Below are 144,179 nucleotides of genomic sequence, written 5' to 3'. Positions count from 1 at the left end.
AATATAAAAAAAAAACTAAACGCGTTTCAGGAGCGGTAATAGCGCACTTAGTCATAGGATACAGAATAGGCAAGGCATATACTATTATATAGAGATTAGATAGATTATATCATTTTCATTGTGATGTTTTGTGATTGGTCCATTTTTTCTATATACAGTTAGGGCCAGAAATATTTGGACAGTGACACAATTTTCGCGATTTGGGCTCTGCATGCCACCACATTGGATTTGAAATGAAACCTCTACAACAGAATTCAAGTGCAGATTGTAACGTTTAATTTGAAGGGTTGAACAAAAATATCTGATAGAAACTGTAGGAATTGTACACATTTCTTTACAAACACTCCACATTTTAGGAGGTCAAAAGTAATTGGACAAATAAACATAACCCAAACAAAATATTTTTATTTTCAATATTTTGTTGCAAATCCTTTGGAGGCAATCACTGCCTTAAGTCTGGAACCCATGGACATCACCAAACGCTGGGTTTCCTCCTTCTTAATGCTTTGCCAGGCCTTTACAGCCGCAGCCTTCAGGTCTTGCTTGTTTGTGGGTCTTTCCGTCTTAAGTCTGGATTTGAGCAAGTGAAATGCATGCTCAATTGGGTTTAGATCTGGAGATTGACTTGGCCATTGCAGAATGTTCCACTTTTTGGCTCATGAACTCCTGGGTAGCTTTGGCTGTATGCTTGGGGTCATTGTCCATCTGTACTATGAAGCGCCGTCCAATCAACTTTGCAGCATTTGGCTGAATCTGGGCTGAAAGTATATCCCGGTACACTTCAGAATTCATCCGGCTACTCTTGTCTGCTCTTATGTCATCAATAAACACAAGTGACCCAGTGCCATTGAAAGCCATGCATGCCCATGCCATCACGTTGCCTCCACCATGTTTTACAGAGGATGTGGTGTGCCTTGGATCATGTGCCGTTCCCTTTCTTCTCCAAACTTTTTTCTTCCCATCATTCTGGTACAGGTTGATCTTTGTCTCATCTGTCCATAGAATACTTTTCCAGAACTGAGCTGGCTTCTTGAGGTGTTTTTCTGCAAATGTAACTCTGGCCTGTCTATTTTTGGTATTGATGAATGGTTTGCATCTAGATGTGAACCCTTTGTATTTACTGTCATGGAGTCTTCTCTTTACTGTTGACTTAGAGACAGATACACCTACTTCACTGAGAGTGTTCTGGACTTCAGTTGATGTTGTGAACGGGTTCTTCACCAAATTAAGTATGCGGCGATCATCCACCACTGTTGTCATCCGTGGACGCCCAGGCCTTTTTGAGTTCCCAAGCTCACCAGTCAATTCCTTTTTTCTCAGAATGTACCCAACTGTTGATTTTGCTACTCCAAGCATGTCTGCTATCTCTCTGATGGATTTGTTCTTTTTTTTTCAGCCTCAGGATGTTCTGCTTCACCTCAATTGAGAGTTCCTTTGACCGCATGTTGTCTGCTCACAGCAACAGCTTCCAAATGCAAAACCACACACCTGGAATCCACCCCTGACCTTTTAATTACTTCATTGATTACAGGTTAACGAGGGAGACGCCTTCAGAGTTAATTGCAGCCCTTAGAGTCCATTGTCCAATTACTTTTGGTCCCTTGAAAAAGAGGACGCTATGCATTACAGAGCTATGATTCCTAAACCCTTTCTCCGATTTGGATGTGGAAACTATCATATTGCAGCTGGGAGTGTGCACTTTCAGCCCATATTATATATATAATTGTATTTCTGAACATGTTTTTGTAAACAGCTAAAATAACAAAACTTGTGTCACTGTCCAAATATTTCTGGCCCTAACTGTAATAGTGTAACGGAGAAACGGGGTCAGTGGGTGCTCTCGTCCGCTGGCCCGGCTGTCTTTAGCAAGACTGCATGGACCACGGCTCATACCACTGAACGCCCGCTCTATATCCCAGTGGGCAATACACTGCACAGACAACACAGGGTTAAGGTAAAACAGTGTGGTAATACTTTATTGAACCACAGCACACAATAGCAAACAGAACAATCCCAACATGGCTGCAATTGCTTGATTACATGGGCGCATATAAAATATCACTGCGTCTCCACGTATTTCCAGTATGACATGATGTCAGAGATCCCAGGGTCGCTACTTCATCTGTGGATGAACGCACAGAGAAGGGGTAATGACAAGCATAGGGAGATGACCAAGAACTGTCCATAGGGTCCATACAAGGTTCAGAGCCAGTTGACATGATGTCAGAGCTCCCAGGGTCGCTACTCCATCTGTGGATGAACGCACAGAGAAGAGGTAACAACAAGCATAGGGAGATGACCAAGAACTGTCCATAGAGTCCATACAAGGTCCAAAGCCAGTTGACACAAGAGTCAGAGCTCCCAGGGTCGCTACTCCATCTGTGGATGCATGCACAAAGGGGTAACGACAAGCATAGCGAGATGACCAAGAACTGTCCATAGAGTCCATACAAGGTCCAAAGCCAGTTGACACGAGAGTCACCACCTGGCTTATCTAACCATCTCCATGGAACCAGGCGACCAGCGGGTCCCAACCCTGGCTTTCTCCAAACATATCCATGGTTCAGAGATGGTCACTGGATCAGATCTGTGTCCTTCCAACTGAAGCCGAAAACCCCTGGGTTGTTTCCTATGGAATCATAGATCAGTGTCCCTCGTGATGGTGCCTGTTATGAATAGGTAATTCAGAACCACAATGGACCTTGAAGTTCAGAGCACACAAGTGACCTGACAAAAACCACAAAACATAGGACGAGCTCTGAGACGTGGGAACTCTGCTGACCGCAATCCCTAAACCTATCAAACCACACTAGAGGTAGCCGTGGATTGCGCCTAACGCTCCCTATGCAACTCGGCACAGCCTGAGAAACTAGCTAGTCCTGAAGATAGAAAAATAAGCCTACCTTGCCTCAGAGAAATTCCCCAAAGGAAAAGGCAGCCCCCCACATATAATGACTGTGAGTTAAGATGAAAATACAAACACAGAGATGAAATAGATTTAGCAAAGTGAGGCCCGACTTACTGAATAGACCGAGGATAGGAAAGATAGCTTTGCGGTCAACACAAAAACCTACAAACAACCACGCAGAGGGGCAAAAAGACCCTCCGCACCGACTAACGGTACGGAGGTGCTCCCTCTGCGTCTCAGAGCTTCCAGCAAGCAAGCAAAACCAAAAAAGCAAGCTGGACAGAAAATATAGCAACAAAAGTAACACAAGCAGAACTTAGCTTATGCTGAGCAGACAGGCCACAGGAACGATCCAGGAGGAAGCAAGACCAATACTAGAACATTGACTGGAGGCCAGGATCAAAGCACTAGGTGGAGTTAAATAGAGCAGCACCTAACGACTTAACCTTATCACCTGAGGAAGGAAACTCAGAAGCCGCAGTACCACTCGTGACCACAGGAGGGAGCTTGATCACAGAATTCACAACAGGTGCCATGATGAATTGGCTGCTGTCCTTTCTCTTGTCTGTTGGGTGGTTTGCAGAATGTCTGGCTGATAGCTCTGTGTCCTTCAGACTCTCCCCAGGATGTGATCTCTGAGTCTTTTTATAACCAAGGCATGTAAGCTATTTTTAGAATTACCCAGTGTCCTTTAGTTCAACATCAAGATATGGCAAACAATGGTGATGAGATTACGTAGTACTACTTGACCATTCAATCTATTTGCACAGTCTTTCCTTCTCTGGTTTAGAAGTCACCAAGCTAGTTCAGGAATTCAATGCACAATTAGCATATCAGCACACATCAATAAACAAAGATAAACACACACTATGTACAAGTCACTATTACAGACTTACACTGTATGTTAAATGGTATCAGTTTGCAAGTCTGTCTTCTTGAACCACCAGACATAAACACTTAAATGCACAAGCCAATATACAAATGAAAAGTCAGTTCTTATTGGTTTGCAAAAAGGTAGCTGTTTGGGTAATTAAGATACAATCTGGTTTCTTCACAAATAGTATATGCCTTGCCTATTCTGTATCCTATGACTAAGGGGGTATTACCGCGCCTGAAACGCGTCAGATGTTGTGATGGTGTGATATGTTATGTGGGTATCACTTTGGGTATATTTATATTTTACTGATTTTCATAGTATTCTCTTGTTGCCCTGTATCATTCCGTGTATTCCGCATATTGTCTAGAGTCTCAATTACCTTCCAAAAGGCTGGTAATTGAATTAGCTCACTTAAGGTACCGTCACACTAGACGATATCGCTAGCGATCCGTGACGTTGCAGCGTCCTGGCTAGCGATATCGTCCAGTGTGACAGGCAGCAGCGATCAGGCCCCTGCTGTGCTGTCGCTGGTCGGGGAAGAAAGTCCAGAACTTTATTTGGTCGCTGGACTCCCCGCAGACATCGCTGAATCGGCGTGTGTGACACCGATTCAGCGATGTCTTCACTGGTAACCAGGGTAAACATCGGGTAACTAAGCGCAGGGCCGCGCTTAGTAACCCGATGTTTACCCTGGTTACCATCCTAAAAGTAAAAAAAACAAACAGTACATACTTACCTACAGCCATCTGTCCCCGGCGCTGTGCTCTGCTCTCCTCCTGAACTGACTGTGAGCGTCGGTCAGCCGGAAAGCAGAGCGGTGACGTCACCGCTCTGCTTTCCGGCCGCTGTGCTCACACAGACAGTACAGGAGGAGTGCAGAGCACAGCGCTGGAGGACAGACGGCTGTAGGTAAGTATGTACTGTTTGTTTTTTTTACTTTTAGGATGGTAACCAGGGTAAACATCGGGTTACTAAGCGCGGCCCTGCGCTTAGTTACCCGATGTTTACCCTGGTTACCGGCATCGTTGGTCGCTGGAGAGCGGTCTGTGTGACAGCTCTCCAGCGACCAAACAGCAACGCTGCAGCGATCCGGATCGTTGTCGGTATCGCTGCAGCGTCGCTAAGTGTGACGGTAGCTTTACTGTCTGCAGCCTGACTATTTATGCCTCTTGATGACCCCCTGTAGTGCCTTAATCCCCAAGGCACCTTTGTCAGGTCTGCTAGGCCTGAAAACCACCCCAACCTGTCTGACTACCTGTGGACATAAGGAGGGGGCTGGGGAGGACAGGAGCTGAAAGTCAGTTTCTGTGTGGTGAGCATGGTGTGAACACAGCACATCAGAGAGGAAGGGAAGCATATGGATTTTTTTATCCTCTGTCTGCTGGATTATTGGACTCTCATCTCCTTGGACATTTTATTCTGTTACTGAACTGCATTCATGTTCTGGACTATTGTATCCTCAGTGTGGTAGATTGTTTATGGACCTTTTAGTTTTGCCTATAATAAAGGTCTTGGGATTGTTCACACTTCCCTCGCTCTGTTGATTGTGTGGTATCAGAGAAGGACCCCGTGACAACTGGTGGCAGCGGTGGGATCAACATAGTGCAACCCAATGGAGAACCCACCACAGAGTGAGTACAGAAATTGGATGTATCCAGTTTACTGGAGAGAGACAGAGACCTGGGCCTGAACTACCAGGGACTGACTAAAGAAGCCTTAATTGACCTACTGGTGGGTGCTAACCAGCCACCTCCTCCCAGATGTCTGAACGACGAGCACTGGAGACAGGGATCCCCACCTCAAAAAGCCAGTAGTTAGTGTGGTACGAAGATGAGATGGCGGTTCTGGGACCAGGCGTCTCTCAGGAGTATAAGGAGGAGGCTGCCCGCCGAGCACAGTGGAGACAAAAAGCAATGGAGCTTGAAAGAGGGAGTAATGCAATGTGGAGTGTAAACCCTACGATCCGGGAGCCTGTACGGATCACCCGGACAGAGTTTAAGCCATTTGATGAGGCTTCCGGAGATGTGGAGGGGTTCTTCAAGGACTTTGAGCAGCAGTGTGCTGTAATGGAGGTGCCCCACTCTGGCTGGATTTGTTTGTTAGTGGGACTCCTGAAAGGAAGCATGGCGGAGGCTTACTGAACCACTGACTCACAGTGGAATCGGGATTATAATATTGTAAAGCAGACTATCCTGGATTAACATGCTATCACCCCAGACTCATATAGGGCCAAGTTCCGAGACCTCCCATGCACCATGGGGGGATCGTTTAGGATGTATGCACATAAGATGTCCCAGGCATGTCGGAGATGGCTGGAAGCAGAAAACGCCTTTACTCTGGAAGATGTTATACAGGCGTTCCTTATAGAACAAATTCTTGCCAAGTGCCCCGCAGAGGTACGGGAATGGGTCCGGTACACGCCATGTACCGTGGATAGAGCTGCAGCCCTGGCCGATGAAGCCCTTACTATCCAACCGCAATGGAAGAGGCTTCTGGACAATGAACCATGGCCTGCTCCCACGCCCCGTCCCCCTCCGATTATATCTACCCTTCCACCTAGTCGCAAGCCGATAACAATCAATCCTCACGATCCTGGGCCCCAACAGTTCCATCCACGACCTGAGGGTATCACAAGGAGATGTTATGGGTGTGGGCAACCTGGACATTTACAGTTTGGCTGTCCCTCAAGGATTCGGAGGGAGCCCCACATCGTCAAGTACATCTTGTGCACTCCATCCCGCCTGAGGAAGAGCTACCACCCCCCCACCAGAGTGGACCACTGACCATGGCACCATAGATACCCCTCCTGGAGTGTACCGACTCCGGCCTTTGTCTTTTAGCTACCCAGAGCAATAGCAACGCCACCTGCAGGATGTCTTAATTGATGGATACAAAGTGTCAGGATTTAGAGACACAGGGGCATTCCTGACTATCGCTGACCCCCGTGTGGTTCGACCTGAGGCAAATCGCCAGGATCCGGGAATTCCCATTGTCCTGAGGGGGGTGCCCGCAAATATATACAGCGAGCTTCTGTGCGTTTGGATTATGGTTGTGGAGAAAAACTGTTTTGGATTGGAGTTATGGGAGGACTTCCTGCAGATATCCTCCTTGGGAACGACATTGAGGAGTTACAGTGCCAATTTGTGAGAGCAGTCACCCGACTACAGGCCCTTCAAGCACTACATCATCCGGACCTCACCAGGGGGCAACCACCACGAACTGCATCAGAGTTGGTAAGCAATACGTTCGCTGCTACTACATTGGGAAAGTCTTGGGATAGAGAGGAGTTTAGGAGAGAAATAGAGGGTGACACTACCTTAGCAGCCCTTAGGCTAAGGGCAGAAACTGAGCGCATGGGAGATAATGGGGATGGCTTCCCTTGAGAAAACGGACTGTATTATCATGTAACAAAGGTCAGTGACAAGGGCAACCCTGACACAACTCATTGTCCCTCAGAAGTGCAGGGCACAGCTACTCCAACTGGCCCATGACATTCCCTTGGCTGGGCATCAAGGGAGGAAAAGGACTGAAAGAGACTCACCGAAAGTTTTTGCTGGCCTGGCATCTCGCAGTCGGTAGCCCATTATTGCCGCACCTGCGATGTGTACCAGCAAATGCGGCATCCAGGAGCTTGACATAAGGTACCCCAGCAATACCTGCCCATAATTGAAGAACCATTTCAATGTGTAGCTGTCGACAGTATAGGTCCTCTGGCCCACGCCAGCCGGTCGGGTAAAAAATATATCCTGACAGTGATGGACTATGCGACTCGGTATCCTGAAGCTGTGGCCCTGTCCAGTATTACAGCAGTAAAGGTAGCCAAGACCCTTGTTACCATCTTTACCGGGGTAGGGTGTCCTAGTGAAATACTATGTGATCAAGGCACTCAGTTCATGACAGATCTGGTCCAGTCCCTATGGCATACCTGTGGTGTTCGAGCCATTCGCACCACCCCATACCACCCGCAGACCAACGGACTATGGAAACGCTTTAATGGAACCCTAAAATATATGCTGAGGGCTTTTGTTGATGTTGAAAAAGACTGGGAAAAATACCTGCTACATCTCCTCTTCGCCTATCGGGAGGTTCCCCAAGAGTCCACAGGGTTCTCTCCCTTCTCAGACACCGGAATGCCCATCATTCCCCATGTTCTAGAGCTCAGAGACTGTCTCGCCCAGATAGCTATCTTGGCTAAAGAACATCAGCGAATGGCCCAGTCCAGACGAAAACCTGGTATGACTAATGCTAGGACCCGGGAATTTATGGAAGGACAACAAGTGCTCATGATTACTGCTTCCCCTGCCAACAAGCTTCAGTGTAGGAAGGCCCTTATCAGATTGTCAAGAAGATTAATGACACTAACTGCCCAGGACTCTAGCAGTCGACGACAAAAAACCGTCCACATTAACATGCTGAAAGACTACCACGACTAATCTCTACCTGTTCTAGACGTCTGCCACCCCCCTAGTGATACCGCCGACAATGAGTATCTCCCCGATCTTCTCCAGGTCGCCCAAGCGGGAGTATCACTGGAAAAAGTGCCCCTGGGCTCCCATTTATCGGATATACAAAAGGACGATATTTTCGCCATACTAAGGCCTAGGGCTGCTGCTTTCTCCTCAAAGCCGGGTAAGACTACTCTCACCAGCCACCATGTGGAAACCCCCGGACAACACCCCATCCAGTAGGCTGCCTACCGGGTTCCAGAGGCTGTTCAAGGCATGATAAAGAACAAACTGGAGAAGATGAAACAACTGGGAGTTGTTCAGCCATCTCACAGTTCTTGGGCCTCTCCTGTCGTCCTGGTCCACAAGAAGGATGGTACAATACAATTCTGCGTTGATTACAGACGATTAAATGATGCCACCAAGAGTGATTGTTACCCCATGCCGAGGATTGATGATCTATTGGATCGTCTGGCCAGTGCCCAATTTGCGACCACGCTAGACTTGAACAAGGTGCACTGGCAGATACCCCTAACGGAGGACGCTCGGGAGCGCTCGGCCTTCATTACTCCATTTGGACTTTTTGAGTTCTTGGGAATACCTTTTGGGATGAAAAATGCCCCCTCTACTTTCCAGAGACTAGTAGATCGACTGTTAGAACAATGTCAGGACTTTGCCTGTGCTTACTTGCTTACTTGGATGACATTGCCATTTTTAGCACCACCTGGGAGGAAAATCTTAAACACTTGGGTATAGTGCTAGACTGTAGCCTTACTGCAGGACTGACCATTCGCCCTGATAAATGCCAAATAGCGATGGCTGAGGTGCAGTACCTCGGGCATAGAGTAGGGGGTGGGACCCTAAGGCCTGAACCTGCCAAGGTGAAAGCCATTAGCAACTGGTGTAGACCCCAGACTAAAAAGCAGGTACTTGCATTTTTAGGAACTGATGGTTACTATCGAAAAAATTTTCTAACTTCAGCACCTTGGCCAAGCCCCTAACTGACCTGACCCGCAAGAACATGCCTAGGAAAGTGACGTGGACAACTGCATGCGAGGATGCCTTTTCAGCGTTAAAGATCGCCCTCTTCACTGCTCCTGTCTTGGCTTCCCCTGATTATAAGTGCAGGTTCCTCGTGCAGACAGATGCATCCATCTTTGGGATTGGGGCAGTACTTAGCCAAGTAAACGCCTCCGGAGAAGAATATCCTGTTGCTTTTGCCAGTCGGAAACTACTGGATCGGGAAGTTGCCTATGTCACTATGGAAAAGGAGTGCCTTGCCATCGTATGGGCGCTAAAAAAATTGCAGCCATGCTTGTAATGCTTTACATTTGTTACAGACCACAACCCCCTCACATGGCTGAACCGCGTATCAGGGGACAATGGAAGATTGCTGCGGTGGAGCTTGTCCTTACAACCCTACAGCTTCTCCATTCAATACAAGTGGGGAAGCCAACACCAGAACGCCGATGGACTGTCTCGACAAGAAGAACTATAGGCTTCACAAGCCAACCTACCCCTGCCACTGTACAAGGAACTATAAACGATTGAGCAATGTGAACTAAAGTGAGCAGGCCAGAGGTCTGTGTAGACCTCATGGTGTGCTCACTTATTATGAGGGTGGAGAGGTTGTAATAGTGTAATATGTTATGTGGGTATCATTTTGTGTATATTTATATTTTACTGATTTTCATAGTGTTCTCTTGTTGCCCTGTATCATTCCGTGCATTCCCCATCTTGTCTACAGTCTCAATTACCTTCCAAAAGGCTGATAATTGAATTAGCTCATTTACTATCTGTAGCCTGACTGTATCTATGCCTCTTGATGACCCCCTGTAGTGCCTTAATCCCCGAGGCACCCATGTCAGGTCTGGGAGGCCTGAAAACCACCCCAACCTGTCTGACTACCCGTGGACATAAGGAGGGCGCTGGGGAGGACAGGAGCTGAAAGTCAGTTCCTGTGTGGTGAGGATGGTGTGAACACAGCATGTCAGAGAGAAAGGGAAGCATATGGATTTTTTATCCTCTGTTTTCTGGATTATTGGACTCTCATCTCCTTGGACAATTTATCCTGTTACTGAACTGCATTCATGTTCTGGACTATTGTATCCTCAGTGTGGTGGATTGTTTATGGACCTTTTAGTTTTGCCTATAATAATAGGTCTTGGGATTGTTCATACTTCCCTCTGTTGATTGTGTGGCATCAGAGAAGGACCCCGTGACAGATGTTTTTAATATTTTAAACATGGCTTGACATGCTAATTAAAGGTTTTTGATTTTACCTCACAGTTGATGTGCCGAAACCATCCCCCTTTTTTCTTCTATTGTGCCGGAGCCAGGTTGCACTAGGTTAAGTCCTAGCTCTGCAGAGTTTGATTAGATGCATTTGCCTAGCTTTTTACTAGAATCAGGGCCTGTGTTCAATAGGTGTACCAGTCTGCTGGATGAAGTAAAGTCTAGTGTGCTGCTGGTGTGTGACCAGCCAAAATGTGAGCTGTAGCTGAGACAGAGATATGTCTGTTTCTTTCTGAATGGAGACTGCACGGGTCAGCTAGGAAAGCTGAGCAGTCTGCATGTTAGTGCTGCAGGGAAACATGTGGAAGCTGCATCGTGTTCAGTGTGAACTGTGCCCTGAGTTGAACAATTCTGTTTGGTGCTAGAAGCTGCTTGAGCTCGGACTGACGGGGATACCAAGACATGGTATGATCATGCCACTTCTGATCACAGAAGCAAAGCTTTTGTGGAACAACAACTATTTTCTATTTGTTTTAGGCATAACAGGTTAGGAAAACACACACTTTGGACCCAGGCACAAAAAAGTAAATAAAAAATTGTTATAGTGTAATTTCCTTTTTTGACACAATAAATATGAAATTATTCTGGCATGTGGTCATAAAATCAAAGTTTGTGCTGAATGCAGTCATTTTTCTATAGTCTTTAAACATAAACAGTTGAAATATTACACTTGGAAGCCAGGAAAAAAAAATGTGTTACATAGTGAGACAGATCGATAATAGATACAGTTGTGCTCAAAAGTTTACATACCTCCTGCAGAATTTTTGCTTTCTTGGCCTTTTTTCAGAGAATATGAATGATAACACCAAAACTTTTTCTCCACTCATGGTTAATGGTTGGGTGAAGTCATATATTCTCAAACTCCTGTGTTTTCTCTTTTTAAAGCATAATGACAACCCCAAACATCCAAATGATGCATTGCCCCCTCTAATATCAATGACAGCTTGAAGTCTTTTGTGGTAGTTGTGGATGAGGTTCTTTATTTTCTCAGATGGTAAAGCTGCCCACTCTTCTTGGTAAAAAGCCTCCAGTTCCAGTAAATTCCTCGGCTTTCTTGCATGAACTGTGCAATTGTGAACTCCACAGAGTAGCTCAATGATATTGAGGTCAGGAGACTGAGATGGCCACTCCAGAACCTTCACTTTGTTCTGCTGTAGCCAATGACAGGTCGACTTGGCCTTGTGTTTTGGATCGTTGTCATGTTGGACCGTCCAAGTACGTCACATGCGCAGCTTCCGGGCTGATGAGTGAAAATTTGCCTCCAGTATTTGCTGATAACGTGCTGCATTCATCTTTCCTTAAATGTTGACCAATTTTCCTGTGCCTTTGTAGCTCCCACATTCCTAAAACATCAGCGATCCACCTCCATGCTTTACAGTAGGAATGGTATTCTTTTCATCATAGGCCTTGTTGACCTCTCTCCAAATGTAACGATCAAAGTTCAATTCTGGTCTCATCACTCCAAATTTCCTTATTCCAGAAGATTTGAGGCTTGTCTCTGTGCTGTTTTGTGCATTGTAGGCCAGATACTTTGCAGCATTTGCACAGTAATGGCTTTCTGCTGGCGACTCGACCATGCAGCCCATTTTTCTTCAAGTGCCTCCTTATTGTGTATCTTGAAGCTGCCACACCGCTAGTTTTCAGAGAGTCCTGTATTTCAGATGATGCGATTTGTGGGTTTTTCTTTGCATCCCGAACAATTTTCCTGGCAGTTGTAGATGACATTTTTGTTGGTCTACCTGACCGTGGTTTTGTTTTTGCAGAGCCCCTGATTTTCCATCTGTTAATCACAGTGTGAACGCTGCTGACTGGCATTATCAATTCATTGGATATCTTTTTGGATCCCTTTCCTGTTTTATACAGTTCAACAACCTTTTCCCGTAGATCCGTTGACAATTCTTTTGCTTTCCCCATGACTCACACTCCGGAAATGTCAGCGGCTGGATGAAAGATGCAAGAGTCTGTCTGGATCCCAGAAACTCACTCAGCTTTTATGCACACACTGATTACAAGCAAACAGGTCACAGGTGAGGAATTTACCTTTAATAGCCATTCACACCCATTCGTGTCAACTTCTGTGTCCCGCATGCCTCATCTGTTTGCACTGATGTCCACGGCCCGTGTGCCCACGCAGAATTTGAGCTCAGAGGAGCCATCTCTCCTATTTAGCCCCCTTTTCGTGACACATGGGGCTACAATTCAGGGAACTAGTCTGATCACCCCATGGGTTTTTTATCTTCCTCTGGATCAATATGTTAGACTATAGGTTGAACTCAATGAGCTTAAGTCTACCTTCAACCTTAAAAACTATGAAATTATTATTGTTTTATTAATATTATTATTACTATTATTATTACTATTTACAACATTGTTGCTCAGGAGCATTTTCATGAGCAGAGATATCTTGATGCAGATTCTTGTCGGCATCCACTAGAATCACTTTACATAACTTTTTTCATTTTCATGTTATATTTTGAAATGTTTTATTTATTAGATGTATTATTTGTCATTCTCTTTTTTTTGCTATCTTTACAAAATGAGTATCCGAGATTATGAGAAATATCTTGGACCATTTCATTTTCTGTTTTTTTTTTTTTTTGTATGTTTTTGTATTATATACTTAAGTTGAGCTATAAAGACAATGTAAAAGTATGTACCGTATATCATTTTTAGACGGTGATTGACATTCGTAGTGAATCTTTTCTTTTAGTCTTCTTGTCTTTTTATTTTATTTCTATTCTGTTCTATTTTACTTTTTACATTTGCAAAGAATTATCATATTTTACCACAAAATTATCGGCTCATTTTGACTGAGGCTATAATTACTTACATTCATTACTAGGCTATAATTAAAGAATTAATATATAATTACATCACTACTTTTATGCACCGATGGATAATTAGTAAATTATAACATAACGCTCTCTGTCGCTTTCCAAGAACAAGTCAGCAGATGGTGCGAACCGTTCTATATTCAGCTCTATAAAATGTACAATTCACGTCTCTGTGTGATTAAGACATTGAATGGAAAGGTCGCACGAGTTTGATCAATGCGACGCAATCAGTAGGTAAATGGCAAGAGCGATGCCAGTGACAATCAAAGAAATCATTCCAGCACATTATGCCCGACATGATGCCTCTACAATAAGAAGGTCTGAGGTGCTGCTTTTATGGTCAAAGGTTGCAGAATTGTACATTAAAGAGTCATTGTGGGGTTGGTGCTAGAATAATTGGCTTTGTTATCCCTGATGGGCTTTTAACTTGTTCCTCTTTTTTGAGGATTTCTGGGTCCCATACAAATATTATTCCTGCGGTTTGTTTTTATTTTTATATATGTACTCATATTTTTAAAATATATATATTATTTGATGTATGAATTGCCAAGTATATGTAATAAAGGCATATTAATGACATTAGTGCTGTGGTACCCTCTGGTGATTTCTTATCCTGTGGTGGGCAGGTGGTTTGGTTCCCCTTTCTCAGTGGTTATCCACTGAAGCTTTCACAGTGCACCTTAACCCCATGAGGCACATTACGATTTATATTCATATTTAGGCGAGAATTGTGGGTATATTAGGTCCTTACTGTGTTCTTTAACTTTTTCCCCTATGTACAAGAACATAACTACTATAATACTGCTCCTATGTACAAGAATATAACTACTATAATACTGCTCCTATGTACAAGAATATAACTACTATAATACTGCTCCTATGTACAAGAATATAACTACTATAATACTGTTGCAATGTACAAGAGTAGAACTACCATAATACTGCGCCTATATATAAGAATATAACTGCTAGAATAGTGCCCCTATATATAAGAATATAACTACTATAATACTGCCCCTATGTACAAAAATATAACTACTATAATACTGCTCCTATGTACAGGAATATAACTACTATAATACTGCTCCTCTGTACAAGAATATAACTACTATAATACTGTCCCTATGTACAAGCATATAACTACTATAATACTGCCCCCTATGTACAAGAATATAACTACTATAATACTGCCCCTATGTACAAGGATATAACTACTATAATACTGCTCCTATGTACAAGAATATAACTACTATAATACAGACCCTATGTACAAGAATATAACTACTATAATACTGCCCCTATGTACAAGAATATAACTACTATAATACTGCTCCTATGTACAAGAATATAACTACTATAATACCGCTCCAATGTACAAGAATATAACTACTATAATACTGCCCCTATGTACAAGAATATAACTACTATAATACTGCTCCTATGTACAATAATATAACTACTATAATACTGCTCCTATGTACAAGAATATAACTACTATAATACTGCCTCTATGTACAAGAATATAACTACTATAATACTGCCCCTATGTACAAGAATATAGCTGCTATAATACTGCTCCTATGTACAAGAATATAACTACTATAATACTGCTCCTATGTACAAGGATATAACTACTATAATACTGCTCCTATGTACAAGGATATAACTACTATAATACTGCCCATATGTACAAGAATATAACTACTATAATACTGCTCCTATGTACAAGAATATAACTACTATAATACTGCCCCTATGTACAAGAATATAACTACTATAATACTGCCCCTATGTACAAGAATATAACTACTATAATACTGCTCCTATGTACAAGAATATAACTACTATAATGCTGCCCATATGCACAAGAATATAACTACTATAATACTGCCCCTATGTACAAGAATATAACTACTATAATACTGCTCCTATGTACAAGAATATAACTACTATAATACTGCCCCCTATGTACAAGAATATAACTACTATAATACTGCTCCTGTGTACAAGAATATAACTACTATAATACTGCCCCCTATGTACAAGAATATAACTACTATAATACTGCCCCTATGTACAAGAATATAACTACTATAATACTGCCTCTATGTACAAGAATATAACTACTATAATACTGCCCCTATGTACAAGAATATAGCTGCTATAATACTGCTCCTATGTACAAGAATATAACGACTATAATACTGATCCTATGTACAAGGATATAACTACTATAATACTGCTCCTATGTACAAGGATATAACTACTATAATACTGCCCATATGTACAAGAATATAACTACTATAATACTGCTCCTATGTACAAGAATATAACTACTATAATACTGCCCCTATGTACAAGAATATAACTACTATAATACTGCCCCTATGTACAAGAATATAACTACTATAATACTGCTCCTATGTACAAGAATATAACTACTATAATGCTGCCCATATGCACAAGAATATAACTACTATAATGCTGCCCATATGCACAAGAATATAACTACTATAATGCTGCCCATATGCACAAGAATATAACTACTATAATACTGCCCCTATGTACAAGAATATAACTACTATAATACTTTTCCTATGTACAAGAATATAACTACTATAATACTGCCCCTATGTACAAGAATATAACTACTATAATACTGCTCCTATGTACAACAATATAACTACTATAATACTGCCCCTATGTACAAGAATATAACTACTATAATACTGCTCCTATGTACAAGAATATAACTACTATAATGCTGCCCATATGCACAAGAATATAACTACTATAATACTGCCCCTATGTACAAGAATATAACTACTATAATACTGCTCCTATGTACAAGGATATAACTACTATAATACTGCTCCTATGTACAAGGATATAACTACTATAATACTGCCCCCATGTACAAGAATATAACTACTATAATACTGCCCCTATGTACAAGAATATAACTACTATAATACTGCCCCTATGTACAAGAATATAACTACTATAATACTGCCCCTATGTACAAGAATATAACTACTATAATACTGCCCATATTTACAAGAATATAACTACTATAATACTGCTCCTATGTACAAGAATATAACTACTATAATACTGCTCCTATGTACAAGAATATAACTACTATAATACTGCTCCTATGTACAAGAATATAACCACTATAATACTTTTTTAGTTTCTGTCTTGGTGAGAGATGTTGTACACTTGGGAAGCTTTCATATAATTTTGATTACATAAATTGCTGTCTACAATTACAGACTGTATCGTCACTGGAACAGTTGATATTATGAATAATTTCCTGAGTATTTGACTTTTTACAGATTTCCATCTTTTGCCTTTGGTCGGAGACTCTTTGCTCCCAGTTTAATGTTCCGCACGTGGGTTATTATGATTCACAGTCTGTAATTTAATATTTTATCTTTCCAGCAGACTTTTATACGTAGTTACATTCTCAATATTCTTTATTCTCGCTGCTAACCGTAGTGAGTCGGCCGCGCTGTCACAATTTCCTCTGTCATCTTGGTTTTTCCTTGTGTTCCATAAGAATTGAGAAGTTGCCCAAACCGACCTCCATGTGGCATTAATTCACCGCCAGACTGAAGTAACGGCTCAATAACGCTGATGTCGTACCGTAGATGAGAGGAATATATTTAAGTGCTAATGAGACCAAAGCACGAGCCCGTTATTATCAATATGTTCTGACATCAAGGAAAATACATGGACTTGCCAAAAGTGCCAATAAAATTCTGCAGCATACAATAAGATCATCGTGGCGGCACTAATAAGGATCCAGAAAACAAGAGTCAGGTATATGTTACATCATAGGGGCAATATTCTTCCATATATCTGCTCTGACGTTACTTTTCACCTATAATTTGCACAAAATATTAGTACTTGACATTTATAAATCTTGTACAATTCCACTTTGAGAAGCATAAAAAATATCTAAAAATCTAAAAAAATAGAATACAGGAGCTTCTCACAAAATTAGAATATCATCAAAAAGACAATTCATTTCAGTTCTTCAATACAAAAAGTGAATCTCCGATATTCTATAGAGTCATTATAGAGTGATCTATTTAATGTGTTTATTTCTGTTAATGTCGATGATCATGGCTTACAGCCAATGAAAACCCAAAAGTCATTATCTCAGTAAATTAGAATACTTTATAACACCAGCTTGAAAAATATTTGTAAAATCCGAAATGTTCCCTACTGAAATGTATGATCAGTAAATTCCCTCAGTACTTGGTCGGGGATACTTTTACATCAATTACTGCATCAATGTACATAGTTGTACATTCTTACACATAATGGTAGCATTATCGTAGTTATATTCTTGTACATAGGGGAAGTTTTATAGTAGTTATATTCCTGTACATAGGGGCAGTATTATAGTAGTTATATTCTTGTACATAGGAGCAGTATTATAGTAGTTATATTCCTGTACATAGGGGCAGTATTATAGTAGTTATATTCTTGTACATAGGAGCAGTATTATAGTAGTTATATTCTTGTACATAGGGGCAGTATTATAGTAGTTATATTCATGTACATAGGAGCAGTATTATAGTAGTTATATTCTTGTACATAGGGACAGTATTATAGTAGTTATATTCTTGTACATAGGAGCAGTATTATGTTAGTTATATTCTTGTACATAGGGGCAGTATTATAGTAGTTATATTCTTGCACATAGGGGCAGTATTATAGTAGTTATATTCTTGTATATAGGGGCAGTATTATAGTAGTTATATTCTTGTACATAGGAGCAGTATTATGTTAGTTATATTCTTGTACATAGAGGCAGTATTATGTTAGTTATATTCTTGTACATAGAGGCAGTATTATAGTAGTTATATTCCTGTACATAGGAGCAGTATTATAGTAGTTATATTCCTGTACATAGGAGCAGTATTATAGTAGTTATATTCTTGTACATAGAGGCAGTATTATAGTAGTTATATTCCTGTACATAGGAGCAGTATTATAGTAGTTATATTCCTGTACATAGGAGCAGTATTATAGTAGTTATATTACTGTACATAGGAGCAGTATTATAGTAGTTATGTTCTTGTACATAGGGGCAGTATTATAGTAGTTATATTCCTGTACATAGGGGCAGTATTATAGTAGTTATATTCTGTACATAGGGGGCAGTATTATAGTAGTTATATTCTTGTATATAGGAGCAGTATTATAGTAGTTATATTCTTGTACATAGGAGCAGTATTATAGTAGTTATATTCTTGTATATAGGAGCAGTATTATAGTAGTTATATTCTTGTACATAGGAGCAGTATTATAGTAGTTATATTCTTGTACATAGGAGCAGTATTATAGTAGTTATATTCTTGTACATAGGGGCAGTATTATAAGAGTTATATCCTTGTACATAGGGGCAGTATTATAGTAGTTATATTCTTGTATATAGGAGCAGTATTATAGTAGTTATATTCTTGTACATAGGAGCAGTATTATAGTAGTTATATTCCTGTACAAAGGGGCAGTATTATAGTAGTTATATTCTTGCACATAGGAGCAGTATTATAGTAGTTATATTCTTGTATATAGGAGCAGTATTATAGTAGTTATATTCTTGTACATAGGAGCAGTATTATAGTAGTTATATTCCTGTACAAAGGGGCAGTATTATAGTAGTTATATTCTTGTATATAGGAGCAGTATTATAGTAGTTATATTCTTGTACATGGGAGCAGTATTATAGTAGTTATATTCCTGTACATAGGAGCAGTATTATAGTAGTTATATTCTTGTATATAGGAGCAGTATTATAGTAGTTATATTCCTGTACATAGGAGCAGTAGTATAGTAGTTATATTCTTGTACATAGGAGCAGTATTATAGTAGTTATATTCTTGTACATAGGAGCAGTATTATAGTAGTTATATTCTTGTACATAGGGGCAGTATTATAAGAGTTATATCCTTGTACATAGGGGCAGTATTATAGTAGTTATATTCTTGTATATAGGAGCAGTATTATAGTAGTTATATTCTTGTACATGGGAGCAGTATTATAGTAGTTATATTCCTGTACAAAGGGGCAGTATTATAGTAGTTATATTCTTGTACATAGGAGCAGTATTATAGTAGTTATATTCTTGTACATAGGAGCAGTATTATAGTAGTTATATTCTTGTACATAGGGGCAGTATTATAGTAGTTATATTCTTGTACATAGGAGCAGTATTATAGTAGTTATATTCTTGTATATAGGAGCAGTATTATAGTAGTTATATTCTTGTACATAGGAGCAATATTATAGTAGTTATATTCTAGTACATACAGGGCAGTATTATAGTAGTTATATTCTTGTATATAGGAGCAGTATTATAGTAGTTATATTCCTGTACAAAGGGGCAGTATTATAGTAGTTATATTCTTGTACATAGGAGCAGTATTATAGTAGTTATATTCTTGTACATAGGGGCAGTATTATAGTAGTTATATTCCTGTACATAGGGGCAGTATTATAGTAGTTATATTCTTGTACATAGGAGCAGTATTATAGTAGTTATATTCTTGTATATAGGAGCAGTATTATAGTAGTTATATTCCTGTACATAGGGGCAGTATTATAGTAGTTATATTCTTGTACAAAAGGGCAGTATTATAGTAGTTATATTCTTGTACATAGTGGCAGTATTATAGTAGTTATATTCTTGTACATAGGAGCAGTATTATAGTAGTTATATTCTTGTACATAGGAGCAATATTATAGTAGTTATATTCTTGTACATAGGACGCAGTATTATAGTAGTTATATTCTTGTATATAGGAGCAGTATTATAGTAGTTATTCTTGTACATAGTGGTAGTATTATAGTATTTATATTCTTATACATAGGGGCAGTATTATATTACTGACATTCTTGTACATAGGAGCAGTATTACAGTAGTTACATTCTTGTACATAGGGGCAGTATTATAGTAGTTATATTCTTGTATATAGGGAGCAGTATTATAGTAGTTATATTCTTGTACATAGGGGCAGTATTATAGTAGTTATATTCTTGTACATAGGGACAGTATTATAGTAGTTATATTCTTGTACATAGGGGCAGTATTATAGTAGTTATATTCTTGTACATTGTGGCATTATTATAGTAGTTATATCCTTGTACATTGTGGCATTATTATAGTAGTTATATCCTTGTACATAGAGGGCAGTATTATAGTAGTTATGTTCTTGTACAATAGTATAATAGTGTCATGATTCATTCCAGGGTTTATTAGTGTCTGCCTTTTTTCTGGACGGATCATGTCAAGGGTTAACTTTGCTCTGTCTCATTCTGGGTTCAGGTTTGCTATTTAGCTTCCATGAATCTAGCTGGCAGTGTCAGCTCTAATTCTGCCTTTGGCGTGTTAACCTGACCCTGCTGGTAGCTCTTGATTTGCCCTGCTGTGAACCCTGACTTGTCCTGTGTCTGTTAACTCCCTCTGTCTACCCTTTTCCCAGTATTTCTCTGTATGTTTGCCTGCTTTATTCTTTGGTTCTGATCTCCTGGCTTGGTTATTTACTTTGTTGCTGTTTGTCCCTGTTGTACTGTATATTGCCCGTTCTGGTTTACTGATCTCTGGCTACGTTCTGACTATCCGTCTGTCTAATCCTATTATACTGTTGTGCTATCTCATGCTTTTGATTTGGCTTGTCTGGCCACTCTCTCGCCACTTGGTGGCGTCTGTTCTGCTGTCCTGTGTGTGCAGTCTCACTTTCCTCTCAAGCTCCCCCTGGTGGAGGTTGCTCTGTACTGCACTGCAGCAGCCTGACATATAGTAGTTATATTCTTGTACATAGAGGACAGTATTATTGCAGTTATATTCTTTTATATAGGGGCAGTATTATAGTAGTTATATTCTTGTATATAGGGGCAGTATTATAGTAGTTATAATCTTGTACATAGGGGCAGTATTATAGTAGTTATATTCTTGTACATAGGGGCAGTATTATAGTAGTTATATTTTGTACATAGGGGCAGTATTATAGTAGTTATATTCTTGTACATAGGAGCAGTATTATAGTAGTTATATTCTTGTATATAGGGGCAGTATTATAGTAGTTATATTCTTGTACATAAGGGCAGTATTATAGTAGTTATATTCTTGTATATAGGGGCAGTATTATAGTGGTTATATTCTTGTACATAGGGGGCAGTATTATAGTAGTTATATTCTTGTATATAGGGGCAGTATTATAGTGGTTATATTCTTGTACATAGGGGGCAGTATTATAGTAGTTATAATCTTGTACATAAGGGCAGTATTATAGTAGTTATATTCTTGTACATAGGGGCAGTATTATAGTAGTTATATTTTTGTACATAGGGGCAGTATTATAGTAGTTATATTCTTGTACATAGGGGCAGTATTATAGTAGTTATATTTTTGTACATAGGGGCAGTATTATAGTAGTTATATTCTTGTACATAGGAGCAGTATTATAGTAGTTATATTCTTGTACATAGGAGCAGTATTATAGTAGTTATATTCTTGTACATAGGAGCAGTATTATAGTAGTTATATTCTTGTACATAGGGGCAGTATTATAGTAGTTATATTCTTGTACATAAGAGCAGTATTATAGTAGTTATATTCTTGTACATAGGGGCAGTATTATAGTAGTTATATTCTTGTACATAGGGGCAGTATTATAGTAGTTATATTCTTGTACATAAGGGCAGTATTATAGTAGTTATATTCTTGTATATAGGGGCAGTATTATAGTGGTTATATTCTTGTACATAGGGGGCAGTATTATAGTAGTTATATTCTTGTATATAGGGGCAGTATTATAGTGGTTATATTCTTGTACATAGGGGGCAGTATTATAGTAGTTATAATCTTGTACATAAGGGCAGTATTATAGTAGTTATATTCTTGTACATAGGGGCAGTATTATAGTAGTTATATTTTTGTACATATGGGCAGTATTATAGTAGTTATATTCTTGTACATAGGGGCAGTATTATAGTAGTTATATTTTTGTACATAGGGGCAGTATTATAGTAGTTATATTCTTGTACATAGGGGCAGTATTATAGTAGTTATATTCTTGTACATAGGGGCAGTATTATAGTCGTTATATTCTTGTACATAGGAGCAATATTATAGTAGTTATATTCTTGTACATAGGAGCAGTATTATAGTAGTTATATTCTTGTACATAGGAGCAGTATTATAGTAGTTATATTCTTGTACATAGGAGCAGTATTATAGTAGTTATATTCTTGTACATAGGGGCAGTATTATCGTAGTTATATTCTTGCACATAGGAGCAGTATTATAGTAGTTATATTCTTGTACATAGGGGCAGTATTATAGTAGTTATATTCTTGTACATAGGGGCAGTATTATAGTAGTTATATTCTTGTACATAGGAGCAGTATTATAGTAGTTATATTCTTGTACATAGGGGGCAGTATTATAGTAGTTATATTCTTGTACATAGGAGCAGTATTATAGTAGTTATATTCTTGTACATAGGAGCAGTATTATAGTAGTTATATTCTTGTGCATAGGAGCAGTATTATAGTAGTTATATTCTTGTACATAGGGGGCAGTATTATAGTAGTTATATTCTTGTACATTGGGGCAGTATTATAGCAGTTATATTCTTGTACATAGAGGGCAGTATTATAGTAGTTATATTCTTGTACATAGGAGCAGTATTATAGCAGTTATATTCTTGTACATAGAGGGCAGTATTATAGTAGTTATATTCTTGTACATAGGGGGCAGTATTATAGTAGTTATATTCTTGTACATTGGGGCAGTATTATAGCAGTTATATTCTTGTACATAGAGGGCAGTATTATTATCATGTACTCATTGGTAGCATTTTAGTAGTTATAATTTTAACAGTTGTCATATAGGGTGTTTCTTTGCCATCTTAGTTTGTTACAATGTACCAGTGAAGTTACAGTTTGTCCGTCTGGAGAACAAGTATTTTGTCTCATAGAATATTATCACGACGGGAATCAAACCGGTACGAAACCCTCAGCTGTGAGAAGTATTAAGTCAGGTCAGTTTTTCCTATTTCCCATACAGAGAAAGCCAGAAGAGTTATTGTTTATGATAATGAAAAATGTTAATTACTAAACACCGCCGACAAAACCACCAAAATGTTTTCATTTTTTTTGCGTATTTCTAACCTCTTTGAGGTTTGGTTCTTTGGACGGTCCTTGAATATGAAGTTGGGAATGATAAAAATCTGCCCCCAGTCCAGATTACAACATCCCTCCCGCTAGAACTGAAAGCGCCCCTAAAATACTAATAAAGGGGCCAGGTATAGTTAGCCCCGCCCACTGGACTCTTACAAGCAGGACTCGTAGGGATCAGTTTCGCATAATGTGACTCTAAGCGCTTTGGCTAAAAACGCTCTGCATGGGGCAACAAGTGATTTTTATAGCCCCATGATAAGTATAGTCAGTGCGCCCCTTAGTTCATCAATATTATGTAACATTTTGGTTATGATACTATTGTGAAATCGGCCATATTTCCCAGATTCCCGCTGTTTTGTGGACGCTCTCAGGACCCGGCTGAGTGCTGACCGTGTTCACAGCGCTGGACGCAGGAAATAACAGCACCGGCTGCTCCGCAGAATGTTCCGCCTGGTGTTTGTGCAGCTGATGGCGGGTCAGGCTGTTTGCTGTCAGCCCCCTCTGGGATGCATCTCGGTACATTGTCATCCATGCGGTGTGAACATTTCACACTTAATCCAATCATTTCCTCATCTTTCATCTGCGTGGAAAATGGGAAATTGTCCATAGTGATTGTTATGAAGGCGCATTCAGCCACAGATTCAGTGTTATCAGCCAGGTTATAATACATCCTAATGATTATACTGACTGCAGTCACAAAGACCTGCAGTAAAGCAATGCTCATCCTGGGCCTTCTGTTTCATAAATGTCATACGAGAATTTTAGTTAAGACTGAGACAGTAATAGAGTAATGGAGCACTCGGATGTAACACTGACACTATGTGACAATGGGGAGTTATATACCATCCTTCATATATGGAAGACTAGGTATCAATCTACAGGATACATGAAATTATTAAATACCCCCATAGCAAACTCAAAATAAGCCCAAACTCACTGACATCTCCCATTGCATGCAGCTGACGGCAGTCACTAATAAGAGAGCACATATACAGCGGGTGAAATTAGTATTGAACACATCACCAATTTTCTAAGTAAATCGATTTCTAAAGGTGCCATTGCTATGAAATTCTCCCCAGATGTCAGTAACAACCCATCCCATCCACACAGGCAAATAAATCACCATAGATATCCAGAAATATGTGTAATAATTGAGAAATGACCTAGGCATAAACTATTGAATACATAAAGAAAGAAAGATGCTAATAGCCCTGGAAAGTCCCAATCCATCAGTAATTAGAAAGCAATCCTGCCAGTTAGTGACAAATAATATCAGCTGGTGCAACTGATGTCTATAAAAAGGTGTCTCATTACTAAGGTGCCACACAAAAAAAAACATCTCATGATGGGGAAAACCAGTGAGTTGTCTCAAGACCTTCACAACCTTATTGTTCCAAAACAAACTGATGGCATTAGTTGCAGAAAAAGTTCTAAACTTCTTAAGGTTCCAGTGAACTTTGTTGGGGCCATAATCTGGAAGTGGAAAGAACATCATTTAACCATAAATCGGCCACGACTAGGTGCTACCCACAAGATTTCACCATAAATCAGCCATGACCAGATGCTCCCCTCAAGATTTCACTATAAATTATCCACGACCAGATGCTCCCCGCAAGATTTCACCATAAATCATCCACGACCAGGTGCTTCATGCAAGATTTCAGAGAGAGGAGTGAAAATAATTATCAGAAGAGTTGTCCAAAAGCCAAAAACCAACTGTAGAGAGTTAAAATAAATACCTGTTTCAAAGAAAACTATAAGTAATGCTCTCAACCTCCGTGGCCTCTGTGCACACTTACACTTGTCAGAACAAAATACATGTTCAAATGTACAAAAGGAACTGAAGCTCAGAGTTCATAGAAGGAGCCACGGAAGCTTCAGGATGTGAAGAATGTTCATGTGGAAGAATGGGACAAAATCACATTTGAGCAATGCCTGCGACTAGTTTCTTCATACAGGAGGCATCTAGAAGCTTCTTCTCCAAACAAAGGATTTTGTACTAAGTGTTAAATAAGTTTCAGTCATCGTGTTTCATTTCTCATTATTACACATAACTTAATTTATGGACATCTATAGTTTGATTTTTTTTGCCTGTGTAGAATGGATGGGTTGTTACCAACATCTTGTGAGAATTTCATGTCAATAACACCTTTAGAAATAGATTTATTAGAAAATTGGTGACTGTTCAATATGTATTTTACCTGTTGTAGATATACCAAGCTGCCATTTGAGGGAGCTAAATACTTACAGATTTATGCAGTCATTACTAGATGGAGCTCACTACATACAAATTTATACAGTCACCACTAGGGGGAGCTCACTACATACAGATTTATACAACCACCACTAGGGGGAGCTCACTACATACAGATTTATACAGTCACTACTCGGAGGAGCTCACTACATACAGATTTATACAACCACCACTAGGAGGAGCTCACTACATACAGATTTATCCAGCCACCACTAGAGGGAGCTCACTACATACAGATTTATACAGCCACCACTAGGAGGAGCTCACTACATACAAATTTATACAGCCACCACTAGAAGGAGCTCACTGCATACAGATTTATACAGCCACCACTAGGGGTAGCTCACTACATACAGATTTATACAGCCACCACTAGGGGGAGCACACTACATACAGATTTATACAGTCACCACTAGGGGGAGCTCACTACATACAGATTTATACAGTCACTACTCGGAGGAGCTCACTACATACAGATTTATACAACCACCACTAGGAGGAGCTCACTACATACAGATTTATCCAGCCACCACTAGAGGGAGCTCACTACATACAGATTTATACAGTCACCACTAGGGGGAGCTCACTACATACAAATTTATACAGCCACCACTAGAAGGAGCTCACTGCATACAGATTTATACAGCCACCACTAGGGGGAGCTCACTACATACAGATTTATACAGCCACCACTAGGGGGAGCACACTACATACAGATTTATACAGTCACCACTAGGGGGAGCTCACTACATACAGATTTATACAGCCACCACTAGGGGGAGCTCATTACATACAGATTTATACAGCCACCACTAGGGGAGCTCACTACTTACAGATTTATACAGCCATCACTAGGGGGAGCTCACTACATACAGATTTATACAGCCACCACTAGGAGGAGCTCACTACATACAGATTTATACAGCCACCACTAGGGGGAGCTCAGTGTATACATATTTATATAGCCACCACTAGAGGGAGCTCACTACATACAGATTTATACAGCCACCACTAGGGGGGAGCTCACTACATACAGATTTATACAGCCATCACTAGGGGGAGCGAACTACATACAGATTTATACAGCCACCACTAGGGGGGGAGCTCACTACATACAGATTTATAAAGCCACCACTAGGGGGAGCTCACTACATACAGATTTATAAAGCCACCACTAGAGGACGCTCACTGCATACAGATTTATAAAGCCACCACTAGAGGGAGCTCACTGCATACAGATTTATACAGCCACCACTAGGGGGAGCTCACTACATATAGATTTATACAGTCACCACTAGGGAGAGCTCACTACATACAGATTTATACAGTCACCACTAGGAGGAGCTCACTACATACAGATTTATACAGCCACCACTAGGAGGAGCTCACTACATACAGATTTATCCAGCCACCACTAGGGGGAGCTCAGTGTATACAGATTTATACAGCCACCACTAGGGGGAGCTCACTACATACAGATTTATACAGCCACCACTAGAGGGAGCTCACTACATACAGATTTATACAGCCACCACTAGGGGGAGCGCACTACATACAAATTTATACAGCCACCACTAGAGGGAGCTCACTGCATACAGATTTATACAGCCACCACTAGGGGGAGCTCACTACATACAGATTTATACAGCCACCACTAGGGGGAGCACACTACATACAGATTTATACAGTCACCACTAGGGGGAGCTCACTACATACAGATTTATACAGCCACCACTAGGGGAGGTCACTACATACAGATTTATACAGCCATCACTAGGGGGAGCTCACTACATACAGATTTATACAGCCACCACTAGGGGGGGAGCTCACTACATACAGATTTATATAGCCACCACTAGAGGGAGCTCACTACATACAGATTTATACAGCCATCACTAGGGGGAGCGCACTACATACAGATTTATACAGCCACCACTAGGGGGGGAGCTCACTACATACAGATTTATAAAGCCACCACTAGGGGGAGCTCACTACATACAGATTTATACAGTCACCACTAGGGGGAGCTCACTACATACAGATTTATAAAGCCACCACTAGAGGAAGCTCACTACATACAGATTTATACAGTCACCACTAGGGGGAGCTCACTACATACAGATTTATAAAGCCACCACTAGAGGAAGCTCACTACATACAGATTTATCCAGCCACCACTAGAGGGAGCTCACTACATACAGATTTATACAGCCACCACTAGGAGGAGCTCACTACATACAAATTTATACAGCCACCACTAGAAGGAGCTCACTGCATACAGATTTATACAGCCACCACTAGGGGGAGCTCACTACATACAGATTTATACAGTCACCACTAGGGGGAGCTCACTACATACAGATTTATAAAGCCACCACTAGAGGAAGCTCACTACATACAGATTTATACAGTCACCACTAGGGGGAGCTCACTACATACAGATTTATAAAGCCACCACTAGAGGAAGCTCACTACATACAGATTTATACAGCCACCACTAGGGGGAGCTCACTACATACAGATTTATACAGCCATCACTAGGGGGAGCTCACTACATACAGATTTATACAGCCACCACTAGAGGGAGCTCACTACATACAGATTTATACAGCCACCACTAGGGGGAGCTCACTACATACATATGTCTACTGTTACCACTAGGAGGAGCTCACTACATACAGGTTTATACAGCCACCACTAGGGGGAGCTCACTACATACAGATTTATACAGCCACCACTAGGAGGAGCTCACTACATACAGATTTATACAGCCACCATTAGGAGGAGCTCACTACATACAGATTTATACAGCCACCATTAGGAGGAGCTCACTACATACAGATTTATACAGCCTCCACTAGAGGGAGCTCACTACATACAGATTTATACAGCCACCATTAGGAGGAGCTCGCTACATACAGATTTATACAGCCACCACTAGGGGGAGCTCAGTGTATACATATTTATACAGCCTCCACTAGAGGGAGCTCACTACATACAGATTTCTACTGTTACCACTAGGAGGAGCTCACTACATAGATTTATTCAGCCACTAGTACAGTTGTTTAGCTACAGTCTTATGCAAAAGTTTGAGCACCATATTTTCAATTATATTTAATGTTTATTTTTAATTGAAGTTTCTGTTCACCATTTACTGAATTTTTAACCCTTAAAGAGGTTGTCTGAGGTGAAAAGGCTTGTCTTTCATTTATTCATCCTTTTTTATTGCTCCAATTATAAAGCATCTTTGCAAATAGTTTAATAAAGAAACATCTTACACTGTTTTGTGTACACAGCTCCATGCTGCTTTATGGGTACAGACTACACTGGGTATTTGTCTTGCTACCTTCTATCACTTGTTCAATTGTCTATAGAAAGAACAGGAGTGAAAGTGGCTGAGCTAAGATGACACATGAAGATACAATGTAACCCACAGTCCTGTGATCCTAAAAGTTGGTGAAGTAAGCTGAGACTTGTAGTTCTACAGTCATCATTTGTCTCAGGTAAGTCATAGGAAAATATGTAACAGCGAATGTGTTTTTTTTAATCTGGTCTCCCAATGGTGCATTGTGTCAGGCAGATTATCATGAAGAAGTCATATCAGCAGAGACAGCTCTGACTATAGCTGTGACTGCAGACTATCTCATCATCGCTCCTCCCGAGCACCACCCTCCGCCCGGGCTCTGCTGCATCACAACCAAGATAGGGAACTTGGAAGAAAAAAAACAGACACAAAAATAAAGTTTAAAAATGTTCAAAACATTTCCTTTGTTCCTGTTCACATTATGTGATGTGATCCCCAATATAAACAGTGCGCATGTATGTATACAGTGTTTATATACAGTGTGTATATGTGTGAGTCTATATGTATGAGCACCTATGTGTATACATATACAGTGCATATACAGTGTGTATGAGTATATATATATGAGCACCTATGTGTATACAGTGCATATGTGTGTATATACAGTGTATATCTGTGTATGAGTATATATGTGTATGTTGTGGTAGAGCACCTCACTTGGCTGGAGACAGAGGTATAACACTGTTTATTTAAGAAAATGCTTGGTTTATTGTAGACAGCATAAGCCAAGCTTGGGAAAGTAAACACGGTCCTCTGGGCAAAACAGTAAAAACAAAGAAACAAAAAGTAATACAGTCCTTTTCCTAGCATTGATCAGCGCACTCACAGCCAGAAATTTCCACGGTTCAGATTTAGCACATACTTTCCAGGAGCGGTCTCTCTACAGGCAAACACTGAACACCTAAAGCTTTGGTAGTCAGCCATTTAAGCTCAGGCCATGTGACTCCTCCATCATGTGATTGATCACATGATCTCGACATCACATAGGTCCTGTCTGGACACTGCAGGTAGAGATATGCGGACATTCTCCATCCCGCTCTATGAATATTCATTAAAACCAGCCCATAATATAGCTTTCAATAAACGATCCCAACACATAGTGTGCTGGAGGAAACTACTCTGGTTTTACATCACTGATGCCATCATGCGCAGTGACAAGTATCTCTCCTCTATCACTTCACCAGTGACTCTGTCACAATGTGTATACAGTGCGTATGTGTGTATATACAGTGTGTATGAGTATATATCTATGAGCACATATGTGTATGTGTATAATGTGCGTATGACTATATATGTATGAGCGCCTATGTGTATACAGTGCGTATGTGTGTATATACCGTGTTTATGTATATATATGTATGAGCACATGTGTGTATATAGAGTGTGTGTATGACTGTGGAGATACAGGGAGGGGTTGGAGGGCGCCCAGGTACGCTAACGGAAGCTGCATGGACCAGGGATCAGCCCACCGAATGCCCGCCCTCCTTTTACCGTGGGCATAACACTACTCAGACAACACAGGGTGAGGGTAAAACAGTGTGGCAATACTTTATTGTACCACAAAACAGGCAGATAACACATAGAACAGTCCCAGAAAAATACCCCAAGATGGTGCACATTACAGTCTCACCCTTCTGCTGACTCACAGGGATAAGAGCAGATGTGACTTCAGAGCTTCCAGGGCCGACTACCTCCATGTGTGGCACACACAGAGAGGAGATAGCGAGAAGCTTAGGAAGATGACAGTCCATTCAGATACAAGGCCAGGTGACCGGAGGGACACAACCTGGCTTCTCTAAATATCTCCATGGAGCCAGGTGACTCATGGGTCCCATTCCTGGCTTTCTCCAAATGTTCCATCCATTTAGATACATCAATTTAACCTACAAAAAGAGTCAACATTTCACACTCTTGACTAACTGAAGAAAAAATAAACACATACATTCAAAACTCAACATATAGATAGCAGTCTATGCCTCATGGCTTACTGAAAATAGACATCTGGTTAATTAAGATAAAATTCTGTGTCCTAACATTGCTCCCCCATCTTAGTAAGCCAGACTTGATAGGATTCCGATCATCCTTCTCCACTTATCAAGGGTAGTCCACAGCATGTCTTTAAGCACAGACACGAATGTAAGAGGTTTCACCTTCATGAGAACAAAATTTTGTATCAACCAGTTTATTCCATGTCGTACTTGTGAATGAGCACCAGAGTCCCCATTCCACCCTGGCGTACAACGGCAAAGTAGACATCTCCAGCTGGTCTCATTTCAGATCCTGCCAACTCCCCGATGGGGAAAGCCCCGAGACGAGGACTATTTAGTTAGCTGGGACAGAGATCTATTTCTCCAATGGGGTCCTTCATATCCTCCCCCTGATCCCCAGTTTGTCCTGGGAAACATCACACATTTCAGATAACCGAACTTGTATCCATTGCATCCAACCCAAGGGTGCTGACCCCCAGCTAGGTCTCTTGGAGGGGTAAATAGTATTCTGGGGGGACAATATTTGGGCTTGGGCTGACCAGGGTGATGGTAGACCAGTGTCCGGAAGTTCCTGGGCCTTCTCCCTGATGTCGATTACCTCTCCCAGGTCACAATCCTTCATGGTAACAGCCATTACATTTTGTGCATTACTCACCACAGGCAGGGAGGTAATCGGCATGTTGAGATTGCTCTGTTCCCTCTCGGCTGACGCAGTGTGAACCGCTCCTTGGCTTGGGATTACGACATTGGCCGAGTGGCACACCAATCCTGCTTCTAGGTTCATCATTGATTCATGAAGATGAACTGATGAGCAAACAAATCACTAATAAAACACAGCAATAATTCACACACGCAATAAGGAAACCTCCCTCTATATATTGTTTATTACCGTATTTTTCGGACTATAAAATGCACTCTTTTGCCCAAAAAATTGTGAGGAAAATGGGGTGTGTGTCTTATAGTTTGAATGCAGGCTTACTGGCAGTGGTGTGGCGGCGGCAGAGGTGCGGGGATGATGAGGCGCGGTGAGCGGTATGGTGTGAGCAGGGTCCCTTCCACAGGTGAGGTGACGTCGCGGCCTGGGATCCAAGGTAAGCAGCAGAGCCGGGGTAATCACCGGTTTCTCTGTGGCAGCGGCCATCTTCCTGAGGCCGCGCATGCGCAGATTGAGTTCTCTGCTTCCGGGGCTTCAGGAAAATGGCAGCGGGAGGCCGCGCATGTGCAGATTGAGATCATGGCGGCCATTTTCCTGAAGCCGAGTTCGCAGATTGAGATCTCGGCTTCGGGAAAATGGCCGCTGCCATCTCCGTCTGCGCACGCGTGGCCTACCATGGCCATTTTCCTGAAGCCCCGGGAAGCAGAGCACTCAATATGGGCAGCACGGTGGTGCAGTGGTTAGCACTGCAGCCTTGCAGCGCTGGGGTCCTGGTTTCTAATCCCACCCAGGACAACATCTGCAAAGAGTTTGTATGTTCTCTCTGTGTTTGCGTGGGTTTCCTCCGGGTACTCAGGTTTCCTCCCACATTCCAAAGACATACTTATAGGGAATCTAGATTGTGAGCCCCATCGGGGACAGTGATAATAAAGCGTGCAAACTGTAAAGCACTGCGGAATATGTTAGCGCTATATAAAAATAAAGATTATTATTATTATTAATCTGTGCAAGCGCGGCCCCAGGAAGATGGCCGCCGCCACCGAGAAACCGATGATTAACCCTTGGATACCGGGTCCTCAAATGAGGAGGTGACCGCACCTCTGCCGCCGCCACAACACTGCCACAACCCCCCCCCCCATGGACACCAGGCCATGGCGTCGCCCACCTAGGCAGGAAGGGACATGCCTCCTGTGACCTTGTTCTGCCACCGCCAGCCCTAAGGTAAGATACCTTAAATTCGGACAATAAGACAGACCCCCATCTTATAAAAAATCTTTTTTTCTGCAATTTTCACCCCAAATTTGGGGTGCGTCTTATGGTTTGGTGCGTCTTATAGTCCGAAAAATACGGTATATAATATTGTCAATTATATGTCTATTCTGTGTCCTTTACATTACATTAATTGTTGGAGGAGGATTCTCTGGCGTGGCAACAAATTTTAACTGCCCGTGCGTCTGAGGATGCACAGGCAGTTACTGAGCCAGCAGGATCTTACCGCTGGGGCCCATTGAGCAGAAGAGAGGGGGCAGCTATGGGCCCTATACGCCAGTAAGGGCAGTAATGCCCTGATGGCGGCCCTGGCTGTATCTGCTGCATCTGCTGTATCCTCTGTATCTTGTGTATCCTCTGTATCTGCTGTATCCCCTGTATCCTCTGTATCTGCGGTATCCTCTGTATCTGCTGTATCCCCTGTATCCTCTGTATCTGCTGTATCCTCTGTATCTGCTGTATCCCCTGTATCCTCTGTATCTGCGGTATCCTCTGTATCTGCTGTATCCCCTGTATCCTCTGTATCTGCTGTATCCTCTGTATCTGCTGTATCCCCTGTATCCTCTGTATCTGCGGTATCCTCTGTATCTGCTGTATCCCCTGTATCCTCTGTATCTGCTGTATCCTCTGTATCTGCTGTATCCCCTGTATCCTCTGTATCTGCTGTATCCTCTGTATCTGCTGTATCCTCTGTATCTGCTGTATCCCCTGTATCCCCTGTATCTGCTGTATCCTCTGTATCCTCTGTATCTGCTGTATCCTCTATATCCTCTGTATCTGCTGTATCCCCTGTATCCTCTGTATCTGCTGTATCCTCTGTATCCCCTGTATCCTCTGTATCTGCTGTATCCCCTGTATCCCCTGTATCCGCTGTATCCTCTGTATCTGCTGTATCCTCTGTATCCCCTGTATCCTCTGTATCTGCTGTATCCTCTATATCCTCTGTATCTGCTGTATCCCCTGTATCCTCTGTATCTGCTGTATCCTCTGTATCCCCTGTATCCGCTGTATCCTCTGTATCTGCTGTATCCTCTGTATCTGCTGTATCCCCTGTATCCTCTGTATCTGCGGTATCCTCTGTATCTGCTGTATCCCCTGTATCCTCTGTATCTGCTGTATCCTCTGTATCTGCTGTATCCTCTGTATCTGCTGTATCCTCTGTATCTGCTGTATCCCCTGTATCCCCTGTATCTGCTGTATCCTCTGTATCCTCTGTATCTGCTGTATCCTCTATATCCTCTGTATCTGCTGTATCCTCTGTATCCCCTGTATCCTCTGTATCTGCTGTATCCCCTGTATCCTCTGTATCCCCTGTATCCTCTGTATCTGCTGTATCCTCTATATCCTCTGTATCTGCTGTATCCCCTGTATCCTCTGTATCTGCTGTATCCTCTGTATCCTCTGTATCTGCTGTATCCTCTGTATCCTCTGTATCTGCTGTATCCTCTATATCCTCTGTATCTGCTGTATCCTCTGTATCCCCTGTATCCTCTGTATCTGCTGTATCCTCTATATCCTCTGTATCTGCTGTATCCCCTGTATCCTCTGTATCTGCTGTATCCTCTATATCCTCTGTATCTGCTGTATCCTCTGTATCCTCTGTATCTGCTGTATCCTCTATATCCTCTGTATCTGCTGTATCCTCTGTATCCCCTGTATCCTCTGTATCTGCTGTATCCCCTGTATCCCCTGTATCCGCTGTATCCTCTGTATCTGCTGTATCCTCTGTATCCCCTGTATCCTCTGTATCTGCTGTATCCTCTATATCCTCTGTATCTGCTGTATCCCCTGTATCCCCTGTATCTGCTGTATCCTCTGTATCCTCTGTATCTGCTGTATCCTCTATATCCTCTGTATCTGCTGTATCCCCTGTATCCTCTGTATCTGCTGTATCCTCTGTATCCCCTGTATCCTCTGTATCTGCTGTATCCCCTGTATCCCCTGTATCCGCTGTATCCTCTGTATCTGCTGTATCCTCTGTATCCCCTGTATCCTCTGTATCTGCTGTATCCTCTATATCCTCTGTATCTGCTGTATCCCCTGTATCCTCTGTATCTGCTGTATCCTCTGTATCCCCTGTATCCGCTGTATCCTCTGTATCTGCTGTATCCTCTGTATCTGCTGTATCCCCTGTATCCTCTGTATCTGCGGTATCCTCTGTATCTGCTGTATCCCCTGTATCCTCTGTATCTGCTGTATCCTCTGTATCTGCTGTATCCTCTGTATCTGCTGTATCCTCTGTATCTGCTGTATCCCCTGTATCCCCTGTATCTGCTGTATCCTCTGTATCCTCTGTATCTGCTGTATCCTCTATATCCTCTGTATCTGCTGTATCCTCTGTATCCCCTGTATCCTCTGTATCTGCTGTATCCCCTGTATCCCCTGTATCCGCTGTATCCTCTGTATCTGCTGTATCCTCTGTATCCCCTGTATCCTCTGTATCTGCTGTATCCTCTATATCCTCTGTATCTGCTGTATCCCCTGTATCCTCTGTATCTGCTGTATCCTCTGTATCCCCTGTATCCTCTGTATCTGCTGTATCCCCTGTATCCCCTGTATCCGCTGTATCCTCTGTATCTGCTGTATCCTCTGTATCCCCTGTATCCTCTGTATCTGCTGTATCCCCTGTATCCACTGTATCCTCTGTATCTGCTGTATCCTCTGTATCTGCTGTATCCTCTGTATCCTCTGTATCTGCTGTATCCTCTGTATCTGCTGTATCTCATGTATCCCCTGTATCTGCTGTATCCACTGTATCCTCTGTATCCTCTGTATCCTCTGTATCCGCTGTATCCTCTGTATCCCCTGTATCCTCTGTATCCTCTGTATCTGCTGTATCCTCTGTATCCTCTGTATCTGCTGTATCCTCTGTATCCCCTGTATCCTCTGTATCTGCTGTATCCTCTATATCCTCTGTATCTGCTGTATCCCCTGTATCCTCTGTATCTGCTGTATCCTCTATATCCTCTGTATCTGCTGTATCCTCTGTATCCTCTGTATCTGCTGTATCCTCTATATCCTCTGTATCTGCTGTATCCTCTGTATCCCCTGTATCCTCTGTATCTGCTGTATCCCCTGTATCCCCTGTATCCGCTGTATCCTCTGTATCTGCTGTATCCTCTGTATCCCCTGTATCCTCTGTATCTGCTGTATCCTCTATATCCTCTGTATCTGCTGTATCCCCTGTATCCCCTGTATCTGCTGTATCCTCTGTATCCTCTGTATCTGCTGTATCCTCTATATCCTCTGTATCTGCTGTATCCCCTGTATCCTCTGTATCTGCTGTATCCTCTATATCCTCTGTATCTGCTGTATCCCCTGTATCCTCTGTATCTGCTGTATCCCCTGTATCCCCTGTATCCGCTGTATCCTCTGTATCTGCTGTATCCTCTGTATCCCCTGTATCCTCTGTATCTGCTGTATCCTCTATATCCTCTGTATCTGCTGTATCCCCTGTATCCTCTGTATCTGCTGTATCCTCTGTATCCCCTGTATCCTCTGTATCTGCTGTATCCCCTGTATCCTCTGTATCTGCGGTATCCTCTGTATCTGCTGTATCCCCTGTATCCTCTGTATCTGCTGTATCCTCTGTATCTGCTGTATCCTCTGTATCTGCTGTATCCTCTGTATCTGCTGTATCCCCTGTATCCCCTGTATCTGCTGTATCCTCTGTATCCTCTGTATCTGCTGTATCCTCTATATCCTCTGTATCTGCTGTATCCTCTGTATCCCCTGTATCCTCTGTATCTGCTGTATCCCCTGTATCCCCTGTATCCGCTGTATCCTCTGTATCTGCTGTATCCTCTGTATCCCCTGTATCCTCTGTATCTGCTGTATCCTCTATATCCTCTGTATCTGCTGTATCCCCTGTATCCTCTGTATCTGCTGTATCCTCTGTATCTGCTGTATCCGCTGTATCCCCTGTATCCTCTGTATCTGCTGTATCCTCTGTATCTGCTGTATCCTCTGTATCCCCTGTATCCTCTGTATCTGCTGTATCCTCTATATCCTCTGTATCTGCTGTATCCCCTGTATCCTCTGTATCTGCTGTATCCCCTGTATCCCCTGTATCCGCTGTATCCTCTGTATCTGCTGTATCCTCTGTATCCCCTGTATCCTCTGTATCTGCTGTATCCCCTGTATCCACTGTATCCTCTGTATCTGCTGTATCCTCTGTATCTGCTGTATCCTCTGTATCCTCTGTATCTGCTGTATCCTCTGTATCTGCTGTATCTCATGTATCCCCTGTATCTGCTGTATCCACTGTATCCTCTGTATCCTCTGTATCCTCTGTATCTGCTGTATCCCCTGTATCCTCTGTATCTGCTGTATCCCCTGTATCCACTGTATCCTCTGTATCTGCTGTATCCTCTGTATCTGCTGTATCCTCTGTATCCTCTGTATCTGCTGTATCCTCTGTATCTGCTGTATCTCATGTATCCCCTGTATCTGCTGTATCCACTGTATCCTCTGTATCCTCTGTATCCTCTGTATCTGCTGTATCCCCTGTATCCTCTGTATCTGCTGTATCCCCTGTATCCACTGTATCCTCTGTATCCTCTGTATCCTCTGTATCCGCTGTATCCTCTGTATCCCCTGTATCCGCTGTATCCTCTGTATCTGCTGTATCTCATGTATCCCCTGTATCTGCTGTATCCACTGTATCCCCTGTATCCTCTGTATCCGCTGTATCCTCTGTATCCCCTGTATCATATGTATCCGCTGTATCCTCTGTATCCCCTGTATCCTCTGTATCCCCTGTATCCTCTGTATCCTCTGTATCTGCTGTATCCTCTGTATCCCCTGTATCATATGTATCCGCTGTATCCTCTGTATCCCCTGTATCCTCTGTATCCCCTGTATCCTCTGTATCCTCTGTATCTGCTGTATCCCCTGTATCCCCTGTATCCTCTGTATCTGCTGTATCTCATGTATCCCCTGTATCTGCTGTATCCACTGTATCCCCTGTATCCTCTGTATCCGCTGTATCCTCTGTATCCCCTGTATCATATGTATCCGCTGTATCCTCTGTATCCCCTGTATCCTCTGTATCCCCTGTATCCTCTGTATCCTCTGTATCTGCTGTATCCTCTGTATCCCCTGTATCCTCTGTATCTGCTGTATCCCCTGTATCCTCTGTATCTGCGGTATCCTCTGTATCTGCTGTATCTCATGTATCCCCTGTATCTGCTGTATCTGCTGTATCCCCTGTATCCTCTGTATCCCCTGTATCCTCTGTATCCTCTGTATCTTCTGTATCCTCAGTATCTGCGGTATCCTCTGTATCCTCTGTATCCCCTGTATCCTCTGTATCCTCTGTATCTGCTGTATCCTCTGTATCTGCTGTATCCTCTGTATCCCCTGTATCCTCTGTATCTGCTGTATCCCCTGTATCCCCTGTATCCCCTGTATCCTCTGTATCCTCTGTATCTTCTGTATCCTCAGTATCTGCGGTATCCTCTGTATCCTCTGTATCCCCTGTATCCCCTGTATCCTCTGTATCTGCTGTATCCCCTGTATCCTCTGCATCTGCGGTATCCTCTGTATCTGCTGTATCTCATGTATCCCCTGTATCTGCTGTATCCGCTGTATTCTCTGTATCTGCAGTATCCTCTGTATCTGCTGTATCCCCTGTATCCTCTGTATCTGCTGTATCTCATGTATCCTCTGTATCCGCTGTATCCTCTGTATCCTCTGTATCCGCTGTATCCTCTGTATCTGCTGTATCCTCTGTATCCCCTGTATCTGCTGTATCCACTGTATCCCCTGTATCCTCTGTATCCTCTGTATCCCCTGTATCATCTGTATCCGCTGTATCCTCTGTATCTGCAGTATCCTCTGTATCCCCTGTATCCTCTGTATTCTCTGTATCCGCTGTATCCTCTGTATCTGCTGTATCCTCTGTATCCCCTGTATCCTCTGTATCCCCTATATCCTCTGTATCTGCTGTATCCTTTGTATCCTCTGTATCTGCTGTATCCCCTGTATCCTCTGAATCCCCTGTATCCTCTGTATCTGCTGTATCCCCTGTATCCTCTGTATCCCCTGTATCCTCTGTATCTGCTGTATCCTCTGTATCTACTGTATCCCCTGTATCCTCTGTATCTGCTGTATCCTCTGTATCCCCTGTATCCTCTGTATCTGCTGTATCCCCTGTATCCTCTGTATCCCCTGTATCCTCTGTATCCGTTGTATCCCCTTTATCCTCTGTATCCCCTGTATCCTCTGTATCCCCTGTATCCCCTGTATCCTCTGTATCCGCTGTATCCTCTGTATCTGCTGTATCCTCTGTATCCTCTGTATCTGCTGTATCCTCTGTATCCTCTGTATCTGCTGTATCCCCTGTATCTGCTGTATCCGCTGTATCCTCTGTATCTGCTGTATCCCCTGTATCCTCTGTATCTGCTGTATCTCATGTATCCCCCCTGTATCTGCTGTATCCGCTCTATCCCCTGTATCCTCTGTATCCCCTGTATCCTCTGTATTTGCTGTATCCCCTGTATCCTCTGTATCCTCTGTATCTGCTGTATCCTCTGTATCTGCTGTATCCTCTGCATCTGCGGTATCCTCTGTATCTGCTGTATCTCATGTATCCCCTGTATCTGCTGTATCCGCTGTATCCCCTGTATCCTCTGTATCCTCTGTATCTGCTGTATCCCCTGTATCTGCTGTGTCCACTGTATCCCCTGTATCCTCTGTATCTGCTGTATCCTCTGTATCTGCTGTATCCCCTGTATCTGCTGTATCCACTGTATCCCCTGTATCCTCTGTATCCCCTGTATCCTCTGTATCCCCTGTATCCGCTGTATCCTCTGTATCCTCTGTATCCTCTCTATCTGCTGTATCCTCTGTATCCGCTGTATCCTCTGTATCTGCTGTATCCTCTGTATCTGCGGTATCCCCTGTATCCTCTGTATCTGCTGTTGTCACGATATGGTATGAAATATCATAAGTAGGTCTCTTGCTAGCCTGAGTGGGCTAAGCCCCCTTCTTGGAGTAACAGTTGTAGCTGCAAATTCCTGGCTTTCCTTCTCAGAGAGTGTGGGGGTTAGAAGTTTTATGGCCGAAAGGAATTTACGACTGGCATTTCCTGTGTAAGCTCTTGTCCAGCTAGAACAGGAAAAATGGCTCCAAAAATCCATGAAAGATTCTTTGTTTAGTTTTTGTTAGATATTAGGCAAACGATTTAAGCTAGAAATACGAAAATATATATTCGTAGTCCCACTCGGTGTAGCTACACATCTCATGACACTCGGGTTTCTAACTCCATCTGGTAAAGAAGTAGGGTTTTCTCTGTAAATATGTATCCCAGATAGGACATATTTGATCTCATTAGAATGCTCACGTTAATCCGAGATGAATTATGGGTTTGGTATGACTCTGTCATGTTTTGTAGTGAAGTTATAGAAATTAGAGAGAATAGTTTAAAGTTTAGGCAGAATGTAGAGAGAGGAGGGTCTGGATAAGCCAGCCTTTCTGTGATGTCACAGCCTTAATGTTTTAAGTGTCTGGCAGGCTCTGAGGAGTCACTTTTTGCTGATTTCTCCTTCTGGACTGCTTTGTCCTATTGTCCTGGAAGAGCTGGTACATCCCATGGACTGGGATGTATGGAAACTGCACTAGCCTGGATGCCTGCAATGCTTTTAATATGTGAGTGTTATCTTTTCTCATTTATTCCCTTTATGTTATAATTACCCTTGTACATATTTGCAATTGTCTCATGTATAACATCTTTATAAACTATTTTTTAATAACGCACTGCCTAGTTATTTTGAATGGGATATACTATTATATATTAGTTCGTTCTCCTGTTCTAAACCGTACCCTAAGTCTCTTGAAGGGAAAATACGCTACTGTTACTGTTGTGTTGGGTTAGCTTCGGACCCGTTTAATCGAAGCTGGTGGCAGCGAAAGTGTGCTGACGGTTGGATTATGCTGAAGCAACTGCGGGTTTGATAATTATTGTTCCTGCCTGTGTGGGAGTAGTTATCGCGTCGCTGCAGCGTGCCCAATAGCCAGTACATAGCAGGCAGCCTTTCTGGCGACTAATTACCCAGGGTGCAGTACCTAATCTGACCTGAGAGTAAGGGGGGCGCCAGAGAGCTGCAAGTGTTAAGTGGAACTGTAAGCGGGATATACATAAATCCCTGCAGTTCGTGGTATATAGAAAAGCAGTGGGATACCTAGAATAAGCCCCTGCTGTAAACTAAGAGGTCAATAGCCTTGTGTGTGGTTTTTCATCACATTGTAGCAGTGGAGGGATAACTAAGATAAGCCCCCCTGCACATGTGATAGCCGTCTGTTGGCCTAAAGTCACCCTGATCCGTGACGTAGGGGTGACGGTCACGGTGTGAATCCTGACCCAGTGGTGACAGCGGTCAGGGGAATCGTGACAATTGGTGGCAAGGCGGTGGGATATCTTAGAGCATTAGTGATTTGGTTTGAGTAATCATTCCTCTCACTAAAAACTTGCAGAAAGTTCTTGCGAGGACTCTGCGCAAATAAGTTTGGAGAACGAACTCAGTGCTTTTTAGTTGTGAGACAATTGCGTACTGGTAATTATCCCTCCCTTTCTCTTCGTTTTTCTATCCTATCTTTTATTTGGCAACCATGGTTGTGCTGGGAGAAACCTTCTATGAGCAGCAGACCAGAGACACCCTTGTCGCCTTATGCAAGTCACAGCACATTGACTCTGCAAGCAAAAACAAAGCCCAACTGGTCGCAGATCTGGTGCAATGGGAAGCCGCTCGAGACCAATCTCAGAGCTCAGAGGCCGCAGAAGCCAGCACAAGCGAACATGGTGCTGCAGCAGAGGTCCAACCACTGAATGCTGGCCCTGTTAGCAATCCGGGCGAATTGGACTCCCACCTGCAGGCGGCCTTGAAAGAATTCCCCATTGACGACCATGAGGGACGTCGGCAGCTGATTCAGCAATACCGGCAGGAGGCCCAGGCCCAGCAAGTCGAGAGAGAGGCCCGAGCTGAGAGAGAGGCCCGAGCTGAGAGAGAGGCACAGGCCCAGCGAGCCGAGCGGCAAGCTGAGCGGGAGTACCAGCTGCAGTTAGCCCGACTGCAAATGCAGGGGTTGTCTCAGACCAACCGTGAGCCTAGCAGCGCTCAGACACCGAAGCCCCGGCCTGATCACTTTCCTGTTATGGAGAAGGACGGAGATTTGGACACTTTTCTGCGGGCCTTTGAGAAAGCCTGCAGGCAGTACCAGCTGCCTACAGATGAATGGGCACGATACCTGACACCAGGGCTGAGAGGTAAAGCTCTGGAGGCATTTGCTGCCCTCCCTCAAGAACAAGATGGTGACTATGAGGCCATCAAAAAGGCTCTGATAGCCAAGTACCAGCTTACACCCGAGGTGTACCGTAGAAAGTTCCGGACCCTCCAACGTGGCCCACACGACAGTTACAGTGATGTGGTGCATGGACTGGGGACCCACTTTGACCAGTGGACCCAAGGACTGTCAGTGACCACCTTTGCGCAGCTGCGAGCCCTGATGATCAAAGACCAGTTCTTTCATCTTTGCCCAGCTGAGGTGCGACAGTTCGTGATGGACAGAGAACCCAAAGACGTGACGAAAGCAGCGCAGATTGCCGATGCCTATGAGGCCAACCGTAGATCGGAAGTGCGGAAGCCAGTCACCACCAGCTGGAGAGGGGGTAAGCCTGCAACCAACGCCAGTACCCCTGCCAGCCAGCACACCCGAGGTCCTGGCCCCGTGGCCAACAGCACCAGACCGACCACCGAACCTCGCACGTGTTACACCTGCCGTCAGACTGGTCATATCAGTACCTACTGCCCAGCCAAGCAGAAGAACACCCAAGCCAAGGCTCCAGGGCCTAATGCAGCAGTTCTTTTGGTGGGTGGTGTGGTTGGGAGGGTGTGTGACAACGTACAGCCCGTCACTGTGGGGGGCCATGTTGCTACAGGCCTCAAGGACACCGGGGCTGAACGAACCCTCATCCGACCCGAACTGGCGACCCCTGAAGAAATCATTCCGGGGAAAACCCTAACTGTCACTGGGATTGGGGGCATCAGCTGTCCCTTACCGATGGCCCGGGTTTTTATTGATTGGGGTGCTGGGAGCGGGGTGAAGGAAGTGGGGCTGTCGGATAATTTGCCCACTGATGTTTTGTTGGGACTGATTTGGGGAGGATGTATGCATACTACGTTCCTGACACCCCTCCCCAATCTACTAATGAGGGTAAAGTTAACCCTGATGATGATGATGATGGGAAATCGCATGTGTTACCTGACCATGCTTTATCTTGTGTTGATGCATCTACTAATGATTTTTTCCCTAGGATTGATGGTGAAAATGTTGTACCTGTGCCAGCTGAACCTGATAATGATTTTTCTGTGAAGGTTAATGTGTCCATAGGTACAGGCGTGCCCAGCCACGTCGCTCTGCGGAGTGAGACGGCTGAGGAACCCCTAACAGGGGCAAGTGTCGGTGCTACAGGAAATGGGGAGATGCATGGGAACCGTGAGGAAGGTGACGCCATGAAAGTGACCAGTGCCACCGAGGAAGGTAACTGGCCCATAAGTAGCCCAGCCCCTGGAGTGTTGGGGGTGGATGGGGAGGTAGAGCCCATAGCAGCGCCGGCTGATGGGCCTGTAGAAATCCCCGGGGAGACAGCCTACGTAGCTGCTGTCACCCGCAGTCAGAGTGCCCGGAACGCAGATAACTGTCTGCCTTCCGGACCCTCCTCAGTCCCCACTGTGACTGAACCAGAGGTGGACCCAGAGCAGGTCCAAGAGGGTTCCCGTGGGGAAGGGACCCTGACGTCGCTTTTGGCTTCCCCTAGCCAGGAGTTTCAGGCCGCTCTGCACACAGATGCGAGCCTAGAGAGTTTGAGACAACTCGCCGAGACGCCCACCTCCGTGACTGATAAGGAGAGGGTGTTCTGGGAACGAGGAAGGTTATACCGGGAGACAGTACCCGGAGAATCACAAAAGGAGTGGTTGAGGGAAAGACAGCTGGTCGTCCCGCAGCAATTCCGGGGTGAGTTGTTGCGGATTGCCCATGAGATCCCGCTAGCTGGACACTTGGGGATCAGCAAAACTAAGGCCCGGCTGTCTCAACACTTCTATTGGCCTAAGATGGGGACAGATGTGTCAAACAGATGTGTCAAAACCAGGGATTCAAGCTTCAGGAGGCTAATTTGCATATTCCAGGTGCCTTCTGGGAGAAGTGAAGTCTCCCTAAGCTAGAAGATCGTTGGGTACAGCCGGGACCAGCTGCTTCGAAAGCATCACCAAACCAGGGATTCAAGCTTCAGGAGGCTAATTTGCATATTCCAGGTGCCTTCTGGGAGAAGCGAAGTCTCCCTAAGCTAGAAGATCGTTGGGTACAGCCGGGACCAGCTGCTTCGAAAGCATCACCAAACCAGGGATTCAAGCTTCAGGAGGCTAATTTGCATATTCCAGGTGCCTTCTGGGAGAAGCGAAGTCTCCCTAAGCTAGAAGATCGTTGGGTACAGCCGGGACCAGCTGCTTCGAAAGCATCACCAAACCAGGGATTCAAGCTTCAGGAGGCTAATTTGCATATTCCAGGTGCCTTCTGGGAGAAGCGAAGTCTCCCTAAGCTAGAAGATCGTTGGGTACAGCCGGGACCAGCTGCTTCGAAAGCATCACCAAACCAGGGATTCAAGCTTCAGGAGGCTAATTTGCATATTCCAGGTGCCTTCTGGGAGAAGTGAAGTCTCCCTAAGCTAGAAGATCGTTGGGTACAGCCGGGACCAGCTGCTTCGAAAGCATCACCAAACCAGGGATTCAAGCTTCAGGAGGCTAATTTGCATATTCCAGGTGCCTTCTGGGAGAAGCGAAGTCTCCCTAAGCTAGAAGATCGTTGGGTACAGCCGGGACCAGCTGCTTCGAAAGCATCACCAAACCAGGGATTCAAGCTTCAGGAGGCTAATTTGCATATTCCAGGTGCCTTCTGGGAGAAGCGAAGTCTCCCTAAGCTAGAAGATCGTTGGGTACAGCCGGGACCAGCTGCTTCGAAAGCATCACCAAACCAGGGATTCAAGCTTCAGGAGGCTAATTTGCATATTCCAGGTGCCTTCTGGGAGAAGCGAAGTCTCCCTAAGCTAGAAGATCGTTGGGTACAGCCGGGACCAGCTGCTTCGAAAGCATCACCAAACCAGGGATTCAAGCTTCAGGAGGCTAATTTGCATATTCCAGGTGCCTTCTGGGAGAAGCGAAGTCTCCCTAAGCTAGAAGATCGTTGGGTACAGCCGGGACCAGCTGCTTCGAAAGCATCACCAAACCAGGGATTCAAGCTTCAGGAGGCTAATTTGCATATTCCAGGTGCCTTCTGGGAGAAGCGAAGTCTCCCTAAGCTAGAAGATCGTTGGGTACAGCCGGGACCAGCTGCTTCGAAAGCATCACCAAACCAGGGATTCAAGCTTCAGGAGGCTAATTTGCATATTCCAGGTGCCTTCTGGGAGAAGTGAAGTCTCCCTAAGCTAGAAGATCGTTGGGTACAGCCGGGACCAGCTGCTTCGAAAGCATCACCAAACCAGGGATTCAAGCTTCAGGAGGCTAATTTGCATATTCCAGGTGCCTTCTGGGAGAAGCGAAGTCTCCCTAAGCTAGAAGATCGTTGGGTACAGCCGGGACCAGCTGCTTCGAAAGCATCACCAAACCAGGGATTCAAGCTTCAGGAGGCTAATTTGCATATTCCAGGTGCCTTCTGGGAGAAGCGAAGTCTCCCTAAGCTAGAAGATCGTTGGGTACAGCCGGGACCAGCTGCTTCGAAAGCATCACCAAACCAGGGATTCAAGCTTCAGGAGGCTAATTTGCATATTCCAGGTGCCTTCTGGGAGAAGCGAAGTCTCCCTAAGCTAGAAGATCGTTGGGTACAGCCGGGACCAGCTGCTTCGAAAGCATCACCAAACCAGGGATTCAAGCTTCAGGAGGCTAATTTGCATATTCCAGGTGCCTTCTGGGAGAAGTGATGTCTCCCTAAGCTAGAAGATCGTTGGGTACAGCCGGGACCAGCTGCTTCGAAAGCATCACCAAACCAGGGATTCAAGCTTCAGGAGGCTAATTTGCATATTCCAGGTGCCTTCTGGGAGAAGCGAAGTCTCCCTAAGCTAGAAGATCGTTGGGTACAGCCGGGACCAGCTGCTTCGAAAGCATCACCAAACCAGGGATTCAAGCTTCAGGAGGCTAATTTGCATATTCCAGGTGCCTTCTGGGAGAAGCGAAGTCTCCCTAAGCTAGAAGATCGTTGGGTACAGCCGGGACCAGCTGCTTCGAAAGCATCACCAAACCAGGGATTCAAGCTTCAGGAGGCTAATTTGCATATTCCAGGTGCCTTCTGGGAGAAGCGAAGTCTCCCTAAGCTAGAAGATCGTTGGGTACAGCCGGGACCAGCTGCTTCGAAAGCATCACCAAACCAGGGATTCAAGCTTCAGGAGGCTAATTTGCATATTCCAGGTGCCTTCTGGGAGAAGCGAAGTCTCCCTAAGCTAGAAGATCGTTGGGTACAGCCGGGACCAGCTGCTTCGAAAGCATCACCAAACCGCGCGCCGTAAGAATTTTTGCCTGTAGGACATTATTGCAAGAGAGCTTGGCTGAGTAGATTACACAAGAAGGAAAACACACAGCAAGTCAGCAGGATCTAGGAGTAACATGGCAGATGTGACAACCTACATGGTGAGCTGCAGCATGTGCTACATGTTCACAGATCGACCAGAAGAAGAATCCAATTTCACCTGTCAGAAGTGTAGACTAGTGGCCCTTTTAGAAGAAAAGGTGCGGGGTCTGGAAGAAAGAATAGCAACTTTGAAACTCATCAAAGAGAATGAAGACTTTCTAGACAGAACAGAAGCATCTCTACTGGTCACAGAAGGTGCAAAAAGTGTCAGAGAACCTCCAAAAGCAGATGAGTGGAAGCATGTGACCAAAAGAAGCAAGAAGACCATGGAGAAATCACCAACCACACAACTGAAGAACCGATATCAAATCTTTGTAGAGGATGAAGATGGCACACCCAAGAATGAAGCAATACCAGCAAGCAAAAAAGAAAAGGGCACACAGCAACAAGTGACAGCAAAAAGTACAGCCAAGAAGCAACGAAGAGTGGTGGTGGTGGGAGACTCACTACTGAGAGGCACAGAAGCAGCCATCTGCAGACCGGACATAACTGCAAGAGAAGTATGCTGCCTTCCAGGTGCGATGATCAAGGATGTGACCGATAGGATACCAAAGCTCTTCAGCTCCAAGGACGTCCACCCATTTCTTCTGATACATGTTGGCACCAATGACACGGCAAGGAAGGACCTACCGACAATCTGCAAGGACTTTGAAGAGTTGGGGAAGAAAGTAAAGGAACTGGATGCACAGGTAGTTTTTTCTTCTATCCTTCCAGTAGACGGGCATGGCACCAGGAGATGGAACAGGATCCTTGATGCAAACAACTGGCTAAGACGATGGTGCAGACAACAAGGATTCGGATTCCTGGACCACGGTGTGAATTACTTGTACGATGGACTCCTCGCCAGAGACGGACTACACCTCAACAAACCTGGGAAACACACATTCGCCAGAAGACTCGCTACACTCATCAGGAGGGCGTTAAACTAGAAGAAGAGGGGACGGGAAGAAAAACATTAGACTCGAACAAAGACGACCCAGGAAAACATACTCAGAAGGGAGGTAAGAACATTTCTAAAACAATCCACAGTGAGGAGATTGGAACAAAACAAAATCCTCTGAACTGCATGCTCGCAAACGCCAGAAGCCTGACAAACAAGATGGAAGAACTAGAAGCAGAAATATCTACAGGTAACTTTGACATAGTGGGAATAACCGAGACATGGTTAGATGAAAGCTATGACTGGGCAGTTAACTTACAGGGTTACAGTCTGTTTAGAAAGGATCGTAAAAATCGGAGAGGAGGAGGGGTTTGTCTCTATGTAAAGTCTTGTCTAAAGTCCACTTTAAGGGAGGATATTAGCGAAGGGAATGAGGATGTCGAGTCCATATGGGTTGAAATTCATGGAGGGAAAAATGGTAACAAAATTCTCATTGGGGTCTGTTACAAACCCCCAAATATAACAGAAACCATGGAAAGTCTACTTCTAAAGCAGATAGATGAAGCTGCAACCCATAATGAGGTCCTGGTTATGGGGGACTTTAACTACCCGGATATTAACTGGGAAACAGAAACCTGTGAAACCCATAAAGGCAACAGGTTTCTGCTAATAACCAAGAAAAATTATCTTTCACAATTGGTGCAGAATCCAACCAGAGGAGCAGCACTTTTAGACCTAATACTATCTAATAGACCTGACAGAATAACAAATCTGCAGGTGGTTGGGCATTTAGGAAATAGCGACCACAATATTGTGCAGTTTCACCTGTCTTTCACTAGGGGGACTTGTCAGGGAGTCACAAAAACATTGAACTTTAGGAAGGCAAAGTTTGAACAGCTTAGAGATGCCCTTAATCTGGTAGACTGGGACAATATCCTCAGAAATGAGAATACAGATAATAAATGGGAAATGTTTAAGAACATCCTAAATAGGCAGTGTAAGCGGTTTATACCTTGTGGGAATAAAAGGACTAGAAATAGGAAAAACCCAATGTGGCTAAACAAAGAAGTAAGACAGGCAATTAATAGTAAAAAGAAAGCATTTGCACTACTAAAGCAGGATGGCACCATTGAAGCTCTAAAAAACTATAGGGAGAAAAATACTTTATCTAAAAAACTAATTAAAGCTGCCAAAAAGGAAACAGAGAAGCACATTGCTAAGGAGAGTAAAACTAATCCCAAACTGTTCTTCAACTATATCAATAGTAAAAGAATAAAAACTGAAAATGTAGGCCCCTTAAAAAATAGTGAGGAAAGAATGGTTGTAGATGACGAGGAAAAAGCTAACATATTAAACACCTTCTTCTCCACGGTATTCACGGTGGAAAATGAAATGCTAGGTGAAATCCCAAGAAACAATGAAAACCCTATATTAAGGGTCACCAATCTAACCCAAGAAGAGGTGCGGAACCGGCTAAATAAGATTAAAATAGATAAATCTCCGGGTCCGGATGGCATACACCCACGAGTACTAAGAGAACTAAGTAATGTAATAGATAAACCATTATTTCTTATTTTTAGGGACTCTATAGCGACAGGGTCTGTTCCGCAGGACTGGCGCATAGCAAATGTGGTGCCAATATTCAAAAAGGGCTCTAAAAGTGAACCTGGAAATTATAGGCCAGTAAGTCTAACCTCTATTGTTGGTAAAATATTTGAAGGGTTTCTGAGGGATGTTATTCTGGATTATCTCAATGAGAATAACTGTTTAACTCCATATCAGCATGGGTTTATGAGAAATCGCTCCTGTCAAACCAATCTAATCAGTTTTTATGAAGAGGTAAGCTATAGACTGGACCACGGTGAGTCATTGGACGTGGTATATCTCGATTTTTCCAAAGCGTTTGATACCGTGCCGCACAAGAGGTTGGTACACAAAATGAGAATGCTTGGTCTGGGGGAAAATGTGTGTAAATGGGTTAGTAACTGGCTTAGTGATAGAAAGCAGAGGGTGGTTATAAATGGTATAGTCTCTAACTGGGTCGCTGTGACCAGTGGGGTACCGCAGGGGTCGGTATTGGGACCTGTTCTCTTCAACATATTCATTAATGATCTGGTAGAAGGTTTACACAGTAAAATATCGATATTTGCAGATTATACAAAACTATGTAAAGCAGTTAATACAAGAGAAGATAGTATTCTGCTACAGATGGATCTGGATAAGTTGGAAACTTGGGCTGAAAGGTGGCAGATGAGGTTTAACAATGATAAATGTAAGGTTATACACATGGGAAGAGGGAATCAATATCACCATTACACACTGAACGGGAAACCACTGGGTAAATCTGACAGGGAGAAGGACTTGGGGATCCTAGTTAATGATAAACTTACCTGGAGCAGCCAGTGCCAGGCAGCAGCTGCCAAGGCAAACAGGATCATGGGGTGCATTAAAAGAGGTCTGGATACACATGATGAGAGCATTATACTGCCTCTGTACAAATCCCTAGTTAGACCGCACATGGAGTACTGTGTCCAGTTTTGGGCACCGGTGCTCAGGAAGGATATAATGGAACTAGAGAGAGTACAAAGGAGGGCAACAAAATTAATAAAGGGGATGGGAGAACTACAATACCCAGATAGATTAGCGAAATTAGGATTATTTAGTCTAGAAAAAAGACGACTGAGGGGCGATCTAATAACCATGTATAAGTATATAAGGGGACAATACAAATATCTCGCTGAGGATCTGTTTATACCAAGGAAGGTGACGGGCACAAGGGGGCATTCTTTGCGTCTGGAGGAGAGAAGGTTTTTCCACCAACATAGAAGAGGATTCTTTACTGTTAGGGCAGTGAGAATCTGGAATTGCTTGCCTGAGGAGGTGGTGATGGCGAACTCAGTCGAGGGGTTCAAGAGAGGCCTGGATGTCTTCCTGGAGCAGAACAATATTGTATCATACAATTATTAGGTTCTGTAGAAGGACGTAGATCTGGGTATTTATTATAATGGAATATAGGCTGAACTGGATGGACAAATGTCTTTTTTCGGCCTTACTAACTATGTTACTATGTTACTATGTTACTATGTTAAACTACTGCCGCTCCTGTGTCACCTGTCAAAGAGTGGGGAAGGCAGGGCCTGCTCTTAAGGCTCCCCTGATCCCTTTGCCAGTGATAGAAGAGCCTTTCCAGAGGATCGCGGTGGACATTGTGGGCCCGCTGGCCGTCCCCAGCAGCTCTGGAAAGCAATACATCCTTACTGTGGTAGACTATGCTACCCGGTACCCAGAGGCAGTAGCTCTGTCGTCAACTAGGGCAGATAAGGTGGCGGATGCCCTGTTGGCCATCTTTTCACGTGTAGGATTTCCCAGGGAAATGCTTACTGATCAAGGGACCCAATTTATGTCTCGCCTAATGGAGGCTCTCTGTAAGAAAATGCAGGTGAAGCACCTGGTATCGAGTGCGTACCACCCACAGACCAATGGCTTGTGTGAACGCTTCAATGGTACCCTCAAACAGATGCTACGCATGCTGGTTGAGACTCAAGGGCGCGACTGGGAGCGGTACCTCCCACACCTGCTGTTCGCTTACCGAGAGGTTCCGCAGGCCTCGACGGGGTTCTCCCCCTTCGAGCTCCTGTACGGCAGGCGAGTCCGGGGACCCCTTGGGTTGGTAAGAGAATCCTGGGAAGAGGAGCCGAACCCTTCTGAAGTGTCCATAGTGGAGTATGTCATGCGCTTCCGTGACAAGATGCAGACCTTGACGCAGTTGGTGCATGACAACATGACGCAGGCTCAGGCTGATCAGAAGCACTGGTACGACCAGAACGCCCGGGAGCGGACCTACCACGTGGGTCAAAAGGTGTGGGTGCTGGTCCCCGTACCAACGGATAAGCTTCAGGCAGCCTGGGAGGGCCCGTACGTCGTCCACCAACAGCTCAACCCGGTCACGTACGTGGTCACGCTTGACCACGCTCGGGGTAGGCGAAAGGCCTTTCACGTCAACAGGATGAAGGCTCATCACAAACGTGAACCTTTCGTCCTACCGGTCTGCAGCTTGCCCGAAGACGGTGAGGAAGACACCCTCCTGGACATGCTGGCCCAAGCCAAGGCCAATGGGTCCATCGAGGATGTGGAGGTAAGCGCCTCGTTAACTGAACCCCAGCGGGTGCAGTTGCAAACCACACTGGAACCTTTCCGGGTCGTGTTCTCCAACCGACCTGGGAGGACTGAGTTAGCCGTCCACGAGGTGGACACCGGGAATCACGCCCCACTACGGCGAACACCCTATCGAATCTCTGACCAGGTGCAGCAGACTATGCGCCAAGAGATCGATGAGATGTTACAGCTGGGGGTGATTCGACGGTCAAAGAGCGCGTGGGCATCGCCTGTAGTTCTCGTGCCAAAGAAGGACCGGACCACACGGTTCTGCGTGGACTACAGGGGGCTCAACGCCATCACAGCCTCGGATGCGCACCCAATGCCGCGCATCGAGGAGCTGCTTGAGAAGTTAGCTGGCGCGAATTACCTAACAATAATGGATCTGAGTCGAGGATACTGGCAGATTCCCCTGAGCCCCGAGACGCAGGAGAAGTCCGCCTTTATCACACCCTTTGGACTGTACGAGTCCACGGTCATGCCCTTCGGCATGAAGAATGCCCCTGCCACTTTCCAGCGGATGGTCAACCGCCTGCTTCAGGGACTGGAGACGTACGCCGTGGCGTACTTGGATGACATTGCCATCTTCAGTTCCTCCTGGGAGGAACACCTGCAGCATCTCGAGGAGGTGCTCAGGCGAATTCACCAAGCAGGACTGACTATCAAGCCGGGAAAGTGTCAGATGGGCATGAGGGAGGTTCACTACCTGGGAAACCGGGTAGGCGAAGGCCCCATGGAACCAGATCATGGCAATGGTGATGGGTTGGCCCACCAGGGTGAACCTGATGAGGTGCGCATGGAGGAGAACCATCAGGTCCTGCCTCCCTAGCGCACACCAAAAGGGGGAGGTGTCACGATATGGTATGAAATATCATAAGTAGGTCTCTTGCTAGCCTGAGTGGGCTAAGCCCCCTTCTTGGAGTAACAGTTGTAGCTGCAAATTCCTGGCTTTCCTTCTCAGAGAGTGTGGGGGTTAGAAGTTTTATGGCCGAACGGAATTTACGACTGGCATTTCCTGTGTAAGCTCTTGTCCAGCTAGAACAGGAAAAATGGCTCCAAAAATCCATGAAAGATTCTTTGTTTAGTTTTTGTTAGATATTAGGCAAACGATTTAAGCTAGAAATACGAAAATATATATTCGTAGTCCCACTCGGTGTAGCTACACATCTCATGACACTCGGGTTTCTAACTCCATCTGGTAAAGAAGTAGGGTTTTCTCTGTAAATATGTATCCCAGATAGGACATATTTGATCTCATTAGAATGCTCATGTTAATCCGAGATGAATTATGGGTTTGGTATGACTCTGTCATGTTTTGTAGTGAAGTTATAGAAATTAGAGAGAATAGTTTAAAGTTTAGGCAGAATGTAGAGAGAGGAGGGTCTGGATAAGCCAGCCTTTCTGTGATGTCACAGCCTTAATGTTTTAAGTGTCTGGCAGGCTCTGAGGAGTCACTTTTTGCTGATTTCTCCTTCTGGACTGCTTTGTCCTATTGTCCTGGAAGAGCTGGTACATCCCATGGACTGGGATGTATGGAAACTGCACTAGCCTGGATGCCTGCAATGCTTTTAATATGTGAGTGTTATCTTTTCTCATTTATTCCCTTTATGTTATAATTACCCTTGTACATATTTGCAATTGTCTCATGTATAACATCTTTATAAACTATTTTTAATAACGCACTGCCTAGTTATTTTGAATGGGATATACTATTATATATTAGTTCGTTCTCCTGTTCTAAACCGTACCCTAAGTCTCTTGAAGGGAAAATACGCTACTGTTACTGTTGTGTTGGGTTAGCTTCGGACCCGTTTAATCGAAGCTGGTGGCAGCGAAAGTGTGCTGACGGTTGGATTATGCTGAAGCAACTGCGGGTTTGATAATTATTGTTCCTGCCTGTGTGGGAGTAGTTATCGCGTCGCTGCAGCGTGCCCAATAGCCAGTACATAGCAGGCAGCCTTTCTGGCGACTAATTACCCAGGGTGCAGTACCTAATCTGACCTGAGAGTAAGGGGGGCGCCAGAGAGCTGCAAGTGTTAAGTGGAACTGTAAGCGGGATATACATAAATCCCTGCAGTTCGTGGTATATAGAAAAGCAGTGGGATACCTAGAATAAGCCCCTGCTGTAAACTAAGAGGTCAATAGCCTTGTGTGTGGTTTTTCATCACATTGTAGCAGTGGAGGGATAACTAAGATAAGCCCCCCTGCACATGTGATAGCCGTCTGTTGGCCTAAAGTCACCCTGATCCGTGACGTAGGGGTGACGGTCACGGTGTGAATCCTGACCCAGTGGTGACAGCGGTCAGGGGAATCGTGACAGCTGTATCCGCTGTATCCTCTGTATCTGCTGTATCCCCTGTATCCTCTGTATCTGCTGTATCTCATGTATCCCCTGTATCTGCTGTATCCGCTCTATCCCCTGTATCCTCTGTATCCCCTGTATCCTCTGTATCTGCTGTATCCCCTGTATCCTCTGTATCCTCTGTATCTGCGGTATCCTCTGTATCCTCTGTATCCTCTGTATCCTCTGTATCTGCTGTATCCTCTGTATCTGCTGTATCCTCTGTATCTGCTGTATCCCCTGTATCCTCTGTATCCTCTGTATCCTCTGTATCTGCTGTATCCTCTGTATCTGCTGTATCCTCTGTATCCCCTGTATCCTCTGTATCCTCTGTATCTGCGGTATCTCATGTATCCCCTGTATCTGCTGTATCCGCTGTATCCCCTGTATCCTCTGTATCCTCTGTATCCCCTGTATCCTCTGTATCCGCTGTATCCTCTGTATCTGCAGTATCCTCTGTATCCCCTGTATCCTCTGTATTCTCTGTATCTGCGGTATCCTCTGTATCTGCTGTATCCCCTGTATCCCCTGTATCCTCTGTATCCTCTGTATCCCCTGTATCCTCTGTATCCGCTGTATCCTCTGTATCTGCAGTATCCTCTGTATCCCCTGTATCCTCTGTATCCTCTGTATCTGCTGTATCCCCTGTATCTGCTGTGTCTCATGTATCCTCTGTATCCCCTGTATCCTCTGTATCCTCTGTATCTGCTGTATCCTCTGTATCTGCTGTATCCCCTGTATCTGCTGTATCCTCTGTATCCCCTGTATCCTCTGTATCCTCAGTATCTGCAGTATCCTCTGTATCCTCTGTATTCTCTGTATCCTCTGTATCCTCTGTATCTGCTGTATCCTCTGTATCCTCTGTATTCTCTGTATCTGCTGTATCCCCTGTATCCTCTGTATCCTCTGTATCCTCTGTATCTGCTGTATCCTCGGTATCCTCTGTATTCTCTGTATCTGCTGTATCCCCTGTATCCTCTGTATCCTCTGTATCCTCTGTATCTGCTGTATCCTCTGTATCCTCTGTATTCTCTGTATCTGCTGTATCCCCTGTATCCTCTGTATCCTCTGTATCTGCTGTATCCTCTGTATCCTCTGTATTCTCTGTATCTGCTGTATCCCCTGTATCCTCTGTATCCTCTGTATCCTCTGTATCTGCTGTATCCTCTGTATCCTCTGTATTCTCTGTATCTGCTGTATCCTCTGTATCCCCTGTATCCTCTGTATCCTCTGTATCTGCTGTATCCTCTGTATCCTCTGTATTCTCTGTATCTGCTGTATCCCCTGTATCCTCTGTATCCTCTCTATCTGCTGTATCTCATATATCCCCTGTATCTGCTGTATCCGCTGTATCCCCTGTATCCCCTGTATCCTCTGTATCTGCTGTATCTCATGTATCCTCTGTATTCTCTGTATCTGCGGTATCCTCTGTATCCCCTGTATCCCCTGTATCCTCTGTATCTGCTGTATCTCATGTATCCTCTGTATCCGCTGTATCCTCTGTATCCTCTGTATCCCCTGTATCCTCTGTATCTGCTGTACCTCATGTATCCTCTGTATCCGCTGTATCCTCTGTATCCTCTGTATCCCCTGTATCATCTGTATCCGCTGTATCTGCTGTATCCTCTGTATCTGCTGTATCCGCTGTATCCTCTGTATCCTCTGTATCTGCTGTATCCTCTGTATCTGCTGTATCTCATGTATCCTCTGTATCCGCTGTATCCTCTGTATCCGCTGTATCCTTTGTATCTGCTGTATCCCCTGTATCCTCTGTATCCGCTGTATCCTCTGTATCTGCTGTATCCTCTGTATCTGCAGTATCCTCTGTATCCCCTGTGTCCTCTATATCTGCTGTATCCTCTGTATCCCCTGTATCCTCTGTATTCTCTGTATCTGCGGTATCCTCTGTATCCCCTGTATCCTCTGTATCCCCTGTATCCTCTGTATCTGCGCTATCCTCTGTATCCCCTGTATCCCCTGTATCCTCTGTATCCCCTGTATCCTCTGTATCCCCTTTATCCTCTGTATCTGCTGTATCCCCTGTATCCTCTGTATCCCCTGTATCCTCTGTATCCCCTGTATCCTCTGTATCCGCTGTATCCCCTTTATCCTCTGTATCCCCTGTATCCTCTGTATCCCCTGTATCCTCTGTATCTGCTGTATCCCCTGTATCCTCTGTATCCCCTGTATCCTCTGTATCTGCTGTATCCCCTGTATCCTCTGTATCCCCTGCATCCTCTGTATCTGCTGTATCCCCTGTATCCTCTGTATCCTCTGTATCCCCTGTATCCTCTGTATCTGCTGTATCCCCTGTATCCTCTGTATCCTCTGTATCCGCTGTATCCGCTGTATCCCCTGTATCCTCTGTATCCCCTGTATCCTCTGTATCTGCTGTATCCTCTGTATCCCCTGTATCCTCTGTATCTGCTGTATCCTCTGTATCCCCTGTATCCTCTGTATCCGCTGTATCCGCTGTATCCCCTGTATCCTCTGTATCCCCTGTATCCTCTGTATCTGCTGTATCCTCTGTATCCCCTGTATCCTCTGTATCTGCTGTATCCCCTGTATCCTCTGTATCCCCTGTATCCTCTGTATCTGCTGTATCCTCTGTATCCCCTGTATCTGCTGTATCTGCTGTATCCCCTGTATCCTCTGTATCCCCTGTATCCTCTGTATCTGCTGTATCCTCTGTATCCCCTGTATCCTCTGTATCCGCTGTATCCCCTTTATCCTCTGTATCCCCTGTATCCTCTGTATCCCCTGTATCCTCTGTATCCCCTGTATCCTCTGTATCTGCTGTATCCCCTGTATCCTCTGTATCCTCTGTATCCCCTGTATCCTCTGTATCTGCTGTATCCCCTGTATCCTCTGTATTCTCTGTATCCGCTGTATCCCCTGTATCCTCTGTATCCCCTGTATCCTCTGTATCTGCTGTATCCCCTGTATCCTCTGTATCCCCTGTATCCTCTGTATCTGCTGTATCCCCTGTATCCTCTGTATCTGCTGTATCCCCTGTATCCTCTGTATCCTCTGTATCCCCTGTATCCTCTGTATCTGCTGTATCCCCTGTATCCTCTGTATCCCCTGTATCCTCTGTATCTGCTGTATCCCCTGTATCCTCTGTATCCTCTGTATCTGCTGTATCCCCTGTATCCTCTGTATCCTCTGTATCCTCTGTATCCCCTGTATCCTCTGTATCTGCTGTATCCCCTGTATCCTCTGTATCCTCTGTATCCTCTGTATCCGCTGTATCTTCTGTATCCGCTGTATCCCCTGTATCCCCTGTATTCTCTGTATCTGCGGTATCCTCTGTATCTGCTGTATCCCCTGTATCCTCTGTATCTGCTGTATCCTCTGTATCCCCTGTATCCTCTGTATCCCCTGTATCCTCTGTATCCCCTGTATCCTCTGTATCTGCTGTATCCCCTGTATCCTCAGTATCTGCGGTATCCTCTGTATCTGCTGTATCCTCAGTATCTGCGGTATCCTCTGTATCTGCTGTATCCCCTGTATCCTCTGTATCTGCTGTATCCTCTGTATCCCCTGTATCCTCTGTATCCCCTGTATCCTCTGTATCCCCTGTATCCTCTGTATCTGCTGTATCCCCTGTATCCTCTGTATCCCCTGTATCCTCTGTATCCCCTGTATCCTCTGTATCTGCTGTATCCTCTGTATCTGCTGTATCCCCTGTATCCTCTGTATCCCCTGTATCCTCTGTATCTGCGGTATCCTCTGTATCTGCTGTATCCTCTGTATCCTCTGTATCTGCAGTATCCTCTGTATCCCCTGTATCCTCTGTATCCTCTGTATCTGCTGTATCCTCTGTATCCTCTGTATCTGCAGTATCCTCTGTATCCCCTGTATCCTCTGTATCTGCTGTATCCTCTGTATCCCCTGTATCCTCAGTATCTGCGGTATCCTCTGTATCTGCTGTATCCCCTGTATCCTCTGTATCTGCTGTATCCTCTGTATCCCCTGTATCCTCTGTATCCCCTGTATCCTCTGTATCCCCTGTATCCTCTGTATCTGCTGTATCCCCTGTATCCTCTGTATCCCCTGTATCCTCTGTATCCCCTGTATCCTCTGTATCTGCTGTATCCCCTGTATCCTCTGTATCCTCTGTATCCTCTGTATCCCCTGTATCCTCTGTATCTGCTGTATCCCCTGTATCCTCTGTATCCTCTGTATCCTCTGTATCCGCTGTATCTTCTGTATCCGCTGTATCCCCTGTATCCCCTGTATTCTCTGTATCTGCGGTATCCTCTGTATCTGCTGTATCCCCTGTATCCTCTGTATCTGCTGTATCCTCTGTATCCCCTGTATCCTCTGTATCCCCTGTATCCTCTGTATCCCCTGTATCCTCTGTATCTGCTGTATCCCCTGTATCCTCAGTATCTGCGGTATCCTCTGTATCTGCTGTATCCTCAGTATCTGCGGTATCCTCTGTATCTGCTGTATCCCCTGTATCCTCTGTATCTGCTGTATCCTCTGTATCCCCTGTATCCTCTGTATCCCCTGTATCCTCTGTATCCCCTGTATCCTCTGTATCTGCTGTATCCCCTGTATCCTCTGTATCCCCTGTATCCTCTGTATCCCCTGTATCCTCTGTATCTGCTGTATCCTCTGTATCTGCTGTATCCCCTGTATCCTCTGTATCCCCTGTATCCTCTGTATCTGCGGTATCCTCTGTATCTGCTGTATCCTCTGTATCCTCTGTATCTGCAGTATCCTCTGTATCCCCTGTATCCTCTGTATCCTCTGTATCTGCTGTATCCTCTGTATCCTCTGTATCTGCAGTATCCTCTGTATCCCCTGTATCCTCTGTATCTGCTGTATCCTCTGTATCCCCTGTATCCTCAGTATCTGCGGTATCCTCTGTATCTGCTGTATCCCCTGTATCCTCTGTATCTGCTGTATCCTCTGTATCCCCTGTATCCTCTGTATCCCCTGTATCCTCTGTATCCCCTGTATCCTCTGTATCTGCTGTATCCCCTGTATCCTCTGTATCCCCTGTATCCTCTGTATCCCCTGTATCCTCTGTATCTGCTGTATCCCCTGTATCCTCTGTATCCTCTGTATCCTCTGTATCCCCTGTATCCTCTGTATCTGCTGTATCCCCTGTATCCTCTGTATCCTCTGTATCCTCTGTATCCCCTGTATCCTCTGTATCTGCTGTATCCCCTGTATCCTCTGTATCCTCTGTATCCTCTGTATCCCCTGTATCCTCTGTATCTGCTGTATCCCCTGTATCCTCTGTATCCTCTGTATCCTCTGTATCCCCTGTATCCTCTGTATCCCCTGTATCCTCTGTATCCCCTGTATCCTCTGTATCTGCTGTATCCCCTGTATCCTCTGTATCCCCTGTATCCTCTGTATCCCCTGTATCCTCTGTATCTGCTGTATCCCCTGTATCCTCTGTATCCTCTGTATCCCCTGTATCCCCTGTATCCTCTGTATCTGCTGTATCCCCTGTATCCTCTGTATCCTCTGTATCTGCTGTATCCCCTGTATCCCCTGTATCCCCTGTATCCTCTGTATCCGCTGTATCCTCTGTATCTGCTGTATCCCCTGTATCCTCTGTATCCTCTGTATCCGCTGTATCTTCTGTATCCCCTGTATCCTCTGTATCTGCTGTATCCCCTGTATCCTCTGTATCCTCTGTATCCTCTGTATCCTCTGTATCCCCTGTATCCTCTGTATCTGCTGTATCCCCTGTATCCTCTGTATCCTCTGTATCCTCTGTATCCGCTGTATCTTCTGTATCCCCTGTATCCTCTGTATCTGCTGTATCCCCTGTATCCTCTGTATCCTCTGTATCCGCTGTATCCTCTGTATCTGCTGTATCCCCTGTATCCTCTGTATCCTCTGTATCCCCTGTATCATCTGTATCCGCTGTATCCTCTGTATCTTGTGTATCTGCTGTATCCCCTGTATCCTCTGTATCCTCTGTATCCCCTGTATCATCTGTATCCGCTGTATCCTCTGTATCCTCTGTATCCGCTGTATCCTCTGTATCCTCTGTATCCGCTGTATCCTCTGTATCCACTGTATCCGCTGTATCCTCTGTATCTGCTGTATCCCCTGTATCCCCTGTATCCTCTGTATCCGCTGTATCCTCTGTATCTGCTGTATCCCCTGTATCCTCTGTATCCCCTGTATCCTCTGTATCCTCTGTATCCCCTGTATCCCCTGTATCCTCTGTATCTGCTGTATCCTCTGTATCCGCTGTATCCTCTGTATCCGCTGTATCCTCTGTATCTGCTATATCCCCTGTATCCTCTGTATCCTCTGTATCTGCTGTATCCTCTGTATCTGCAGTATCCTCTGTATCCCCTGTATCCTCTGTATCTGCAGTATCCTCTGTATCCCCTGTATCCTCTATATCTGCTGTATCCTCTGTATCCTCTGTATCTACTGTATTCTCTGTATCTGCGGTATCCCCTGTATCCTCTGTATCCTCTGTATCCGCTGTATCCTCTGTATCTGCTGTATCCTCTGTATCTGCAGTATCCTCTGTATCTGCTGTATCCTCTGTATCTGCAGTATCCTCTGTATCCCCTGTATCCTCTGTATCTGCAGTATCCTCTGTATCCCCTGTATCCTCTGTATCTGCAGTATCCTCTGTATCCCCTGTATCCTCTGTATCCCCTGTATCCTCTGTATCTGCTGTATCCCCTGTATCCTCTGTATCCCCTGTATCCTCTGTATCCCCTGTATCCTCTGTATCTGCTGTATCCTCTGTATCTGCAGTATCCTCTGTATCTGCTGTATCCCCTGTATCCTCTGTATCTGCAGTATCCTCTGTATCCCCTGTATCCTCTGTATCCCCTGTATCCTCTGTATCTGCTGTATCCTCTGTATCTGCTGTATCCCCTGTATCCTCTGTATCCCCTGTATCCTCTGTATCTGCTGTATCCTCTGTATCTGCTGTATCCCCTGTATCCTCTGTATCCCCTGTATCTGCTGTATCCTCTGTATCTGCTGTATCCTCTGTATCCCCTGTATCCTCTGTATCTGCTGTATCCCCTGTATCCTCTGTATCCCCTGTATCCTCTGCATCCGCTGTATCCCCTTTATCCTCTGTATCCCCTGTATCCTCTGTATCTGCTGTATCCTCTGTATCTGCTGTATCCTCTGTATCCCCTTTATCCTCTGTATTCTCTGTATCCCCTGTATCCCCTGTATCCTCTGTATCCTCTGTATCCCCTGTATCCTCTGTATCTGCTGTATCCCCTGTATCCTCTGTATCCTCTGTATCTGCTGTATCCCTGTATCCTCTGTATCCCCTGTATCCTCTGTATCTGCTGTATCCCCTGTATCCTCTGTATCCTCCGTATCTGCTGTATCCCCTGTATCCTCTGTATCCCCTGTATCCTCTGTATCCGCTGTATCCTCTGTATCCCCTGTATCCTCTGTATCCCCTGTATCCTCTGTATCTGCTGTATCCCCTGTATCCCCTGTATCCTCTGTATCCCCTGTATCCTCTGTATCCCCTGTATCCTCTGTATCCGCTGTTTCTTCTGTATCCGCTGTATCTTCTGTATCCGCTGTATCTTCTGTATCCTCTGTATCCTCTGTATCTTCTGTATCCTCTGTATCTTCTGTATCCTCTGTATCCCCTGTATCCTCTGTATCCCCTGTATCCTCTGTATCCGCTGTATCCTCTCTATCCGCTGTATCCCCTGTATCCTCTGTATCCATTGTATCCTCTGTATCCATTGTATCCTCTGTATCCGCTGTATCCTTTGTATCCGCTGTATCCTCTGTATCGTCTGTATCCCCTGTATCCTCTGTATCCGCTGTATCCTCTGTATCCTCTGTATCCGCTGTATCCGCTGTATCTTCTGTATCCTCTGTATCCCCTGTATCCTCTGTATCCTCTGTATCCTCTGTATCCTCTGTATCCGCTGTATCTTCTGTATCCGCTGTATCTTCTGTATCCGCTGTATCCTCTGTATCCTCTGTATCCGCTGTATCCTCTGTATCCCCTGTATCCTCTCTATCTGCTGTATCCGCTGTATCTTCTGTATCCTCTGTATCCGCTGTATTCTCTGTATCCCCTGTATCCTCTCTATCTGCTGTATCCGCTGTATCTTCTGTATCTTCTGTATCCTCTGTATCCTCTGTATCCGCTGTATCTTCTGTATCCGCTGTATCTTCTGTATCCGCTGTATCCTCTGTATCCTCTGTATCCGCTGTATCCTCTGTATCCGCTGTATCCTCTCTATCTGCTGTATCCGCTGTATCTTCTGTATCTTCTGTATCTTCTGTATCCTCTGTATCCTCTGTATCCGCTGTATCCTCTGTATCCGCTGTATCCTCTCTATCTGCTGTATCCGCTGTATCTTCTGTATCTTCTGTATCCTCTGTATCCGCTGTATCCTCTGTATCCCCTGTATCCTCTCTATCTGCTGTATCCGCTGTATCTTCTGTATCTTCTGTATCCTCTGTATCCTCTGTATCCGCTGTATCTTCTGTATCCGCTGTATCCTCTGTATCCCCTGTATCCTCTCTATCTGCTGTATCCGCTGTATCTTCTGTATCCGCTGTATCCTCTGTATCCCCTGTATCCTCTCTATCTGCTGTATCCGCTGTATCTTCTGTATCCTCTGTATCCTCTGTATCCTCTGTATCCGCTGTATCTTCTGTATCCGCTGTATCCGCTGTATTCTCTGTATCCCCTGTATCCTCTCTATCTGCTGTATCCGCTGTATCTTCTGTATCCTCTGTATCCGCTGTATCTTCTGTATCCTCTGTTTCCTCTGTATCCTCTGTATCCACTGTATCCTCTGTATCCGCTGTATCCTCTGTATCCGCTGTATCCTCTGTATCCTCTGTATCCGCTGTATCCTCTGTATCCGCTGTATCCTCTGTATCCGCTGTATCCGCTGTATCCTCTGTATCCTCTGTATCCTCTGTATCCGCTGTATCCTCTGTATCCGCTGTATCCTCTGTATCCTCTGTATCTGCAGTATCCTCTGTATCCCCTGTATCCTCTCTATCTGCTGTATCCTCTGTATCCTCTGTATCCGCTGTATCCTCTGTATCCGCTGTATCCGCTGTATCCTCTGTATCCTCTGTATCCTCTGTATCCGCTGTATCCTCTGTATCCGCTGTATCCTCTGTATCTGCAGTATCCTCTGTATCCCCTGTATCCTCTCTATCTGCTGTATCCTCTGTATCCGCTGTATCCTCTGTATCCGCTGTATTCTCTGTATCTTGCGTATCTGTTGTACTCTTTGTGTCCGCACTATGTCTGTCCTGAATGTTTAGAAGAAAGTTATAATTCAGTGACAGAAAAACAGAAATATTTTATTTTTTCGTTATACAAAAAGCATCTTAGAAGTTGACACAAAGTGGAGAAGGATCTAGAGAAACTGCGACAATGTTGGGTGACGCCGGCGTCGCTGCCCACCATTGTATAACGCACGTTCTGTGTATGTTCTCATCGTCTCCGGATGACGAGACTTTTCCAAACCTTTCTAGGACTCCGTCTCCATGTAATCATCATCCTGAATATAAGTGGAGGTGCCCGCACCGTCCAAAATAAATAATACCCGGGTCCTGACCTCGCCCAGCGGCTGACATGACGCCCACCAGGGCACGTTTCTATACTTAGAAGGTTTTCCACAGTTTTCTGCTTCTATTCGCAGCTCATGATAATTGTCGGTGCAGCCACAACATAATAATACTGGAGGAAGTGACTTCCAGAAATGTGTTCTCACTATGTCAGTCACTGCTCTACTGACTTATAGGTATAAAGACACAATACAGTATACAGGCGCTTCTCATAAAATTAGAATATCATCCAAAAGTGAATGTATACAATGCAAAAGGTGAATCTCCTATATTCTATAGAGTCATTACACACAGAGTGATCTATTTCACGTGTTTATTGCTGTTAATGTTGATGATTATGGCTTACAGCCAATGAAAACCCAAAAGTCATTATCTCAGTAAATTAGAATAATTAACAAAAAAACACCTGCAAAGGCTCCTAAGTGTGTATAAAGGTCCCTTAGTCTGCTTCAGTAGCTCCACAATCATGGGGAAGACTGCTGACCTGACAGATGTCCAGAAGGCGTCACTGACACACTCCACAAGGAGGGGAAGCCACAAAACGTCATTGCTAAAGAAGCCGGCTGTTCACAGAGCGCTGTGTCCAAGCAGATTAACCACTTCATGATCGGAGCTTTTTTTTTTTTCGTTTTCGTTTTTCGCTCCCCTCCTTCCCAGAGCCATAACTTTTTTTTTTATTTTACCATCAATATGACCATGTGAGGACTTATTTTTTGCGGGATGACTTGTACTTTTGAACGACACTATTGGTTTTACCATGTCGCGTACTCGAAAACAGGAACAAAATTCCAAGTGCGGTGAAATTGCAAAAAAAGCGCAATCCCACACTTGTTTTTTGTTTGGCTTTTTTGCTAGGTTCACTAGATGCTAAAACTGAGCTGACATTATGATTCTCCAGGTCATTACGAGTTCATAGACACCTAACACGACTAGGTTATTTTTTATCTAAGTGGTGAAAAAAATTCCAAAGTTTTCTAAAATAAATAAATAAATTGCACCATTGTCAGATACCCGTAGCGCCTCCATTTTTCATGCTCCCGGGTCGGGTGAGGGCTTATTTTTTGTACGCCGACCCGATGTTTTTAATGATTCCATTTTTGTGCAGATACAATCTTTTGTTGCATTTTAATGCATACCGCTCTTCTTATCTACCATTCAGACACCAGTCGGGAAGGTTTCCTTTAATTCTTCCGCCTCTACTCTTTACCCCTTCCCTTATCCTCCCTTACCCCATGCTAACGATTTATGTTGACTCACAATATTGGAGATATCACTCCACATGTTCAGGTTGCAGGCTGGAGTTTCCAGTGTTATGTAGTTACCTGTGGAAGCCGGTACAGATATAAGGTGCAAGTAAGAAATGGTCCATGGAAAGTGGTCCTAAGCGGTAAGTACCTACCCTTATGGTGCGTACAAGCGGGTCCTCCCGAAATGCGGCATCCATCGCTGGTCATCGGTGCAGGAGTAAAGTAAGCCGGTGTTCAAAATGACAGTGGGCAGAACCCGTCAGTTTACCCTGTGGCCGGAGGACATAAAATGGTGAGGAATGGGGAATAGGAGATTCTTGTACCTAATAGTGGACTTTTGTTTCGAGATTCTGTCCTTAATGGGTTGTGTGGTGTCACCCACATATAACAGACCACAAGGACATTTAATCCAGTATACAACGTACGTTGTGTCACGAAATCACGGATCTTGAATTTCTTGATTGTGGATGGTGGATGACATTGCCCTTAAAACATTATCACATTGGTTGCAATGGAGGCATGGAAAAGTGCCTGTCTGGGTATTGTGGTGTAAAGCTGGTGGTGCCAATATCTGCCATGACTAGTTTGTCTCTCAAGTTTGGTGCCCTCTTGAAACACGGTAAAAAGTGTTGGCGGAATTCTGGAATTTCTGGATGCGCCGTTTATAGTAAGTGCCAGTGTTTCCTAATGGTTTTGTGCAAGATGTAAGCAAAATGTTGAAAGGAATGAACAAATGGGATCCGGTTCTTGACTCTAGGGCGTGTAGGAGTAATGGCCTCATTGGATCTGTCAAGTATATGCGCTGGAGATCCCCTATCCCGGAATTTGGAGGGCATTTCTCCCAGTCTCTGTGTGCGGAGTGTTGTGTCAGAGACGATCCTATTGACTCTCTGAAATTGCGATTTGGGGATAGAGCTCTTCATGGATGTCGGATGAAGCTTCTGAAAGTTCAATAGGTCATTGCAATCTGTGATTTTGACATATAGATTTGTCATTAAAATTCCCTGTGCGTCCTTGATAACGAGTGTGTCCAGAAAATTGATCTTACATGGATCGCGTGACATGGTGAAGCTGAGGCCCGGCCATGATGAATTGAGGAATTCAAAGAAGGGGCCATTGTGGTCATGGACAAATCAGATTATGCAACAGAGGTATACAGACAATTGCGCGACACCACCATCTACACTAAACTACCCAGTGACCCCACAGGGCAAATACGAGGACAGATCACTGACATTCTGTGCAGATCTACAAGTATAGGTGTTCTAGACCAAAAAACCTGTGACTTCCTTACTAAAAGCCACCCAGTCACAGCGGTGTTCTATACATTACCTAAAATACACAAAAATCTAGAACCACCCCCGGTAGACCTATGATAGCCTTCACTGAATCGATCCTCTCTCCTATTTCAGTTTACTTGGAGAACGTTCTAACTCCCCATATCCAAAAGACGCCATCATTTCTTCTAGATACAGTTGCTTTCCTTGACACAATCCGTTACCTGGGTTCTGTCCCCAAGGAAGCCATCTTAGTATCTTTTGATGTGAAGGATCTGTACACCTCTATTCCACATGCATACGGTATATAATCTGTTAATTGGCTACTCACTTCCTTGGGCATGGATATTGATGAAGTGAGTCTCTGTCTGGAACTCCTAACTTTAGTTCTTACAAAAAAACTTTTTCATGTTCCAGGACTACTACTGTCTACAGACCCGAGGAACAGCCATGGGCTCTAACGTGGCCCCCCCATGCGAACTGCAATATGGCCGATTATGAGGAAACAATAATCTATACTAGCCACTTGTACCAAGCTAATCTCATACTATGGAATAGATACATAAATTATATTTTCTGTATCTGGGGGGGTTCGCTGAGTCTCTGGATCAATTCTTTGAATTCCTCAATTCATCATGGCCGGGCCTCAGCTTCACCATGTCACGCGATCCATGTAAGGTCAATATTTTGGACACACTCGTTATCAAGGTTGTACAGGGAATTTTAATGACAGATCTATATGTCAAAGCCACTGATTGCAATGACCTATTGAACTTTCAGAGCCTTCATCCGACATCCATGAAGAGCTCTATCCCCAAATCGCAATTTCAGAAAGTCAATAGGATCGTCTCTGACACAACACTCCGCACACAGAGACTAGGACAAATGCACTCCCAATTCCGGGATAGGGGATATCCAGCGCATGTACTTGACAGATAATAATAATAATTTTATTTATATAGCACCAACATATTCCGCAGTGCTTTACAAATTATAGAGGGGACTTGTACAGACAATAGACATTACAGCATTCAATAGACATTACAGCATAACAGAAATCACAGTTCAAAATAGATACTGTTACATGTTACGGAACCACTCAGCACTCAGAATATGTTGTGCAGTTATATGTATGTATAATAGGTTCCATGTGAGATGCATCAGCCCACAGGCTGCGCCCCTGGGCAGAGGGGACACATATTCCCCTTCTGTCCTCCCCCACCTTTGTAATTCCCACAGTAAATATCAGCAGGCTCCGGCCCCCTGCGGCTATTGTACTGTATGTCTGGCCTGCTGCTTTTCTATGGGCCTGCCCTCTGTATCTGTGTGATATATTCTGTGTCCTGTGAATAAAGTGTTGTCAGACTGGAAATACATGGAGAAGCAGTGATATTTTATATGCTCCCAGGTAATCAAGGAATTCCAGCCAGCGTCCTTCATTCAGACTCCAGCCAAAGCAGAGTGGACCTCCTGAAACCCGAGGTGGTACTGAAAGAGGTACCCCAGCTTGGTAGACCCCGATACACTGGTGGCAGACAGCGGAATATGATACCCTTCTACAGGAGGAAAGGAATGAATGGAAAGCAACTACCAGAAGTTAACGAGGACTACATTAAAAGATCTGGTGGAAGCCCGAGGGTTGATCGCCAGCAACAAAACAAAAGCGGATTTGATAGCAGCCATAATGGAACACGACAGTGCAGCGCCCCCCCCAATGTGAATGTGGAGGAGACTGAATTCCAGAGGGAAGTAAAGAGCAGACTGGCGTTCTATGGCCCAAACCCTGCAGTAGAGATCATACGAGAGGTGATGGCTGATGTGCGTACTGATCTGAAGGAAGAGATGGCCGAGTGGACCAGGATAGAGCTGGCCAAGATGGAGATGGCAGAGCGGACCAAAGTGGAGCTAGCCAAGATAGAGATGGCAGAGCGGAGAGAGGAGAGTCAGCGAGCAGGGGGAGCTCTGGCCTCATCCCAGGTACCTTCAACAGTAAGCCACAAAAAGATCCAGTATAATGCCTTCCGACAATTGGGGGAGGCAGAGGAAGACATTGATGGCTTTCTGCAGGATTTTGAGCGGCAGTGTGCCCTTCATCAAGTTAAGCCGGAGGAACGGGTTCAGATTCTGGCCAGCAAGCTGACAGGACGGGCAGCGGACGCCTATCGCACGGTACCTAATGAGGACTGTATGGACTATGAGCGGATCAAAGAAGTGATCTTGACCCAGTATGCGCTGACACCAGAGGCATACCGCCAAAAGTTCCGCAGACTTATAAAACGAGTAACCGATACCCACGCTGAATGGGCCTGTAAATTACGGCGGTCAGTCGAGGGGTTCAAGAGAGGCCTGGATGTCTTCCTGGAGCAGAACAATATTGTATCATACAATTATTAGGTTCTGTAGAAGGACGTAGATCTGGGGATTTATTATGATGGAATATAGGCTGAACTGGATGGACAAATGTCTTTTTTTCGGCCTTACTAACTATGTTACTATGTTACTATGTCACTGCTACAGTGGGTACAAGGGAGCCAAGCAACCACTAAGGAGGACGTCCTCCAGCTCTTCTTGCTAGAATGATTCTTTAATGGACTAACCCCCGAGACACAGGATGGCTTCGGGACAGGCGGCCAACGACTCTTGAGGAGGCCGCTCGTCTGGCCGATGAACATCATGATGCCAGGAGGCCTCAGTTGTCCGGATCAAAGATGGTCACTAGGGGTCCGCCCATAGACCTGGAGGGCCCCAAACCACCGAAGATTGTAGGGGGACCAGCTAGAAACCCGGCCTACCACAGTTCCCCTGGGGCGCGATGCCACACCTGCCATCAGCTGGGCCACCTGCAAAGACAATGTCCCAACCGGACTCAGCATACCCAGTGGCCAAAGGCAGGAACAGCTACCTTCCGCCGGGCCGCTGTACACTGCTACCAAGGCGAAGCTGACCCGGCATTGGGGGCTACGACTAACCAAGGGGTGGAAGAGATGGAGGAAGTGCTGCATGAAGTGGACCCCGTGCAGGCAGCCCAGGCAGATAATCCACAACAGCATCGACAGGTCATGTGGGTTAATGGGAAACGTATGCAGGGACTAAGAGATTCTGGGGCAACTTTGACCCTTGTGAAGCCTCATCTCGTCCGGGACCAAGAGAATACGGACCGGCCAGTGGCAGTCCGTGTAGCAGGGGGAGCTATACTGCCCACTGCCAGGATTCACCTGAACTGGGGAGTCGGGGATGGCCTTGTTGAGGTCGGCTTGATGGAGGATTTGCCCGCAGACGTCTTGCTGGGAAATGACTTGGGGCCCATGTTTGCCTTCTCGGTTGCCCCTCTGGCTGAGACATATCCTGTGACCACCCGGAGACAAGCTCGAGCTGCGGAGGCAAAATCACACTCAGAGGAGGCCCAGGTAAGACATCCCAGCCCTACACGTATTCCCATAGCCAGACACATTTCTTGGGCCACCCCAGATGAATTTAAGAGGGAGTTACTTGAGGATCCTTCATTGGAGGGATATCGTGGCAAGGCACAGGAGGGGAGAGGGGTACTGGAAGGGGAACAGTTTATATGGAAGCAGGGACTCCTCTACCGGATCACGGAGCAGCACCACACAGGGACAAGCCCCACTATAAAACGACAGCTGGTATTTCCCAAGAAGTATAGGCAGGAGTTACTGCGAATCTCTCATGACATACCCTTGGCCGGGCACTTCGGAGTCAGTCGCACCAGGCATCGTCTGACACAAAACTTCTTTTGGCCGGGGGTAACCTATGATGTTCGTCAATACTGCCAGACCTTATAGTAAAAAAAAGAAGGGGCTGACAACACTCACTCAAAGGGGCGCCCGTTCCATGTCCAGGGAACCATCCCGGATACTCCAAACAGTCCACAGATAGATGAACAGCACTCCAACCAGGTGTAATAGTATCAAAAAGAATATTTATTTCGCCATGAAACAGCAACGTTTCGACCAGAATCTGGTCTTTTTCAAGCATATACAAAGGTACAAAATGCCGGCTTAAATAGTGTGGATACCACGCAGGGCACCAAGCACCATCAAGCTGCTAACTACTTTTAAGGTTCGTACCCCTCTTGTAGGTAACCATAGGTTTATCAGGTAGAGCATCAGCTGTATCTCCATCCGCCTTACATATCCCCCATAGATCTTGTAGAATATTCCGTACATCATTATTCCGCTCATCAGACGTTCCAATGAGACGGATATCTGATGTTTCATCGTCCCTATTTCTTGCAGATAGAAGGGAATCACGGTTTTGTGATAATGCGAATCGATGCGCTTCGATTAGGATTTTCTTCGGATAGCTTGTCTGCAAAAATCGCTTTTATAGGTCCATTGACTTATCCATATAATCAGCCATTGATGAACAATTTCGCCTTAGCCTGATGTACTGGCCTTTCGGTGACCCTCAACGCAACGGGGTCAGATGATGGCTACTCTGAGATAACAAGCTATTGATGGCTGTCGGTTTCTGATATAGTGTTGTTTCCAGATGCCCATTACCCAAGACTATAAGTCAATCTAGTTGAACCCATAGCCTAACCTAACATGCCCTAACATGTTGATCCAGAGGAAGGCAAAAAAACCCATGTGGCAAATAGTAAGCTCCACTTTGGGGGAAAAAAATTCCTTCCCGACTCCACATACGGCAATCAGACTAGTTCCCTGGATCAACGCCCTATCAAGGAATCTAGTGTATATACCCTGTAACATTATACTTTTCCAGAAAGGTATCCAGTCCCCTCTTAAATGTAAGTAATGAATCACTCATTACAACATCATACGGCAGAGAGTTCCATAGTCTCACTGCTCTTACAGTAAAGAATCCGCGTCTGTTATTTTGCCTAAACCTTCTTTCCTCCAGACGTAGAGGATGCCCCCTTGTCCCTGTCTCAGGTCTATGATTAAAAAGATCATCAGAAAGGTCTTTGTACTGTCCCCTCATATATTTATACATTAACATAAGATCACCCCTTAGTCTTCGTTTTTCCAAACTAAATAGCCCCAAGTGTAATAACCTATCTTGGTATTGCAGACCCCCCAGTCCTCTAATAACCTTGGTCGCTCTTCTCTGCACCCGCTCCAGTTCAGCTATGTCTTTCTTATACACCGGAGACCAGAACTGTGCACAGTATTCTAAGTGTGGTCGCACTAGTGACTTGTATAGAGGTAAAATTATATTCTCCTCATGAGCATCTATGCCTCTTTTAATGCATCCCATTATTTTATTTGCCTTTGTAGCAGCTGCCTGACACTGGCCACTGAACATGAGTTTGTCATCCACCCATACACCCAGGTCTTTTTCATTGACGGTTTTGCCCAGAGTTTTAGAATTAAGCCCATAATTATACATCTTATTACCTCTACCCAAGTGCATGACCTTACATTTATCCCCATTAAAGCTCATTTGCCATTTATCAGCCCAAGCTTCTTGTTTACATAAATCATCTTGTAATATAAAATTGTCCTCCTCTGTATTGATTACCCTGCAGAGTTTAGTGTCATCTGCAAATATTGAAATTCTGCTCTGAATGCCCCCTACAAGGTCATTAATAAATGTTAAAAAGAAGAGGGCCCAATACTGACCCCTGTGGTACCCCACTGCTAACCGCGACCCAGTCCGAGTGTGTTCCATTAATAACCACCCTTTGTTTCCTATCCTTGAGCCAGCTCTTAACCCACTTACACATATTTTCCTCTATCCCCATTATTCTCATTTTATGTATCAACCTTTTGTGTGGCACCGTATCAAAAGCTTTTGAAAATCCATATACACTACATCCACTGGGTTCCCTTGGTCCAGATCAGAACTTACCTCTTCATAGAAACTGATCAGATTAGTCTGACATGAACGGTCCCTAGTAAACCCGTGCTGATACTGGGTCATGAGGTTATTCCTCTTCAGATACTCCAGTATAGCGTCCCTTAAGGTACCGTCACACTTAGCGACGCTGCAGCAATACCGACAACGATCCGGATCGCTGCAGCGTCGCTGTTTGGTCGCTGGAGAGCTGTCACACAGACCGCCCTCCAGCGACCAACGATGCCGGTAACCAGGGTAAACATTGGGTAACTAAGCGCAGGGCCGCGTTTAGTAAACCGATGTTTACCCTGGTTACCATCCTAAAAGTAAAAAAAACAAACAGTACATACTTACCTACAGGCGTCTGTCCTCCAGCGCTGTGCTCTGCACTCCTCCTGTACTGTCTGTGTGAACACAGCGGCCGGAAAGCAGAGTGGTGACGTCACCGCTCTGCTTTCCGGCTGACCGACGCTCACAGCCAGTACAGGAGGAGTGCAGAGCACAGCGCTGGAGGACAGACGCCTGTAGGTAAGTATGCAGTGTTTGTTTTTTTTACTTTTAGGATGGTAACCAGGGTAAACATCGGGTTACTAAGCGCGGCCCTGCGCTTAGTTACCCGATGTTTACCCTGGTAACCAGTGAAGACATCGCTGAATCGGTGTCACACACGCCGATTCAGCGATGTCTGCGGGGAGTCCAGCGACGAAATAAAGTTCTGGACTTTCTTCCCCGACCAGCGACAGCACAGCAGGGGCCTGATCGCTGCTGCCTGTCACACTGGACGATATCGCTAACCAGGACGCTGCAACGTCACGGATCGCTAGCGATATCGTCTAGTGTGACGGTACCTTTAGAATGCCCTCCAGGATTTTACCCACAGTAGAGGTTAAGCTTACTGGCCTATAGTGATATCCAAAAAATTAAGGCGATCCCTCTGGTGAAAAACAAACCAACTTCATTCTCATTGAGGTGATGGACAAATTAAAAAAATGTGTTTCAGTGTACAAATCTATATATTCACACCAACTATATATAGTCTGATTGCCGTATATGGAGTCGGGAAGGATTTTTTTCCCCAATGTGGAGCTTACTATTTGCCACATGGGTTTTTTTTTGCCTTCCTCTGGATCAACATGTTAGGGCATGTTAGGTTAGGCTATGGGTTGAACTACATGGACTGAAAGTCTTCCTTCAACCTATGCTAACTATGCTATATGCACACACATCTATATACACACACCTCCTATATACAGTATACAGATACATCCACATCTATATACACACCTACTGTACATACCGATACATAAACATCTATATACACATCTACTATATATACAGATACATCCACATCTATATACACATCTATTATATATACAGATACATCCACATCTATATACACACCTACTGTATATACAGATACATCCACATCTATATACACACCTACTGTATATACAGATACATCCACATCTATATACACACCTACTGTACATACCGATACATAAACATCTATATACACATCTACTATATATACAGATACATCCACATCTATATACACATCTATTATATATACAGATACATCCACATCTATATACACACCTACTGTATATACAGATACATCCACATCTATATACACACCTACTGTATATACAGATACATCCACATCTATATACACATCTATTATATATCCAGATACATCCACATCTATATACACACCTACTGTATATACAGATACATCCACATCTATATACACACCTACTATATATACAGATACATCAACATCTATATACACGCCTACTATATATACAGATACATCCACATCTATATACACACCTACTGTATATACAGATACATCCACATCTATATACACATCTACTATATATACAGATACATCCACATCTATATACACATCTACTATATATACAGATACATCCACATCTATATACACACCTACTGTATATACAGATACATCCACATCTATATACACACCTACTGTATATACAGATACATCCACATCTATATACACACCTACTGTATATACAGATACATCCACATCTATATATACATCTATTACATATCCAGATACATCCACATCTATATACACACCTACTGTATATACAGATACATCCACATCTATATACACACCTACTATATATACAGATACATCAACATCTATATACACGCCTACTATATATACAGATACATCCACATCTATATACACATCTACTGTATATACAGATACATCCACATCTATATACACATCTATTATATATACAGATACATCCACATCTATATACACACCTACTGTATATACAGATACATCCACATCTATATACACACCTACTATATATACAGATACATCCACATCTATATATACATCTACTGTATATACAGATACATCCATATCTATATACACATCTACTGTATATACAGATACATCCACATCTATATACACATCTACTGTATATACAGATACATCCACATCTATATACACACCTACTGTATATACAGATACATCCACATCTATATACACATCTACTGTATATACAGATACATCCACATCTATATACACACCTACTGTATATACAGATACATCCACATCTATATACACATCTACTGTATATACAGATACATCCACATCTATATACACACCTACTGTATATATAGATACATCCACATCTATATACACATCTACTGTATATACAGATACATCCACATCTATATACACATCTACTGTATATACAGATACATCCACATCTATATACACATCTACTGTATATACAAATACATCCACATCTATATACACACCTACTGTATATACAGATACATCCACATCTATATATACATCTATTATATATCCAGATACATCCACATCTATATACACACCTACTGTATATACAGATACATCCACATCTATATACACACCTACTGTATATACAGATACATCCACATCTATATATACATCTATTATATGTACAAATACATCCACATCTATATACACATCTACTGTATATACAGATACATCCACATCTATATACACACCTACTATATATACAGATACATCCACATCTATATACACACCTACTGTATATACAGATACATCCACATCTATATACACACCTACTATATATACAGATACATCCACATCTATATACACACCTACTGTATATACAGATACATCCACATCTATATACACACCTACTGTATATACAGATACATCCACATCTATATACACATCTACTGTATATACAGATACATCCACATCTATATACACATCTACTATATATACAGATACATCCACATCTATATACACACCTACTGTATATACAGATACATCCACATCTATATACACATCTACTGTATATACAGATACATCCACATCTATATACACACCTACTGTATATACAGATACATCCACATCTATATACACATCTACTGTATATACAGATACATCCACATCTATATACACATCTACTATATATACAGATACATCCACATCTATATACACACCTACTGTATATACAGATACATCCACATCTATATACACATCTACTATATATACAGATACATCCACATCTATATACACACCTACTGTATATACAGATACATCCACATCTATATACACACCTACTGTATATACAGATACATCCACATCTATATACACATCTACTATATATACAGATACATCCACATCTATATATACATCTACTATATATACAGATACATCCACATCTATGTACACACCTACTGTATATACAGATACATCCACATCTATATACACATCTATTATATATCCAGATACATCCACATCTATATACACATCTACTATATATACAGATACATCCACATCTATATACACACCTACTGTATATACAGATACATCCACATCTATATACACACCTACTGTATATACAGATACATCCACATCTATATACACACCTACTGTATATACAGATACATCCACATCTATGTACACACCTACTGTATATACAGATACATCCACATCTATATACACACCTACTGTATATACAGATACATCCACATCTATATACACACCTACTGTATAAACAGATACATCCACATCTATATACACACCTACTGTATATTATATACAGATACATCCACATCTATATACACACCTACTGTATATACAGATACATCCACATCTATATACACACCTACTGTATATACAGATACATCCACATCTATATACACATCTACTGTATATACAGATACATCCACATCTATATACACACCTACTGTATATACAGATACATCCACATCTATATACACATCTACTGTATATACAGATACATCCACATCTATATACACACCTACTATATATACAGATACATCCACATCTATATACACATCTACTATATATACAGATACATCCACATCTATATATACATCTATTATATATCCAGATACATCCACATCTATATACACACCTACTGTATATACAGATACATCCACATCTATATACACACCTACTGTATATACAGATACATCCACATCTATATATACATCTATTATATATCCAGATACATCCACATCTATATACACACCTACTGTATATACAGATACATCCACATCTATATACACACCTACTGTATATACAGATATATCCACATCTATATATACATCTATTATATGTACAAATACATCCACATCTATATACACATCTACTGTATATACAGATACATCCACATCTATATACACATCTACTATATATACAGATACACAGACATCTATATACACACCTACTGTATATACAGATACATCCACATCTATATACACATCTATTATATATACAGATACATCCACATCTATATACACACCTACTGTATATACAGATACATCCACATCTATATACACACCTACTATTTATACAGATACATCCACATCTATATATACATCTACTGTATATACAGATACATCCACATCTATATACACATCTACTGTATATACAGATACATCCACATCTATATACACATCTACTGTATATACAGATACATCCACATCTATATACACACCTACTGTATATACAGATACATCCACATCTATATACACATCTACTGTATATACAGATACATCCACATCTATATACACACCTACTGTATATACAGATACATCCACATCTATATACACATCTACTGTATATACAGATACATCCACATCTATATACACACCTACTGTATATACAGATACATCCACATCTATATACACATCTACTGTATATACAGATACATCCACATCTATATACACATCTACTGTATATACAGGTACATCCACATCTATATACACATCTACTGTATATACAAATACATCCACATCTATATATACATCTATTATATATCCAGATACATCCACATCTATATACACACCTACTGTATATACAGATACATCCACATCTATATACACACCTACTGTATATACAGATACATCCACATCTATATACACACCTACTATATATACAGATACATCCACATCTATATATACATCTATTATATATCCAGATACATCCACATCTATATACACACCTACTGTATATACAGATACATCCACATCTATATACACACCTACTGTATATACAGATACATCCACATCTATATACACACCTACTATATATACAGATACATCAACATCTATATACACGCCTACTATATATACAGATACATCCACATCTATATACACATCTACTGTATATACAGATACATCCACATCTATATACACATCTACTATATATACAGATACATCCACATCTATATACACATCTACTATATATACAGATACATCCACATCTATATACACACCTACTGTATATACAGATACATCCACATCTATATACACACCTACTGTATATACAGATACATCCACATCTATATACACACCTACTGTATATACAGATACATCCACATCTATATATACATCTATTACATATCCAGATACATCCACATCTATATACACACCTACTGTATATACAGATACATCCACATCTATATACACACCTACTGTATATACAGATACATCCACATCTATATACACACCTACTGTATATACAGATACATCAACATCTATATACACGCCTACTATATATACAGATACATCCACATCTATATACACATCTACTGTATATACAGATACATCCACATCTATATACACACCTACTATATATACAGATACATCCACATCTATATACACGCCTACTATATATACAGATACATCCACATCTATATACACATCTACTGTATATACAGATACATCCACATCTATATACACATCTACTATATATACAGATACATCCACATCTATATACACATCTACTATATATACAGATACATCCACATCTATATACATACCTACTGTATATACAGATACATCCACATCTATATACACATCTACTGTATATACAGATACATCCACATCTATATACACACCTACTGTATATACAGATACATCCACATCTATATACACACCTACTGTATATACAGATACATCCACATCTATATACACACCTACTGTATATACAGATACATCCACATCTATATACACACCTACTGTATATACAGATACATCCACATCTATATACACACCTACTGTATATACAGATAAATCCACATCTATATACACATCTACTGTATATACAGATACATCCACATCTATATACACACCTACTGTATATACAGATACATCCACATCTATATACACACCTACTGTATATACAGATACATTCACATCTATATACACACCTACTGTATATACAGATACATCCACATCTATATACACACCTACTGTATATACAGATACATCCACATCTATATACACATCTACTGTATATCCAGATACATCCACATCTATATACACACCTACTGTATATACAGATACATCCACATCTATATACACATCTACTATATATACAGATACATCCACATCTATGTACACATCTACTATATATACAGATACATCCACATCTATATACACACCTACTGTATATACAGATACATCCACATCTATATACACACCTACTGTATATACAGATACATCCACATCTATATACACATCTACTGTATATACAGATACATCCACATCTATATACACACCTACTATATATACAGATACATCCACATCTATATACACGCCTACTATATATACAGATACATCCACATCTATATACACATCTACTGTATATACAGATACATCCACATCTATATACACACCTACTATATATACAGATACATCCACATCTATATACACATCTACTATATATACAGATACATCCACATCTATATATACATCTATTATATATCCAGATACATCCACATCTATATACACACCTACTGTATATACAGATACATCCACATCTATATACACACCTACTGTATATACAGATACATCCACATCTATATATACATCTATTATATATCCAGATACATCCACATCTATATACACACCTACTGTATATACAGATACATCCACATCTATATACACACCTACTGTATATACAGATACATCCACATCTATATATACATCTATTATATGTACAAATACATCCACATCTATATACACATCTACTGTATATACAGATACATCCACATCTATATACACACCTACTATATATACAGATACATCCACATCTATATACACACCTACTGTATATACAGATACATCCACATCTATATACACACCTACTATATATACAGATACATCCACATCTATATACACACCTACTGTATATACAGATACATCCACATCTATATACACACCTACTGTATATACAGATACATCCACATCTATATACACATCTACTGTATATACAGATACATCCACATCTATATACACATCTACTATATATACAGATACATCCACATCTATATACACACCTACTGTATATACAGATACATCCACATCTATATACACATCTACTATATATACAGATACATCCACATCTATATACACACCTACTGTATATACAGATACATCCACATCTATATACACATCTACTGTATATACAGATACATCCACATCTATATACACACCTACTGTATATACAGATACATCCACATCTATATACACATCTACTGTATATACAGATACATCCACATCTATATACACATCTACTATATATACAGATACATCCACATCTATATACACACCTACTGTATATACAGATACATCCACATCTATATACACATCTACTATATATACAGATACATCCACATCTATATACACACCTACTGTATATACAGATACATCCACATCTATATACACACCTACTGTATATACAGATACATCCACATCTATATACACATCTACTATATATACAGATACATCCACATCTATATATACATCTACTATATATACAGATACATCCACATCTATGTACACACCTACTGTATATACAGATACATCCACATCTATATACACATCTATTATATATCCAGATACATCCACATCTATATACACATCTACTATATATACAGATACATCCACATCTATATACACACCTACTGTATATACAGATACATCCACATCTATATACACACCTACTGTATATACAGATACATCCACATCTATATACACACCTACTGTATATACAGATACATCCACATCTATATACACACCTACTGTATATACAGATACATCCACATCGATGTACACACCTACTGTATATACAGATACATCCACATCTATATACACACCTACTGTATATACAGATACATCCACATCTATATACACACCTACTGTATATACAGATACATCCACATCTATATACACATCTACTGTATATACAGATACATCCACATCTATATACACATCTACTGTATATACAGATACATCCACATCTATATACACACCTACTGTATATACAGATACATCCACATCTATATACACACCTACTATATATACAGATACATCCACATCTATATACACATCTACTATATATACAGATACATCCACATCTATATACACATCTACTGTATATACAGATACATCCACATCTATATACACATCTACTGTATATACAGATACATCCACATCTATATACACACCTACTGTATATACAGATACATCCACATCTATATACACACCTACTGTATATACAGATACATCCACATCTATATACACATCTACTGTATATACAGATACATCCACATCTATATACACACCTACTGTATATACAGATACATCCACATCTATATACACATCTACTGTATATACAGATACATCCACATCTATATACACACCTACTGTATATACAGATACATCCACATCTATATACACACCTACTGTATATACAGATACATCCACATCTATATACACACCTACTGTATATACAGATACATCCACATCTATATACACACCTACTGTATATACAGATACATCCACATCTATATACACACCTACTGTATATACAGATACATCCACATCTATATACACACCTACTGTATATACAGATACATCCACATCTATGTACACACCTACTGTATATACAGATACATCCACATCTATATACACACCTACTGTATATACAGATACATCCACATCTATATACACACCTACTGTATAAACAGATACATCCACATCTATATACACACCTACTGTATATACAGATACATCCACATCTATATACACACCTACTGTATATACAGATACATCCACATCTATATACACACCTACTGTATATACAGATACATCCACATCTATATACACATCTACTGTATATACAGATACATCCACATCTATATACACACCTACTGTATATACAGATACATCCACATCTATATACACATCTACTGTATATACAGATACATCCACATCTATATACACACCTACTATATATACAGATACATCCACATCTATATACACATCTACTATATATACAGATACATCCACATCTATATATACATCTATTATATATCCAGATACATCCACATCTATATACACACCTACTGTATATACAGATACATCCACATCTATATACACACCTACTGTATATACAGATACATCCACATCTATATATACATCTATTATATATCCAGATACATCCACATCTATATACACACCTACTGTATATACAGATACATCCACATCTATATACACACCTACTGTATATACAGATATATCCACATCTATATATACATCTATTATATGTACAAATACATCCACATCTATATACACATCTACTGTATATACAGATACATCCACATCTATATACACATCTACTATATATACAGATACACAGACATCTATATACACACCTACTGTATATACAGATACATCCACATCTATATACACACCTACTGTATATACAGATACATCCACATCTATATACACATCTACTATATATACAGATACATCCACATCTATATACACACCTACTGTATATACAGATACATCCACATCTATATACACATCTACTGTATATACAGATACATCCACATCTATATACACACCTACTGTATATACAGATACATCCACATCTATATGCACATCTACTGTATATACAGATACATCCACATCTATATACACATCTACTATATATACAGATACATCCACATCTTTATACACACCTACTGTATATACAGATACATCCACATCTATATACACATCTACTATATATACAGATACATCCACATCTATATACACACCTACTGTATATACAGATACATCCACATCTATATACACACCTACTGTATATACAGATACATCCACATCTATATACACACCTACTGTATATACAGATACATCCACATCTATATACACATCTACTATATATACAGATACATCCACATCTATATATACATCTACTATATATACAGATACATCCACATCTATGTACACACCTACTGTATATACAGATACATCCACATCTATATACACATCTATTATATATCCAGATACATCCACATCTATATACACATCTACTATATATACAGATACATCCACATCTATGTACACACCTACTGTATATACAGATACATCCACATCTATATACACATCTATTATATATCCAGATACATCCACATCTATATACACATCTACTATATATACAGATACATCCACATCTATGTACACACCTACTGTATATACAGATACATCCACATCTATATACACACCTACTGTATATACAGATACATCCACATCTATATACACACCTACTGTATATACAGATACATCCACATCTATATACACATCTACTGTATATACAGATACATCCACATCTATATACACATCTACTGTATATACAGATACATCCACATCTATATACACACCTACTATATATACAGATACATCCACATCTATATACACACCTACTATATATACAGATACATCCACATCTATATACACATCTATTATATGTACAAATACATCCACATCTATATACACACCTACTATATATACAGATACACATATCTATATACACACCTACTATATATACAGATACATCCACATCTATATACACACCTACTATATATACAGATACATCCACATCTATATACACACCTACTATATATACAGATACACATATCTATATACACATCTACTATATATACAGATACATCCACATCTATATACACACCTACTATATATACAGATACATCCACATCTATATACACACCTACTATATATACAGATACATCCACATCTATATACACACACCTACTCTATATACCGATACATAAACATCTATGTACACATCTATTATATTTCCAGCTATAGATAGACAAATCTATATACAGCCTGTCACAATTCACACCGTGACCGTCACCCCTACGTCACGGATCGGGGTGACTTTAGGCCAACAGACGGCTATGACATGTGCAGGGGTGGGCGTCTCGGCGAGTTGTCTCAAACTCTCTAGGCTCGCATCTGTGTGCAGAGCGGCCTGAAACTCCTGGCTAGGGGAAGCCAGAAGCGACGTCAGGGTCCCTTCCCCACGGGAACCCTCTTGGACCTGCTCTGGGTCCACCTCTGGTTCAGTCACACTGATGACTGAGGAGGGTCCGGAAGGCTGACAGTTATCTGCGTTCTGGGCACTCTGACTGCGGGTGACAGCAGCTACGTAGGCTGTCTCCCCGGGGATTTCTACAGACCCATCAGCCGGCGCTGCTATGGGCTCTACCTCCCCATCCATCCCCAACACTCCAGGGGCAGTGCTACTTATGGGCCAGTTACCTTCCTCGGTGGCACTGGTAAATCTCATGGCGTCACCTTCCTCACGGTTCCCATGCATCTCCCCATTTCCTGTAGCACCGACACTTGCCCCTGTTAGGGGTTCCTCAGCCATCTCACTCCGCAGAGCGACGTGGCTGGGCACTCCTGTACCTATGGACACATTAACCTTCACAGAAAAATCATTATCAGGTTCCGCTGGCACAGGTACAACATTTTCACCATCAATCCTAGGGAAAAAATGGTTAATAGATGCATCATTACAAGATAAAGCATGGTCAGGTAACACATGCGATTTCCCATCATCATCATCATCATCAGGGTTAACGTTACCCTCATTAGTAGATTGGGGAGGGGTGTCAGGAACGTAGTATGCAACCATCCTCCCCAAATCAGTCCCCAACAAAACATGAGTGGGTAAATTATCAGACAGCCCCACTTCCTTCACCCCGCTCCCGGCACCCCAATCAATAAAAACCCGGGCCATCGGTAAGGGACAGCTGATGCCCCCAATCCCAGTGACAGTTAGGGTTTTCCCCGGAATGATTTCTTCAGGTGCCGCCAGTTCGGATCGGATGAGGGTTCGTTCAGCCCCGGTGTCCTTGAGGCCTGTAGCCACATGGCCTCCCACCGTGACGTGCTGTACGTTGTCACACACCCTCCCAACCACACCACCCACCAAAAGAACTGCTGCATTAGGCCCTGGGGTCTTGGCTGGGGGGTTCTTCGGCTTGTCTGGACAGTGGGGGCTGATATGACCAGTCCGCTTGCAGAAGAAACACTGGCGAGGTTTGGTGGTAGGTCTGGTGCTGTTGGCCACGGGGACAGGACCTCTGGTGTGTTGGCTGGCAGGGGTACTGGCGTTGGTTGCAGGCTTACCCCCTCTCCAGCTGGTGGTGACTGGCTTCCGCACTTCCGATCTACGGTTGGCCTCATAGGCATCGGCAATCTGCGCTGCTTTCGTCACGTCTTTGGGTTCTCTGTCCATCACGAACTGTCGCACCTCAGCTGGGCAAAGATGTAAGAACTGGTCTTTGATCATCAGGTCTCGCAGCTGTGCAAAGGTGGTCACTGACAGTCCTTGGATCCACTGGTTAAAGTGGGTCCTAAGTTCATGCACCACATCGCCGTATCTGTCGTGTGGGCCACGTTGGAGGTTCCGGAACTTTCTACGGTAAACCTCAGGTATAAGCTGGTACTTTGTTATCAGGGCCTGCTTGATGGCCTCATTGTCACCATCTTGTTCTTGAGGGAGGGCAGCAAACGCCTCCAGAGCTTTGCCTCTCAGCCCTGGTGTCAGGTATCGTGCCCATTCATCTGCAGGCAGCTGGTACTGTCTGCAGGCTTTCTCAAATGCCCGCAGAAAAGTGTCCAAGTCCCCATCCTTTTCCATAACAGGAAAGTGATCGGGCTGGGGCTTTGGTATCTGAGCGCTGCTGGGCTCACGGCTGGACTGGGACGACCCCTGCATTTGCAGTCGGGCTAACTGCAGCTGGTACTCCCGCTCCGCTTTTAGCTCAGCTCGGGCCTCTCGCTCGGCTCTCTCAGCCTCCCACTCGGCTCGCTGGGCCTGTGCCTCTCGCTCAGCTCGATCCTGGTATTGCTGGATCAGCTGTTGACGTCCATCATGGTCATTGGCGGGGAGTAGTTCCATGACCGCCAGCAGACTGGGGTCCAAACCACCCTGGTTGCTAGTCGGGCCCGTATTCAATGGTTGGACCTCTGCTGCAGCACCATGTTCGCTTGTGCTGGCTTCTGCGGCCACTGGGCTCTGAGAGTGGTCTAGAGCGGCTTCCCATTGCACCAGATCTGCGACCAGTTGGGCTTTGTTTTTGCCTGCAAAGTCAATGTGCTGTGACTTGCATAAGGCAATAAGGGTGTCTCTTGTCTGCTGCTCATAAAAGGTTTCTCCCAGCACAACCATGGTTGCCAAATAAAAGATAGGACAGAAAAACGAAGAGAAAGGGAGGGGATAATTACCAGTACACAATTGTCTCAGGACTAATAAACAATGAGTTCGTTCTCCAAACTTATTTGCACAGAGTCCTCGCAAGAACTTTGCAAGTTTTTAGTGAGAGGAATGATTGCTCAAACCAAATCACTAATGCTCTAAGATCTCCCACCGCCTTGCCACCAATATGTCACGATTCACACCGTGACAGTCACCCCTACGTCACGGATCGGGATGACTTTAGGCCAACAGACGGCTATCACATGTGCAGGGGGCTTATCTTAGTTATCCCTCCACTGCTACAATGTGATGAAAAAAACACACACAAGGCTATTGACCTCTTAGTTTACAGCAGGGGCTTATGTAAGGTTAGGTATCCCACTGCTCTTCAATATACCACGAACTGCAGGGATTTATGTATATCCCGCTTTATTGTTCTGCTTGAACTTGCAGCTCTCTGGCACCCCCATCACCCTCGGGTCAGATTAGGTACTGCACCTAGGGTAATTAGTCGCCAGAAAGGCTGCCTGCTATGTACTGGCTATTGGGCACGCTGCAGCGACGCGATAAACTACTCCCACTCAGGCAGGAACAATAATTATCAACGCCGCAGTCGCTACAACGACACCCAAAAGCCCAGAACTAAGGTATGCTGCCACCAGCTTCGATTAAACGGGTCTGAAGCTAACCCAAAACAGTAGCGTAATTCCCTTCAGAAAACTTAGGGTACGTTTTAGAGCAGGAAGAACGAAACTAGTATTAAATATTTTACTCCGAAAGAAGGCAGTGTTTACAAAGGCATATATAAAGATGTTACAAAAGAGACAATTGAAAATATGTACAAGCAATTATAAAATAACAGGGAATAAAGAAGAAAGGTAAAAAACTCACATGTTCTCTGTTCATATCAGGCAAAACCATGCTGGCCGTCACAGCCCAGATGTCCCAGTGCATAGTACAGCTCCTCAGGCAAAACTCTGTTGACTGCCGGCTGGGTTGAGTGTAAAAGACTTGTATACTCCAGCCTCGTGACATCACTAAAGGGCTGGTTAAAGATATTCATGGAGGTCAGATATCTTTACGTTCTCAGACCCTGGAGACAAAGAAATTCCTGGCTGAGAAGGGAGGGACCACAGGTGGATTTGCAGGATTAATGTACAAAACGAAAAAATAGAAAGCAGCACAGCCCGATATAGAGTGGCCAGATGGAGTCACTGCGGGAACCACTGAGCTCAGCATGCACAGTGAGGTGCACGCGTCCAAGGCACAGCAAACATGTAGATCAAAAAATGAAGAAAGACGCGGCAACACTCCTGCACCTGTGTGGACCCGTAGAAGCGCCGGTGCAGGCGCGAAACGGCTGTTGTCCTCTCCCCCGCTCACCTCCTTCATTTTGTTTCCCCCGTGCCGTGAAGATGGTCTCACACTTACTTGAATAAAGAGGTAAAGCCCGCTTTACAGGATCGGTGAGTGTTGCCGCGTCTTTCTTCATTTTTTGATCTACGGATTTGCAGGATTGGTCACCTGCAGTTTAAAGCCACACCCTGCTCACGCACTAGCTTCAAATTACCCAGTGTCTGCCATAGGGCTGGTTTATTGTATTCAGGGGGGGGAGAAGGGGGGCTTTGCAGCTGCCCTGCTTTTGGGACCATGGTCAGAAGTGCAAAAATCCCTCAGCTATGGTTATTACATTATCGTGACATACATTATCCTCACACTTATATTATACATTTTCTTCACACACACTTACTGTATATACAGATACACACACATCTATGTACACATCTACTATATATACAGATACATCCACATCTATGTACACATCTATTATATATACAGATACATCCACATCTATATACACATCTACTATATATACAGATACATCCACATCTATATACACATCTATTATATATACAAACACATCCACATCTATGTACACATCTACTATATATACAGATACATCCACATCTATATACACATCTACTATATATACAGATACATCCACATCTATATACACATCTACTATATATACAGATACATCCACATCTATGTACACATCTACTATATATACAGATACATCCACATCTATGTACACATCTACTATATATACAGATACATCCACATCTATATACACATCTACTATATATACAGATACATCCACATCTATGTACACATCTACTATATATACAGATACATCCACATCTATATACACATCTACTATATATACAGATACATCCACATCTATGTACACATCTACTATATATACAGATACATCCACATCTATATACACACCTACTGTATATACAGATACATCCACATCTATATATACATCTACTATATATACAGATACATCCACATCTATGTACACATCTACTATATATACAGATACATCCACATCTATGTACACATCTACTATATATACAGATACATCCACATCTATATACACATCTACTATATATACAGATACATCCACATCTATATACACATCTATTATATATACAGATACATCCACATCTATATATACATCTATTATATATACAGATACATCCACATCTATATACACACCTACTATATATACAGATACATCCACATCTATGTACACATCTACTATATATACAGATACATCCACATCTATGTACACATCTACTATATATACAGATACATCCACATCTATATACACATCTATTATATATACAGATACATCCACATCTATATACACATCTACTATATATACAGATACATCCACATCTATATACACATCTATTATATATACAGATACATCCACATCTATATATACATCTACTATATATACAGATACATCCACATCTATGTACACATCTACTATATATACAGATACATCCACATCTATATATACATCTATTATATATACAGATACATCCACATCTATATATACATCTACTATATATACAGATACATCCACATCTATGTACACATCTACTATATATACAGATACATCCACATCTATATACACGCCTACTATATATACAGATACATCCACATCTATGTACACATCTACTATATATACAGATACATCCACATCTATGTACACATCTACTATATATACAGATACATCCACATCTATATACACATCTATTATATATACAGATACATCCACATCTATATATACATCTATTATATATACAGATACATCCACATCTATATACACACCTACTATATATACAGATACATCCACATCTATATATACATCTATTATATATACAGATACATCCACATCTATATACACACCTACTATATATACAGATACATCCACATCTATATACACATCTATTATATATACAGATACATCCACATCTATATACACATCTACTGTATATACAGATACATCCACATCTATATACACACCTACTATATATACAGATACATCCACATCTATATACACACCTACTATATATACAGATACATCCACATCTATATACACATCTACTGTATATACAGATACATCCACATCTATATACACATCTACTATATATACAGATACATCCACATCTATATACACATCTACTGTATATACAAATACATCCACATCTATATATACATCTATTATATATACAGATACATCCACATCTATATACACATCTACTGTATATACAGATACACGCACATCTATATACACATCTATTATATATCCAGATACACATATCTATATACACATCTACTATATATACAGATACACACATCTACTATATATACAGATACATCCACATCTATGTACACATCTACTATATATGCAGATACATACACATCTACAGTGGGTACGTAAAGTATTCAGACCCCTTTAAATGTTTCACTCTTTGTTTCATTGCAACCATTTCATAAATTCAAAAAAAGTTCATTATTTTTTTTACATTAATGTACACTCTGCACCCCATCTTGATAGAAATGTAGAGATTTTTGCAAATTTAATAAAAAGAAAAGCTGAAATATCACATGGTCATAAGTATTCAGCCCCTTTGCTCAGACACTCATATGTAAGTCACACGCTGTCCATTTCCTTGTGATCCTCCTTGAGATGGTTCTCCTCCTTCATTGGAGTCCAGCTGTGTGTAATTAAACTGATAGGACTTGATTTGGAGCGGCGCACACCTGTCTATATAAGACCTCACAGCTCACAGTGCATGTCAGACCAAATGAGAATCATGAGGCCAAAGGAGCTGGCCAACGAGCTCAGAGACAGAATTGTGGCAAGGCACAGATCTGGCCAAGGTTACAGCAGAATTTCTGCAGCACTCAAGGTTCCTAAGAGCACAGTGGCCTCCATAATTCTTACATGGAAGAAGTTTGGGACCACCAGAAGTCTTCCTAGACCTGGCCGTCCAGCCAAACTGAGCAATCGTGGGAGAAGAGCCTTGGTGAGAGGTAAAGAAGAACCTCAAGATCACTGTGGCTGAGATGCAGAGATGCAGTAGGGAGATGGGAGAAAGTTCCACAAAGTCACCTATCACTGCAGCCTCCACCAGTTGGTCCTTTATAGCAGATTGGCCTGATGGAAGCCTCTCCTCAGTGCAAGACATATGAAGGCCACATAGAGTTTGCTAAAAAAAGGACTCCCAGACTATGAGAAATAAGATTCTCTGGTCTGATGAGATGAGGATAGACCTTTGTGGTGATAATTCTAAGCGGCGCTATGTGTGGAGAAAACCAGGCACTGCTCATCACCTGCCTAATGCAATCCCCACAGTGAAGCATGGTGGTGGCAGCATCATGCTATGGGGGTGCTCATCAGCTGCAGGGACAGGATGACAGGTTGTCATTGAAGGAAACATGAATGCGGCCAAGTACAGAGATATCCTGGATGAAAACCTCTTCCAGAGGGCTCTGTACCTCAGACTTGGCCGAAGGTTCACCTTCCAACAAGACAATGACCCTAAGCACACAGCTAAAATAACAAAGGAGCGGCTTCAGAACATCTCTGTGACCATTGTTGACGGGACCAGCCAGAGCCCTGACCTAAACCCAATGGAGCATCTCTGGAGAGACCTGAAAATGGCGTCCACCAACGTTCACCATCCAACCTGACGGAACTGGAGAGGATCTGCAAGGAAGAATGGCCGAGGATCCCAAATCCAGGGGTGAGAAACTTGTTGCATCATTCCCAAGAAGACTCATGGCTGTACGAGCTCAAAAGGGGCTTCTACTCAATACTGAGCAAAGGGGCTGAAGACTTATGACCATGGGATATTGCAGATTTTCTTTTTTAATAAATTTGCAAATTATTTCTACATTTCTGTTCATTTTTTCAAGATGGGGCAGAGTGCACATTAATGAGAAAAAGATGAACTTTATTGAATTTACCAAATGGCTGCAATGAAACAAAGAGTGAAAAATGTAAAGGGGTCTGAACACTTTCCGCACTCACCGTATATACACACCTCCTATATATACAGATACATGCACCTCTACACTTACCACCAATACGTCGGTATCAGGGGTGAACATATAACTGGTGCAGCCATGACATGTATCACCACATACAAGGGCGACTCCAGTCTGTGGTTGCTATACTGGATCCTCTTACCTGCCGGGGTCCGCAGTTCTCGGGGGGTCCTCTGTATTTTCCCCCTGGTGGTTTATTATTGACCTTATCACATTATTTCACACCATCAGGATATGTAAGAGGGGTTCTCGCGCTGTTCTTTTCTTTTCCGCCATCAGTGCGCCGCTAAGTGTTCCGCGCTGTGGACGCGCCATCATGCCGTACCGCCAATCATACAGTGAGAATAATCGAGAGGCCGGGGGTCTGTTAGTACAAGCTTCTTTTAATCAAAAACCATCCCCAATATATTTACAATACTGACGTGAGGGATAATGACAGAACATGGCAGCTAATCAGGAGAACCATCCTACAGCAATCAGTCCTACTATATCCCGGCAGCTGGTGCTGAGCAGTGACCGTACGAGAACTGCAGCCTCATCCTGAGAAGTCTATGGTCACATTCACACCAGTATCCTGGAACGTAAAATAACAACTAAAGGAAAGAAAGTTCTACGTGTTCCATCTGCAGCCGGAGGATCGCTCTGTGATTACTCCACAAACAGCTCAGATATTATCATTAATGTCGTTAGGTTTTTATATATATTGTATCTATCTGTTTTTTTTCCCAGTAAATTCATAAGAAAATGTACAATTTGTTTTTTATACTTCCTGATTTTTCTTATCCTGCCCATATCCAGAGACGTGCCTCTCACATTCAGCACCGGTCCATCCTTATCTCATAACTCTACTTTTGTGCAAAAATTCAAGTAAAATGAAAAAAAAAAATGTAATTTACTCCAGTCACAGCCAAGGGGGCATTCAAAATGTAGAATGTAACTGGCTGCCATTACTCAGAACAACCTATTCTGTCAATCAGGCTTTTGGGTTCAATGCATTTTTTTAAAAAATACCGTAATCTGTATTAAAAAAAAACAGTCTTGCAGTTTTTACACTGGTCACTGGGGCTATTTTTGATTAATAGTTCCTATTCTTTCCAAAAAAACTTTTCAAAAGTCTCATTATCATCACAGACAGGATTACAATGACACCTCTATGTACAGATAATAACACATGATCCACCATTCACAATAGGTGATGTCACAGCTCACCTCCTCCTCCTGTATAATGACTGATAACTCCTCTATATACAGTAGATAACACAGGATCCACCATTCACAATAGGTGATGTCACAGCTCACCTCCTCCTCCTGTACAATGACTGATAACACCTCTATATATAGTAGATAACACAGGATCCACCATTCACAATAGGTGATATCACAGCTCACCTCCTCCTCCTGTATAATGAATGATAACACCTCTATATACAGTAGATAACACAGGATCCACCATCCACAATAGGCGATGTCACAGCTCACCTCCTCCTCCTGTACAATGTCTGATAACACCTCTATATACAGTAGATAACACAGGATCCACCTTTCACAATAGGTGATATCACAGCTCACCTCCTCCTCCTGTACAATGACTGATAACACCTCTATATATAGTAGATAACACAGGATCCACCATTCACAATAGGTGATATCACAGCTCACCTCCTCCTCCTGTACAATGTCTGATAACACCTCTATATATAGTAGATAACACAGGATCCACCATTCACAATAGGTGATATCACAGCTCACCTTCTCCTCCTGTACAATGACTGATAATACCTCTATATACAGTAAATAACACAGGATCCACCATCCACAATAGGTGATGTCACAGCTCACCTCCTCCTCCTCCTGTACAATGACTGATAACACCTCTATATACAGTTGATAACATAGGATCCACCATTCACAATAGGTGATATCACAGCTCACCTCCTCCTCCTGTACAATGACTGATAACACCTCTATATACAGTAGATAACACAGGATCCACCATCCACAAAAGGTGATGTCACAGCTCACCTCCTCCTCCTGTACAATGACTGATAACACCTCTATATACAGTAGATAACACAGGATCCACCATTCACAATAGGTGATGTCACAGCTCACCTCCCCCTCCTGTACAATGACCGATAACACCACTATATACAGTAGATAACACAGGATCCACCATTCACAATAGGTGATATCACAGCTCACCTCCCCTCCTGTACAATGACTGATAACACCTCTAGATAAAGTAGATAACACAGGATCCACCATTCACAATAGGTGATGTCACAGCTCACCTCCTCCTGTACAATGACTGATAACACCACTATTAACAGCAGATAACACAGGATCCACCATTCACAATACATGATGTCACAGCTCACCTCCTCCTCCTGTACAATGACTGATAACACCTCTATATATAGTAGATAACACAGGGTCCACCATTCACAATAGGTGATGTCACAGCTCACCTCCTCCTCCTGTACAATGACTGAGAACACCTCTATATACAGTAGATAACACAGGATCCACCATTCACAATAGATGATATCACAGCTCACCTCATCCTCCTGTACAATGACTGATAACACCTCTATATACAGTAGATAGCACAGGATCCATCATTCACAATAGGTGATGTCACAGCTCACCTCCTCCTCCTGTACAATGACTGATAACTCCTCTATATACAGTAGATAACACAGGATCCACCATTCACAATACTTGATGTCACAGCTCACCTCCTCCTCCTGTACAATGACTGATAACACCTCTATATACAGCTGATAGTACAGGATCCACCATTTACAATAGGTGATGTCACAGCTCACCTCTTCCTCCTGTACAATGACTGATAGCACATCTGTCACGGGGCTACCGCGACAGAGAGGTTCCAGAGAACTGCAGCACTCTGGGCCTTGTTCACACACAGTGAACAGAAGCTCTTCACCTGTATTCTGACCTGGCTGCTTTGTGCCAGCAGTGCAGGAGTTAACCTTATTGCTGAGTTGCTGAGAGCTGGATCTCTCTCAGCTGAAGTGGATTTTGTAATCTGATCCTCTATATTGACCCAGTCCTAATTTCTGCTATTGTCAGTGATCAGTTCTACTGCCTGGCTTGGAGGTTGAAGGAGCGTAGTGTTGGTGCTGGAGGTTTATTTACAGAGATTGGTGTCTGCTGTTTTGGTTCCATGTTTAACCTGTTTTCCTTCCTGGTTTATTCCTTCTCTTCCCTTCTCTGTGTTTCCTCTGTGGTTGTGCGAGTATTTGGTGAGTTTGAGACTTTTAGTTAACTTGTCTGTATACCCTGTTATTTGTTGTATTATTACACTGGTGCAGTCCACCTCCTTTGAGGGGGGAGGGGGCCACTGATAGGGCATGCACAGGAGACAGGGATACGCTGGCGGCACGGGCCTCCTAACCATCATAGGTACCCCTGAGATAAGGGAAAGCCAGGGCCCCATTAAAGTGGTAGGGACAGGTGCGGGTCCCAGTATGCCGTCCTGCCCCTTTAACATCGCTTACAGCGTGACAACATCTATATAAAGCTGATAACACGGGACACGCCATTCACAATAAGTGAAGTCACAGATCACCTCCTCCTCTGTTCACAATATCATTTGCACACTCTCATTCGATGCTTCAATGCTAAAGATAAGGTCTTTGTCAGTCTATTGCTGCTAATACACATGTGAATTTCCAAAAAGAACATGAAGTTTGAGTCTAGATTGGCCCCCAGTGATCACTCTAAAAATTGCAAGATTTACATATTTTAATACAGATTGTATTATATGTATATTGTAATATATATATAAAAAGACAATTAATATAAAAACCCAATTTAATCAAATAAAACTCCAGTAAAAAATTATGTTTTTTTTTTTACTAGCTCTACAGATACATAGGATCAGCTTGTTTTCCAATCTCGTGACTTAAATGAAGATCGTTTTTAATTTATTGTGTGTAATACCCTTTTTGACCATTTCTCTCAGTGGGGGCGCTGTTTTGCTATGTTTTTAAACTGTGATTCTATTAAATCAAGTAATATCAGATTCCCACCTCCCAATATATCTTATGATTGAGCATATATCTATATAAGTGCATCTGTATTACTTATAACCCAAAAATAGTTTTCTGCCTTCTCCCACCCTCACCCAGATTAGTGGCCCTCTATTGGTACTGCAGTGTCAGCCATATGTAACGTAGCATGCAATCACCTATGAGAAGCATAAAATCTTACAGTACGTCTTGTATGTGTTCATGGCGTTAGGAAATAAACTGCAGAAGGCAAAAAGAAGCACAAAAAAGAAAAACAAAAGCTGCAAATAACAAAACTCATTTTGGAATATTTTTGTTTCTTTTTTTTTTTTGTACAAATAAGTCCATAATACTGACGTCTCCTGAAGTTTTTTTTTACATATTTTTTTTTTTCACTTTTCCTTATTTTGGTTTCATCTCCATGCGGGCGTTGTCGTCTCCATCCAGCTCGTACTCTTCCACCTGTCCGTTGGTCCACACTTTTAGGCGGTCTGTTAGGTCGCTGGTTCGTGGCGCTAAGATGAAGTCATAAATAATGGCGGCGGCTGCTCCTCCGATCATAGGTCCAACCCAAAATATCTGGTCAGAAAAAAGTGAAAAGTTTAGTTGACTTTAGGCCTTCTTCAAACGTCCGTGTCTCCGGGACGTGTGGTGACAGTCTTCACGCGTACCCGGGGAGACACGTACACATGTAGACACATTCAAATAAATGGGTCTGTGCACGTCAGTGTGTTTTCGTGGACCGTGTGTCCGTGAGCAAAACACGCTGACATGTCCGTTTTTTACTGTCAGTACGGTCAGCAAAATGTCCCGCACACGAGGACATGGAGAACACACATTGATGTCCTCCGTGTGACACGCATCGGCAGCGGGGAGAAAGCACTACAGTAAGCGCTGTTCCCCGGCGGCAGGTGCTGAAGCCCACTCTCATCATTCTCCCCTGCTCTGCCGGCGATCGGTGATCGAGTCCAAACGACAGCGGGTGGGGGCTTTTGGGACTCATCATCCGACACCTGCTGCCGCTAATAACAGTGACGGTAGGTGCGGATGATCGGGGTAGTCCACAGCCGCCGGCTGCGATCTAAGGAAATAAATGAATGAAAAACCTGGCGTGGGTTCCCCCTATTTTCTATGAACCAACCAGGCAAAACTCACAGCTGAGGGCTGCAACCCTCAGCTGTCAGCTTCTGCAAGGTTGGTTATCAAGAATAGAGGGTCCTCATGCAATTTTTTTAATTATTGAAATAAATAATTAAAAGAAATGGCATGGGGTCCCCCCTTTTTCGACAACCAGGCTTGCTAAAGCTCACAGCTGGGGGCTGCTATTCTCAGGCTGGCAATGGTTCATTGATATAGGTCCCCCCAGCCTAAAAACAGCAGCCCGCATCTGCCCAGAAATGGCGCATCTATTAGATGCGTCTTATCTGGCGCTTTCCTCGGCTCTTCCCACTTGCCCTGTAGCGGTGGCAAGTGGGGTAATATTTGTGGGGTTGATGTCACTGGTGACATCAAGCCCACAGCTTGGTAATGGAGAGGCATCTATAAGACTCCCATCCATTACTAATCCTATAGTTGTATTGTTTGTAAATAAAGATACGGCCAGAACAAAATCCTTTATTTGGCAAAATTACACAGACTCCTTTAAACCATACTTACTGCAACGCCTAATTTCCCCGAACGCCGTCGATCTCCTGTAATAAAAGTAAAATAATAATCCACCAATATACCACACATGTCCGTCGTTCTGTCTCACGCCATAATCCATGTCTGGGGGCTAAATAGTTTTCAACCTGGACAGTGCCTAGATGCGACCATCCTGGCATAAAACCACTGGTGAATGAGCTGCTGAGGGTGAATGAGATGCTGAGGGTGAATGGGCTGCTGAGGGTGAATGAGCTGCTGAGGGTGAATGAGCTGCTGAGGGTGAATGAGCTGCTGAGGGTGAATGAGCTGCTGAGGGTGAATGAGCTGCTGAGGGTGAATGAGCTGCTGAGGGTGAATGAGATGCTGAGGGTGAATGAGCTGCTGAAGGTGAATGAGATGCTGAGGGTGAATGAGATGCTGAGGGTGAATGAGCTGCTGAGGGTGAATGAGCTGCTGAAGGTGAATGAGATGCTGAGGGTGAATGAGATGCTGAGGGTGAATGAGATGCTGAGGGTGAATGAGCTGCTGAGGGTGAATGAGATGCTGAGGGTGAATGAGCTGCTGAGGGTGAATGAGCTGCTGAGGGTGAATGAGCTGCTGAAGGTGAATGAGCTGCTGAGGGTGAATGAGATGCTGAAGGTGAATGAGCTGCTGAGGGTGAATGAGCTGCTGAGGGTGAATGAGCTGCTGAAGGTGAATGAGCTGCTGAGGGTGAATGAGATGCTGAGGGTGAATGAGATGCTGAGGGTGAATGAGATGCTGAGGGTGAATGAGCTGCTTAGGGTGAATGAGCTGCTTAGGGTGAATGAGATGCTGAGGGTGAATGAGATGCTGAGGGTGAATGAGCTGCTGAGGGTGAATGAGCTGCTGAGGGTGAATGAGATGCTGAGGGCGCAGCATCATTCACCAGTGGTGACATCATCTCCGGCTTTTGCCCACGGTCCTGTGGTCACCGCAGTTCAGCCCGGCCTCGATGATGTCGCCGCTGATCAATAATGCTGCACTCTCAGCAGCTCATTCACCAGTGGTTTTCAGCCGGGACAGTCGCATCTTGGCACCGTCCAGGTGGAAAACTATTTAGCCCCCAGACATGGATTACGGCGTGGGACACAACGATGGAAAGATATGGTATAATGTTGGTTTATTGTTTTACTTTTATTACAGGAGATCGAGGGCGTCGAGGAATTAGGTGTTGCAGTAAGTATGGTTTAATTTAGAACATTAACCCCTTCATGACCTTGGGATTTTTCGTTTTTCCGTGTTCGTTTTTCACTCCTCTCCTTTCCAGAGCCATAACTTTTTATTTTTCCGTCAATTTGGCCATGTGAGGGCTTATTTTTTGCGGGGCGAGTTGTACTTATGAAACAACATCATTGGTTTTAGCATGTCATGTACTAGAAAACGGGAAAAAAATTCCAAGTGTGGTGAAATTACAAAAAAAGTGCAATCCCACACTTGTTTTTTGTTTGGCTTTTTTGCTAGGTTCACTAAATGCTAAAACTGACCTGCCATTATGATTCTCCAGGTCAGTACGAGTTCATAGACACCTAACATGACTAGGTTATTTTTTATCTAAGTGGTGAAAAAAAATTCCAAACTTTGCTAATAAAAAAAAAAAAATTGCGCCATTTTCCGATACTCGTAGCGTCTCCATTTTTCGTGATCTGGGGTCGGTTGAGGGCTTATTTTTTGCGTGCCGAGATGACGTTTTTAATGATAGCGTTCTTTTGATCGCCCGTTATTGCATTTTAATGCAATGTCGCAGCAACCTAAAAAACGTAATTCTGGCGTTTCGAATTTTTTTCTCGCTACGCCATTTAGCGATCAGGTTAATGCTTTTTTTAATTGATAGATCGGGCGATTCTGAGCGCGGCGATACCAAATATGTGTAGATTTGATTTTTTTTTAATTGATTTATTTTGATTGGGGCGAAAGGGGGGTGATTTAAACTTTTATATTTTTTTTATTTTTTTCACATTTTTTTTACTTTTTTTTTTTTACTTTTGCCATGCTTCAATAGCCTCCATGGGAGGCTAGAAGCGGGCACAACTCGATCGGCTCTGCTACATAGCAGCGATCTGCTGATCGCTGCTATGTAGCAGAAATGGAGGTGTGCTGTGAGCGCCGACCACAGGGTGGCGCTCACAGCCACCGGTGATCAGTAACCATAGAGGTCTCTAGGACCTCTATGGTTACCATCCTGACGCATCGCCGACCCCCGATCATGTGATGGGGGTCGGCGATGACGTCATTTCCGGCTGCCCGGCCGGAAGCGGTCGTTAAATGCCGCTGTCTGCGTTTGACAGCGGCATTTAACTAATTAATAGGTGCGGGCAGATCGCGATTCTGCCCGCGCCTATTACGGGCACATGTCAGCTGTTCAAAACAGCAGACATGTCCCGGCTTTGATGCGGGCTCACCGCGGAGCCCTGCATCAAAGCAGGGGATCTGACCTCGGACGTACTATCCTGTCTGAGGTCAGAAAGGGGTTAAAGGAGTCTGTGTTACAAACAATACAACTATAGGATTAGCAATGGATGAGTGTATTATAGACGCCTCTCCATTACTAAGCCGTGGGCTTGATGTCACCTGAAAAGTGACATCAACCCCACAAATATTGCCCCACTTGCCACCGCTATAGGGCAAGTGGGAAGAGCTGGGGAAAGCGCGTCTAATAGATGCGCCTTTTCTGGGCAGCTGCAGGCTGCTGTTTTTAGGCTGGGGGGACCTATATCAATGGCCCCTTACCAGCCTGAGAATAGCAGCCCCCAGCTGTGAGCCTTAGCAAGGTTGGTTGACAAAAATTTAGGGACCCTGCGCCATTTTTAAAAATTATTTATTTAAATAATTAAAAAAACAGTGTGGGGACCCCTCTATTCTCGATAACCAACCCTGCAGAAGCTGACAGCTGAGGGTTGCAGCCCCCAGCTATGAGTTTTGCCTGGTTGGTTCAAGAAAATAGGGGGGAGACCCATGTCAGGTTTTTCATTCATTTATTTCCGAACTATTGCAGCACGGCGGTTGTAGAATACTCCGATCATCCGCACCTACTGTTGCTGTTATTAGCGGTAGCAGGTGTCGGATGATGGGGGTAACAGTCCCAAAATCCACCACCTGCCGTCATTCGGCCTTTAATATAACACTCATCATTCTCCTCTGCTCGCTGGCAGAGCAGGGGAGAATGATGAGAGCCGGCTCAGGCACCTGCCGCAGGGGAACAGCGCTTACTGTAGAGCTTCTTCCCCGGCGGCCGTCCGTGTGGTGCTGATGCGGCACACGGTTGCCACACATAGTACACACGGACACGGATATCTCCGGTACACAAAATAAACGGACGTGTGAAGCTGGCCTTATGTTGAGTCCATTGTTTACATGTGAGAGCAGGATAAACGTAAACGGATTAGGTGATTGCTACTTAAGCAGTTGTCTCATATGTTGTTGTAGTGGAACCAAGGTCAGAGATAACTGTAGCGCAGGTGGAGTCTTACCCAGTGATACTGGAAGTTTTTAGCGATTACTGCAGAACCAAAAGACCTTGCAGGGTTCATTCCGCATCCAGTGTAATCGATCTGAAATAAAAAGGACACAACAATATCACACCACATGCTGGATCCACAGGGGAGGCCGCTGCCGTCTGTGTAGTCTGTGCCTCGTTCAGGCGCCATGTACAGTATGTGATCCGCTCGTAATTGCCTCAGACAAAACACAAACTGATTATTCTGTGTCAGTCTGTTAACATATCTACAACCGAGTCAGTTATCGTCTACATAAGAGCACATTATAGTACCGTAGTTATATTCTTGTACATAGGAGCAGTATTATAGTAGTTATATTCTTGTACATAGGGGCAGTATTATAGTAGTTATATTCTTGTACATAGGGGCAGTATTATAGTAGTTATACTCTTGTACATAGGGGGCAGTATTATAGTAGTTATATTCTTGTACATAGGAGCAGTATTATAGTAGTTATATTCTTGTACATAGAGACAGTATTATAGTAGTTATATTCTTGTACATAGGAGCAGTATTATAGTAGTTATATTCTTGTACATAGGGGGCAGTATTATAGTAGTTATATTCTTGTACATAGGAGCAGTATTATAGTAGTTATATTCTTGTACATAGGAGCAGTATTATAGTAGTTATATTCTTGTACATAGGGGGCAGTATTATAGTAGTTATACTCTTGTACATAGGGGTCAGTATTATAGTAGTTATATTCTTGTACATAGGGGCAGTATTATAGTAGTTATATTCTTGTAAATAGAGACAGTATTATAGTAGTTATATTCTTGTACATAGGGGCAGTATTATAGCAGTTATATTCTTGTACATAGGAGCAGTATTATAGTAGTTATATTCTTGTAAATAGAGACAGTATTATAGTAGTTATATTCTTGTACATAGGGGCAGTATTATAGTAGTTATATTCTTGTACATACAGGGCAGTATTATAGTAGTTATATTCTTGTACATAGGAGCAGTATTATAGTAGTTATATTCTTGTACATAAGGAGCAGTATTATAGTAGTTATATTCTTGTACATAGGAGCAGTATTATAGTAGTTATATTCTTGTAAATAGAGACAGTATTATAGTAGTTATATTCTTGTACATAGGGGCAGTATTATAGTAGTTATATTCTTGTACATAGGAGCAGTATTATAGTAGTTATATTCTTGTACATAGGGGGCAGTATTATAGTAGTTGTATTCTTGTACATAGGGAGCAGTATTATAGTAGTTATATTCTTGTACATAGGAGCAGTATTATAGTAGTTATATTCTTGTAAATAGGAGCAGTATTATAGTAGTTATATTCTTGTACATAGAGACAGTATTATAGTAGTTATATTCTTGTACATGGGGCAGTATTATAGTAGTTATATTCTTGTACATAGGGAGCAGTATTAAAGTAGTTATATTCTTGTACATAGGGAGCAGTATTATAGTAGTTATATTCTTGTACGTAGGGGCAGTATTATAGTAGTTATATTCTTGTACTTAGGGGGCAGTATTATAGTAGTTATATTCCTGTACATAGGAGCAGTATTATAGTAGTTATATTCTTGTACATAGGAGCAGTATTATAGTAGTTATATTCTTGAACATAGGAGCAGTATTATAGTAGTTATATTCTTGTACATAGGAGCAGTATTATAGTAATTATATTCTTGCACATAGGAGCAGTATTATGTTAGTTATATTCTTGTACATAGGAGCAGTATTATAGTAGTTATATTCTTGTACATAGGAGCAGTATTATAATAGTTATATTCTTGTACATAGGGAGCAGTATTATAGTAGTTATATTCTTGTACATAGGAGCAGTAATATGTTAGTTATATTCTTGTATATAGGAGCAGTATTATAGTAGTTATATTCTTGTACATAGGAGCAGTATTATAGTAGTTATATTCTTGTACATAGGAGCAGTATTATAGTAGTTATATTCTTGTACATAGGAGCAGTATTATAGTAGTTATATTCTTGTACATAGGAGCAGTATTATAGTAGTTATATTCTTGTACATAGGAGCAGTATTATAGTAGTTATATTCTTGTACATAGGAGCAGTATTATAGTAGTTATATTCTTGTACATAGGAGCAGTATTATAGTAGTTATATTCTTGTACATAGGGAGCAGTATTATAGTAGTTATATTCTTGTACATAGGGGGCAGTATTATAGTAGTTATATTCTTGTACATAGGAGCAGTATTATAGTAGTTATATTCTTGTACATAGGGGGCAGTATTATAGTAGTTATATTCTTGTATATAGGAGCAGTATTATAGTAGTTATATTCTTGTACATAGGGAGCAGTATTATAGTAGTTATATTCTTGTACATAGGAGCAGTATTATAGTAGTTTTATTCTTGTACACAGGAGCAGTGTTATAGTAGTTATATTCTTGTACATAGGGAGCAGTATTATAGTAGCTATATTCTTGTACATAGGGGGCAGTATTATAGTAGTTATATTCTTGTACATCGGAGCAGTATTATAGTAGTTATATTCTTGTACATAGGAGCAGGATTATAGTAGTTATATTCTTGTACATAGGAGCAGTATTATAGTAGTTATATTCTTGTACATAGGAGCAGTATTATAGTAGTTATATTCTTGTACATAGGAGCAGGATTATAGTAGTTATATTCTTGTACATAGGAGCAGTATTATAGTAGTTATATTCTTGTACATAGGAGCAGGATTATAGTAGTTATATTCTTGTACATAGGAGCAGTATTATAGTAGTTATATTCTTGTACATAGGGGCAGTATTATAGTAGTTATATTCTTGTATATAGGAGCAGTATTATAGTAGTTATATTCTTGTACATAGGAGCAGTATTATAGTAGTTATATTCTTGTACATAGGAGCAGTATTATAGTAGTTATATTCTTGTACATAGGGAGCAGTATTATAGTAGTTATATTCTTGTACATAGGGAGCAGTATTATGTTAGTTATATTCTTGTACATAGGAGCAGTATTATAGTAGTTATATTCTTGTACATAGGAGCAGTATTATAGTAGTTATATTCTAGTACATAGGAGCAGTATTATAGTAGTTATATTCTTGCGCATAGGAGCAGTATTATAGTAGTTATATTCTTGTACATAGGAGCAGTATTATAGTAGTTATATTCTTGTACATAGGGAGCAGTATTATAGTAGTTATATTCTTGTACATAGTAGCAGTATTATAGTAGCTATATTCTTGTACATAGAAGTATTATAGTAGTTATATTCTTGTACATAGGAGCAGTATTATAGTAGTTATATTCTTGTACATAGGAGCAGTATTATAGTAGTTATATTCTTGTACATAGGAGCAGTATTATAGTAGTTATATTCTTGTACATAGGGGGCAGTATTATAGTAGTTATATTCTTGTACATAGGAGCAGTATTATAGTAGTTATATTCTTCTACATAGGAGCAGTATTATGTTAGTTATATTCTTGTACATAGGAGCAGTATTATAGTAGTTATATTCTGGTACATAGGGGTAGTATTATAGTAGTTATATTCTGGTACATAGGGGCAGTATTATAGCAGCTATATTCTTGTACATAGGGGGCAGTATTATAGTAGTTATATTCTTGTACATAGGAGCAGTATTATAGTAGTTATATTCTTGTATATAGGGGCAGTATTATAGTAGCTATATTATTGTACATAGGAGCAGTATTATAGTAGTTATATTCTTGTACACAGGAGCAGTATTATAGTAGTTATATTCTTGTACATAGGAGCAGTATTATAGTAGTTATATTCTTGTACATAGGAGCAGTATTATAGTAGTTATAGTCTTGTACATAGGAGCAGTATTATAGTAGTTATATTCTTGTACATAGGAGCAGTATTATAGTAGTGGAGCGCGGTAATTTGCTGATTTGGGAATGAAATAAAAAAATTATGATCATTAGAAAAATTTATTTTATATTTAAAATTATACTGAACAGTAATGGAATTTTTAAATTACATGATTTTAAATAGTGTATCTGGCAAATGTCGACCTTCGCTATCCACACACTGCTGCATACGTTTTCTGAAGTTTTCATGAACTCTAACAAGCATGTCCACTGGTATTCTGCCAATTTCAGCTTCAATATTGTTCCTTAGGTCTTCCAAGGTGTTGGGACGGTTGATATACACCTTAGACTTCAGGTAACCCCAAAGGAAAAAAATCGCATGGGGCTAAATCTGGTGAGCGTGCTGGCCAGTTCACATCTCCCCTCAAAGAGATAAGCCATCCAGGAAACATTTGCCTCAAACAATTCATGGTAACCCTCGCTGTGTGTACAGTGGCACCATCCTGTTGGAACCATGTATCCTCTAGTTCCATTGCCTCAAGAGCCGGCTGAAAATAATCCTGTATCATAGACAAGTACCGTTCGGAGTTCACAGTTATGGCACGACCATTATCCTGAAAAAAGTAAGGATCAATGATGCCTACTCGTGATATGGCGCACCACACAGTGAAAATGTGCCTCATCAGAAAAAAACACAATTGCGTCACGGGGTATCGTTGCTAACATGTCTTCACAAGAGGTCCGCCGTGTCAAATAGTCCCATGCTGACAAATGTTGGACCACGCACATTTTATACGGGTGAAAATTCAGTTCATCATGAAGAATCCGGTGGAGAGAACGTCTTGAAATGCCAAGAGCAAATGATTGCTTCCGAGCAGAGCGTTTCGGAGATTGCAGTACTGCTGCTCTAACTCTCTCGATGTTTTGTGGTGTTGTAATCCTTCTCTCAGGTCCCCTTCGTACACATGACACATTCCCTGCTGTTCTGAATGCATTCACCCAATTTACAATTGATTGCCGTCCAGGAACACGTCCGTGTGGAGGAACAGCGAATTGTAAACGAAAAGCACGCTGCACTGCAATGATCGAGTGGGCATTTGAAAAATACGCTTCAACACAAAATGACCTCTCCTCACGTGTCCACTGCATGATGGCAACTGAAAGGCAGAGGAATACAAATCTCCCATCAGCCACTGTAAGCCACACCCACTCTCCCCTCTCTTCGACCGACAGTGCCGCCACAGCATGCAGTGCAAAAAAGCAAATTACCGCGCTCCACCCTGTACATAGGGGCAGTATTATAGTAGTTATATTCCTGTACATACGGGCAGTATTATAGTAGTTATATTCTTGTACATAGGAGCAGTATTATAGTAGTTATATTCTTGTACATAGAAGTATTATAGTAGTAATATTCTTGTACATAGGAGCAGTATTATAGTAGTTATATTCTTGTACATAGGGAGCAGTATTATAGTAGTTATATTCTTGTACATAGGGAGCAGTATTATGTTAGTTATATTCTTGTACATAGGAGCAGTATTATAGTAGTTATATTCTTGTACATAGGAGCAGTATTATAGTAGTTATATTCTAGTACATAGGAGCAGTATTATAGTAGTTATATTCTTGCGCATAGGAGCAGTATTATAGTAGTTATATTCTTGTACATAGGAGCAGTATTATAGTAGTTATATTCTTGTACATAGGGAGCAGTATTATAGTAGTTATATTCTTGTACATAGTAGCAGTATTATAGTAGCTATATTCTTGTACATAGAAGTATTATAGTAGTTATATTCTTGTACATAGGAGCAGTATTATAGTAGTTATATTCTTGTACATAGGAGCAGTATTATAGTAGTTATATTCTTGTACATAGGAGCAGTATTATAGTAGTTATATTCTTGTACATAGGGGGCAGTATTATAGTAGTTATATTCTTGTACATAGGAGCAGTATTATAGTAGTTATATTCTTCTACATAGGAGCAGTATTATGTTAGTTATATTCTTGTACATAGGAGCAGTATTATAGTAGTTATATTCTGGTACATAGGGGTAGTATTATAGTAGTTATATTCTGGTACATAGGGGCAGTATTATAGCAGCTATATTCTTGTACATAGGGGGCAGTATTATAGTAGTTATATTCTTGTACATAGGAGCAGTATTATAGTAGTTATATTCTTGTATATAGGGGCAGTATTATAGTAGCTATATTATTGTACATAGGAGCAGTATTATAGTAGTTATATTCTTGTACACAGGAGCAGTATTATAGTAGTTATATTCTGGTACATAGGGGCAGTATTATAGCAGCTATATTCTTGTACATAGGGGGCAGTATTATAGTAGTTATATTCTTGTACATAGGGGCAGTATTATAGTAGTTATATTCTTGTACATAGGAGCAGTATTATAGCAGTTATATTCTTGTACATAGGAGCAGTATTATAGTAGTTATATTCTTGTACATAGGTGCAGTATTATAGTAGTTATATTCTTGTACATAGGAGCAGTATTATAGTAGTTATATTCTTGTACATAGGAGCAGTATTATAGTAGTTATAGTCTTGTACATAGGAGCAGTATTATAGTAGTTATATTCTTGTACATAGGAGCAGTATTATAGTAGTGGAGCGCGGTAATTTGCTGATTTGGGAATGAAATAAAAAAATTATGATCATTAGAAAAATTTATTTTATATTTAAAATTATACTGAACAGTAATGGAATTTTTAAATTACATGATTTTAAATAGTGTATCTGGCAAATGTCGACCTTCGCTATCCACACACTGCTGCATACGTTTTCTGAAGTTTTCATGAACTCTAACAAGCATGTCCACTGGTATTCTGCCAATTTCAGCTTCAATATTGTTCCTTAGGTCTTCCAAGGTGTTGGGACGGTTGATATACACCTTAGACTTCAGGTAACCCCAAAGGAAAAAAATCGCATGGGGCTAAATCTGGTGAGCGTGCTGGCCAGTTCACATCTCCCCTCAAAGAGATAAGCCATCCAGGAAACATTTGCCTCAAACAATTCATGGTAACCCTCGCTGTGTGTACAGTGGCACCATCCTGTTGGAACCATGTATCCTCTAGTTCCATTGCCTCAAGAGCCGGCTGAAAATAATCCTGTATCATAGACAAGTACCGTTCGGAGTTCACAGTTATGGCACGACCATTATCCTGAAAAAAGTAAGGATCAATGATGCCTACTCGTGATATGGCGCACCACACAGTGAAAATGTGCCTCATCAGAAAAAAACACAATTGCGTCACGGGGTATCGTTGCTAACATGTCTTCACAAGAGGTCCGCCGTGTCAAATAGTCCCATGCTGACAAATGTTGGACCACGCACATTTTATACGGGTGAAAATTCAGTTCATCATGAAGAATCCGGTGGAGAGAACGTCTTGAAATGCCAAGAGCAAATGATTGCTTCCGAGCAGAGCGTTTCGGAGATTGCAGTACTGCTGCTCTAACTCTCTCGATGTTTTGTGGTGTTGTAATCCTTCTCTCAGGTCCCCTTCGTACACATGACACATTCCCTGCTGTTCTGAATGCATTCACCCAATTTACAATTGATTGCCGTCCAGGAACACGTCCGCGTGGAGGAACAGCGAATTGTAAACGAAAAGCACGCTGCACTGCAATGATCGAGTGGGCATTTGAAAAATACGCTTCAACACAAAATGACCTCTCCTCACGTGTCCACTGCATGATGGCAACTGAAAGGCAGAGGAATACAAATCTCCCATCAGCCACTGTAAGCCACACCCACTCTCCCCTCTCTTCGACCGACAGTGCCGCCACAGCATGCAGTGCAAAAAAGCAAATTACCGCGCTCCACCCTGTACATAGGGGCAGTATTATAGTAGTTATATTCCTGTACATACGGGCAGTATTATAGTAGTTATATTCTTGTACATAGGAGCAGTATTATAGTAGTTATATTCTTGTACATAGAAGTATTATAGTAGTAATATTCTTGTACATAGGAGCAGTATTATAGTAGTTATATTCTTGTACATAGGAGCAGTATTATAGTAGTTATATTCTTGTACATAGGAGCAGTATTATAGTAGTTATATTCTTGTACATAGGAGCAGTATTATAGTAGTTATATTCTTGTACATAGAAGTATTATAGTAGTAATATTCTTGTACATAGGAGCAGTATTATAGTAGTTATATTCTTGTACATAGGAGCAGTATTATAGTAGTTATATTCTTGTACATAGAAGTATTATAGTAGTTATATTCTTGTACATAGGAGCAGTATTATAGTAGTTATATTCTTGTACATAGGAGCAGTATTATAGTAGTTATATTCTTGTACATAGGAGCAGTATTATAGTAGTTATATTCTTGTACATAGAAGTATTATAGTAGTAATATTCTTGTACATAGGAGCAGTATTATAGTAGTTATATTCTTGTACATAGGAGCAGTATTATAGTAGTTATATTCTTGTACATAGAAGTATTATAGTAGTTATATTCTTGTACATAGGAGCAGTATTATAGTAGTTATATTCTTGTACATAGGAGCAGTATTATAGTAGTTATATTCTTGTACATAGGAGCAGTATTATAGTAGTTATATTCTTGTACATAGGGGGCAGTATTATAGTAGTTATATTCTTGTACATAGGAGCAGTATTATAGTAGTTATATTCTTGTACATAGGAGCAGTATTATAGTAGTTATATTCTTCTACATAGGAGCAGTATTATGTTAGTTATATTCTTGTACATAGGAGCAGTATTATAGTAGTTATATTCTTGTACATAGGGGTAGTATTATAGTAGTTATATTCTGGTACATAGGGGCAGTATTATAGTAGCTATATTCTTGTACATAGGGGGCAGTATTATAGTAGTTATATTCTTGTACATAGGAGCAGTATTATAGTAGTTATATTCTTGTGCATAGGGGCAGTATTATAGTAGTTCTACTCTTGTACATAGAGGCAGTATTATAGTAGTTATATTCTTGTATATAGGGGCAGTATTATAGTAGCTATATTATTGTACATAGGAGCAGTATTATAGTAGTTATATTCTTGTACACAGGAGCAGTATTATAGTAGTTATATTCTTGTACATAGGAGCAGTATTATAGTAGTTATATTCTTGTACATAGGAGCAGTATTATAGTAGTTATAGTCTTGTACATAGGAGCAGTATTATAGTAGTTATATTCTTGTACATAGGAGCAGTATTATAGTAGTTATATTCTTGTATATAGGAGCAGTATTATAGTAGTTATATTCTTGTACATAGGGGCAGTATTATAGTAGTTATATTCTTGTACATAGGGGACAGTATTATAGTAGTTATATTCTTTTACATAGGGAGCAGTATTATAGTAGTTATATTCTTGTACATAGGGGCAGTATTATAGTAGTTATATGCTTGTATATAGAGGCAGTATTATAGTAGTTATATTCTTGTACATAGGAGCAGTATTATAGTGGTTATATTCTTGTACATAGGGAGCAGTATTATAGTAGTTATATTCTTGTATATAGGAGCAGTATTATAGTAGTTATATTCTTGTACATAGGAGCAGTATTATAGTAGTTATATTCTTGTACATAGGGGGCAGTATTATAGTAGTTATATTCTTGTACATAGGAGCAGTATTATAGTGGTTATATTCTTGTACATAGGGAGCAGTATTATAGTAGTTATATTCTTGTATATAGGAGCAGTATTATAGTAGTTATATTCTTGTACATAGGAGCAGTATTATAGTAGTTATATTCTTGTACATAGGAGCAGTATTATAGTAGTTATATTCTTGTACTTAGGGGCAGTATTATAGTGGTTATATTCTTGTACATAGGGAGCAGTATTATAGTAGTTATATTCTTGTACATAGGAGCAGTATTATAGTAGTTATATTCTTGTACATAGGAGCAGTATTATAGTAGTTATATTCTTGTACATAGGAGCAGTATTATAGTGGTTATATTCTTGTACATAGGGAGCAGTATTATAGTAGTTATATTCTTGTACATAGGAGCAGTATTATAGTAGTTATATTCTTGTACATAGGAGCAGTATTATAGTAGTTATATTCTTGTACTTAGGGGCAGTATTATAGTGGTTATATTCTTGTACATAGGAGCAGTATTATAGTAGTTATATTCTTGTACATAGGGGTAGTGTTATATTAGTTATATTCTTGTACATAGGAGCAGTATTATAGTAGTTATAATATTGTATATAGGAGCAGTATTATAGTAGTTATATTCTTATACATAGGAGCAATATTATAGTAGTTATATTCTTGTACATAGGGGCAGTATTATAGTAGTTATATTCTTGTACTTAGGGGCAGTATTCGTTCTGTTGATGGTATACACTCATACCCGTACTGCCTTCTCTGTTTATAGCTGGACCTTGCGTTTTCTTACCGCAATTAGATGTCCTAGAGCAACAGAAAGTCCTATCGCCAGAGGAACAGATCCTGAAATATCGCGTCTTCTTCTGTCTGTGACAGCAACTACACATAGTACCAACTGGAAAGTGACCATGATCTCGACCCCTAGACCTTGTCCTGCTGTCACTCCATCATTTAGCTGAAAAACACAAGATGGTAAAGACAAGTTTAATAGCGTCACATATTGGGAATATATCCTGCTGGTTTTTCATGTGAGACTGTATCGCACAATTTAGATACAACAGAGAGTATCATAATTAATAGAACGACTGCTCGCAGCGCCAAAGTCAATCAGAGATGTAAGACATCTGAACTCAGACATTATTTCATGCTATTTCACCATATGTTACATTTTTCCTGGATGTGATAAATGTTTTACATCCTGAGACGTCTTTCATTATTTATCTGGACACTGATTAAGGTATGTATATAGTCACGTGTGGTGCTCTCTTTATGGGCATTATCTGCAGTTGCTTCCACCTGGGTGTGATTTCTTCAGTATAACTACAGCTGTTCTGTGAAGGCTTCACAGGTATGTGTGAGAACATTAGATATCAAATAGCATCATGAAATCCAAGGAGCTCATCAGACAGGTCAGGGATAAAGTTGTGGAGAAGACGAAAACAGGGTTAGGTTATTAAAAATTAGCATGAGCATGAGCACGGAGCATGGAGAACTGTTCAAGCCATCATCTAAAAATGGAAGGAGTATGGTACAAAAGTAAACCTACCAAGACATGGTCGTCCACCTAACTTAACATCCCAAGCAAGGAGAGCACTAATTAGAGAAGGAGCCAAGAAGCCCATGGTCAGTCTCTGGAGGATCTGCAAAGATTCACAGCTCAAGGAGAGAATCTGTTCACAACTATTAAGTCGTGTTCACATGTTAAGTATTTGGTTAGTATTTTACATCAGTATTTGTAAGCCAAAATCAGGAGTGGAACAATGAGAGGACTGTAATATAAACATGAGCGTATTTCTGTAGTCTTTACCCACTTCTGGTTTTGGCCTACAAATACTGATGTAAAACACTGACCAAATACTGATTGCGTGAATGTGGCCTAAGTCGTATACTGCACAAATCTTGCCATTATGGAAGAGTGGCAAGAAGAAAGTCATAAGAACTGCCCTTTGCAGTGTGCAAAAACCAAGAAGGGGACACAGCGAACATATGGAAGAAGGTAATCTTGTCAGATGAGACCAAAGGAGAACTTTTTGGACTAAATGCAAAATGCCATGTATAGTGGAAAACTAACACTGCACATCAAGCTGAAAACATCATGCATGGTGGTGGCAGCATCCTGCTGTGGGGAGGCTTTTCTTCAGCAGGGGCAGGGAAGCTGGTCAGAGTTGTTGGGAAGATGGATGGAGCTAAATACAGGGCAGTCCTGGAGGAAAACCTGTTTGAAGCTGCAAAAGACCTGAGTCTGGGGTCCAGATTCACCTTCCAGCCCCTTCATCTTTTTAGTTTTCAGTAATTATTAGCTTCTCGTACAAGCTCCATCTCTGTAATCTGAGTCACATCGCCTCGGAGCTCGTGGCTGGTATTCGCCACTGACGCTCCTGTCTCTGGGGGCCACGGTGCTGCAGACACATGCCGGTGTCTCGGACATTACACATCGTTTATGGGGCAGTCAGATAACTCTGCAGAATTCCATCACCATGGCGTCCATTATGCGACCTGTCTGTACCCAGCTCATTAATAATCAGCCTTTTATATACTTTTTTTTTTACTTTGGGAATGATTCAGCGGCACGACGCGAAGTATCACAATAACACTGGAAAATCTCCCCGTAAGATTAGGAATGTCCGTCCCCTCCTGTATAAGCGAGAGAGGACTCCATAGCGACTGCATCGAAATGCTTAGCGCCACTTTTACTCTTTTTTTTTTCTGTTGAGGTTCTTTGAATAGAATTTTTTTCTTAATTCCGAGTGAATTTTCCACCCCCGAGATGGTAACGCACGTTTACATCCAATGGGGGTTTTGTGCATTAAATGAGGGTCTCATGATTTCACCGGGGAGGGGTTTTTTATTTCGAGCCGTCGCTCCTGTTGTTTATATGGAGCACGAGGACAGAATCTGGATAAGCCACTCTTTCATCACCAGGGCGGGTGTGATCACCGCGCATACACACTATGGCCAATGTCCCGGCACAGCGAGAGGCTGTAGGAAAGCTCAGACTGAAGGCCTCTATTCATGGCAGCCTCGCTCTGCATTCCTCCGCTAACCTTTACAAAGCGTCGCCTGCTATAGGTATTCTGTCCGCCATTTATCACACGTATCACAGATTAAGCACATTGAAGGCCATTCACACATCAAACAATCAACCAAAATCTGGCGGCAGAGATTCCAGGGTCCTGATCTTTATCCAATGTAACAAAATGTAACATGAACACAAAGCAATAATGTATCTACGGATGGAGGGAAAGATAGATAGATGATAGATAGATAGATAGATAATAGATAGATAGATAGATAATAGATAGATAGATAATATATGATAGATACTGTAGATAGATAATAGATAAATAATAGATAGATAATATATGAGAGATGAGATAGATAATAGATAAATAATAGATAGATAATAAATAGATAATATATGAGAGATAGATAATAGATAACTATTAGATAATACATACCGTTCAAAAGTTTAGGGTCACTTAGAAATGTCCTTATTTTTTGAAAGAAAAGCACAGTTTTTTTTCCAATGGAGCTAACATTAAATGATTCAGAATTACACTCTATACATTGTTAATGTGGTAAATGACTATTCTAGCTGCAGACGTCTGGTTTGTAATGCAATATCTTCATAGATGTATAGAGGCACATTTCCAGCAGCCATCACTCCAGTGTTCTTATGGTACTTTGTGTTTGCTAACTGTGTAAGAAGGCTAATGGATGGTTAGAATACCCTTGAAAACCCTTGTGCAAGTATGTTAGCACAGCTGAAAACAGTTTGGCTGATTAGAGAACCTATAAACCTGACCTTCCTTTGGAGAATCTGGAGCATTACATTTGTTGGTTCCATTAAACTCTCAAAATAGCCAGAAAAAAAAAGAACTTTCATGTGAAACTCGACAGTCTATTTTTGTTGTTAGTAATAAAGGCTATTCCATGCTAGAAATTGCCAAGAAACTGAAGATTTCCTACAACAGTGTGTCCTACTCCCTTCAGAGGAGAGCACAAACAGGCTATAACCAGAGTAGAAGGAGAAGTGGGAGGCCCCGCTGCACAACTGAGCAACAAGACAAGTACATTAGAGTCTGTAGTGTGAGAAATCGACGGCTCACAGGTCCTCAACTGGCAGCTTCATTAAATGGTACACGCTAAACGCCAGTGTCAACGTCTACAGTGAAGAGGCGACTCCGGGATGCTGGCCTTCAGGGCAGAGTGGCAAAGAAAAAGCCGCATCTGAGACTGGCTAGTAAAAGGAAAAGATTAATATGGGCAAAAGAACACAGACATTGGACAGAGGAAGATTGGAAAAAAGTGTTATGGACAGACAAATCCATGTTTGAGGTGTTTGGATCACACAGAAGAACATTTGTGAGACGCAGAACAACTGAAAAGATGCTGGAAGAGTGTGACGTCACCTGTCAAGCATGGTGGAGGTAATGTGATGGTCTGGGGTTCCTTTGGTGCTGGTAAAGTGGGAGATTTGTACAAGGTAAAAGGGATATTGAATAAGGAAGGCTATCACTCCATTGTGCAGCGCCATGTCATAGCCTGTGGACAGCGCTTGATTGGAGCCAATTTCATCCTACAACAGGACAATGACCCAAAGCCACCTCCAAATTATGCAGGAACTATTTAGGGAAGAAGCAGCAGCTGGTGTCAATCTGTAATGGAGCGGCCAGCACAGTCACCAGATCTCAGCCCCATTGAGCTGTTGTGGGAGCAGCTTGACCGTATGGTGCAAAAAAAGTGTCCATCAGCCAAACCAACTTGTGGAGCAGCTTCGGGAAGCATGGATAGAAACTTCTCCAGATTTCCTCAGCAAATTAACTGCTAGAATGCCAAAGTCTGCAATGCTGGAATTGCTGCAAAGGAAGCATTCTGTGACCAAAGCAAAGATTGAAGGAGAAAATTATTATTTCAAATAAAAATATTATTTTTGAACCTTAATGTCTGGGCTAGATTTACAATTCATTTGGCAACTCATTAATAAAAGTATGAGTTACCAAGGAAAACACAAAGTTGTCTGGGTGACCCTAAACTTTGGAACGGTAGTGTAGATAATAGATAAATAATAGATAGATATTGGAATGTTCTCTACATTCTCACACACAGAGTTCAGATAAATCTTCTGAGGAACAGTTAATGAAATGTTGAAGTCTTGAATGTCGTTCTTTCCCGGTGACGGCTCTTCGGTCGACAGTCTATTAGGTTTCGGCGCTTCTGTCAGATGAATGTGTCTTCTGCGTCGCTCAGTAACATGCCCTTACTGTATTACAGATCCAGACAACCTCCTAAAACAAGTCTATGACTTACCGGTATGTAAGCTCCATTATCTCCCCATGTAACAATGTCATAGACAGGCCCAGAAATACCGCCATAGAGTGCGCCAAATATATTGTGCTACAGTGCTGTATATGGGGCATTATAATCCCACCGCCCAGTATATATATATACTATATGGTGCTCAGGAATACTCGGGCACACAACGCCCGCTGCCCATTTCTCTATGCACACCACAGGTTATATTACACGAGATTGTCGCTCGTACACCGCTCCGGACTCGTAGATCTGTGCTCGGCATTCGCCATTGTTAATACCAGCATTCCTGTTTATTCTGCTTCTGTAGGAAAACATCTGACCTTTCCTAAAGGTGTCGTCACATTCTACTATTGCAATTTCCTGGCTTTAACAGTAAAGAATCCTTTCATGATTTGATATAATAATATCCCCTTTTATTTGCAGAGGAAACAACATTACCTAGCAGGTGACACTTCACATGGATGCAAACATTGCCAAATGGTGCTGGCAATAAAACCAATTTCCACCAAGGCGCCAATCCAAGCCATCTCATCACCACTGCTGTAATGTGCATTGTGCATACAGTATAGACGGTGTATAAAGGGCGAAGGCGCGAAGAGTGAAGGCTTATGGGTAATTAGTCCGCCTGTGTGTGGTCATGGTTGTAATACAGTTATCCATCACAGGCCACCGGAGGATCAGCCTGATGGTCGCAGCAGGGAAAGCAATCCAGAGTGTGCGTGCAGCACGAGAGGAATCTGGGACATATTTAAAGCTCAGGTGCAAAAGTAAATTCTCTTTTACATTTTTTTATGAGAATATGTTTAGTTTTACTATATCTTTCCTCAGTTGTAACGGCATAAAATAAACTCTTATCTGATTTAGAAATCCTCATGGCGCACGACTTACAGTGTCTCCTTCAGGAGCCTTATCAGTTATGGGAAAATACCTGAAATTCGTCCCTGACCTCCAGGATGAGAAAAAACACCTGGGCGATTTCGAAAGCGCAATCTAGAAGCTGTCAAGTACAACATAAACATCGCCTGGGCCTCTATATGTGGAGAAGAAAGGCCCCAAAAACTAGAACATTCCTCCATGACGGTTCACCACAAAACACAGAGTCTAACAAAGTATAGAACCTGGATACAACTTACCCACTAAGAGAAGGGGGTACTATAACCTTCTGGACAGTTCCTCCCTTATACACTAAAGTTGGGGGGTCTATGGGGAAGGGAGGCTCAGCAGAGCTTCTGAAAACGTACAAAAGTCGCCCCTGACAACAGATGTCAGTAGGATGGAAGAATGGGACTTGGGATTATCAAATACCCCTACCTCTGTTCAAGGGAGGAGCCTGTGAAATCAGAGGAGGGAGAAGTCTGTGGGGTCAGAGGAGGGAGAAGTCTGTGGGGACAGAGGACGGAGAAGTCTGTGGGGTCAGAGGAGGGAGACGTCTGTGGGGACAGAGGACGGAGAAGTCTGTGGAGTCAGAGGAGGGAGAAGTCTGTGGAGTCAGAGGAGGGAGAAGTCTGTGGGGACAGAGGACGGAGAAGTCTGTGGGGTCAGAGGAGGGAGAAGTCTGTGGGGACAGAGGACGGAGAAGTCTGTGGGGTCAGAGGAGGGAGACGTCTGTGGGGTCAGAGGAGGGAGAAGTCTGTGGAGTCAGAGGAGGGAGAAGTCTGTGGAGTCAGAGGAGGGAGAAGTCTGTGGAGTCAGAGAAGGGAGAAGTCTGTGGAGTCAGAGGAGGGAGACGTCTGTGGGGTCAGAGGAGGGAGAAGTCTGTGGGGTCAGAGGAGGGAGAAGTCTGTGGGGTCAGAGGAGGGAGAAGTCTGTGGGGTCAGAGGAGGGAGACGTCTGTGGGGTCAGAGGAGGGAGAAGTCTGTGGGGTCAGAGGAGGGAGAAGTCTGTGGAGTCAGAGGAGGGAGAAGTCTGTGGGGTCAGAGGAGGAAGAAGTCTGTGGGGTCAGAGGAGGGAGAAATCTGTGGAGTCAGAGGAGGGAGAAGAATGTGGGGTCAGAGGAGGGAGAAGTCTGTGGAGTCAGAGCAGGGAGAAGTCTGTGGGGTCAGAGGAGGGAGAAATCTGTGGAGTCAGAGGAGGGAGAAGAATGTGGGGTCAGAGGAGGGAGAAGTCTGTGGAGTCAGAGGAGGGAGAAGTCTGTGGGGTCAGAGGAGGGAGAAGTCTGTGGGGTCAGAGGAGGGAGAAGTCTGTGGGGTCAGAGGAGGGAGAAGTCTGTGGAGTCAGAGGAGGGAGAAGTCTGTGGGGTCAGAGGAGGGAGACGTCTGTGGGGTCAGAGGAGGGAGACGTCTGTGGGGTCAGAGGAGGGAGAAGTCTGTGGAGTCAGAGGAGGGAGAAGTCTGTGGAGTCAGAGGAAGGAGAAGTCTGTGGGGTCAGAGGAGGGAGAAGTCTGAGGGGTCAGAGGAGGGAGAAGTCTGTGGGGTCAGAGGACAGAGAAGTCTGTGGAGTCGGAGGAGGGAGAAGTCTGTGGGGTCAGAGGAGGGAGACGTCTGTGGAGTCAGAGGAGGGAGAAGTCTGTGGAGTCAGAGGAGGGAGAAGTCTGTGGGGTCAGAGGACAGAGAAGTCTGTGGAGTCAGAGGAGGGAGAAGTCTGTGGGGTCAGAGGAGGGAGACGTCTGTGGGGTCAGAGGAAGGAGAAGTCTGTGGAGTCAGAGGAGGGAGAAGTCTGTGGGGTCAGAGGAGGGAGAAGCCTGTGGGGTCAGAGCAGGGAGAAGTCTGTGGGGTCAGAGGAGGAAGAAGTCTGTGGGGTCAGGGGAAGGAGAAGTCTGTGGGGTCAGAGGAGGGAGAAGTCTGTGGAGTCAGAGGAGGGAGAAGTCTTTGGGGTCAGAGGAGGGAGAAGTCTGTGGAGTCAGAGCAGGGAGAAGTCTGTGGGGTCATAGGAGGGAGAAGTCTGTGGGGTCAGGGGAAGGAGAAGTCTGTGGGGTCAGGGGAAGGAGAAGTCTGTGGGGTCAGAGGAGGGAGAAGTCTGTGGAGTCAGAGCAGGGAGAAGTCTGTGGGGTCAGAGGAGGGAGAAGTCTGTGGGGTCAGGGGAAGGAGAAGTCTGTGGGGTCAGAGGAGGGAGAAGTCTGTGGAGTCAGAGCAGGGAGAAGTCTGTGGGGTCAGAGGAGGGAGAAGTCTGTGGGGTCAGGGGAAGGAGAAGTCTGTGGGGTCAGAGGAGGGAGAAGTCTGTGGGGTCAGAGGAGGGAGAAGTCTGTGGAGTCAGAGGAGGGAGAAGTCTGTGGGGTCAGAGGAGGGAGAAGTCTGTGGAGTCAGAGGAGGGAGACGTCTGTGGGGTCAGAGGAGGGAGAAGTCTGTGGAGTCAGAGGAGGGAGAAGTCTGTGGGATCAGAGGAGGGAGAAGTCTTTGGGGTCAGAGGAGGAAGAAGCCTGTGGGGTCAGAGGAAGGGGAAGTCTGTGGGGTCAGAGGACGGAGAAGTCTGTGGGGTCAGAGGAGGGAGAAGTCTGTGGAGTCAGAGGAGGAAGAAGTCTGTGGGGTCAGAGGGAGGGGAAGTCTGTGGGGTCAGAGGACAGAGAAGTCTGTGGGGTCAGAGGAGGGAGAAGTCTGTGGAGTCAGAGGACGGAGAAGTCTGTGGGGTCAGAGGAGGGAGAAGTCTGTGGGGTCAGAGGAGGGAGAAGTCTGTGGGGTCAGAGGACGGAGAAGTCTGTGGGGTCAGAGGAGGGAGAAATCTGTGGAGTCAGAGGAGGGAGAAGTCTGTGGGGTCAGAGGAGGGAGAAGTCTTTGGGGTCAGAGGAGGGAGAAGTCTGTGGAGTCAGAGGAGGGAGAAGTCTTTGGGGTCAGAGGAGGAAGAAGTCTGTGGGGTCAGAGGAGGGAGAAGTCTTTGGGGTCAGAGGAGGGAGAAGTCTGTGGAGTCAGAGGAGGGAGAAGTCTTTGGGTTCAGAGGAGGAAGAAGTCTGTGGGGTCAGAGGAGGGAGAAGTCTTTGGGGTCAGAGGAGGGAGAAGTCTGTGGGGTCAGAGGAGGGAGAAGTCTTTGGGGTCAGAGGAGGGAGAAGTCTGTGGAGTCAGAGGAGCGAGAAGTCTTTGGGGTCAGAGGAAGGAGAAGTCTGTGGGGTCAGAGGAGGGAGAAGTCTGTGGGGTCAGAGGACGGAGAAGTCTGTGGAGTCAGAGGAGGGAGAAGTCTGTGGGGTCAGAGGAGGGAGAAGTCTGTGGGGTCAGAAGACGGAGAAGTCTGTGGGGTCAGAGGAGGGAGAAGTCTGTGGGGTCAGAGGAGGGAGAAGTCTGTGGGGTCAGAGGAGGGAGAAGTCTGTGGAGTCAGAGGAGGGAGAAGTCTTTGGGGTCAGAGGAGGAAGAAGTCTGTGGGGTCAGAGGAAGGAGAAGTCTGTGGGGTCAGAGGAGGGAGAAGTCTGTGGAGGCAGAGGAGGGAGAAATCTGTGGAGGCAGAGGAGGGAGAAATCTGTGGAGTCAGAGGAGGGAGAAGTCTGTGGAGTCTGAGGAGGGAGAAGTCTGTGGAGTCTGAGGAAGGTGAAGTCTGTGGTGTCAGAGGAGGGAGAAGTCTGTGGAGTCTGAGGAGGGTGAAGTCTGTGGAGTCAGAGGAGGGAGACGTCTGTGGGGTCAGAGGAGGGAGAAGTCTGTGGAGTCGGAGGAGGGTGAAGTCTGTGGAGTCAGAGGAGGGAGAAGTCTGTGGGGTCAGAGGAGGGAGAAGTCTGTGGAGTCTGAGGAGGGTGAAGTCTGTGGAGTCAGAGGAGGGAGAAGTCTGTGGGGTCAGAGGAGGGAGAAGTCTGTGGAGTCTGAGGAGGGTGAAGTCTGTGGAGTCAGAGGAGGGAGACGTCTGTGGGGTCAGAGGAGGGAGAAGTCTGTGGAGTCAGAGGAGGGAGAAGTCTGTGGGGTCAGAGGAGGGAGAAGTCTGTGGAGTCTGAGGAGGGTGAAGTCTGTGGAGTCAGAGGAGGGAGAAGTCTGTGGAGTCAGAGGAGGGAGAAGTCTGTGGGGTCAGAGGAGCGAGAAGTCTGTGGAGTCTGAGGAGGGTGAAGTCTGTGGAGTCAGAGGAGGGAGACGTCTGTGGAGTCAGAGGAGGGAGATGTCTGTGGAGTCAGAGGAGGGAGAAGTCTGTGGAGTCAGAGAAGGGAGAAGTCTGTGGAGTCAGAGAAGGGAGAAGTCTGTGGGGTCAGAGGATGGCGAAGTCTGTGGGGTCAGAGGAGGGAGAAGTCTGTGGAGTCAGAAGTCTGTGGGGTCAGAGGAGGGAGAAGTCTGTGGAGGCAGAGGAGGTAGAAGTCTGTGGAGTCAGAGGAGGGAGAAGTCTGTGGGGTCAGAGGAGGGAGAAGTCTGTGGAGTCAGAGGAGGGTGAAGTCTGTGGAGTCAGAGGAGGGAGAAGTCTGTGGGGTCAGAGGACGGAGAATTCTGAGGGGTCAGAGGAGGGAGACGTCTGTAGGGTCAGAGGGGGAGAAGTCTGTGGGGTCAGAGGAGGGCGAAGTCTGTGGGGTCAGAGGAGGGAGAAGTCTGTGGAGTCAAAAGTCTGTGGGGTCAGAGGAGGGATAAGCCTGTGGGGTCAGAGGAGGGAGAAGTCTGTGGGGTCAGCGGAGGGAGAAGTCTGTGGGGTCAGAGGAAGGAGAAGTCTGTGGGGTCAAAGGGGGAAAAGTCTGTGGGGTCAGAGGAGGGAGAAGTCCGTGGGGTCAGAGGAGGGAGAAGTCTGTGGGGTCAGAGAAGGGAGAAGTATGTGGGGTCAGAGGAGGGAGAAGTCTGTGGAGTCAGAGGACGGAGAAGTCTGTGGAGTCAGAGGAGGGAGAAGTCTGTGGGGTCAGAGGAAGGAGAAGTCTGTGGAGTCAGAGGAGGGAGAAGTCTGTGGGGTCAGAGGAGGGAGAAGTCTGTGGAGTAAGAGGAGGGAGAAGTCTGTGGAGTCAGAGGACGGAGAAGTCTGTGGAGTCAGAGGAGGGAGAAGTCTGTGGGGTCAGAGGAGGGAGAAGTCTGTGGAGTCAGAGGACGGAGAAGTCTGTGGAGTCAGAGGAGGGAGAAGTCTGTGGGGTCAGAGGAAGGAGAAGTCTGTGGAGTCAGAGGAGGGAGAAGTCTGTGGAGTCAGAGGAAGGAGAAGTCTGTGGAGTCAGAGGAGGGAGAAGTCTGTGGGGTCAGAGGAGGGAGAAGTCTGTGGAGTCAGAGGAGGAAGTCTGTGGGGTCAGAGGAGGGAGAAGTCTGTGGGGTCAGAGGGTGAGAAGTCTGTGGGGTCAGAGGAGGGAGAAGTTTGTGGGGTCAGAGGAGGGAGAAGTCTGTGGGGTCAGAGGAGGGACAAGTCTGTGGGGACAGGGGAGGGAGAAATCTTTGGGGTCAGAGGAGGGAGAAGTCTGTGGATTCAGAGGAGGGAGAAGTCTGTGGAGTCAGAGGAGGGAGAAGTCTGTGGGATCAGAGGAGGGAGAAGTCTTTGGGGTCAGAGGAGGAAGAAGCCTGTGGGGTCAGAGGAAGGGGAAGTCTGTGGGGTCAGAGGACGGAGAAGTCTGTGGGGTCAGAGGAGGGAGAAGTCTGTGGAGTCAGAGGAGGAAGAAGTCTGTGGGGTCAGAGGGAGGGGAAGTCTGTGGGGTCAGAGGACGGAGAAGTCTGTGGGGTCAGAGGAGGGAGAAGTCTGTGGAGTCAGAGGACGGAGAAGTCTGTGGGGTCAGAGGAAGGAGAAGTCTGTGGGGTCAGAGGAGGGAGAAGTCTGTGGGGTCAGAGGACGGAGAAGTCTGTGGGGTCAGAGGAGGGAGAAATCTGTGGAGTCAGAGGAGGGAGAAGTCTGTGGGGTCAGAGGAGGGAGAAGTCTTTGGGGTCAGAGGAGGGAGAAGTCTGTGGAGTCAGAGGAGGGAGAAGTCTTTGGGGTCAGAGGAGGAAGAAGTCTGTGGGGTCAGAGGAGGGAGAAGTCTTTGGGGTCAGAGGAGGGAGAAGTCTGTGGAGTCAGAGGAGGGAGAAGTCTTTGGGTTCAGAGGAGGAAGAAGTCTGTGGGGTCAGAGGAGGGAGAAGTCTTTGGGGTCAGAGGAGGGAGAAGTCTGTGGGGTCAGAGGAGGGAGAAGTCTTTGGGGTCAGAGGAGGGAGAAGTCTGTGGAGTCAGAGGAGGGAGAAGTCTTTGGGGTCAGAGGAAGGAGAAGTCTGTGGGGTCAGAGGAGGGAGAAGTCTTTGGGGTCAGAGGACGGAGAAGTCTGTGGAGTCAGAGGAGGGAGAAGTCTGTGGGGTCAGAGGAGGGAGAAGTCTGTGGGGTCAGAAGACGGAGAAGTCTGTGGGGTCAGAGGAGGGAGAAGTCTGTGGGGTCAGAGGAGGGAGAAGTCTGTGGGGTCAGAGGAGGGAGAAGTCTGTGGAGTCAGAGGAGGGAGAAGTCTTTGGGGTCAGAGGAGGAAGAAGTCTGTGGGGTCAGAGGAAGGAGAAGTCTGTGGGGTCAGAGGAGGGAGAAGTCTGTGTAGGCAGAGGAGGGAGAAATCTGTGGAGGCAGAGGAGGGAGAAATCTGTGGAGTCAGAGGAGGGAGAAGTCTGTGGAGTCTGAGGAGGGAGAAGTCTGTGGAGTCTGAGGAAGGTGAAGTCTGTGGTGTCAGAGGAGGGAGAAGTCTGTGGAGTCTGAGGAGGGTGAAGTCTGTGGAGTCAGAGGAGGGAGAAGTCTGTGGGGTCAGAGGAGGGAGAAGTCTGTGGAGTCAGAGGAGGGAGACGTCTGTGGGGTCAGAGGAGGGAGAAGTCTGTGGAGTCGGAGGAGGGTGAAGTCTGTGGAGTCAGAGGAGGGAGAAGTCTGTGGGGTCAGAGGAGGGAGAAGTCTGTGGAGTCTGAGGAGGGTGAAGTCTGTGGAGTCAGAGGAGGGAGAAGTCTGTGGGGTCAGAGGAGGGAGAAGTCTGTGGAGTCTGAGGAGGGTGAAGTCTGTGGAGTCAGAGGAGGGAGACGTCTGTGGGGTCAGAGGAGGGAGAAGTCTGTGGAGTCAGAGGAGGGAGAAGTCTGTGGGGTCAGAGGAGGGAGAAGTCTGTGGAGTCTGAGGAGGGTGAAGTCTGTGGAGTCAGAGGAGGGAGACGTCTGTGGGGTCAGAGGATGGAGAAGTCTGTGGAGGCAGAGGAGGGAGAAGTCTGTGGAGTCAGAGGAGGGAGAAGTCTGTGGGGTCAGAGGAGGGAGAAGTCTGTGGAGTCTGAGGAGGGTGAAGTCTGTGGAGTCAGAGGAGGGAGACGTCTGTGGAGTCAGAGGAGGGAGATGTCTGTGGAGTCAGAGGAGGGAGAAGTCTGTGGAGTCAGAGAAGGGAGAAGTCTGTGGGGTCAGAGGAGGGCGAAGTCTGTGGGGTCAGAGGAGGGAGAAGTCTGTGGAGTCAGAAGTCTGTGGGGTCAGAGGAGGGAGAAGTCTGTGGAGGCAGAGGAGGTAGAAGTCTGTGGAGTCAGAGGAGGGAGAAGTCTGTGGGGTCAGAGAAGGGAGAAGTCTGTGGAGTCAGAGGAGGGTGAAGTCTGTGGAGTCAGAGGAGGGAGAAGTCTGTGGGGTCAGAGGACGGAGAATTCTGAGGGGTCAGAGGAGGGAGACGTCTGTAGGGTCAGAGGGGGAGAAGTCTGTGGGGTCAGAGGAGGGCGAAGTCTGTGGGGTCAGAGGAGGGAGAAGTCTGTGGAGTCAGAAGTCTGTGGGGTCAGAGGAGGGATAAGCCTGTGGGGTCAGAGGAGGGAGAAGTCTGTGGGGTCAGCGGAGGGAGAAGTCTGTGGGGTCAGAGGAAGGAGAAGTCTGTGGGGTCAGAGGAGGGAGAAGTCTGTGGGGTCAGAGGAGGGAGAAGTCCGTGGGGTCAGAGGAGGGAGAAGTCTGTGGGGTCAGAGCAGGGAGAAGTCTGTGGGGTCAGAGAAGGGAGAAGTATGTGGGGTCAGAGGAGGGAGAAGTCTGTGGAGTCAGAGGAGGGAGAAGTCTGTGGGGTCAGAGGAAGGAGAAGTCTGTGGAGTCAGAGGAGGGAGAAGTCTGTGGGGTCAGAGGAGGGAGAAGTCTGTGGAGTAAGAGGAGGGAGAAGTCTGTGGGGTCAGAGGAGGGAGAAGTCTGTGGAGTCAGAGGACGGAGAAGTCTGTGGAGTCAGAGGAGGGAGAAGTCTGTGGGGTCAGAGGAAGGAGAAGTCTGTGGAGTCAGAGGAGGGAGAAGTCTGTGGAGTCAGAGGAAGGAGAAGTCTGTGGAGTCAGAGGAGGGAGAAGTCTGTGGGGTCAGAGGAGGGAGAAGTCTGTGGAGTCAGAGGAGGAAGTCTGTGGGGTCAGAGGAGGGAGAAGTCTGTGGGGTCAGAGGGTGAGAAGTCTGTGGGGTCAGAGGAGGGAGAAGTTTGTGGGGTCAGAGGAGGGAGAAGTCTGTGGGGTCAGAGGAGGGAGAAGTCTGTGGGGACAGGGGAGGGAGAAATCTTTGGGGTCAGAGGAGGGAGAAGTCTGTGGATTCAGAGGAGGGAGAAGTCTGTGGGGTCAGAGGAGGGAGGAGTCAGTGGGGTTAGAGGAGGGAGGAGTCTGTGGGGTCATAGGAGGGAGAAGTCAGTGGAGTCAGAGGAGGGAGAAGTCTGTGGGGTCAGAGGAGGGAGAAGTCTGTGGGGTCAGAGGACGGAGAAGTCTGTGGGGTCAGAGGAGGGAGAAGTCTATGGAGTCAGAGGAGGGAGAAGTCTGTGGAGTCAGAGGAGGGAGAAGTCTGTGGGGTCAGAGGAGGGAGAAGTCTGTGGAGTCTGAGGAGGGTGAAGTCTGTGGAGTCAGAGGAGGGAGACGTCTGTGGAGTCAGAGGAGGGAGATGTCTGTGGAGTCAGAGGAGGGAGAAGTCTGTGGAGTCAGAGAAGGGAGAAGTCTGTGGGGTCAGAGGAGGGCGAAGTCTGTGGGGTCAGAGGAGGGAGAAGTCTGTGGAGTCAGAAGTCTGTGGGGTCAGAGGAGGGAGAAGTCTGTGGAGGCAGAGGAGGTAGAAGTCTGTGGAGTCAGAGGAGGGAGAAGTCTGTGGAGTCAGAGGAGGGTGAAGTCTGTGGAGTCAGAGGAGGGAGAAGTCTGTGGGGTCAGAGGACGGAGAATTCTGAGGGGTCAGAGGAGGGAGACGTCTGTAGGGTCAGAGGGGGAGAAGTCTGTGGGGTCAGAGGAGGGCGAAGTCTGTGGGGTCAGAGGAGGGAGAAGTCTGTGGAGTCAGAAGTCTGTGGGGTCAGAGGAGGGATAAGCCTGTGGGGTCAGAGGAGGGAGAAGTCTGTGGGGTCAGCGGAGGGAGGAGTCTGTGGGGTCAGAGGAAGGAGAAGTCTGTGGGGTCAAAGGGGGAGAAGTCTGTGGGGTCAGAGGAGGGAGAAGTCCGTGGGGTCAGAGGAGGGAGAAGTCTGTGGGGTCAGAGCAGGGAGAAGTCTGTGGGGTCAGAGAAGGGAGAAGTATGTGGGGTCAGAGGAGGGAGAAGTCTGTGGAGTCAGAGGACGGAGAAGTCTGTGGAGTCAGAGGAGGGAGAAGTCTGTGGGGTCAGAGGAAGGAGAAGTCTGGAGTCAGAGGAGGGAGAAGTCTGTGGGGTCAGAGGAGGGAGAAGTCTGTGGAGTCAGAGGAGGGAGAAGTCTGTGGAGTCAGAGGACGGAGAAGTCTGTGGAGTCAGAGGAGGGAGAAGTCTGTGGGGTCAGAGGAAGGAGAAGTCTGTGGAGTCAGAGGAGGGAGAAGTCTGTGGAGTCAGAGGAAGGAGAAGTCTGTGGAGTCAGAGGAGGGAGAAGTCTGTGGGGTCAGAGGAGGGAGAAGTCTGTGGAGTCAGAGGAGGAAGTCTGTGGGGTCAGAGGAGGGAGAAGTCTGTGGGGTCAGAGGGTGAGAAGTCTGTGGGGTCAGAGGAGGGAGAAGTTTGTGGGGTCAGAGGAGGGAGAAGTCTGTGGGGTCAGAGGAGGGAGAAGTCTGTGGGGACAGGGGAGGGAGAAATCTTTGGGGTCAGAGGAGGGAGAAGTCTGTGGATTCAGAGGAGGGAGAAGTCTGTGGGGTCAGAGGAGGGAGGAGTCAGTGGGGTTAGAGGAGGGAGGAGTCTGTGGGGTCAGAGGAGGGAGAAGTCAGTGGAGTCAGAGGAGGGAGAAGTCTGTGGGGTCAGAGGAGGGAGAAGTCTGTGGGGTCAGAGGAGGGAGAAGTCTGTGGGGTCAGAGGAGGGAGAAGTCTGTGGGGTCAGAGGAGGGAGAAGTCTGTGGGGTCAGAGGAGGGAGAAGTCTGTGGGGTCAGAGGAGGGAGAAGTCTGTGGGGTCAGAGGACGGAGAAGTCTGTGGGGTCAGCTGCTTTTTCCCTTCTATTGAAGATTCACGCTCACTTAGCTGAGTGTATGTGCATGGAGGGATCTGGAGTGACAGCTGTTGGCTGAATGAGCAGGAGACAGGCAGTTTGAGGGTTGTCGTCCCCTTTAGCTATTGAACCATTCTTCTGGTGTAGAGAGGAGAGAATCGATTCTCAGGACCGCGATCAGTGACCTGGTCAGTATTTGGACAGGCGTACAGCAGACCACCGCCTACCTCCCTGAATCCCTGGCTCCCGTTTTTTGATTCTTCAGCATAGCATGACATTGTTGCAGCGTGACACTCACACCATGTCGTGCTGGACGTGATCTGCTGGGCTCCTGTCTGGCGGACATGGAACACTGACTTTGAGGACAATAAAACATTGGACATGTTAATATTCAATATGCCCATTTTCCCCCCAATATCTGCCATTGGAGGAGAGTCTGAATAGCCCCAATCAGACCATTTGAATGTCCAGTCTCTGGATGACCAACATTAATTAATTTTGCATGGCCACCATAAGAATACGACCAAAGGATCTGCTAATGTCAGACACTCATCTAGAGACTGATCTGTTTGGCCTTCTTACACCTCATCAGCACCTATCGGAATCTGGTGCTCTATCAGATACCACGTCCCTTAATTAGTGACCGGATGAGTAGTAGGAGAAGAGAAGTTCCAGTTCTAAGATGTCTGTAAGAGTCTGTACCCCAGAGACTCAACACAGACCCACACATCGTAGCAGAATTTTTACCCTGTGCTGAGGAGATACAAAAAGTCAGGACAGAGCGGTCCACACATGAGTGTCTGTAGTTAGCTGCTTCTTGGTCAGGTTCTGAAGTTCCTTCTAACTTGACATAAGTATTTTGCCTGTAATCTTTACTGAAGGTTCTCCTCGAGGATTTCCATGTGCTCTGTGTAATTATGGGCAGCCAGTGCCACCTTCACGAACCACAACGCCAATACAACATCTGGAAGATCTGCCAGGTCTATGTGAAAACTGTTCCATCACCCGTCAGCCGCAATGTTATGAGACAATAGGAAACAGTTGTGGGCGATGGATCTCCTGTGGGTGGTGAATGACAGACGCATGAAATGAATTCCAACCGCTTGTTTGCGGCAGACTTGGCAACATCTGCTTCCCAGCTGGGTTGGAACGGAGTTGGACCAGCAATGAGTTGGCAGAGTATGCCAAGGTGCACAAACCCCTGCAATCCCTCACAACTCGGACAGAAAATTGATTTCTGTCATTGATGATTATGGCTTACAGCCAATGAAAACCCAAAAGTCATTATCTCAGTAAATTAGAATACTTTATAACACCAGCTTGATAGTCCTGCTGGAGAATGACATTTCCATCTCCAAAAATCTTGTCGGCAGAGGGAAGCATGAAGTGGTCTAAAGTCTCCTGGTAGACGGCTGCGCTGACTTTGGTCTTGATAAAGCACAGTGGACCTTCACCAGCAGATGACATGGCTCCCCAAACCATCACTGATTGTGGAGACCTCACACCAGACCTCCAGCAGCTTGGATTGTGGCCTCTCCACTCTTCCTCCAGACTCTGGGACCTTGGTTTACAAATGAAATGCAACATTTACGTTCATCTGAACACAACACCTTGGACCACTGACAACAGTCCAGTTCCTTTTCTCCTTGGCCCAGGTAAGACGCTTCTGGCGTTGTCTAATGGTCATGAGTGGCCGGACACAAGGAATGTGACACTTGTAGCCCATGTCCTGGAGACGTCTGTATGTGGTGAAGCAATGAGTCCAGCAGCGTCCACTCCTTGTGAATCTCCCCACATTACTGAATGGCCTTTTCTTAATCCTTTCCAGGCTGCGGTTATCCCGGTTGCTTGTGCACCTTTTTCTACCACACTTTTTCCTTCTACTCCACTCTCCATTAATATTCTTGGATCCAGCACTGTGTGAACAGCGGCTTCTTTAGCAATGATCTTTTGTGTCTTCCCCTCCTTGTGGACTGTGTCAATGACGCCTTCTGGATATCTGTCAGGTCAGCAGTCTTCCCCATGATTGTGGAGCTACTGACACAGACTAAGGACCTTTATAAACACTTAGGAGCCTTTGTAGGTGTATTTTGTTAATTATTCTAATTTACTGAGATAATGACTTTTGGGTTTTCATTGGCTGTAAGCCATAATCACCAACATTAACAGAAATAAACACGTGAAATAGATCACTGTGTGTAATGACTATAGAATATATGAGCTTCACTTTTTGTATTGAAGAACTGAAATAAATTCACTTTCTGATGATATTCTAATGTTGTGAGATGCAGGTGTATATACAGTATATACTGCACAGTCACAAGCAGAGAGGAGGAATCGCCCCTATACAAGCCGGAGGCTGTCACCCAGAATTTGCTACAATTACTTGGATCTGTAAATTATGACGTTATTGGACCCTAATATAGGGGTGGAAGACCCCCGGATGTAATACATGGCGGCCGGTGCTAATCATGCGCGGCGGAGAAGAGCCTGAAATTCTTCCCTAGAGAACTGCACAAAGCGAGCAGCTGACAGGAATAATAATAAGTGCGATGTGAGCGCCGCAGCCTTGACCACAAAGTGCTATCTGCTGCAGAGAGAGGGCGGCTGATAACAGAGAGCACAGGCGGCATATGTATACATGTGACTAATGGGCATACGTGTCATCTGTGGTGTAACATGGGACTGCAGGTGACATCTACTACATTATCTGTACTCAGAGCGATATCACTGTGTTATCTGTGGTGTTACATAGGACTGCAGGTGACATCTACTACATTATCTGTACTCAGTTATCACTGTGTTATCTGTGGTGTTACATAGGACTGCAGGTGACATCTACTACATTATCTGTACTCAGACTTATCACTGTGTTATCTGTGGTGTTACATGGGACTGCAGGTGACATCTACTACATTATCTGTGCTCAGAGAGATATCACTGTGTTATCTGTGGTGTTACATAGGACTGCAGGTGACATCTGCTACATTATCTGTACTCAGAGAGTTATCACTGTGTTATCTGTGGTGTTACATAGGACTGCAGGTGACATCTACTACATTATCTGTACTCAGCGATATCACTGTGTTATCTGTGGTGTTACATAGGACTGCAGGTGACATCTGCTACATTATCTGTACTCAGAGCGATATCACTGTATTATCTGTGGTGTTACATAGGACTGCAGCTGACATCTACTACATTATCTGTACTCAGTTATCACTGTGTTATCTGTGGTGTTACATAGGACTGCAGGTGACATCTACTACATTATCTGTACTCAGACTTATCACTGTGTTATCTGTGGTGTTACATAGGACTGCAGGTGACATCTACTACATTATCTGTACTCAGAGAGTTATCACTGTGTTATCTATGGTGTTACATAGGACTGCAGGTGACATCTACTACATTATCTGTACTCAGAGCGATATCACTGTGTTATCTGTGGTGTTACATAGGACTGCAGGTGACATCTACTACATTATCTGTACTCAGAGAGTTATCACTGTGTTATCTGTGGTGTTACATAGGACTGCAGGTGACATCTACTACATTATCTGTACTCAGAGAGTTATCACTGTGTTATCTGTGGTGTTACATAGGACTGCAGGTGACATCTACTACATTATCTGTACTCAGAGAGTTATCACTGTGTTATCTGTGGTGTGACATAGGACTGCAGGTGACATCTACTACATTATCTGTACTCAGAGAGATATCACTGTGTTATCTGTGGTGTTACATAGGACTGCAGGTGACATCTACTACATTATCTGTACTCAGAGAGATATCACTGTGTTATCTGTGGTGTTACATAGGACTGCAGGTGACATCTACTACATTATCTGTACTCAGAGAGTTATCACTGTGTTATCTGTGGTGTTACATAGGACTGCAGGTGACATCTACAACATTATCTGTACTCAGAAAGATATCACTGTGCTATCTGTGGTGTTACATAGGACTGCAGGTGACATCTACTACACTATCTGTACTCAGAGAGTTATCACTGTGTTATCTGTGGTGTTACATAGGACTGCAGGTGACATCTACTATATTATCTGCACTCAGAGTTATCCCTGTGTTATCTGTGGTGTTACATGGGACTGCAGGTGACATCTACTACATTATCTGTACTCAGAGAGTTATCACTATGCTATCTGTGGTGTTACATAGGACTGCAGGTGACATCTACTACATTATCTGTGCTCAGAGAGTTATCACTATTATCTGTGGTGTTACATAGGACTGCAGGTGACATCTACTACATTATCTGTACTCACGTAGTTATCACTGTGTTATCTGTGGTGTTACATAGGACTGCAGGTGACATCTACTACATTATCTGTACTCAGAGAGTTATCACTGTGTTATCTGTGGTGTTACATAGGACTGCAGGTGACATCTACTACATTATCTGCACTCAGAGAGTTATCACTGTGCTATCTGTGGTGTTACATAGGACTGCAGGTGACATCTACTACATTATCTGTACTCAGAGAGTTATCACTGTGCTATCTGTGGTGTTACATAGGACTGCAGGTGACATCTACTACATTATCTGTGCTCAGAGAGTTATCACTGTTATCTGTGGTGTTACATAGGACTGCAGGTGACATCTACTACATTATCTGTACTCACGTAGTTATCACTGTGTTATCTGTGGTGTTACATAGGACTGCAGGTGACATCTACTACATTATCTGCACTCAGAGAGTTATCACTGTGTTATCTGTGCTGTTACATAGGACTGCAGGTGACATCTACTACATTATCTATACTAAGAGAGTTATCACTGTGTTATATGTAGTAGATGTCATCTGCAGTCCTATGTAACACTACAGATAACACAGTGATAACTCTCTGAGTCCAGATAATGTAGCAGATGTCACCTGCAGTCCTATGTAAGCACCACAGATAACACAGTGATAACTCTCTGAGTCCAAATAATGTAGTAGATGTCACCTGCAGTCCTATGTAACACCACAGATAACACAGTGATAACCCTCTGAGTACAGGTAATGTAGCAGATGTCACCTGCAGTCCTATGTAACACCACAGATAGCACAGTGATAACCCTCTGAGTACAGATAATGTAGTAGATGTCACCTGCAGTCCTATGTAACACCACAGATAACACAGTGATAACCCTCTGAGTACAGGTAATGTAGCAGATGTCACCTGCAGTCCTATGTAACACCACAGATAGCACAGTGATAACCCTCTGAGTACAGATAATGTAGTAGATGTCACCTGCAGTCCTATGTAACACCACAGATAGCACAGTGATAACCGTCTGAGTACAGATAATGTAGCAGATGTCACCTGCAGTCCTATGTAACACAACAAATAACACAGTGATAACTCTCTGAGTACAGATAATGTAGCAGAGGTCATCTGCAGTCCTATGTAACACCACAGATAACACAGTGATAACTCTCTGAGTACAGATAATGTAGTAGATGTCACCTGCAGTCCTATGTAACACAACAAATAACACAGTGATAACTCTCTGAGTACAGATAATGTAGTAGATGTCACCTGCAGTCCTATGTAACACCACAGATAACACAGTGATAACTCTCTGAGTACAGATAATGTAGCAGATGTCACCTGCAGTCCTATGTAACACAACAAATAACACAGTGATAACTCTCTGAGAACAGATAATGTAGTAGATGTCACCTGCAGTCCTATGTAACACCACAGATAACACAGTGATAACTCTCTGAGTACAGATAATGTAGCAGAGGTCATCTGCAGTCCTATGTAACACCACAGATAACACAGTGATAACTCTCTGAGTACAGATAATGTAGTAGATGTCACCCGCAGTCCTATGTAACACAACAAATAACACAGTGATAACTCTCTGAGTACAGATAATGTAGTAGATGTCACCTGCAGTCCTATGTAACACAACAAATAACACAGTGATAACTCTCTGAGTACAGATAATGTAGTAGATGTTACCTGCAGTCCTATGTAACACCACAGATAACAGTGATAGCTCTCTGAGTACAGATAATGTAGTAGATGTCACCTGCAGTCCTATGTAACACAACAGATAACACAGTGATAACTCTCTGAGTCCAGATAATGTAGTAGATGTCACCTGCAGTCCTATGTAACACAACAGATAACACAGTGATAACCCTCTGAGTCCAGATAATGTAGTAGATGTCACCTGCAGTCCTATGTAACAGCACAGATAACACAGTGATAACTCTCTGAGTACAGGTAATGTAGCAGAGGTCACCTGCAGTCCTATGTAACTCCACAGATAACACAGTGATAACTCTCTGAGTACAGGTAATGTAGTAGATGTCACATGCAGTCCTATGTAACACCACAGATAACAGTGATAACTCTGAGTACAGATAATGTAGTAGATGTCACCTGCAGTCCTATGTAACACCACAGATAACACAGTGATAACTCTCTGAGTACAAGTAATGTAGTAGATGTCACCTGCAGTCCTATGTAACACCACAGATAACACAGTGATAACTCTCTGAGTACAGATAATGTAGTAGATGTCACCTGCAGTCCCATGTAACACCACAGATAACACAGTGATAACTCTCTGAGTACAGGTAATGTAGTAGATGTCACCTGCAGTCCCATGTAACACCACAGATAACACAGTGATAACTCTCTGAGTACAGGTAATGTAGTAGATGTCACCTGCAGTCCTATGTAACACCACAGATAACACAGTGATAACTCTCTGAGTACAGATAATGTAGCAGAGGTCACCTGCAGTCCTATGTAACACCACAGATAACACAGTGATAACTCTCTGAGTACAGATAATGTAGCAGAGGTCACCTGCAGTCCTATGTAACACCACAGATAACACAGTGATAACTCTCTGAGTACAGATAATGTAGCAGAGGTCACCTGCAGTCCTATGTAACACCACAGATAACACAGTGATAACTCTCTGAGTACAGATAATGTAGCAGAGGTCACCTGCAGTCCTATGTAAACCCACCAGGCTAGCCTCTTGAGCACTTACAGTCTATGATCTCGCCTCTGTTGTACGGTACATATAAATGTTACAAGTGATGATATAATCATACAGTGATGGAGACATTTTATCGGGAGGTGGCGACATCTTACCCCGTTCAGCCCTAGAGTGTTGCCCTCGAGGTTGCTGGTGACGCCGGACAGGATGGCGGTGGCGACCACGGCGCCCAGGCACTGCGCAATGATGTACATGACGGCCTTCAGGATGCTGATCTGGCAGCTGAGGAGGCAGCCCAGGGTGACGGCGGGGTTCAGGTGCGCCCCACTGATGTGCCCCACACTCTGCGCCATGGTGGCGATGGACAGCCCAAAAGCTAGAGACACCTTCACGATGTCTTGCGTCCGGCCGGCGGTTTCATTGCTTTTGTCTTGGATGGGAAAATTGACCCCAAGAGCGGCGCCGATACTAATAAAAACGAACAAAATCATAGCTAAGAACTCGGCGACCACCGCCCTCCAGAACGCCTTCTTCTTGAACTCGCCGGCCATTTTTTTTTACAATTTTTTTATCCAATTGGGAAAAAAAAACTTGTTAATTTTTTTTTTAAATGAAAAAAAATAAAAATTAAATTAATAAATAAAAATTGTTCTAATAGATAAAGTTTTTGTTTGCGTCCTAGAAAGTGGAAGAAGGATTGTGAGTGAAAAGTTATAGTGTTGTGTTATTTATAGGGGTTGGGTGGTCTGGGTCGGAGGAAAGGGGTGTTCCACAAAAGAAGGAAGGAACATTTACATAGAAAAAAAAAGCTGCCACCACCGGCTGCCAAGTTCTCCCAGCACTTTCCATCAATTCTTCTTTCCCTCCTGTCTTCCTCTCAGTTAAAAAAAAAAAAAAAACTATAAAAAAAAAATGCATTCAGTGCACTGAGCCCTCACTGTGCAGCACATTCCGGCCAGCTGCCGGCTCAGGGGGCTCCGGTGCGGTCGACACATCATCTTTTTATTTTTTTCCTTATTTATTTATTTGTTTCCTCTTTGTCCATTCATTTTAGGAAACTTTTTTTTTTTTACTAAAACGTTTTGTAACTTTTTTTTGTGCTCCGAGAAGATAACAGTTTGTCATTCTTACTTTGTTGTTGTGCCTCTTTTCAAAAAATATTTTTTAGTTTGTATATTTTTTTTTAAGTTCCTTACACACACAAACTTTTTTTTAATTTAACACATTTGTTCCTTATTACACACACAAATATATAGATTTTTCATTATTATTATTATATTTTTTCATATATAATTATTTTCATATATAAATATATTGTTTTTTGCATATTTTTATATTTGTTTCATATATATTTTATTTCACATATATATTTTTCATGTATATATTTTTATGTATAAATCTAGATTTTTTTTGTTCATGTATGCATATATTTTATATATATATATATATATGTGTGTGTGTATATATATATATATATATATATATATATATATATATATATATATATATATGTACATATATATATTTATATATACAGTACAGACCAAAAATTTGGATACACCTTCTCATTTAAAGATTTTTCTGTATTTTCATGACTATGAAAATTGTACATTAACACTGAAGGCATCAAAACTATGAATTAACACCTGTGGAATTATATACTTAACAAAAAAGTGTGAAACAACTGAAATTATGTCTTATATTCTAGGTTCTTCAAAGTAGCCACCTTTTGCTTTGATGACTGCTTTGCACACTCTTGGCATTCTCTTGATTAGCTTCAAGAGGTAGTCACCGGGAATGGTCTTCCAACAATCTTGAAGGAGTTCCCAGAGATGCTTAGCACTTGTTGGCCCTTTTGCCTTCACTCTGCGGTCCAGCTCACCCCAAACCATCTGGATTGGGTTCAGGTCTGGTGACTGTGGAGGCCAGGTCATCTGGCGTAGCACCCCATCACTCTCCTTCTTGGTCTAATAGCCCTTACACAGCCTGGAGGAGTGTTTAGGGTCATTGTCCTGTTGAAAAATAAATGATGGTCCAACTAAACGCAAACCGGATGGAATAGCATGCCGCTGCAAGATGCTGTGGTAGCCATGCTGGTTCAGTATGCCTTCAATTTTGAATAAATCCCCAACAGTGTCACCAGCAAAGTCTTTTTGCGCCCTCTGCGTGGTCTTTTTGTAGTTTTTTGTGCTGACCGCAAAGCTACCTTTCCTATCCTCTGTCTGTTCAGTAAGTCGGGCCTCACTTTGCTAAATCTATTTCATCTCTGTGTTTGTAATTTTCATCTTTACTCACAGTCATTATATGTGGGGGGCTGCCTTTTCCTTTGGGGAATTTCTCTGAGGCAAGGTAGGCTTTATTTTTCTATCTTCAGGGCTAGCTAGTTTCTTAGGCTGTGTCGAGTTGCATAGGGAGCGTTAGGAGCAATCCACGGCTATTTCTAGTGTGTGTGATAGGATTAGGGATTGCGGTCAGCAGAGTTCCCACGTCTCAGAGCTCGTCCTATATTATTAGTAACTATCAGGTCATTCCGTGTGCTCTTAACCACCAGGTCCATTATTGTCCTTACCACCAGGTCATAACAGCGGTCCTCATGTGAGTCAGTTTCTTTGTAGCGCTTGATGGTTTTTGCAACTGCACTCGGGGACACTTTCAAAGTTTTCCCAATTTTTCGGACTGACTGACTTTAATTTCTTAAAGTAATGATGGCCACTTGTTTTCTCTTTACTTAGCTGCTTTTTTCTTGCCATAATACAAATTATAACAGTCTATTCAGTAGGACTATCATCTGTGTATCCACCAGACTTCTGCACAACACAACTGATGGTCCCAACCCCATTTATAAGGCAAGAAATCCCACTTATTAAACCTGACAGGGCACACCTGTGAAGTGAAAACCATTCCCGGTGACTACCTCTTGAAGCTCATCAAGAGAATGCCAAGAGTGTGCAAAGCAGTCATCAAAGCAAAAGGTGGCTACTTTGAAGAACCTAGATTATAAGACATAATTTCAGTTGTTTCAAACTTTTTTGTTAAGTATATAATTCCACATGTGTTAATTCATAGTTTTGATGCCTTCAGTGTTAATGTACAATTTTCATAGTCATGAAAATACAGAAAAATCTTTAAATGAGAAGGTGGGTCCAAACTTTTGGCCTGTACTGTACCTCCGGACCCATAACTATTAATTCTCTTCTAACCCTGAAGTCATGGTCATCTTCGAAAACGAAGGACGAACATCATATATATATAGATGAGTTGCCCGCCTGGGCCGTGGGATACTCGGTCCCGGGTCTGGTGTTCACAGGGGGATGTCACAGTGGCTGCGACCCGGTCCGTGGCCCTGGGCGCCCATGTAAAAGGGAAAGGTCTTTAAAGGGATAAAGTCTATTGTTCGTGACGCCACCTGTGGTATTCGGTCAGGATGACCGACGCTGCTTTAAGGGGTCCGCTGGGGTGATGTTATGGCAGCTAAGATGAAGTATATCCCCACAGGTGAAGTATATCCCCAGGGCAGTTTCTTTACCTTGTTTACTGTTGGTTTAAGCAGCCACAGTCCAGAGCACCAGATCACAGGGCAGGTAGGGTCCGGCCGGTTTGGAGGCAAGTCCAGAGCCCCTTGTGCAGGTGGAAATCAATAGTCTTCCCTTGCACTGTAGTGCTGTAGTCCCTTACTGCTAAGCCTCTCACAAGGCCCTCACAGATGTGGTGTCTCTCTCTCTCTCTCTGTCCCCTGTATAGGATAGGACAAAACCCGTATGACTGGTGACTTGAGCCTGTTTATAGGGTCTCTTAGATAACCCGGCTCTGTGGGGTGCCACCGTGCCTCCTGGGTGTAAGTGCGGACAGGTAACGTGCAATTAGCTGTCCTGCCGGTCTCTGAAGTAAGGAGTAGAGGTCCTTACTACCTCGGTGTTCCGGCTATTGGCTATCTGCGCCCCAAAGGGAGGCAGCCTGCTCCTGGCTGGTCTCCCACTGGTATCCTCTCCCATGCTTTGCTTTCCTGCATGCTCACTGCAATGTATTCGGCTTTCTATGTGTCTCCTTCCTGGGAGCTGCAGCTCTTAGGACATACACATGCGGCGCCCCAGGGTCCTGGTCGTCGCAGTGGTATTGCTTTCCTCTCGGGGAGAGTGATGCTACGTTTGGAGGCAAAGAAGGATAACTGCATCTAGGTATCACAAACATGCAACACATTTCACACTCCACGCCACCAGGGGGAGCCCCTGACCCTATTTATTAGGTCACTCCCCACATATATATATAACTGGTAGTCTGTAGGGACAGTTAGAAAGTTCCAGACCAGAGTCTGAGGAGGATGGAAGGTTATAGGAGCTGTGCATGCCCTCAGAGCTGCAGCACCCAGAACGAGACATTGAAAGGCAGAACTGTATTGCAGCGAGCATGAAGGAAGTCGCAGCAAAGGAGAGGATACCAGAAGGGGACCAGATCCGCTCAAGCTGTCTCCTTCTGAGGAGCAACATCCCGTTTGCTGGAACACCGAGGGAGTAAGGACCTCTATGCCTTATTTCAGAGACCGGTAGGACAGCTAATTGCAAGTTACATCTCCGCATTTACACCCAGGAGGCACGGTGACAACTACAGAGCTGGGTTATCTAAGAGACCCTATAAACAGGCTCAAGTCACCAGTCATACGGGTTTGTCCTATCCTATACGGGGGACAGAGAGAGCGAAACATCGCATTTGTGAGACCCTTCTGTGAAGCCATAGGCAGTAAGGGACTACACCACCGCAGCGCAAAGGAAGGCTACTGATTTCCACCTGGGCAAGGGGACTCTGGATTTGCCTCCAAACCGGCCGGACTCTGCCTGCCCTGTGATCTGGTGCTCTGGACTGTGGATGCTGAAGTCTTCAGTAAAGGTAAGGAGACTGCAACCTTGTGTCCTCGTTATTCCCTGCACCTAACATCATCCACCATCTACACACTGGGAAGCCCTGGGGACACACTTCACCTGTGGGAAGGTATACCATCTAGCTGCCATAACATCACCCCAGCGGACCCCTTAAAGCAGCGTCGGTCACCCTGACCGAATACCACAGGTGGCATCATGAACATTCCCCTTAAAGACCTTTCCCTTTTACACGGACGTCCCAGGGCCATGGGCCGGGTCGGCCACCGTGACATCCCCCTGTGAACCGCAGGACCCGGTACCTAGTACCCCACTGCCCTACGGGGGCGATCCACACAGCTCCGTGATCTTTCTCCTCTGTCCTCTTACAGGAACCCACTCCTGCCAGGAACAGCTTACCTGAAGGACTGATTAACTTTCCCTCCAAAAACCACAATATATCTGGATCACCCCCCCTTGTAGGGCTATTGGGTACTCGGAACCGTGTCCTTCGGTTCTCAGTGGGATGTCATGGTGGCTGACCCGGTCCGTGGCCCTAGGGGAATGTCCGTTGTAAATGGGGAAAGGTCTTTAAAGGGATAATGTTCATGATGCCACCTGTGGTATTCGGTCAGGGTGACCGACGCTGCTTAGGGGTCCGCTGGGGTGATGTTACGGCAGCTAGATGGTATACCTTCCCACAGGTGAAGTATGTCCCCAGGGCTTCCCAGTGTGTAGATGGTGGATGATGTTAGGTGCAGTGAATAACAAGGGCACAAGATTGCAGTCTCTTTACCTTTACTGAAGGCTTCAGTGTCCACAGTCCAGAGCACCAGACCACGGGGTAGGCAGAGTCCGGTCGGTCTGAAAGCAAATCCAGAGTCCCCTTATCCAGGTGGAATTCAATAGCCTTCCTCTAGTGCCTGAGTGTTGTAGTTCCACCCTGCTGAGCTCCTCGGTGAGGTCCTCACAACTATCGTAGGTGTTAAGTCTCTTTCTCTCTGTCCCCCTGACGGATAGGACAAACCCGTATGACTGATTGCCTGAGGCTTTTTATAGGGACCCTAGACACGCCCCGGCCCCCACAAGTTGCCACCGTGCCTCCTGGGTATATGGTCGGGCAGTCCACGTGGAATCAACTGTCCTGCCAGTCTCTGAAGTAAAGCATAGAGATCCTTACTCCGTCCGTGTTCTGGCTACCGGTTACTGCGCTTCTAGCTGGTCTCCCCCTGATGTTCCTCTCCTTTTGCTATGACTTAGTTTTTCACTCACTGCAACACAATTCCTTTCAATGTCTCTTTCTTTGGATGCTGCCGCACATGGGGCAGGCGCAGCTCTGTGAACCCTCGTTCTCCCATAGACCTCCGTCTGCTCTCCTCTCCTCGTTCTCACTTTCTGTCCAGACTACCAGTTTTACCTAATTGTGAGGAGTGCCCTAATAGATAGAAGCATGGCTCCCCCTGGAGGCCTGGAGTGTGAAGTGTGCTTTGTGGTTGTGATATCTGGACAGAAGATCTCCTTCATTGCCTTCAGACGTAACATCACTCCCCCAGGTGGAAGAATAACATTGCTGCAACAACCAGGACTCTGGGGCGCTGCATATATATGTAGGGGAGTCAGCTAGTAAATAGGATCAGAAGCTCCCCTCTTGTGGTCTGGAGTGTGAATATGTTGCATGCTTGTGGTACCTGGCGACAGTTATCCTTTCTTGCCTCCAAACGTAGCATCACTCTCCCCATGAGGAAAGCGACACCACTGTGATGACCAGGACCCTGGGGCGCCATATATATATATTATATATATATATATATATATACTGTATATACTTATGCTCCATTTGTGCAAACATTCCCAGCTTCTTGCTATTTTATGTCGGACTTGACACTTTTTTAAAAAGAAAAGTAGGTGTGGTAGGCAACACAGATAAGGTTTGAGTCGGATTTGTGAATTGTGACTTTTTGAAAAGTTGCATAAGGCCAGTTTCACACCTCAGTTGCTCCGGTACATGTGGTGACAGTTTTCTCACGTACCGGAGACACTGACACACGGAGACCCATTCAAATGAATGGGTCTATGCAAATGTCAGCGGGTTTTCATGGACCGTGTGTCCATGTGCAAAACACGGAGACATGTCCGTTTTTTACCGGCAGCATGTACCGCAATGCATCACGTGCACATGTAGAACCTTGCACACTGGCCTCCGTGCACACGGATGACCGCGGGAGAAACAGCGCTACTGTAAGCGCTGTTCCCCAGCGTGTGGTGCTGAAGTCGGCTGTCATCCCTTCTTCCCTGCTCGGCCGAAAGCAGTGCGAGCAGGGGAGAAGGGATGACAGAAAAACTGACCTGGGGTCCCCCCTATATTTTCCAACCAACCCGGCAAAACTCACAGGTGCGGGCTGCTATTCTCAGGCTCATGAGTGAGAGCCCACCAGCTACAACAAGGCGACCTGGGATCCTCGCCTTCTCTAACAGACGCAAGTTACAGTCCGACCACAGAAAGAAACTTCACATTGTGCCTGAATTCTGTACAGCAGTGATTAGAGATGAGAGAATTTGTTCGGCTCCCTCCTTATTTGGGAAACTACAGCACTTACCGAATAAGCTGCAGCGGGAACCCGGAGACCCAGAGCGCCCCCGATAATCAGCTGTCCGGCTCTGCAACTGCATGTGCGATTGTCACAATACATGTATGGAGAGCCTGTGTGCTGTGCATCTGCATGTACTGCGATACTACTGCGACACAGGCAGCGCCGAATAAGAGGGAGCCGAACAAATTCCCCCATCTCTAGTAGTGATAGCTTACACTGGAGCTCAGGGAGGTGACGGCAGTCATTGATTGGTAATTACAACTGATGTCACCTGCAGTCCTATGTAACACAGGCTGGGTACTGAGCTGAGTACAGGCTGAGTACTATTCTCAGGCTGGTAAGGGACCATGGATATGGGCCCCCCCCAGCCTAAAAACAGCAGCCCGCAGCTGCCCAGAAAAGGCACATCTATTAGATGCGCCAATTCTGGAGCTTTGCCCGATTCTTCCCACTGCCCTGTGGCATTGGCATATGGGGTAATAAGGGGTTAATGTCACCTTCCTATTGGAAGGTGACATTAAGCCGGCTTAGTAATGGAGAGGTGACAATAAGATGCCCAGCGCCGTCCATGTGGTCCTGATGCAGCTGCCGCACGTGTGCCACACGGATGTACTACGTGAGCACACGGAAACATGGACACGGATATTTCCAGTACCGATTTTTCCAGTACCAGAAATTTCTGGACTTGTGAAACCGGCCTAAAAAGTAGATGCTTGGAGTAAAAGCTGAAATATCTCCTCTAGAGAAAAGTGCTGTATCTAACGAGGTAATAAATGTATCACATTGGGGAAAACTTTAATAAAAAATTGCGCAAATTATGGTAACAAATCACAAGAAAAGTTGATTTCAGGAGTTCCCCTTCTGATAAATTCTGCATCAATGTGTTATTTTTATGCATATTCACATCTGTGCATTATGACTAATTCATGGGAAATGTCGTAAATGTGTCCTCATCTTTCTTGAGATTCTCCCACTCGTACACTTTCAGGAGCCGCACATGTCGGCCCACCTCTCCCTTCCTTGAGATTGAGGTGGCCCAGCAGTGAGATCTGCTTTTATGCCATAAATGTCACAGATGGGACAACCCCTTTAAGCACTTTACATTATTCAGTGAAACCCCTTTAAGGGGACGGTCTTCTGACCAGCATGCAAAGTATTAGGTGGAACTATTGTTCCAAAAAAGAGGACTTATCTTTGTCGGAATTTTTCATACTTTTGTTACCTTTTTTTTTTTTTTTTAAAGTGGTCAGAGTGACATAAAGTAGCAAAAAAAGATGGACAAGATGAATACTATTTTGCTCTACGAAAGAATCCAAGCTACAAGGAATGACACATGGGACATTTTCTATCAGACTTGGCAACCCTGGATGGAACTGGACGCTAATGTAAATCTGGGACAGACCCTAATATTGTCCTTGTGATGGCTATATAAACTGTCTGCGATCACTCTTGTATCTAGTATGAGATATTCTATTGCCCCCCCCCCCCCATGTACTCTCCCTCTCTGTCTATGTCTGGTTGCTTATGAAAGTTATCTCGCGTAATCTAGTCGTTGATCGGCTTTTGTTTATTTCCCATGACTTAAAGTGTATATTACCCTCCTGTACGGGAAATTTGTTTTTTAATGTGTTTACTCCTTGTCCGGAAAATAAAACTTATTGAAACAAAAAAAAGTAGCAAAAAAAGCGCAAATGTTTGTAAAAAAAACTCTGCGTGTAAACATCTGTGCCTTTTATGCCAAGAAATGGCACAAACTGATAAATTCTGTGTATTTTGGATTTTTAGTGCTTGTTTTTCATTATATATGTAGAGCACTGCTATATTTTACCTATTTTATGTTCTACACATAAAATTGTGCTCCTTGCAAGTCTTTTATATTATATGCCCCATACACATTTAATGGATATTTTTGGGAGTATAAAAATATTTGATTTTTCATGTATTTTCTAATTTGTTATTTGATTAATTACGGTAATTATTTTGAATATTTAATTACTAGTTACATATAAATAAATTTTAATTTTCAGTTTCCTATGATTGAAATGGACCTGAATGATACAAATTTCTCCCGCGAGGGAAAGTCATTGTTGGATCAGTTCTCACACTCCTCAGAAATGGGCGTGGATGTGACCCCACATGATAAATGCAGAAACAATGGAAATGCTGGGAATGTAGAACTGGTTTTCGCTATCTGATGGCACGATATATTTCCTGACACATTGTGTGACAATACTGTAAATCATTTTCAATGGTTGGCTGGTATTTTTAATTTCTGACCAGGAGATGGTGACACCTCAAGAGAATCGAGCGATGATGGAGATCCTGTTCCTCAAAGGAAAGACGAGGCAAAAACATCCTTGCTAATCAACTGTGCGAACCAGAACATTCCTACAATCAAGATAATTAGTTTTTTCTTCCTAAAACATAGGCCAGACATTTACATACTGAAAGGTAAAATTTGCAAAATGTCTTTGTAGCTACGTGCAGGACGCCTGCTTAGATCTGAACTGTGGCTCTTCGGTTTCTCGAACCTTTTGGGTTCTTTACAATTGTTTTCTTGGCATTTGCATGAACCATGAATTGGAGACACACTGGACAACTTTGTCCTAAAAGATTTAAGTCTATCTTTGGAAGAAATTAATATTTTTAGATAACAACCCTTAAAGGTTTCAGACATGAAGCTGTCTCGAATTGGTGGAGGAAGATATTTAAGGGACATTGCATCTCAAACACATCTGCAGTTGCTTATAAGATATTAGCTGATCTGCTCACCTGCTCCATTCACCTGTTCTGTTCCATTAATACTGCAACATGGGAAGATGGAGAAATGTTGGACCATTTGTGGATCTTGTACCTGGGAGGGAGCATGGAGAAATGTTGTACCATTCAGAATCTCATATCTGTGAGGGAGCATGGAGAAATGTTGGGCCATTGAGAATCTCATATCTGTGAGGGAGGATGGAGAAATGTTGGACCATTCAGAATCTCATATCTGTGAGGGAGGATGGAGAAATGTTGGACCACTGAGAATCTTGTACCTTGGAGGGAGGATGGAGAAATGTTGGACCATTGAGAATCTTGTACCTTGGAGGGAGCATGGAGACATG

The 144,179-nt window shown here is 43.5% G+C and overlaps 1 protein-coding gene and 1 long non-coding RNA gene across 4 annotated transcripts; both read right to left on the bottom strand.

Annotated features, from left to right (window-relative positions):
* Positions 1-30,700: 30,700 nt before the first annotated feature.
* Positions 30,701-87,619, bottom strand: LOC138643536 (uncharacterized). Of its 3 annotated transcripts, none has more exons than XR_011314166.1 (3): positions 87,571-87,619; positions 31,821-31,969; positions 30,701-31,060 (listed from the first exon to the last, which is right to left on the bottom strand). It is a non-coding gene; the product is annotated as an uncharacterized lncRNA (long non-coding RNA). The 3 variants fall into 3 exon arrangements; XR_011314167.1 differs by lacking the exon at positions 87,571-87,619 and adding an exon at positions 87,079-87,293; XR_011314165.1 differs by lacking the exon at positions 87,571-87,619 and having other exon boundaries at positions 31,821-32,343.
* A 7,733-nt stretch (positions 87,620-95,352) lies between these two features.
* AQP1 (aquaporin 1 (Colton blood group)) lies at positions 95,353-134,336 on the bottom strand. The gene is made up of 4 exons (XM_069729248.1): positions 133,787-134,336; positions 111,032-111,196; positions 100,769-100,849; positions 95,353-96,215 (listed from the first exon to the last, which is right to left on the bottom strand). Exons 1-4 carry the CDS (start codon positions 134,180-134,182, stop codon positions 96,039-96,041), a joined length of 819 nt encoding a protein of 272 aa, XP_069585349.1. The 5' UTR covers positions 134,183-134,336; the 3' UTR covers positions 95,353-96,038.
* Positions 134,337-144,179: the final 9,843 nt, after the last annotated feature.

The sequence above is a fragment of the Ranitomeya imitator genome, chromosome 6 (genome assembly GCF_032444005.1).
Source record: "Ranitomeya imitator isolate aRanImi1 chromosome 6, aRanImi1.pri, whole genome shotgun sequence".
Classification (NCBI taxonomy): Eukaryota; Metazoa; Chordata; class Amphibia; order Anura; family Dendrobatidae; genus Ranitomeya; species Ranitomeya imitator.
This window is presented reverse-complemented; position numbering and strand designations above follow the sequence as displayed.

What these genes read in the sequence shown, in the direction of transcription:
- AQP1 (XM_069729248.1), bottom strand. Translation starts at nt 134,182, where the DNA reads ATGGCCGGCGAGTTCAAGAAGAAGGCGTTCTGGAGGGCGGTGGTCGCC. An exon ending in CTCTAGGACATCTAATTGCG is followed by an intron (nt 100,850 to 111,031) that starts GTAAGAAAACGC and finishes TTTTTATTTCAG; the next exon opens with ATCGATTACACTGGATGCGG. An exon ending in AAAACTTCCAGTATCACTGG is followed by an intron (nt 96,216 to 100,768) that starts GTAAGACTCCAC and finishes TTTTCTGACCAG; the next exon opens with ATATTTTGGGTTGGACCTAT.